The 144,179-nt window shown below is 41.0% G+C and overlaps 1 protein-coding gene across 1 annotated transcript; it reads left to right on the forward strand.

Moving 5' to 3' along the window:
- Nucleotides 1-15,134: 15,134 nt before the first annotated feature.
- Nucleotides 15,135-102,892, forward strand: LOC136373265 (transportin-1-like). Its single transcript, XM_066338171.1, has 25 exons — nt 15,135-15,267; nt 15,459-15,572; nt 18,766-18,841; nt 24,485-24,634; nt 55,391-55,497; nt 55,984-56,117; nt 59,630-59,711; nt 60,429-60,551; nt 68,354-68,472; nt 73,523-73,583; nt 74,254-74,428; nt 77,109-77,261; nt 78,397-78,622; nt 79,571-79,742; nt 81,212-81,298; nt 82,058-82,165; nt 82,383-82,541; nt 82,638-82,725; nt 83,621-83,719; nt 83,935-84,030; nt 86,841-86,916; nt 87,739-87,838; nt 89,286-89,360; nt 95,603-95,745; nt 101,303-102,892. Exons 2-24 carry the CDS (start codon nt 15,468-15,470, stop codon nt 95,708-95,710), a joined length of 2,679 nt encoding a protein of 892 aa, XP_066194268.1. The 5' UTR covers nt 15,135-15,267; nt 15,459-15,467; the 3' UTR covers nt 95,711-95,745; nt 101,303-102,892.
- The last annotated feature ends 41,287 nt before the right edge of the window (nt 102,893-144,179 follow it).

Raw genomic sequence — 144,179 nt, forward strand, 5'->3', positions numbered from 1 at the left:
TTCCCTCATGCTTGAGAGGAACTGTCTCCAGAGGCTGCAAATTCCTTCTTTTCCCATTCCTCTTTTAATTTCCTGATCCTTAGCAAGGGACCCCAGCTGTTTGGCTTCATGATGTTTTAACTGCTGATTGTCAGCCCCATTATCCCAGCATTGAAGCAGCCAGGCAGAAATCTGCTCACCTGACTGGCGGCTGTAATCTTTTCACAAGTCTCAAAGTTCTGATGAGGTCAGGGACTAACTTCGGTTTCCTGTTTAATTGGCTTCATTCTTTTCAATTTCTTTGTTGAAGGACCTCTTTCTCCTCCTCCTTCTCCTCCTTCTTTTTCCTCTTCTTCCAATACTAATCAATGGTATGAGCCTTTTACTTGCCTTGTCCATTTATTTTTGCTTTCACTACTGGGGCAATTACTGTAGTTGCTGTGGTTTGAGTCCCTATCTCAGTCATAGTGTCTTCAAATGAAGTTTGGGTTCCTGCTTGTCTTGGTTTGAAAGACAGGTGTCTGCCAAGAAAAGTGGGAACCTCCCTTGGAATGGAAAATATGACCTCCTTCCCTCTGAATTATTATAACTTTGAAATTAAGGGGCTTTCAAGCAAAGATATGGGAAAAGGAATAACAGTTCTTTACCAGTATATATATATATATATATGTGTGTGTGTGTGTGTGTGTGTGTGTGTGTGTGTGTATAACAAGACACACAAACAACAACAGCAGCAACAACAAACAAAACCAGAAACCCAATAACAGCCTTCTCTCGGCTGTCAAGCCCTTTTCCTCTTAGGTGTAGTTATGGTCACAGCTGGCAGGGGCGCTGTTGACTCCCGGTGGGGTAAGGCAGGTGTGATATTCCCCCGAGGCTGCAGGGGGCGCTGTGGCATGAGTTCAGCCACCCCTCTCGTCTGGTTAATGGCAGGCAAGCCGACAGAAGAGATAGGAAAAGGACTTCCTTTACAAACCCACAGGAGCAGCCAGTCTCAGTTCCCCTCTGGATGGTGAAATGGATTGTAGCAGGAACTTCGGAGCAGTGGCTGGAATGGCAGAGACGGGCACACCTGGGGTGACAAACAAAATATAACAGAAAACTCCAGTCGTAGCAGCAACCGCGTGGTGTCCCGGTGGGCACGGGGTCTGGGGTAAAGTGTAAAGAATAAGTCCGAGACAGCGGCAGAAAACAGTGAGGCTAGGCAATGTTAAAAATGGGCCAGGAGACCTGCTCCTTTGAAAGGCCTTTATTAGTCAGCTCTTTCAAGGGGGAACTCGAGGGGTCGCCTGCGCCGTCGCCGCTCCTGTTGCCGTTCTTGCTCTTGTCGCCGTTCTCGCTCTTGTCGCTGTTCTCGCTCCTGTCGCCACTGAGGATGAGGTGTCAGACGAATCTGCTGCTCTTCACCGCAGAGTCGGGAGTTCCAGCCTCACGGGAATCCTCAGGAACTCCACTGGGCTCGTGTGGTCTAGGGGTGTGACTGTTTCCCAGTCTCTTTTTGGTCATGGTGAGGCGGCAGAAGCAGAATTCAGTCCCTAGGTAGTTGAGGGTCTTCTCGGTGTTGTAGTGTCTCCCTTTTATTTTGATTTTGTGCTGGGTCGCGGCTTTTGGGTCCGTTTGCCGGCCACTGCACTTTGGTTTGGAGCGGTGCACCATGGGAGTCTTTGGATTTTCCTATTAGGCGGGGCCGGCAGTTCGAGGAGCTGGCGGGGAACGGCGACAGTCTAGCCCGACGGAAGGGGAAGGAAACCCGGGGTTTTAGAGGGGGTATACAACTTGGAATAAGGCTTGGAGGGTACAAATTTTGGTACAAACAGCATAACTTTCTTAACAGGCAGGGTACAACTGGCATAACATTTTAAACAGCATAACCTTCCTAACAAATGACAGACTGTGTCAAAAATGGGAATTTCTTACATTTTATTCATTTCAGTCCCCCCTCTATTTCTTTGATCGGGCCTTTGCCCACATCAATTGGCAGTTTCTGATTCATGGGAGTATATTTTTTATTTAGTTCTTCAGTTTGGGGTTCTAATCAAAGTAAAACCATTCTCTTATAGGGCACTCTCCAGTTAGGCGCTGCTTAAATGTTGCAGCATTTTTTACAATCTAATACTGCTTTATATCAAAACACGTGGGATTCACATGAGTGTGAACTCTTATAAGGGACTGCAGATTCTCCCCATCATTCTCCCAAGAGTCCAGTATGAACCATTATCGCGACCTCACCTGGTCTTGCCTCTTGGGTTGGGGAAGTTATCTAGCTGGCCTTATGGAGTTCCTTTCAGTGTGTTCCCACTTTTTTTTCAGTTTTTGATTAGTCTTTCTGTGGTGTGCCCTATGAGAGATCTGTAATGATATTATTATCACAACTTTTTTTAAAACAGCTTAACACTTCATGATAACTTGGAACAATAACTTACAGAGAACTTTTGTTTTTTTTATGACAGCTTTTGATAACAACTTGGAAAGATTTTGAACAAAGGGGGGGGGGTTTGTTTCTAATTGGGCTTTGGTTGTTTCTTGAAGGTTATTTTAAATGTGTTTGGGTCTCTAATGGTAGTCCATTCGGAGGGAGTCTTTGCTGGGGTAACAGAGTCACTGGGAAGTGGCAATGGTCCTTTTACTCGGGATATGTGTGTCGAGCCCTTTTCTTGGGTCCTCACTGCAGTGTGGGTTCTGAGTAAGACCTGGAACGGACCTTCGAATTTGGGAGTTAGTGGAGTGGTGTTCCAAGATTTAATTAGGACCCAGTTTCCTGGCTTTATTTGGTGTACATCTGCGTCTAAGCGGGAGGTTTGAAGAAGATACCCTCTTCTTTTAAGATCTGCCGATATTTTTCTAACTGTTTTTATATATTCTTGAGTGGCTGCCTCCCCTTCTAAATAATCTGCAGTGCTGTAAGGAGTTAGTAAGAAAGGGAGTCCAAACATCATTTCATATGGTGAAGTCCCTATGTCTGACCTTGGTCGAACTCAGATTCTCAAGAGTGCTAGGGGCAGGCATTTTAGCCAATTCATTCCAGTTTTTGTTATTAATTTAGTCAATACATTTTTGAGGGTTTTATTCATCCTCTCAACTCTCCCTGAGCTTTGGGGATGCCAGGGTGTATGTAACTGCCACCTAATTCCCAAGGCTTTAACAACATCATGCAGGACTTGTGCTACAAAGTGGGGGCCTCTGTCTGAAACGATGTTATTTACCAGTCCATACCGGGGGATGATGTGTTCTAGTAGTATCTTTATCACCACTTGTGCTGTTTCCCTTTTTGTAGGGAAGGCTTCCACCCAATGCGTTAAGTGATCAACTATAACCAAAAGATGCTTATATCCCTGTACTGGAGGCATTTCTGTGAAATTTATTTGTATATTTTGAAAGGGTCTTAATGCTATTTGTCTTCCCCCTGGTGTGGGCTTTCTCATTACTTTTCGATTTACTTTCTGACAAATTAGGCATCCTTCAGTAACTGCTTTAGCCAGGTTATAGACTCCAACACATAGGTGTTCTCTCAGGAAATGATCACACAACCCTTGGGTGCCCCAGTGAGTTAAGTTGTGTATTTCTGCCAGAATCTTTCGAGCTATTGCCTTATTTAGGAATTTTCTTCCATCTGGGGTCAGCCATTCCCTTTGCTTTCTTTGGTGTAAACCTAACTTTTTTATTTTTTTTAATTCATTTTCATCATACACTGGTTTGTTAACATTGTCAGCTGGTATATCATTCAAGGTAAGAATTTTTATTGGTTCTCTCAGCTTTTGAGCTGCTAGTTTGGCTGCCTGATCAGCTACTTGGTTGCCCCTTCCTTCAAATGTGTCCCTTTTTTGATGTCCCTTGACATGTACAATTGCTATTTCTTGGGGCTTCATAAGAGATTCTAATACCAATTTAATTAATTCTTTATGTATCAGATCTTTCCCTTTTGAATTTAGGTAGCCTCTTTCTTCCCAGATCTTTCCAAATGTGTGTACTATTCCAAATGCATATCTCGAGTCTGTGTAGATTGTACCTTGGTCTTGTTCTAATAAATCTAATCCCCTCTTGAGGGCATAGACTTCATAACACTGGGCAGACCAGTTTGGGGGTAGTTTTTCTTTTTCTATAACTTTTAAATTGTCCCTTTTTGTACCTTTGACTATTGCATAGCCTGATATCATTTTTCCCTCTGTCACCCTAGATGATCCATCAATAAATAGCACCCTCCCATATGGTAGAGGTGTATCTTCAAGATCCTCCCTTACTTTTGTTTGTAAATCTATGATTTCCAGACAATTGTGCTCTAAGTTTGGTGTGGGTTCCCCTGAGAGGAACTGGGCAGGATTTAGACTTTTTGATGTGGTTAGCTCCAAATCACTGGTGCCGGTTAAAATCACTTCATATTTTAAAATTCTAGAGTCAGTCAGCCATTGTTGAGCCTTTTGGCTCAACACTGTCCTGAGATCATGGGGTGTGTGTGCAATGATTTTTCCTTGCAGTGTCAGCTTTTGTGCTTCATCCACAAGAACAGCTGTGGCTGCTACAGCCTGGAGGCAAGCCGGCCACCCTCTTGCAACTGGATCCAGAAGTTTGGAAAGATATGCGACAGGCTTTTTGTGTCCTCCCCATTCTTGAGGTAATACTCCATAAGCTATTCCCCCTTCGGTGTTAATGAATAGGTCAAACTTTTTCTTAAGGTCTGGGAGACTCAGGACAGGGGCTGAAGACAATTTTGTCTTTAGGTCTTTCAATTGTTCTTCATCTCTATCTGTCTATTTCACAGGTTCAGGTTGGACTAATTTCTCATATAGAAATTTAATACTTTGGGAATATTTTTCTATCCACAGCTTGTAATAACCAAATAGTCCTAATAATTTTCTTATATCTCTTTTTGTGGTTGGAACTGGGATTGAGAGTATACCTGAGATTCTTTCAGGGCTTAATTTCTTACACCCTTCTCCAATGAGGTGTCTGAGGTAGGTGACTTGTGATTCTACAAACTGCAGTTTGTTCTTTGACACCTTGAGGCCCTTTTCCACTAGGAAATTTAGGAGATCAATACTGGGTTTTTTTATTATCTTTTTAAGTTTTCTCTTGATATTTGGCCAGGATTTTGTGACAAATTTCAATTTTATTAATATCTGCCCCTTTGGGCTATCTGGATTCAAATTCGAATATTGCTGGAAATTCCGTCTGAGCCTGCTCAGCCAGGCTGCTGGGGTTTCATCTTTCTCTTGGGCCTTGTCAAAGGCTAATTTGGTGTTACTACTCCGGGGAACTGATTCTTTAATACCTCTTCTTATTAGGTTTCTATAATCTCCCATATTTCTCTTCCGCCTGGGTTACACCCTGGGTCAGCTACTGGCAACTTCTGGTCACCGGGAGGGCCCATTCGGTTTTCTCTTTCCCAGATGCGCATCCCCGCTGTCCTAACCAGCCAAACCTCGTCTGGATTGAAGAGTATATTTAAGATGGAGTTTAGTTCTCCCCATGTATAAATATTTGGGCCCAAAAACTGGTCAATCTGGTTGGCAATTCCCATTGGGTTTTCAACTAGATTCCCCAGCTCTTTCTTAAAACTTCTGACTTCTGACGCTGTTAAAGGTGCATTGACAAACCCTGTTCTTCCAATAGCCCCACCCATCGGGACCTCCCTTAGGGGAAAGAGTTTGGTTTTTGACCTGGTGTTACTGTAAGGTCTTTCTGGGTTTTTTATTGACTGACAGGATGCACTGTTAGGTGCCAGACCCAGCTCCCAGCTGTGAGGGGGTGCAGGGGTTGTGGATGGTGAAGGAGAGGAGGTTAGACCAGTGTTAGGAAACGGCAGAGGGTAAGAGGGGTTATAAGCTGGAGGGGGGCAAGCTGGGGAAAGAACAGGGATTACAGTTTGGGAAGGTGGGATATGATTTTCAGGTGTGGTTGGAGAATTAGTAGGGATAGTTTGTGGTTCTTCAGGATAAAATGGAGGAGGAGGCAAATGTTCTAAGGGGTCCCAATTATGGCTAGCTTCCTCTTGGTTCCCCTTCTGCTTTTCATTCCTTTGTTTCCCCTTGCTGTTGCTTACATATTTTTGCTGTTTCACTTTTGATTACTTGTTTCTGCCAACAGGCAGCATAGAGTATTTGTTCAGTACTTGAATCCCCTCAGGATTTCAAGTATTGAGCTAATTGTGAACACATCCAGGGGTCTTTAGTTCCACACCATGGCCATTTTTCAGGTAAATCTAGGTTCGGCCAAGCCTCTATGCAATAATGGATCATCTTGATTCTGTCCAAGCTTTTAGTGGCTTCATCAACTTCCCATAGTTCCAACATTTGTCCTAGTGGACTGTCTGGTGGAATATTTCTTATCTTTTTCTCTTTTCTCTTCAACTGGCTCCAGTCTACTTATGTACACCCCCATTTTCACTGCGTCTCAAATAAAAACTACGGTGCTCTTACCCTGACAGAAACTTTACTTCAGGGCAACACAAAGTAAAATTACCTGACTTTGTTTTAACTAAACTTCTTTAAGGTGCCCCTACACACACACACACAAATTTAAAGACAGGCAACCCAAATTTTAACTCTCACTCACTCTTTGAACACTCGTAAGTAGCCCCAGGGACCCTCTCTCAGGGTTTGGGCACTGCCCCCGCCAGTGCTCGGAATGCCCCACAGGTAGCCTGGTGACCCGCCCTTAGGGCCTCAGCCACTACCCCTTAGCCAGTACTCCTTTTCTCTCCTGCACGTCAGGCAAATCCCCGTAAGCGGCTGGTCAACCAGGGCCCAGGGTTCCAGCCACCACCTACTGCCAGGATTTGGACATACAGCGTGCGATTTACTCACTCACCCTACGTTTAAGTCCCTCGCACTTTGGGACTCCCCTAACTTTCACTCCTCTGCACCCGGACAGCGTCCTCCTGGGCACCCCTGACCAGTTCTACCTCTCCGTACCCGGACAGCGTACCTCTTCCCTGGGTACCCCCGACCAATACGACACCCTCGAACCCGGAAAGCGTACCCAAGATACCCCCGACCAATGCAGACTCTTTTATCCCAGCACCCTGACAGCTACCCCAGCCAGTCTCCAAAGCACCCCGAAAGCAGTCTATCTTTGCTTCCCCAGCCGGTACTCAGACGCTCTAGGTCATAGCCTCAGCCAGTGCTCTCTTTCTCTCCCCACACCCCGGTAGTTACCCCAGTCAGTGCCAACTCACAAGCCCCGAAAGTAGCCTGGGCAACCTGCCCTTAGGGTTCCAGCCACTACCCCAGTCAGCGCTAGTCTCTTGTGACACTCTGGGTTATAACCTCAGCCAGTGTAGTGTGTGCCTCACACTGCTCGAGCCCTTTCGCACACTTGAAATTGGCCCAAGCCTTTTCTGCCACCCACTTCTTTGACGTGCCACTCACTCTCTAAATTCCTCCGCACATCCGGAGGGGGGCCCCTATGCCCCTGGAGACGCCTCAGTCACTCCCAGTACACTCGCTTCTTGCTTTTCCCGGCCGTCCCCCTCGCGGGGGTGCGGAAACACGGTACTCAGCAGTCCAAACTCACTTGGGGGGTCCGAGCTGCCGGCCCCCCTCTCATTCACTCCACACTCGCTCGTCTCCACTCCTGCCAGCAGTTGTTCTTATCGATGCTGCTCAGTGGCGTCCCACGAGGCTGGCGAGCGTCGTCCCCTGGTCCGGGTTGCCCAGCTGTCCAGGAGGTCCGTGGCCGGGCTGCGCCTTCCCGTCCTGATCCTATTCTGGGCGTGGCTTAGATCCCGGCGAGCCCCCAAATTGTTAAAAATGGGCCAGGAGACCTGCTCCTTTGAAAGGCCTTTATTAGTCAGCTCTTTCAAGGGGGAACTCGAGGGGTCGCCTGCGCCGTCGCCGCTCCTGTTGCCGTTCTTGCTCTTGTCGCCGTTCTCGTTCAGGCTGCCACTGAGGATGAGGTGTCAGACAAATCTGCTGCTCTTCACCGCAGAGTCGGGAGTTCCTGCCTTGTGGGAATCCTCAGGAACTCCACTGGGCTCGTGTGGTCTAGGGGTGTCACTGTTTCTCAGTCTCTTTCTGGTCATGGCGAGGCGGCAGAAGCAGAATTCAGTCCCTAGGTACCTGAGGGTCTTCTCGTTGTTGTAGTGTCTTCCTTTTATCTGGATTTTGTGCTGGGTCGCGGCTTTTGGGTCCGTTTGCCGGCCACTGCACTTCGGTTTGGAGCAGTGCACCATGGAAGTCTTTGGATTTTCCCTATTAGGCGGGGCCGGCAGTTGGAGGAGCCGGCGGGAATGGCGACAGTCTAGCCCGACGGAAGGGGAATGGAACCCGGGGTTTTAGAGGGGGGTATACAACTTGGAATAAGGTTTTGAGGGTACAAATTTTGGTACAAACAGCATAACTTTCTTAGGTTACAACTGGCATAACATTTTAAACAGCATAACCTTCCTAACAAATGACAGACTGTGTCAAAAATGGGAATTTCTTACATTTTATTCATTTCAGGCAGTGGCAGCCGGGCTCCCACAAACAGCCCGGAGAGACTCCCTCGGAGGAGCTTGGGGCTCGGGGTCCCGGGTTTTCCCCTGAGGCACCCAAATAGGTGGTGAGAGTCCTTTCCAGTGAGATTGGGTGTTCTATAAGGTCCCAGTTCAATGGCTGCTCTTTCAAGCAGAGCCTCACTCACAGTAAGAGACAGAGATCCACGGTGGCAGCGAATTCTTCCAACAGCAACTGTAGCCCAGCCATCTCCCCTCTGATCTGAGAGCAAGAGAGTGAGAAGCTGAGCCCAGTCCCTGACTCCCCAACCAAAATCTCGTGGTATCTCTGTCCTTCCCAAGAGAAAACCTCCCAGGTAAGAGAGTGGCCAGCAGCATCCTTCCCCTCACCTTGGCCACTTCTTTTGTCTCTCTTAAATATCAGTCGTTCCCATCTCTTAGGCAACAGATGGGATAAAATTCCCTGAGAAAAAGAAAAAAAAAAAAGGGGGGGGGGAAATCCTAGCATCCAGCACTGCCTCAACTACAGTCCTCTGAAAGTACAGAGCTGTGGCTTGGTACGAACAGGCCAGCCCCCAATACAGGGTGAGGAGCTGCTGGTTTTCATTGGGGTAGGCATGTGTTATAAATTATTAGAAGCCAATTCAAAATAAAATGAATTTATTTAGCAATTTTTCCAAAATCAAATTGAAAGGCCACAATAAAATCGGACAACATCGATCAAATGCTGAGTGGGCAGAGTGACAGTAACAAAGGTAGCATCCAACCTCGACCACACATACTGGGTCTTGGCGTACGGTTTTTATACAGTTTATTTATCCCGAGGCTAAGTCCATTGAGAGTCCAAATATTCATGTATCTCTTTATTTCCAAGCGAGGTTTTGAAAGGGGTTCCCGTAAGTATTAAAAGATGATTTGATAGTCTTCCTGCATTTCTCCTTTGGGATGCTGATTTGATCATCCTCCAGATCCCCCACTAAGATTGATATCAGATGTGGAGCAGCCGTGGAGGCCCATCCTTGATGAATGGACCATCTCCAGTCCAGCCATGTCATTTCTGTTGCAAATTTTGTGGTTTCACAGCTTGCACAATAGGCCTTGGAATCTTGGAGACACCCTTGAGTAGCTTTTAATAGACCAAACTTTTTGATACAATATTATATACATGAATTTATCCATTACACAAGGCACCCTTCTATCAGGTGACATGTCAGTTTGTTGGAGTTGATTACCAGTTCAGGTTTAAAATCCCAGGTAATGGGAGGTGATAACCACCCTAGGAACCAGCCCAAATCCTTTCAGGCACCCTGCCACCCAGGAAATAGATGCCTCAGGGCCAGTTTCAATCTCTTCAACTAAAGTTTGTTTTCTCTTATACCAGGATGACACCAGATTCCATGAGCTCCAGAGTGTACCAACAGTATTAGTTGATATTATTAACAGTATTAAACAGCTTTCATAAGGATGAGCAAAGACCATAGGAGCCTGCATTATAAAACAATTTGCATCAATCTCAGACAGGGAGAGTGAGGTGTATTCCCTCATTGTCTCCAGAAGACAGCTCCCCCAGCATAACAAGGTCATCAATGGCAGGACAAAGAACAGAACAAGCGTTTCTATTAATGTCTTGCCAAACTGTAGAGGGTTGATCTTGGCTGGGTGCCAGGTACCCACCAAGCTGCTCTATCACTCCTTTTCTCAGTAAGATTTGAGAGAAAATAAGATGGAAAATGAGTAGGTTGGGATAAGGCAGGTAACTAAAGGAAAAAAAAAAAAAAAAGAAAAAAAAAAAAAAGAAAAAAAAAAAAAAAGAAAAGTGAAAGCTTGCACACGCAAAGGGGAAAAAAATTAATTACTTCCCATCAGCGAGCAAGGTTCAGGCACTTCCTGGGAAGCAGGGCTTCAGCACATGTAGCAGTTTCTCTGGAAGGCAAAGACTGTAAAATAACAAATGCCCCCCGTTTTTCTTCCGTCCCTTAGCTTTTATATCTGAGCTGGCATCATATGGTATGGAATATCCCTTTGGTTAATTTAGGTCAGGTGGCCTGGTTGTGTCCCCTCCCAGGATGTTGCCTGCTCCCAGCCCATTGATGGGGGGAGAGAATGTTGAGAGACAGTGCTGATGCTATGCCAGCGCTGCTCAACAGTAGCCAAAACACTGGTGTGTTAACAGCACTTTTCTAGCTATCAATGCAAAGCACAGCACTGTGAGGGCTGCTGTGGGGAAATGAACTCCAGCTCAGCCAGATCCAATACACCTTGTCACTCCAGAAATAGAGGTGGATTCTACTCCTACATATCTTAATGGCATCAGGGTACATTGCATGCTGGTGTCAACTAAAGCCTTATATCCTTGTGGGTCTGATGTGCTAGGCCATTTGATCCACGCAGTCCAGTAGATCTGATTTTCCCTTTCCTTCACCTGTCTGGAGGCAGGGCCCCTCTAGTTCTGGTCATGGTACTTGTTGCTCACTTCTTGTAGATATGACCTGGAGGTCCCTTCAAGAGGATCAGAAGCAACATCAGCCCTTTGTTCTGTCTGAGGACTTGCCCACTCGAAACTAGAGCTGCATTTATCCTGCAAGATTTTCTTGTTATGGTTGTTCTTCCTCTCAACTGATGTACTCATGCTTCTAGGACAGAGGTGGGGTTTCCATCCTACTTCCTCATGTCCTCTCTGTGGTCACAGAGGTTAAACCACAGGTTACCTTATGGTGTGGACTGCCTCTCACACAGCGGGGCGCTTGCTCCCAATAGCAGAGACTCTGCTCTGTACTGGTGTGGCATGGGACATTTCTTCTTTAACTTCCTTGAGTCTTTCAAATCTGTCCACAGTCTTGGACAGTCTTTCTACAGGCAAGGTTCTGGTTGGTAGGGAGGAAAATTATGATCTTCATATTGCTGGAGTTAGGTAGTCACCCCAAGCACTGTTAGTTTTCCTTCTTTCATTGACATCATTGCCAATGAATTAGCATATGATGATGGGGCGCTTCATACAAACTTCCGCCACATGGACTGTGTACACTGGACCTTATCTGGATCTACAGGGGACTGTTCATTATTCAAATCCCTATAAATTACCTCCAGTACAGCTAATCCTCTCAGTTACTGGATACTTTTCTGCATGACTTTCCATCTGCTTGGACACAGTATTAGATTGTCCTTGAGAGAATAACTTTCACACTTGACAGGAGTCACCTCTAGAGGATGAGAACTTTTGTCATCTTCTCAATCTCCTTGTCGATGCCCACATCCTGGGACAGGGATCCCAGTTGCTTGGCTCCACTACCATCTAGTTTCATATAGTGGGCCACAATATCCCAGCATTGGAGCAGCCAGGTCAGTAGGGGCTCACCCAACTGGAGGCTAAAATATTTTTGCATATCTTGCAGCTCACCTGGGGATAGGGATCAGGTGATTATCTCTGGCCCTACCTCTTCGTTCTTTTCTGAGGGCCTGGCTTCCTCTTCATCCCTCACTATGCAAACTGATTTAGTCTTGGATTTCTTCTTCTGTATAAGGGCAATTTCCACTGATACAGGTTGTTCCTCTGGTTCAGCTGCAGTTTGAGTGGCCACAGTGGCTGTTGGTCTGCTTTTCTCCTCCTCTCTCTGAGGGTGCTGTCTAGTGACAAGCAGTGTCCAATAAATAGTAGCCAGGGCCTAGTACATTGCAATAACTTGCTCCTCTCTGGAGTTGCCTCAGCATTCTCCTTGCAAAGTATTCTGTCACTTTATCAGGATACTGTGTAGTTGTTCAGGGCTGAACTTCCAAACCATTGATGCAGAGAATTTAAAAAAAAAATCTGCCCTCAGGGCAGATTTCTTAATAACCTCCCTAGAAACCTCTTTCTTAACTCTAAACATGGTGTGGACTGCACTGAGGAGACCTGGCAGATGTAGCAACAAGAACATGCTTTCCTTAACATCCAACAGGAATTCAAAATCCCCAAAAATTGCTGTAACAGGCCTGAACGAGGAAAAGGGGGTTAAAGGCTGGGGAAAATCATCTTCCACCTCTCCCCCCAGAGACTGGGTACAATTATTAATGGACTCCCAAAGGTAGCACCCAAGGCCAGAGCAGGAGAGCAACACTGAATACACATCCCAAATGACCCTCATTGCACTTGATGTTATCATGTCATAAACTGATATCTTACAGTACAGCAACAAAGCAATCCTGATCCCTCTCCCTGCTCTGAAAAAGAGCACCACAAGGAGCATATCTGGGAACATACACAGGGTTAGGCACCACACCCACATGAACAGACCAAGCAACATTGTGACCAGTGGCTCTGCACCTAATACAACAAATGGTTAGATCAAATTTGTTTCCAACCTTCTCTGGTCAGATCTGTTGTTATCTCAACCCTTTGTGGTGCACATTGGGCACCAAATAAGGCTGTCATGGTTTAGGAATTATACTCCCCAATTAAGTTCTCACACAGAGACTTTCCAAACCACACTGCCATTCACTTCCTCTCCCCTCTTCTCCCCCTTCTCCCCCCTTCCCCCTGCAGGTGGCCAGAGAGGAGAATTAGAGGCACAAAGGGCAAAGGTTACAGACTGAGATATGAACAATTTACTGGGAAAAACCCAATGAGATAAAAAACTGAAAAGTAACAGCAACAATGTTAATAATTAAAGTATGCAAAAAGGGAATGATTCACATGCAAAAATGTTCACCATAGACCCTGAGACACTGAACAGTGGCTGACAGATTCCCCACCCCACCATGCTTTGTTCCATTTGAAAGGGAAGCCCTTCACAGAAGCTGAGAGTCCCTTTTGCCTACCTCTAGCGATGATGTAAGGTGGTAATAAATAACACGTCTTGGCCACGCCCCCTCCTGCTGATCTTGGCCGGAACCCGGACAGGTACCTGCTTTGATTTCTATATATGTTGAGTAGTTCCCAGTGGTAAAGGATCCTGTCTGTAACCTAAGTAGGAATCTACCCTGGACGATGATTATCTAAAGCTTTTTGATGTCCCCACTAATAGTAGAGGCTCACATTCATATTCTGATTTGTAGGCTTTTTTCTCTTCCACTTCAGAAAGGTCTTATTAAGATTTAATTCTGGTCATGTTAATGGAAAGAAAACCTATGTTAGTTTTTCTTAGGTATGGATCCATGGCCTGCATATCTTCCTGCTTTTTCCTGTTCTCTCAACCTTCCTTTCTGGTTCTCGTTTTCCATATTTAATCTTCTTTTTCTCGAGTGCACTTCGTTTCCTGATAAAATTTGACAGATCTAATCATTGTGTCATAATTTCTGAATATTAACTTTTGAACCTCTAATCAATTTCAACCAAATTTGAAAGTGGTCGAAAAGTCTCAAAGATCATTGAATTTCTACAGCCTGCCTGGCAAGGCAGCAGTTAGGGTAATGAGAGCCAAATTAGCACTTACTTGTTTTGCTGGACCTCACCTTTCATCTGCTCTATCTGTGCAAACATCTCTATGGAGAACTCTCCTGCCCATATGGTTGTGAGACAAGCATAGGTTTTAATGGCCTGAGTCTAGCTAATCCAGATTCTTTGCTTTACACTTTTCTGTACTAGAGGCCTGCTCATAAAAATTTCATATAAACCTTTGTGCCCATCCTTTCTTACTAACTGGTGACAAGCCTTTACTCACCCAGGACACTTCTTAGCACCTCCATGACTCTTCTTAGCATCTGGAGACACTTGTTTCCGGGACACTTCTTAGCACATGAGACTGGACAGCTGACTGTAACTTAAATATGGATTTAATTGAAAGCATTGGTGAGGTGAGATTAGGAACCACACAACATTACCTGGGCCACCCTTAGGAACCACTTATCTTTCCTGTCCCCAGTGCCTCTGAACAGTTGTTAAGGCTATGATGTGCAGCATGGATGTGACACTTATATTGAGTACTGTGCTGCAGGAGAGCAAGCAGAAATTTTTAACTTAAAGGGGAATGTTAGCAGGATGATTAAAAACACAATGACTAAAAATAAGATTGTAAAAGGATAAATAATCACTGGTTTTGTTTTTCATATTTTAGACCAGTTTTTATCAGTGTATGTTCTTATTTTGCTCTGTAGCATATATATGATGTATATATATAATATGTATATAATGCAAATGTATTTTAAATGTATTTTAAATCCCTCCAGGGATGGTGACTCTACCACTTCCCTGGACAGCCTGTTCCAATGCTTGACAACACTTTCTGTGAAGATTTTTTTTTCCTAAAACCATTGTAGGTCCTTTCCAACTGAACTATTCTATTTTATATACACAAAAATTGCTAACTTTGACCTGAGATTTTCATCTGATATATTTTGACGCTAAGGATAAGATACACTAGGTATTCAAAGTAGTTTCTTTCCCCCTTCTTGTGTGGTTGGTGTTATTCCCTCTTTACATATGACACTGAGAACTTATGAAAACTATCCATCATTAAACGAAATCATGTAAAAGTAAAGGAGACAGCAAAGCAGGTACCACATTCTTAACCCCACTTCGTCGCGGGCTGCAGCCTCCTAGGTCGCTGACAGGTGCTGTGAGTGCGTGGCCACAGCTATCCCGAGGAGGCCGGGCTGAGGCTCTGCTTCGCCCTTTGCCTGTCGGGGCTGCTGGAGCGTTCTCTCTGGTTTCGGGTGGTGGTGGGGAAGGGCTGTAGAGGAGGCGCCCTATTTTCCTCCGCCCGGAATTGAGGGGCTCGCCTTTTGTCGCCCCCAGGCTCCTGACGGTGTGGAACGCACTGGGGAAAGGCTGACGGCGGCGCTGGCGGGCGGGGCGTGCGTGGCGCTAGGACCCAGGAGGACGCAAGGCGGCTTTTAGAGCCAGATTGCAAATTCGCCGTGACTCAGTCCGTGTACTGGAGCAGGTTAGTGCTGTTCTTCTGTGGGGCCAGGCTCGGGTGAGAGCAGGCCGAGCGTCATGCAGCTAGCTAGCGTGCTTGCTTGCTTGCTTGCTTCCCCCCTACCTTCTTTCCTCCCTTCCTCCATCCCTTCTTCCTTCCTTCCCGGGGCCTGCCGCGCCGCTAATCGCGGCCTCTTGTTTGATGTTTTTTTTCAGCAAGCCAAGATGGAGTATGAGTGGAAGCCTGACGAACAGGGGCTTCTACAGATCCTGCAACTGCTCAAGGAATCGCAGTCCCCTGACACCACCACGCAGAGAGCCGTTCAACAAGTATCCTGGGTCGAGGCCTACGCCGCGGGCGGGCGGATCAGGCAGAGCGAGGCTGCTGCCGTCCGGGCGACCGCTAGGGAGGCAGGGGGCTCTTGTTAGGGGCAGCGTGGCCACAGGCCAGTGCTGTGGCAGGCAGGTGGCAGCCAGGCCTTTCTGGGGAGCCGCCACAACGAACTCTGTGGGCTGAGCCTCCGCTTCAGCGGGCGGCCGTGGCGCGGTATTTGAACCGCTAAGGCGGCCTGTGGGCCGCAGGGCTGCCTTCCCCCGCCGAGAACCCGGGCACTTGTTGCGAGCCCCGAGCCAAGGTTCAGGTTTTTTTTTTTTGGTTGTTTTTCGGTTGGTTGGTTTGGGTTCTTTATTTATTTATTTTTAAAGCCCTGGCTCCCTTGTGCCTGCTTTGATATCTGGTGCTTTTCCAGATTACTCCATGCTGGGTCGCTGCCAGCACCTAGCCCTCATCCTCCGCAGATCCCACCGAGAAGGCTGGAGCGGGGGGAGGGGGGCTCTGCTCGCCAGGCTGAGTTGATGATGCGGCGCGGGTTAGCTGTCGCCCCTGCGGCAAAGCAGGGGTGACCAGGGACTTCCTAAACTAATCCGGCACTAGTATTCATGGGCAAAAATCGTAGCTGGTGGGAGGAGTGTTCCTGGTGGAGCCGACTGCACGCTCTCGATGACCTGCTGGTTCTGACCGTGTTTTGCCATGTTGTGAGGCCGTTTTTGCTTGCCTAGAATCCTGAGTCTGAAATACTGTTCGTGACACTTTTACATCTCACAAGAACAGTGGAATCTACCCTATGTGGCTTGTGCAGCTTTGCAGTGCATTTTGCGTTAGTGTTGTGGATTCTTGGTTTGTTGTTTAGGTGTTGTTATAAATAACGAGTCCTATTTCATTTAAAAAAGTGCCAATTTATTAATAGAATTTTGTGAATCAGAATTTTGTGGGAAAAGCCAAAATCAATCGGACAGCATGGACCCCGGGATCGATGCTGGGTGAACCTCAGGTGCAACTGCAAAGCCGTACCCCTCCCCGTTCACAAATCCTGCCCACACGCAGTCCAGTTTTATACAGTTTTTCTTGCTCGAGGCAAAAGTTGCCTCATTCCATTGTCCTCTCTATGGGTGTTTCAAATTCATATTTCTTTTCTTTTCCTCTGCTGGTCTGATGAATGGGATTCCGGGCAGAGCTGATACTTCTGATTAGATTTTCGGGAACTTGGCATACACACGCCCACTGGTTCAATTGTAGATAAGGTTCCAATCAGGCGATGATCACTGGGTTGTTAGTAATCTTATCTCGGGAGAAGGCCCATCTCCTTCAGGAGAATCCTTCTTTTATTTTGTAGATGAGGGTTAACTTATTCCTGGAAACAATCTCATAGTTGCACCATACTTTTATTTCAAGGAGACAGAGGCATTAGATATAGTGTATGTTTTATACAGAATATTTTCCTAAAAGAACGAAATTCCACCATGATTATAACAGATGTCTTGTTGTTTGTTCCCCCCTCAGGTCTCTCTTGATTGTAGAAGTGATGAAATAGCAAGGTTTTAAGGAACAAAGATTGAAAGAGGAAAATTTTTCATTCAGTATAGTAGAAGCATAAGTCTTGAAAAATAAAGCTCTCATCTACTGTCTCCTGTTCTTTGAGCTAACTATAGAGGTGCTTTAAAATATCTAGAAGTCCTGAAAGGATATCCTCCTATGATGAATATGAGTTTAGCATCTTGATCCCTTTTTATTTAAGGCATTTGCTTGAAGGTCTTCATAAAAGGCAACAAAACTTATGTAGGTAAGAATATGTATGTATGTTGTGTTAGAAGTTTAGCTTGAAGCCAAATTTGCTTAACTTCTAGGCTTTTTCAGGAGATGTGGTCAAACCTTGGAAGGTTTCTTTTCTTACCTGAAACGTGTAGGTAGATTTCACCTTGTTTTTGCAGCTGTGTTTAAGATTCTTAAGGTGGTATTGCTTCCTATGAAAAATACTATGCAGAAGTTGCTGAGTGTTCTGAAAATGCCCCAAATTTAAACAGGTGCTCTAGTATTTCAAATACAGAAGTGATTATAGCAACAGTGATTATAGTGTAGCTTTCATGTAAAATTACATTTTAAAGGCCTGCTTCAAATAATGGCATCTGGCTATTGATCAGTGGAGGGGCCATCAATGTCAACATAAATATATATGGCTAGGGTTTAGGAACTTTAAATATTTGAGCTTAAGCTGTACAGCAAGTAAAATAAATGTCTATGAAGAAAATAATCCTACTCGTTCTAAAAATAATTTTTTGTTAAATGTCTTCATTGTTTGCCATACTGATGATATCTGGTATATTTGGTAATTGCATGCTTATGACTTAAAATATTGTTGAGCATAATAGTAATTAATACCAGGGTGTAAGAACAAGATACAAGGAAAATGCCAGAATGCTGTTCTAGGAAAGCAGTGGCAGAATACTTAAAATTTGATGCAAAAGTAATGACAATTTTTAGAAAAACAGCTATGTACCTTCTAACTTCAGAAACATAATAATTCTTCTTGCAGTTGCCCCAGAGAACATAGTAAAGAGGTTGGTATTGCTAGTAAGATGCTTTTTCAGAGAGGTGTCACTCTAGAAAATTGTTTTGTGTGCAGGATTTTTTTTTTTTTTAAGAGAGCATGGATAAACATGAACTTCTCTGTACAAATACCTGGGCATTTACAATGAAACAGCTTCTCACAGTTGAAAGCTCAGACTGGCTAGTTATCATCATAAAAATGTATATGACTAATATTAAAATGACTAGCTTATAAAAATCATCATAGTTGTATTTTAATGCTGAAATGCTTTTATTTATTGTGGAGTAAAAAAAATTATGTATTATGTGATTGTATCTCAGTGAATTCCTTAGGTTTTGTTGGCTTTTAAGTGTAAATTTTGAAATCTAAAACTGTACAGAGGAATGTAGGGGGTTTGGTGAGGGTGGAAATTTCTGTGTTTGTTCCTGGATTCTTTTCTCAGATTTCAACATAACTAAAGCTACTGCTTCAGTATGAAAATTACAGAAATTGTTTTCAAATTGTTCATAGCCTGTATGTTGTGAGCCATAGAATTTTTAAATTATGCAGTAGTACATTGCTCACTTAATCATAGTATTCATAAAGCTATAAATGCTCTGTGTGAAGATTATAATTTCCTTAACAGTTTTTCTCTTCAGAAACTAGAACAACTCAATCAGTATCCAGATTTCAACAACTACCTGATTTTTGTTCTTACAAAGTTGAAGTCTGAAGGTAAGTTCTTGGGATATTGACTGGTTTATTCTAATTTTTTTTTCTTTTTAAAATTTATTTTATTTAGCTTGAAAAAAAAAAAAAGGAAACATTTCTATACTCAGTGTGCTGGTGGGTTGATCTCCATAGTCATGTAGAAGAACTCTTTATCCTCTTGGGAATCTTTGTGGAAAAAGATCTGGTAACATGGTGCTTGTAGTTTCAGTCTTGAAAGAGACTCCATTCTAAAAGTCCAATGGAATCTTAAAAAAAAAAAGTAGGAGCATCATACTTCTGTCAGACTACAGAGAAATTGTAGAATAGCTTTGCATGTCCTGGTGATGAATCATGATTATATACGTTATAAAACATGCTGCTAAATCCAGTTGTGATTGTGATCTCCCTAGTAATCAATCTATGATATTATTTAGAAGAATACTGTTGCAGCTGCTTGCTCAACCCCCATCTCACCCCCTCACCCTGGTGGAATGGGGAGGAGAATAAAAAGTAAAACTTGTATATTGAGATAAGAACAGTTAATTGAAAATAAAGTAAAATAAAGTAATAATGGTAAATGATAATAATAATGAAAATAAAAAGAGATAAACAAGTGATGCACAATGCAATTTTTCACCATCTGCTGACTGATGCCAGACCCCCCTTCCTGAACCCAGATCGGCCACCCTTCTGGGTAACTCCCACTAGTTTATATACTGGGCATGATGTTCTAAGGTGTGGAATATCCCTTTGGTCAGTTTGGGTCACCTGTCCCAGCTGTGCTCCCTACCAGTTTCTTTTGTGAACCTCCTCACTTGCAGAACATGAGGCAAGAAAAAATTCCTTGACTTAGGATACACGAGTTAGCAAAAAATTAAAATGTCAGCGTGTTATCAACATCATTCTCATTCTAAATCCAAAACACAGCACTGTAACAGCTACTGAGAAGAAATTAATTCTACCCTACCTAAGACCACACAATCACATCCTAGAGTTGTCCAAATATTATGTCTGTAGAATCTTCATTCTGAAGCCTTAATTCTAATATAATGTAGTTACTTACTGTTGGCTTATTTTTATGGACGTTTCTACAAACCATTTATGGCATAGTGTAGCCTCTTCCAGTTGGAAATTTCAGACAATTCCTTAGTAATTATGAGTAATGACTATCTACCCTCAGGGCAGATTTCTTAATAACCTCCCTAGAAACCTCTTTCTTAACTCTAAACATGGTGTGGACTGCACTGAGGAGACCTGGCAGATGTAGCAACAAGAACACGCTTTCCTTAACATCCAACAGGAATTCAAAATCCCCAAAAATTGCTGTAACAGGCCTGAACGAGGAAAAGGGGGTTAAAGGCTGGGGAAAATCATCTTCCACCTCTCCCCCCAGAGACTGGGTACAATTATTAATGGACTCCCAAAGGTAGCACCCAAGGCCAGAGCAGGAGAGCAACACTGAATACACATCCCAAATGACCCTCATTGCACTTGATGTTATCATGTCATAAACTGATATCTTACAGTACAGCAACAAAGCAATCCTGATCCCTCTCCCTGCTCTGAAAAAGAGCACCACAAGGAGCATATCTGGGAACATACACAGGGTTAGGCACCACACCCACATGAACAGACCAAGCAACATTGTGACCAGTGGCTCTGCACCTAATACAACAAATGGTTAGATCAAATTTGTTTCCAACCTTCTCTGGTCAGATCTGTTGTTATCTCAACCCTTTGTGGTGCACATTGGGCACCAAATAAGGCTGTCATGGTTTAGGAATTGTACTCCCCAATTTCGTGCTACCACTGTGTCATAAATGAGTGTTTTAAGATTGCTTAAAGAATCACCGGCAAAGGTATCAGTAAAAAACAGGTCTAAAATAAAAGCAAAAGCACAACAACCTTTGTTGGCAAGGTTCACTCTACTAACTAGATGGTTAAGGCACACAGAGGAAAAGCAAGCATTAAAATCCAGAGTCAATTAATCCAAACTGAAATAAACCCAAAATATCAGGGAGGGGTGGGAGCGAGACAAAAGGATAGAAAGGGTAAGGATAAAAACTAATATGGCCTAAAGGCCTTGTAGTGTAACATTGTGTCTTTTTCGGAGTGTAGATACAGCCTAATAGAACTCAGTCAGCCTCTCCAGTGGAGAACCTGCTTGAGAAGGATTCAGTCACACATCCACACACGTTACAGGCTAGCTCAGCAAGAGAGACAGAAGGCTCCCAGCCCCAGATTAATTCCAGCAGGCATTTATTCCATGTGCTGAAGGTGGAATCCGGAGGCCAAAAGAGAGGGATCATGTGAATTTTTTCAGTTATATAGTGTCTCAGGTTCGTGGGTGATACAGGGGGGCAGGGCAGAGGGCAAGTGACCATAGGGAAGACAGAAAACTGGACACCAGGCCCCATAGCCAATGGGGAAACAGGGAAAGGGGATACCATGGGGGTAGTGATGGACTTGAGAAATCCAGAGAGAAGATTGCACAATGTTTGCAAGGAACCATGGGGGAGAAGCCTTTGTTACACCTGGGAAGGGTATATCTTCGCTTTTCCAATGGAAGGCAGTTGGAAATTCCTTTAAGGACACAAGGGACTCCACACAATAGCACTTAAACTTAACAGTTCTTAAACTTCTCAGTACTTATCCTAACTTAAACTTGACAGCACCTTAACAGCATTTAACTTAATTTATAACTTAAATAACTTAGCAAAGGATTCATATAGGATTTACTGTAGCACAACAGTAACTTGCTTACAGGCCTAATTTACAAATCTAAAGTACTTAAGAATCTCAGAGAGCAGTGTTTCTTCCACAATTGCTATAGCATATGCAGACTTACATGCACACAGATATAAAGAGTCTGTACAAGGTACCTGTGAAAAATTCCTCTCAAAGGTAGTGAAACACTCACTTCAGTTACCTTTGTGTCTTCTCAATGAGTGAAGGGTCAAGCCTTGAGGAGTGAGGGCATCAGCCCAGGATTTATCATTGTTCGGTGATCCTCCAAGTATAGCAAACTTAAAGTTCGCCATGTGTCAGAGGTCTCACTCAGGGAGGTTGCTGGTTGCAGCTACTGTGAGCCAGGAGAGCTTAAAGGGTCTTACTTTGGACTGCTGTTTATAGGGTTGCAAGAGAGGGCTTTGGTCATAATTTTTCATCCCGACTGCACTTCAGGTCCTGCCATTGTGTTGCAACAACGCCCTGCAGCACTACAGGCTTGGGGAAGAGTGGCTGGAAAGCAGCCCCGTGGAAAAGGACCTGGAGGTGCTGGTTGACACTGGCTGAACATGAGCCAGCAGTGTGCCCAGATTGCCAAGAAGGCAAATGGAATCCTTGCTTGTATCAGAAATAGTGTGGTCAGCAGGACCAGGGCATTGATTGTTCCCCTGTACTTTGCACTGGTGAGGCTGCACCTCAAGTACTGAGTTCAGTTTTGGGCCCCTCACAATAAGAAATACATTGAGATGCTCTGGAGCATGTCCAGAGAAGGGCAGCGAAGCAGAGGAAGGATCTGGAGCACAAGTCTGATGAGGAGCAGCTGAGGGAGCTCAGGGGGCTCAGCCTGTGGAAAAGGAGGCTCAGGAGAGACCTTATCACTCTCTATAACTACCTGAAAGGAGGTTGTAGCCAGGTGGAGGTCAGCCTCTTCTCCCAGTTAACATGTGACTGGACAAGAGGAAATAGCCTCAAGTTGCACCAGGGGAGGTTTGGGTTGGGTATTAGGGAAAATTTCTGCAATAAAAGGGTTGTCAAGCCCTGGCATAGGCTTCCCAAGACAGTGATGGAGTCACTGTCCTTTGAGGGATTTGAAAGCTTTGTAGATGTGGCACTTGAAAACATGGTTTGGTGGTGGACTTGGCAGTACTGGGTTAATGGTTAGACTTGATGATTTTAAATGTTCTTTCCATCCTAAATGATTCTGTGATTCTGTGTCTAACTGTGGTTGCTAAAAATAATGCTTTCATTGTGGCTTGCAAGGGCTGTAAATAGTGTGTAAATGAAAGGAAAACTCCTTTGGCTTCCTTCCTGGCCAGACACAACATTAATTCTGAATAACTGCTTATGGAGGACTGGATTTTTTGGATATGTACATACCTATTAGTGGATTATAGATATACAAGGAAATAATAATTGGACATAATAAATTAGTGTAATAATTAATGGAGAGATTTTACCTTGAATTCAGAGAGCATTTCAGGTAAACCTGAGACTTATCAAGTGTTCAAGTAAAAATGTCCACCTTTAGGATGTTTTCCACCTGACATTTGTTATTGACATATTCAAAATTTTAAGCAAAATTATAAAATTACTTCATTTGACTTGCCAAGTAATAACAATAATGCTGCTAATAATGATAATAATAATAATACTTGTCACATCTCATAACCACATTCTGTAGTTGACAGAGGTATGTCTGCTCATCTAGTTTTTGGTATTTTTATTTAAAATTGTAAATCTGTTCTCCTAGAAAAGTTTATGGCCCTTGAAATGCAGTGCCCTGCAAGAACTTTTATTTTTACATTGTTTAGAAGTTGGTAGGTATTTAAAACCTGTAGTATAGGCAAAATTATAGAATTATTTAAATGTATATGCATTGGATGGATTCCTGGTTTATGAAGTTACTGAATTCTATGTAAGAGCAATGTTTGTAAATCAATATTTATAGTTACAGAGAATGAAAATTAGTGCTTTTTAAAGAAAGACTGAAATATACTTTTAAATCTTGTTCTAATACTCATATACAGCATTCTGGTTTTGGAACTCGTAATCAGTTGATTAAAATTATTTTAGCAGTAGCCCCTCTTTTTAAAAGTGCAATTTTTGTTCAACTAGCACCGATTGCACTAGAAAGTATTTTTAATGGCCCTCAGTCAGTCATCATAGGTATGATAAGTCCTTGTGTTATGATGCACTAACTTTAAGTTTTAAAATGTTTTATATTTGAACGTTATATCTCTTTTTTTTTTTTCTTATATTTCTTTTGGGATGTTAAGAGTTTTGAAGGCCTAGAATAGATCTGTGTGTAAACTGTAACTCTTGGCGCAAATGAAATTTAAATGTCCTTCTTGCCAAAATCAGGGCTTCTGTTCTGGTTTGGGCTGAGGTAGAGTTAATTTTCTTCACAGTGGCTGGTATGGGACTGTGTTTTGGATTTGTGCTGGAAACAATGATGATAACACAGGGATGTTTTCGTTACTGCTGAGCAGGGCTTACACACAGCCAAGGCCTTTTCTGCTTCTCACCCCACCCCACCAGTGGGTAGGTTGGGAGTGCACAACTGTCCAAAGGCTAAAATGCTGATTAAAATTAGCTTTATTGGCTAATTAGGATTGCTGTAAACTTTAAATTTAATTTTTCTTTTACTATAAACTAATCCTTTCTATGTAGAACATTGACATCTCACTTTCAGCATGCTTCAGAAGTAATACCAAGTTACTTATGCCCTTGGTTGAAGAACTAAACATGAATCTGCTCACAAGTGAACTCTGAAACTCAAAAACTTTGCTATGTAAATTGATGGTTGTATTTGGAAGGAGGGGTAAGGAAACAGAGATTAATATTTATCACTGCAAGCTTTGATCTTGTTGCATTGTTCTGCAAATCTACTTTATCCTAAGAACTGATGGAAGTTATAAACGCAATTATTTTTTGTTGCAGATGAGCCGACACGTTCCTTGAGTGGTCTCATCTTGAAGAATAATGTAAAAGCACATTTTCACAACTTTCCAAATGGGGTAACTGACTTCATTAAAAGTGAATGTTTGAACAATATTGGTGATTCCTCCCCCTTAATTAGAGCTACTGTAGGTAAGTTAACTCTTATTACTGTATTCTGCACACTGAAAATGTTACTATAAGTGAGAGCTGTGCTAGTGAGTTATTAAACTCCTAAAACTGTTTGCTTCTGATAATTGTCACAACTACACCATGACTCTGATATTAATCTTCAGTGTGAATATACAAATATAATTTTCCTTCCTATCCTCTTAAAACTGAATTAGCAATTCAGTTTGTATCTCTTGAAATGTGACTGAACAGAAGTTTACTTGAATCTGCTCAAATTTAGCTTGCTGCCAATTTTTATACCTAAAACCAGGAGTAAGGTAAAGGTTCTGACTTCAGAACTATTTCAGCACTCCACTTGCATTAGTAAAACACTTCTGTTAGCTGATTTCCTCTTTGCTCCTCCATATGCACACCTCTTCAGGGAATCATTACACCAGATGTTAGATACATTAACATAATGAGTTTACGTTTTTTAAAAGCTTCTGTCGGAAAACAGTAAATTAAATGTGGTGATCAGAACACCAGCTACAAGTGTTTTTGTTGTATGTTTTTTTAAATTTCCTAAATCCTGTGGTTTAGTACACCTCTTCCATAACATGAATATTTGTTATTTTTACTTATTTCTAGGTAATGTTGCTTTTCTGTCTGCTCTTTGAGAATATGATTTCCCCCAATTATTACAATTGCAATTTTTCCTTGTCCTCTCCAAAAGCTAGAAAAAAGTGAAATAAATGTATATTTAAGTACAGTGGAAAAATCTCTTGCCTTCATGCTATAAAAGCATCCACTGCATATGTGTACATTATCCTTAAATATGTTGAGGTACATCAATCTCCTAAGGTTTATTATTTTAACTTAACTCGTGGTTTGATAGTATTATCTATTTTATAATTATACATTACATGTTTACACACAAAGTTATTATCAAAATCAGTTAGAATTTAGCCAGAAATATTAAACAGAGCATAATACAGAGTTAGCTATCAATTCTGGCAAAAAACCTACTTATTATTTCAATTCATATCCTTCTGGAAGGGTTATTATCCTTATTTGTTGGATTCGGTACCACACATATATACAGTTACTAATAAAAAACAGATTCCATTAATAACGGTATTACAATAACAGGATGTAACATTTAGTCCAGAATGCCCATTGCGGTTGGAAACCATCTGTGTGAATTAACACAGACAGATGGCCAGAACAACCACAAAACAATGGCTGAAATGCAAGGAATAAATTTATTTTATTACCTCACTAAGTGGAGGATTCCGAAGCAACACCTGGGTGGAGACACACAAGCAGGAACACAGCACCATCAAGCTCAGTCCTTCCTAGCAAGTGGTGGGGCTGTTGTTTGCACCCATTTAACAAGGGCCGGCCTACACACTCATAGTTTTACCACCATGCTGTGATCTCCTCTGTGCTTTTTATGATCTCTGAGCTTTGATCTTCCCTCTCCTAAGACTGGGAGCTCAAGCATGTCTGCAAGAGAGTCTCCAAGTCTCTCCAAACACCTACGTTATCTCTACACAGAGATTCTACTTCTCAAAACAGAGGATAAACAGCAGTAGGCATAATACATGGAGTTTGCCACACTGTTATTCTCCAGGCCATGGCATTCCCAGCTGCAAGGTCCCTTGAGCAAATTAACCGTTCTTATCACCATTCTTTTGTTTTTACCTGTTTCCTCCCAACAGCATTCAAACAAGTTGTCCTGTTACATGACAGTCATGGATTGGAGACAGATGCACGACATAGTACACACCGAGGGTCATCAGCAGACAACCTCTTTTATTGTCCAAAGCTTCCTTTTATAGGGAGTTTGAATTTCCTGGGTCTGGACAGCCAATTGGTTGAGAATCTCTGCACTGCCCAGATCTCTGGCCAGTGATGTGTCTGCATCCAGGGCTTAGATGGGGTTGTCTGAGGTCTTTGTTCACCTAGGGACTTCTAGAACAAGCCAGGTTAGCTGAATTGGATTTGTTATGATCAAATTTATTTTGTCCAGCTACAGACCAGCTGTACGCTGCTAAATTGTCCCACTAGTCATGTTCTCCATCCCTTTTCATTTGCTCTAGGACATGATGTATTTTTTCCACATCATTTGGGACGGTGATTAGTGTTTTCCAACTTTCCCTTTTCAGTTGTTTTATCAGTTTGTGTAGATCAGGATGTTCCAACAGCTTTTTGACCAGGGTAATGTCCATTCCATTAGGTGTTGGAGACAAAGTGTCATATAACACAAAGTTGTATGTGTTCTAGAACACAGTTTCTTGTAGAGAATAGTTGACATCACATCCTGCTATGTTAATAAAGTTACAAATATATAAATTAGAATAGGTTAGAAAGCTGGATCTTTTGTGGTTTTTACTGTTAACATAAGGGGTTCTTAAACATGCTACACATCCTTGTCCTATGTATACCTAGACAGATTCAGGATCATCATCATGATGCCTTGGGAAGGCTGACCTGAAACAGAGACTGGACAGAGCTAGAGAATAAAGTAGATATTTATTGAAAGGCCTTTAGGGTACACCTTGGGTAGGACAAGAGCCTGATCAGGGCTACACCCAAGGTGGACTCAAAATGGTCACAAAAATGCACAACCGTTCACAAGGTCTCACACTTTTATAAGTTTTGGTCCATTTGCGTATTGGGGCCCAATTGTCGAACCACAGCCTCAGGTCGTGAGGTCTCATCCTTCTTGTTTCTCTCTTTGGTCCACCATTGTTTATGCTTTTGGGCCTGAAAGTTGTACTCGTTATCCTTGGTTTTCAGCAGGTAAAGGATTTGTTTTGTCTACCTACTCTGTGAAGAGAGCTTACTAGCACTTAATATGAGGCTCAGAACTACACCCCTAGGCAGCACAGAATCTGAAAAACATGGAAGCTAAAACTTAAAGCATCATTTGGAGTACATTTCAAAGTGACAAATGCTTTGTTCTGCTTCTAAACAGGTATCGTGGGCTCATACTCTCACCATACAAGCATCTACCTCAATTGTTTGCCATATGTGTGTTATTGTTTTTGAAAGCCTATGTACGGTGTTGCAACAGATAGAGTATGGTTTCGTTGTGATTTAGTCACAGAGTAATGATTTGGTATATGGTATTGTCGTGGTTTAGGAATGGTATTTTCAAATTTAATACTCCTGCTAAAAACATGTGCCTCTTCCCCCCTCACCAATTTGAGCCACAAAAGGCAAAGATCATGGGCTGAGATATGAACAATTTACATGAAACATCAATGAGATAAGAAAACCAACAGTAACAGCAACAATATTGATAATAAAAGGTGTAAGAAAAAGAAACTATTTACATGGAAAGCCCCCAACAATAAACAATACTGGACTGTTCTGCCCATTATGTTTTCTCAACCCCTCTGAAGCAAGTCTTTTTCTCCCCTCCCCTAGCAATGACCAGAGGTAATATAGAATAACCTGAGTACTAACCATGCCCCCTCCCCTGCTACTGCAAAAAATTAACCCTGTCCTGGCCAGAAGTAAGCTAGGTATACACTGAAGCATATCTTATTGTCCATAAAAAAGCTGTGGTCTTATTAGAAACTTGGTCATTTGATTTAAGACCACCAGGATTGAAATTCCCTCTGAAATTTAGTTACATTGTCCCAAATTACCTTTCAAATTTCAATAAGTAAAAATCCATTTCCTCATTCTCTAATTATTGTAGCACTGGTAGTTTGTATCCATAAGTGGGTTTGGATACAGCTTAGTGCCAGACACATTACACTGAGTAATTCCTGAAGCATCAACCAGTAATTCATGATTATCACTTTGATATTTTTCTGTCTCAGAAAAGAGAGTTGAAGTGAACCACTGAGTGTTTCCTAAAGCTGATAAGGAGGACTCTAAAGATTGCTCTATAGTACTCAAATCACTGATGGTTGTACCTAATTTATTAGCCAGGGTTTCAAGATCACTGGTGTTTAATACCCCCATCCCAGTTCAAAATATACCAGTTACGTCCCTCCTAAAACAAGTTAATGTCCTCTTGTTCAGCCTGGCATACCTTCCAAGAGAAGAGGTATGTATAAAAGGCAAACACTTTGGTCTGATAGCTGTAAAATCAGTTTGCATGGACATTTCTACTTTTTTTAAAGACCTGTCTTGGTTTAAGATAATTTCAGGGGACAAACACTCCAAAATTTGTTACCTCCCATTTATTTTTAACCAATCCCTTTCCACCAATTAAGAGAAATGAATATGAGTAGATATAAATGAAAAAATAACAGTTTACTAAAAAATGAAGCAGCAACAGGCAAAAAATAACAGTAAATAATGACTAGATACAAAATTGCTAAATCTCACAGACTCCCTGGGATCAAAGAGAAATAAAATTATGGAGACACCTCTCCCCCAAAATAGCACCTTCCACTGATGACCCCATGTCTTAAAAGGCAAAGGGAAAATGGCAGACAAACCCTTCCCCTCAAAGTGGCACCCTCAGTCGACCATGTGTGAAGTAGCAAAGGGAAAATTACTGACAAACTTTGCTTGCCTCAAGTTTACCCCAGGAACAAAAACCTGGGATGTACGAGCTTACAAAGCAGTTCTGGTGGCAGATGGGAATTGCTAGCATTGTCTGGGAAGCTCCAACCCTGCAGTGTCTGCTTCCTCTGCTTCCTTTCAGCAGCTGTGGTGGTGCATGTGTGTGACGTCAGTGCTGCCACTCGCTGACTCCTGCCACACACTGGACTCAGCCAGGGTCATTGCTGCTGTCTCCAAGCTGTTGATGTTTTGCAGGGGGGGAAGAAATGGTCTCTGCAAGCAGCAGAAACAGCACCCCGCAGGCCCGACTGGCTCTGGTTCTGCGCTGCCAGCAGATGTTGCCAAGTTCACTCCGAAATAGTTTTAATTGCTAAATGCAGCTTCTCAGGTTGCTACATTTGCCAGTCTAGAGACCAGCCCAAAGCAACTCCCTTCAGAGGCCAGAGAGAAACAAAGGAAAACCAAAGAGGAGCCTCCGCCCACACTGCCTCAGTTCTCTCTCTGCAAGAAGGAAAGGAAAAGAGCCAGAACCAAGAGGCAAGAGAACTGCCTGAGTGCCCCAAACTTAATAAGATTGGTACTCCCCAGCCCCAGGGTTTAGTTTCCAGCCATGTTACCGGGTCTTACAGAAACACTTAACAATTTTGGGCACAGATAGATATGGAATACTGTCATTTTGGGTTACCCAGGACAAAACCAAGAGGGCTTAGACAATATTTGTTCTACCAATTTGACTACATAGGGCCCGACCAGTGAGATGTTTGGGGTCAGTTTTACAGGCTTTTTGATAATTTTTGTGGCACTCGTGGGAGGAATGCTAGGCACCCTTATGCACTCCAGGATATACTCAGCTTCTGTCATAATGAATTAAAACTGTTTTTCTGTTTCACTTTGCAGTCCTTTAGATTTGGGGTGAGATAAACTGGTGATGTTCCATGTTTTGTGTTTCTATTTTGGCTGTGTCTTTAGTAGACTTTCAAAGGACTTCTACTAATGCATGACACCACCATCTACCAGTTGTAGGGCACACTTGTAGACAGATATATACTGGCCCATGGGATCAGTCTTGTTCGCAAGTCCATGCTTAGGCAGGCCTCTAAGTGTGTTGGAGAATATTGATATCTACTGTAGTGTTCTGATGTTACCATCAGGATGATGACCAATAGCAGCCATTGACCTGTAAAATAAAATAATGTATATCTCAGCAGATGCACCAGATGGGACGAGTTAGTTTCTTTAGTTGAAAATGTGGTAAATACCCATCTGGAACTGATTCTGTGTTGGTGACCATTAGAGTCAGTAACCACTCAGGCTAGTGGTGCTTGAGTGTCCCTTAGAGTCATAAGTACTATTCCAGTTTGGAGTAATTTGACCATGACTGGTTGGCCTAATTTTAAATTCTCCTGAAAGGCTTCAATTTTATCATTTGAACTTGATTCAAGCTTGTGAAACAGGACTACCCATTGGTTCATATCAGTTATTTATCTCATATAATACAGAGGGTAACCTTTCATCTCATCCAGATTTGTGTGGTCTAAGGTAATGTTTTGTAGCTGAGACTAATTAATAGGAGGCTGGACAGAGAGTAATAACACGTCTAACCCGACGTGGCTACCATGACGTTCTCCTTTATTCTCTATCAGACAGTGGGTTATATAGATTCTCAGTATAGTTTACCGTGACAGGCCATACAAAGAATGCAAACAAGCACTATTTAATTTATTCTTAAGGTGACTGAACTGTTCATGCCACAACACCATACCTAAAAACCCACTATTCCCTGGGTCTGCCTTAACATGAATTTCTACCTGCGCCACAGAGGCCTGCAGGCCCTGTGGGCCCCAGGGGGCCCACAGGCCTCGCAGGCCAAAGGGCCCAGTCTGGAATTGCTCAACCCTCAATACAAATCATGTCCTCGCTCTCCAAGCAACTCTGCAACAATGTTTCAGCAAACCATTTGTATGCTCCACCATCCCATTTGCTTGGGGATAATAAGGTGCATGAAAAACCCATTTGATACTTTTCTTTCTATGCCTGTCTTGCACCATCACACTGGTGAAGTGTGATTGTCACTGTATAGAATCTAGAATAGGGAGACTGGAAAGCCAATTACAGAGTCCTTAAAGAGTAGCTTTGGCATCAGCTTGCCTGCTTTTAGTAGCAACTAACAGTCCAGATACCACTTCCATACCTCTTAGGATGTACTTGTGACCATTACATGTCTTCAGAGGTCCAATATAATCTATTTGCCAAGTGGACCACAGTGCCTTGTTATTTTTGATAAGTAAAGGCAGTGCCTGGTCTGGGTGATTTTGTACAACTCTTAATTGACACTGGGGACATTGTGTGAGAATGCCTTTGCACATCTTCCTGTTAAATGGCCAACCTCTACTTTGTATACAAAACATAAAACCTCTGGTATGCCCTAGTTTACAGTGTAACCACTCACCCAATCAATACCAATGTTGTGGATCTTCCAAGTGATGAATTTTTATCTTTCTAATTTTTTCCATATGATCCACCTTGGTGCTTCAATTGGTTTATTAGGCTTGAGTATTGGCATGAGCTTTGAACTATCCTTTGTTGGTTGGGATTGAGCCTGTAACAAGAACCATATCCAATCTTCCTTCTGCCAAACCTCCTTTTCATTTTCTTGCCAACCTAATGCTTCCCATTGACACTAGCACTGTGTGGCATTAGCCCAAACATATATTGTCCTTTCTTTCTCATTTATTGCAAGCAGTTCAGCCTTTAATTCTCCCACCTGTTCATTTCCCATTCCTCCTTCTTCTTCTACTTCCATTCCTGTCTGAAAGTTAAGAGCAACTGCTCCGTACTTCCATTTGCCATCAATCCATTTGGCTGAGGCATCAGTGAAGCAGGTATCTAACTTCAGAGTCTGAAGTTAATGGGGAAGCATCCTGTATAGGACTAGGCTTATATGGCTGTTGCAAAGCCAGCATATCTGGGCTCACAGGTATCTGCAATTTTGTAGGTTTTGTCAGTCCTTTGGTTATATCCATCTGATCTGTGAGTCCTGAAAAATACGCATACCATTTGTGTACTGTTGTTTTTTGTGTAATCCCATTAGGCAGAGCACTGCCCTTTTCCATACTGGCTAACAGGTTAAAAGGTCCTTGGATTTGCACAGGTTGATGGTATTGAATTTTCTCTACCTGTCTGAGGGCTCAGGTCAGAGACAATAATGCCTTTTCCCAGTCAGCGTATCTCTTTTCAGTATCTTTTAATGCTGTGAAACGGAACCCTTTTGGTTATTTGGGTCTGTGAGGGCCTTTCTTGAACATATTACATTAAGTCCCATGTTCAGCAAAGCCCCATTTAACTATTATAGGATCACTGGGATGAACTGGTCCAAGTGATTGATATGTTTTTAACTCTTTACTATTAGTGTTTGCAAAGCCTGTTTGTGACTATCAAGCCACTCCCGTGGTCTGGGTTTTCCTCATTACTGAGTACAATGTTTTCACTATTATAGAAAATCCAGGAACATGATTTCTCCAATATCCTAAAGTACCCATGATCTTCTGAAGTTCCTTTTAGTAGTTGGGGTGGGTTTAGCATCCAATGTTGTAATGGTTTTCTCTGGGATTACAGCCTGACCAGAAATCTACCAGGCTCTCAGGAATTTTACCTTCTTAGAAAAGCCTTGGCATTTAGCAGAAAGCACTTCTATCCCCTCATCATTTAATTTATTCCATATCTCCTGTGCTGTTGTTCTTACAGAACCTTCCCATCAACACATCATCGATGTACTGATAAATTTGTACCCCTCCCAGGATTTCTATTTGTTGAAGGAATTCAGCTAGAGCACTGTGTGCTGTTGTGGGTGAATGCTTATAGCCTTGGGGTAGGTGATTAAAGGTATATTATGTCCCCTCCAAAAGAAAATGCAAATTTAGGCTTTTCTTCTTCCTGAAGTGGAACCATGAAGAACATGTGTTTTACATCTAAAACTGCTATCCATTTATGTGCAGCTACTTGCAGGGTAGCAGTGAGACTAGCAATGTTTGGGATGGCTGCAGGAAAGGGTCCTGTGTTGGCATTCAGCCACCAATAATCAGTAGTTAAGCACCAGCTCCCATTTCTTTACTGGCCTAACAGGAGAATTGTATGGGGAGTGTGTCCTAAATAAATGTCTCGGTTTAGATACACAGGTATCTGACAGGGAAGATTGGAATTTCCCTTGGAATGTAAGCCCCCCTCCTCCCCTTTTCCAAATTTTTATAAATTTGCAATTAAAAGGCTGTCAGGCAAAGATTTTGGGAATAGGTATAGCAGTTCTTTACTAGAGATATTAAAAATACAAATGTTGTAGTACAGAAGAATAAGCAAGCAAACTAACCAATAAGAAGCCCTAGAAAACTCTGACAGAGTCAGAAATACAACCTGACACCCTGTTGGTCAGGGTGTTGGAAACCGCCCAAAAAGTAAGCCCTCCTGGAGTGGCAGATGTAGTCCTGTTGGAAGCAGAGATGGTCCTGTGGAGCCAAGGGTCCAGTGATGGGTCCAGTCTTCCTTTAGGAGTCCCGTAGAAACACTGGATGTCTGGTGACACTTGCGGCTCCTTTTTATCTAGGTGAAGATGGTTTGGCTCCTCCTCCCTGGGTAGAGCATCTTACAATAGTATGATGTAATGTGTCATGTCATTGGTGAGCTTTAATGGTCCATTAACAGAAGATATTCCCATGGGGGTAGTATAAGAATGAACAGAGATAAGCACCACTGCCCCATCTGATAAGCAACACTGCTCCACTCAGTTTTTAACAGCTGGCTTGTTATCAGAGAAGGGAGTTACCCCCTCCCTAACAGATAAAGAAAAAACCTCCCCAACTGGGTTTCGGCCACCTCTTTGTTTAAGTATCCAACACTTGGTCTCCTTGGTAACTTATGGGGAAAAAATTCTTTAGAGTGAAAAAGGGACAAACCTAACCCCCAATAATAAAATACCCCTTTAGTCTATATCCCTAATTACTTCATTTATCCTTTCTCTTGCTGCAGGGAAAACGGTACTGTTTGGTATTGGTTGCAGTCAAAACAGGTAAAACTGGAGACATTTTTTAATAGATTAATTTTCCTGTTTTCTCTAGAAAATTTACTATTTGGAGGTTTTGCAGGCCCGAATAACCAAACATTCACATTGGGCAATTGCCAAACTTTTCCTTTAAGAATATCGAATCCTAAAATATTTTCTTCATGGTCTGCAACTGCAAATGTGTGTGAGGTCATTCACTTTCCCCAGGTAAGCATAAACGAAATTTAGCAGTATAATATACAATACTTTGTCCATTAAATCCTGTTAGATGGACCTTTTTTCTTTTAAAACTAAACTTAGTTTTTCAGTGTCTGTGGAGGTGATTAGACATATTTGGGCTTATATATGAATTAGAAAATTCAAAGTTTGTTTTCTAGGTCCTACTGGTAAGTAAATATGGGGCCCATCCTTATCAGATAAGACCATTGATAGGTCATAATGGACCACTGATAAGGCCCAAGGGTTTTTTCCCTGTATGTGTTTCTGTTGTCTCAAAAGGGTGGGGGGTGGTTTTCCTGTGAATGGTTTTTGTTATTTGTGTTTCCCCCTTGTACTACTTTGACTAAGTCTGCTATTACTGTAGTGGGTTGTCCGCTCAGAGCTGCACGGGAAATACCTAAAGTCACTGCCATCCTCCACAACTCATTTCACACTTCCTGGAAGTGAAGAGGGGTTTTTGATCTTTCTATTATCTTCGGTGGGGTATGTTCACATTTCAGTTGTTGGGCTCCTCTCAATAGCCTGAGTTTGTTCTCTGTGATGAGTTTCCTCGCCCATTTTCTTTGTGTGGTTTATATCATGCGAGAGTCCTGCCCACACGGGGATAGGTCATCTCAGGGCTTGGGGATCTTGTAATGCTTCTTTATGCATTACACCTCTTCTAATTTCATCTTGTTGCCCCACTAAATAAGTTTTAAACAATGTAGAGGCTCCTCAACTGTGGTCTTAATATATTAGGATACACCTCTGCAGAGACTGGTGTCTCCATTTGCACATCTGTACACTTCCTCGGAGGCAAACCTGCCTTTGTACCAGTGGCGGCGATTTCATTAGCTGACTGTATGGGTATGGAAGCTGGTTCTCCTCTTTCCATAACATCTATTCCTTCTGCCCAACATACAACCCTGCTGGTTATGGAATGGGGTTGATTGGTAGGCTCATGTCCTAGATTTAATAAGACTCTTGGCCCCCAGTATCTGTCAGCTTCATTTCCATCCAGCAATATTCTGTCTCCCCCCGAGAGACTCACTCTCCATAAATATTTAGTTTCTGACACCCCTGGTTATTGTCCATATTTTTCCTGTAGATTTGCCAATTGCAGGGGGTCCCAGGGAGTAGTTCTGACCATGTTCCTCCTGACCTTGAGGTCCTTCAGACACTTTGGTCTTAATTATGGGTCTCATTTTTAATTCTGGGACCTCTTCCACTTTGGGAGCTAGTGGTTCAGTTGTTTCATCAGAGCTGGGAAAGGGTCTGGAGCACAAGTCTGATGAGGAGAAGCTGAGGGAGCTTGGGGTCTCAGCCTAGAAAAAAAGGAGACTGAGGGGGGACCTTATTACTCTTTACGACTACTTGAAAAAAGGTTGTAGGACAGGTAAGGATCAGTCTCTTCTCCCAGGTAACAAGTGACAGGATGAGAGGAGATGGCCTCAAGTTGTGCTAGGGGAGATTTAGATTGGATATTAGGAAACATTTTTTCACGGAAATAGTTGTAAAGTATTGGAACAGGCTGCCCAGACAAGTGATGGAGTCACCATCCCTGGAAATGTTCAAAAAATATGTGGATATGGCACTTGAGGACATGGTTTAGTGGTGAACATGGTGGTGGTGCTGGGTAAACGGTTGGAGTTGATGATCTTGAATATAATCTTTTCCAACCTTAATGATTCTATGATTTAGTCCATGACCTTGGACTCTATCTGACTTAAAAGCCTTTGAGGTAGAAAAGATCATGTGTGGTGTTGGATTGTTGTGTCTTTAAGCCAGCTTTGTTCCCACCACCACTGTGCTCATTCAGTTTTCTCCAAGTTCATTCTTCATTAATGTGGTGATTGAAGGGAAGTTGGGTTCAGATCCCCAAATTTGGAGTGGTGAAGATCTATGCTGTGACATGCCCAGTGTGGTGATGCACATGCAGCTGCAACAGAGGTGATAATACACAGTGTTATACAGCAATTAACATAATAGAATTTAATTAATTGTCTATTCTCATCCAAAATCAAATCCTCTTTGAGTCACTGTTATGATCCCACTCCTGAAATAATGTTAGGGTCCGATTATTAAGAGGCCTCTGCCCAAATTCAGGTGCAAATGAGACCGTATGCCAAAGTCAATAGCATGGATTTTATTTAACAGTAAATGTGAGGTAGAGAAAGAAAGAGGAGGGGAGAGAGAGACAGATTAAGTAGAAAGATACCACAACACGGACCTCTGCTGCATCCCACTGGCCCTCCTTCTTCTGGTCTTCTCAGAGGTGGGGCTCCCCTGAGTGTTCTTCTGGAGGTACCACTTTTATAAAGTACAAGTCCAGGGTATCCACAAGGTGTATGCGCCATTCCCACAACTTGGGATGGCATGTGTGCAAGCAGTTGCTTCCTTTCTCACAGTTAGCAATGGTGGAAATTTTTGTTCTAATAGGTTACCCAGATCTGCCTCACCAGGCCTGACATCTTCCTATTTTTGCTGTCTGTGGTTTTCCCACAGTCTGCACAGTGGAATTTTGTCTGGTGAGCCAATTCCAAACCTTTCACCTCCATGAAGGCCTGAAATTAACACCTTCCCGTTTGCCATCTGAGTTTATCTAAAGTTCTTGTTGTGGTAGTTTCTCTTGCACTAACTACCTCCTTTAAAAGTTTTTGAGACCATTTAACTGAATTCTTTAAGTCCTGACAGGCACTCACAGGACTTCCCCATTCTCCTGCATTACCCACCAAGTGCTCCTGGGTTCTTGGGCAAAAGTAATCCCACGGATGGGTTTGCCTTTGCCTGAGGTAGGAATAACCCAGAGTTTTTTCCCTAGCATGTTTTTAATGTGCACTTCAGGAACCTTATCCCCCTCTACAGTACATACAAGTTTTTATTGGGCAGGGCCAGCCCGATTGGCAGATCCTCTGGTGTTGACTAACCAGGTGGCCTTTGCCAAATGTGTATCCCAATGTTTGAGGGTCCCAGCATACATTGCTCTCAGTGTGGTGTTTAACAGTCCATTACATCATTTGGTTTTTCCAGAGGCTAGGGCATGATAGGTAGCATGATACATCCACTCAGTGCCATGTTCTTTGGCCCAAGTGTCTATGAGGTTGTTTTGGAAGAGAGTTCCATTGTCTGATTCAATTCCTTCTGGGGTACTATGTCACCATAAGACTTGCTTTTCAAGCCCCAGGATAGTGTTCCAAGTGGTGCCATGGGGCACAGAGTATGTTTCCTGCTATCTAGTGGTTGCTTGCACCACTGTATCATAGAATCATAGAATATGCTGAGTTGGAAGAGACCCATCACGATCATTGAGTCCAAGTCCTGGCCCTGTGTAGGACATCCCAAGAATCACACCATGTGCCTGAGAGCATCATCTAAAAGCTTCTTGAACTCTGGTGCTATGACCACTTCCCTGGGGAGCTTGTTCCAGTGCCCGACCACCCTCTGGGTGAAGAACCTATTTGTAATATCCAACATAAACCTCCCCTGACACAGCTTCATGCCATTTCCTCGAGTTCTGTCACTGGTAACCAAAGAGAAGAGATCAGTGCCTGCCCCTCCACTTCCCCTCATGAGGATGTTGAAGACTGCAATGAGGTCTTCTCTCAGTCTCCTCCAGGCTGAATGGATCAAGTGACCTCAGCTGCTCCTCATAAGGCTCCCTCTCTAGACCCTTCACCATCTTCATGTCCCTCCTTTGGACACTCTCTTATAGTTTAATATCTTTTCTTATATTGTGGTGACCAAAACTGCACATAGGACTAGAGGTGAGGCTGCACCAGTGCAGAGCAGAGTGGGACAATCACCTCCCTTGCCCAGCTGGCGATGCTGTGCCTGATGCACCCCAGGACACAGTTGGCCCTCCTGGCTGCCAGGACACTGCTGACTCATATCCAGCTTTCCATCAACCAGGACCCCCAGATCCCTTTCTGCAGTGCTGCTCTCCAGCCTCTCGTTCCCCAGTCTATACACACAACCAGGGTTGCCCCATCCCAGGTGCAGAATCTGGCACATCTTTGTTAAATTTCACACAGTTGGTGATTGCACCTCTCTCTAATTTGTCTAGGTCTTTCTGCAGGGCATCTCTGTCTTCAAGGGATTTAACAGTTGTTAACCAACTTAGTATTCCTTCAAGTCCTGTGTCTGAGTTGTTAATAAAGATGCTGAAGAGGCCTGGGCCAAGGATGGAGCCCTGCGGAAGCCCCTAGTCACCAGCTGCCAGTCTGATGTTACCCCATTTACTATAACCCTTTGTGCCTGACCCATGAGGCAGTTGCTCATCCATCATGTAACATGGTTATTCAGCTGTGTGCTGGACATTTTGTGCAGAAGGATCCTATGAGAGACTGTATCAAAAGCTTTGCTGAAGTCCAAAAAGATTATATCTACTGGCTTTCCTGAATCAACTAGGTGGATTACTTTGTCACAGAAGGAAATGAGGCTTGACAAGCAAGACTTTCTCTTCATGAAGCAGGGCTAGCTGTGACCAATGACTGCGTTGGCCTCCAGCTGTTTTTCAGTACCTCCCAGAATAATCTTTTCCATGATTTTACCAGGTACTGAAGTGAGACTGACAGGCCTGTAGTTTCCAGGGTCCTCCTTCTTGCTTTTCTGGAAAACTGGGACAACGTTATCCAGCTTCCAGTCAACTGGGACCTCTCTGGATTCTCAAGAGCACACAAAAATCATTGAGGTGGGTTTTGCAATGACATGAGACAGCACTTTCAGGATTCTTGGATGAATCCCATCAGACTCCATAGATTTGTAGGGATCCAGCTGGAGCAGCAGATCCTGCACAAGTTTAGGGTCGACTGGGAGTTGATGATTCTCACAGTCATAGTCTTCCAGCTCAGGGCACTGAGACCCCCTTGATCCATCATCAGTGTTGAAGACAGAGGCAAAAAATGCATTAAACATTTCTGCCTTGTCTATGTCCCTGTTTGTGAGGTGACCATCCTCATCCTGTAATGGCAAATGATATTTTTACACTGCCTATTGCCATTAATATATGAAAAAAACCCCTCTTTTTATTGTCTCCCACAGTTCTGGCAGCTTCAACTCCAGTTGAGCTTTGGCCACATGAATTTTCTCCCTACAGTGGCAAGCAGCATCTCTGTATTCCTCCCGTGTCACCTGAACTTGCTTCAACTGGCCATATACCTCCCTTTTTTGCCTTTTTTCCAAGAGTCTCTGCTCAGCCAAGCTGGCCCTCTGCCTCATGTCCTTGACTTCTGACACCTGGGAATTGCCTGCTCCTGTGCCCTTAAGAGGTGATGTTTAAAAAGTGACCAGCCCTGATGGACCCCAGCACCTGCAAAAACATTTTCCCAGAGGACCTTACTCACTAGTTCCCTGAGCAGGCTGAAGTCTTTTCATGTCCAGAGTTGAGATTTTGTTGGGACTTCCTCCTGTTGTTAGCGTAGAAAACACATAATCACAGAATGATTATATGCAGTGCTTTATTGAAGAAGAGCTCTGGAAGTCAGGGGATACAGACCCAAATCTGACTCCAAACATGGGTTCGAAATAGAAGTGTTTTATACACTTTTAATTATTAAACTTGTATTGTTCTATTGTATACATCCAAGCATGAATTTTGTAAATATCGTCTCTCATGATTCTTGCTTAAGATAATAATCATATTCAATGACCAAACAATCATGACAATTAACAATCACCTCATTTATCATATGATTATGCAGGTGCAATTTCACATGATCTAGTAAAGACAAAACCTAACCTCTGTTTCCAGGGCCTACGTGTTAACTACCAACCACAAAATCACAGTCACCCCCCCTCCCCTGATTTATTACCCAGGCAAAGTCATACTTGATTTGGTTAAGACAATAACATGAACATATCGTCTTGGCTACAGTAAAGCTAACATTGTTCCCGAGGCCTTGCTGTTCAGAAATCATTTTAACCCTATACTGTCACTGTCCGCAGAGATTTTAAACTCAGTCGCTTCATGGTTGCTGTGGCAAAGATGACTGCCAATCTCCACTTTGCTCATGAGATTCTCTCTGTTGACAAGCAGTAGATCAAGGAGGGCATCTTTCTGAGTCGTCTCCCTTAGGACCTATTCCATAATGTTTTCATCCAGGTATTTTAGGAATCTTCTGGCCTGCATTGTACCAGCTGTGTGGTGTTCCCAGTAAACATCTGGCAAGTTGAAGTCCCCCATAAAGACAAGGGTAGTTGACTTGGAAGCGTCTCTCCCTTAGTTCCTCAAGGAATAATTTGTTGGTGTCAATGTCCTGGCTAGGAGGTCTGTCTGAGACTTCCATGATGACATCTGCATTATTTGTCCTTTGATTCTTACACAGAAGCTCTCAACTGTGCCATTTTCAACTGCAAGCTCCATACATTCCAGCCCTTCCATTACATACAACGCCACCCCCCACCCCCCCATTTTCTGCCCAGCCTATCCCTCCTAAAGAGTCTGTAACCATCAATCAGGGCAGTCCAATCACAGGACTCATCCTGCCAGGTTTCACTTATACCAATGATGTTAAATCTCTGGCACTGGGCCAAAGCTTTGAGCTCGTCATGTTTGTTCCTCATGCTGCGTGCACTGGTATAGAAACATTTCAGGTGTGGTACATTGTAGCCAACACCTCCTGAAACATATTGAGGGATCCCATTAGTGCTCATTTCCTCAAGTTTTGGCACACCATTCCATTGCTCATCACTGGCAAGCCTTGTTTTGTTCCTTTCCTCCTTCCAAGCTAGTTTAAAGTTCTGTCAATGAGCCCCTCTAGCTCCTGTGCTAGAACTGCTTTTCCCCTCTGAGACAGGTGCATCCTGTCAGGTGTCAGTAGACCAGGTATTGAATAGATAATGGGCAAAAAACCTCAAATTTTTCCAAGGGCACCAGCCTTGGAGCCATGCATTGACCTAATGGATCTTTCTATTCCTATCAATATTATTCCTTGTTACTAGAAGGATCAAGGAAATCACTACCTGTGGTCCTGATCCTTTAACCAATCGTTCCAAGTCCCTGAAGTCTTTTTTGATTGCCCTTGTGTAACAAAGAGGGATCCCTAAGTAATAGGAGGCTGGACGGAGCAGTGACACATTGAGCCAATGTGATTATCATGTTGTTCTCTCTTTATTGTTTTCAGCAATGACTTTTTATACACTTACAACTTAGTTGACATTACAGGTCACACAAAGTATGTAAACAGTCTTGGTCTTAAGGTGGTTAAAGTATCAGAGCCACAATTCTGCATATCAAACCTCATTATTGCCCGGAACACCTTAATGTCAGAAGGGAATTTTTACTATGCCACAACTGGGATTTTTTCCTGTGTCACAGAGGCCAACAGGCCCCATGGACTCAGTCTGGAATTGCTCACTCTGTCTTCACTCCTGCAACACCCTTGGATTTCTCTTATTTCATTACTGATGGCTTGAACAACCAATAATCGATAATAATCAGAGTGCCTTAATAGGCTGGAGAGTTTTCCAGTAATGTCCCTTACCCAAGCCCCTGGGAGACAGCAGATTTCCTTGAGTTGGGTCCAGTCTGCATATCAGGCCCTCCATTCCCCTTAGAAGGGAGTCTCCTATTACAACCACCCTTCTTTTCCTCTTAACAGAGGTCATGATGCAGGGTACAGGTGGTGTTTTTTTAGGCGGTCCCTCTATTCCAGAAGGACCTTTGTCTACCTCATCAGTTGACTGGCCTTCTAGTTCCAGAGCCTCATACCTGTTGTAGAAGGTGCTAGTCCTACTTGTTAAATTTTCAGAAGGAAGAGGAACCTTCCTCCTGGTTTGTGCAGTGACCTGCTTCCAAACCTTCAACTGATCCTTGACTAATTCCCCTGCAGGGTTCTGAGTCCATCTCCTTCTCCACTTCAGTGGAGGTTCAGGAGTCCCAAGAGTCATGAGACTGTAGTATCTGAAAATAACTGGTCAGTCTCCTGCTTGTTTGCTCGGATACTACATAGCCTATTCAGTTCCTCCTGTAGCTCCTTTTCTTGGTGACTCAGCTCATCAACTGCAGCATACCTACTGCAAAGGGAGTGATTGTTGGCCCCAGCCTCGCACAAAGACATCAGGCACTCCTGGCAACCTGTGACCTGGAGAGCTACATCTACCATCACCAGGTCTGTCTGTCTGGAGGCCTCTGACATGGCTGGTTCAGTGACTCCAGCAGCTACAGGGGAATGAGTGCCACAGTGTGTCAACACCATAACTGAGGAAGCTTACACTGGTACGCTAATAAGGCTGGGGTTGAAAGGATCTCTTGTGCTCTTCCTCACCAGCTACTGAGTCTGCTGCCTCTGTTGGCTGCTCCCGAATGTTTGGAGAGGAGCCCTTCCTGCACGCCCCACCTGCTTGCCCTGCCTGTGCAAACTGCCATGCCACACCTGTTTGCCTGCCCCAGGTCACTCCTGCTCCCTTTTAAAACTCCCATGGTGATCCTGTCTCTGTCCCCTCCTCCTGTGATTAGCTGTTGTGCTTTTCTGGGTCTTGATGGGGCTCTGGGCTTCTGCTCAAGTGTCCCTGAATTCTGGAAACCCCCTGTTCAGCCTGGTCTTAAAATCACCCCTGAACTTACCTCAGTCTCTGTAAGCACATGGTGCTTGCTGTACAGGTTTGTAGGAGTGTGATAGTCAGTCTGCCAGGCCTCTCCATATTTATATTTCTGCCATCATCCTCCATACCAGAGGGACTTTACCTGCTTAATTGCAATGCGGTTCACAGTCATGGATACTCTGTGCAATAGTGTCCATGGTTAAGTCCACCCCTTGATCATGAGCCCAGCTATATGTTGCATCTCTTCTCTGATGTCCTAAGGTGTCATGGGCCCACCAAGCCAGAAATAATTCACCCTTATGTTGCCAATCCAAATCCACCTGAGCCACTTCAATCCTAGCAGCCTGATCCACCTGCTGGTTGTTCTGATATTCACCTAAAAAATCTTGTGTTTCTTTCTTGTTAATTGGTGGAGACATAGCTGTTATCTTGTTTATCAGTTCCACTGGGATCTGACAACATCCAACTTCCCATTTTATTCCTAAAAGCTGGATCTCCTGTGCAGGTTCCTTTACCTTTGTTTTATGGCAAAACCCACTTTCAGAAGGATTTAAATTTTCTTCCTTTTCTCAAAAACTTCTTCTGCTATGTTGCCCCACACAGTGTCATCGGTGCGTATTGCAGGTGTTCCAGAGCTTCACCCTGTGCAGTCTGGATCAGTCCATGGCAAATAGTGGGGCTGTGTTTCCACCCTGGCACAGTTGATTCCAGGTACACTGGACACTCCTCCCAGTGAAAGGGAACTGTGGCCTGCATTCTGCTGCCAGAGGGATTGAGGAAAATACATTAGCAATACCAGTTGTGGCAGCACTGGGCTGCCTTTGACTCCAGCTCATACTGAAGTTCCAACACGTCCAGGACAGCAGCACTTAGAGGTGACATGACTTCATTCAGGCCATAGTAATCTATTGTTGGCCTCCATTATCTGTTAGAGTTTTGCACTGGCCATATGGAGCTGTTAAAGGGTGAGAGGGTCCTGCTGATCACTCCTTGGCTCTCCAGTTCACGAATCAGCTTATGGATGGGAATTACAGTCTCAATGTGATATAGCTTCTGGTGCACTTTTGTGGTAGCAATCAGCACCTGTTGTTCTTCGGCCTTCAGCAAACCCACAGCAGAAGGGTCAATGGTTGCTTCCATAGAAAGTGATCCCAGCTGCTTGGCTTCCTTACCCTCTTATTTCAAACTGCTAACCCCATTATCCCAGCATCGGAGTAGTCAGGTGGTCATGTGCTCACTAGGATGATGGCTGAAATCTTTTCTCATCTTCTGCAGATCACTCAGGGATAGGGATGAAGTGGTTGCTTCTTGGTCTTTTTTTTACCTCTTCCTCCTGTTCCTGTGATGGCTCTGCTTTGCCATCCTTGCCCTTTACTAAACAAGATGATTTTTGTGTGCATTTCTTCTTGTGTATAGGGGTGACTGATATCAGGTTGGTTCTCTGGTTCAGCTGCACTTCCCATTACTGAAGTCTGGTTGTAGCATCCATCACTGGGATTTGAGGAGTCACAGTACTTGTAGCAAGGGTTAAAGTAGCTTGAGTGGCCCCAAAGCTTATCACCAGAATTTTAATAGCTGCAGTGCCCATCACTGGAGTTTTAGTGGCTGCACTGCTTGTCATGGGGATTGAAGTAGCTGCAATGCTTGTTGCCAAGGTTTGAGTAGCTACAGTCCCTCTCCTTCTTCCTCAATCTGCAGTGCTTGTCACAGGGGTTGAGGTGACCACAGTTTGTTGCTTAACCCTAAACAAGATCTGAACCATAAGCAAGCCCATGCTTGTTTCTAGGAAAAGGACCACATTGGATTCAAAGGTTTTCAAAGGATAATAAAAATCTTTAAAATTCTGAAATGCTACTGTAATCAGTATATTCAACCTGGAGGATCGGAGAGCTTCCAAAGGTAAAAGAAAGGAAAAGTTTTAAGATATTTATCTCATATGTTGGATCCCCAAGGAAAAAAGATAAAATGTGTAATTACTGATTTTCTCCACAAGATGTCTCCCAAGTTACAGAGGGGACCCCAATTCTGATTACACATATGAGATTAGGTTCATGACCAGTGATTCTTTCATATCAGAAACCATTACTTCACAGGGAACACATACACCAAAACCAGGATGTGTTGTTTTTGCACAGCCTGGTTCTTGGTAGTGGGAGGGGGCCCAGAGGTGGCTTCTGTGAGAAGCTGCTAGAAGCTTCCACCATGTTTGCAGAGCCAAACCCTTATGTCTCTGAAGATGGACATGCTGCTTGCCAAGGCTGGGCCAATTAGAGATGGTGGTAACGCCTCTGTGAGAACATATTTAAGAAGAAATCAAAACAGAGTTTGGGGCGCAGTTTTAATTCCAGCTAGAGAGGAGTAGGAGTGAAAATATGAGAGCAGCATGCAGACACCAAGGTCAGTGTAGGAAGGGGAGGAAGTGCTCCAGGTACCAGAAACGAGATTCCTGTGCAGACTGTGATGAGGACCGTGGTGAAGCAGGCTATCCCAGGCTATCCCCCTTCAGCCCATGGGGATCCACAGGGGATGCAGAGATCCACCTGTGGCCTATGGAGGAGCCTACACCAGAGCAGGTGGATGCCTAGAGGAGGCTGGGATCTTTTGGGAGACCTGTGGAAAGAGAGGCCCTGCTCCCAGGCTGGAGCAGCCTGTCCTTGATGGACTGCACCCCATGGAAGAGTGACCTATGATGCAGCAGTTAGAGGGATACTGCTGTCCGTGGGATGGACTCATGTTGCAGCAGTTTGCAGAGTGCTGCTGCTTGCGAGATGGAGCCATGTCAGAGAAGTTGGGCAGAGAACTGTCTCCTGTGAGAGGGACCCCATGGTGCATCAGGGAGAGGACTCCTCTCCCTGAGCAGCAGAAGCTACAGGTGATGAACTGACCATAACCCCTATTCCCTGCTTCCTTGTGCCGCTGGGGTAGGAGGTAGAACTGGGAAGGAGAGAGGGATGGGGGGAAAGGTATTTTTAAGGGTTTATTTTGCTTCTCATTATTCTGCTCTGATTTTGTTAGCAATAAATTTACTTTAGATCTCTAAGGTAAGCCTGTTTTGCCCTTGATGGTATTTAGTGAGAGATCTCTCCTGATCTTTATCTCAACTCATGAACCTCTTCATTATATTTTCTCCCCTCTGTCCAGCTGCGGGGGGGGGGGGGGGGGGTGAGCAAGCAGCTTTCATGGGTGCCTGGCATCTAGCCAGGGTCAAACCATGACACAATATACAATGCGCCCATGAGCAAAAGCCCAGGAACTCTTAAGAGCAAATGAAAAAACACTGTGACCAGCAACTACTAAACTAATAGAATAAATACTTAAAACAAATTTGTTTTAACAGGCTCTGTTTAAGATCTGTTATTTTAATCCTTTGTGCCCTATATTGGCTGCCAAAAAGGACTGTTGTAGTTTAACTCCACTTAGCAACTTATAATCACACAGCCATTCACTCCCCCTCCATACCCATCTTCCCTCCAGCTGGGAGGAGAATTGAAAAGGTAAATCTCATGGGTTGGTTGAAATAAGAACAATTTAATAATCTAAACAATTTTTTGCTGTTGTTGTTTTTATTAAATTAATAATACTACTGATAATAATATTTGTAATTATGAAAGGAGGGGGGGAGAGAGAGAGTAACAGAACCAAAGAGAAACAAGTGATGTACAATACAGTTGCTCACCACCCAGTGACCGATGCCCAGCCTGTCTCCAAGCAGTAATCAGTAGCTTCTGGCCAAGCCTCCCATCTCCAGTTTATATACTGGGCATGATGTTCTATGGTGTGGAATATCCCTTTGTCCAGTTTAGGTCAGCTGTCCCAGCTGTGCTCTGTCCCAGCTTCTTGTGCAGGTCCTCACTGGAAGAGCATGAGACAATGAAAAGCCCTTGACTCAGGGTAAGGACTGCTCAGCAGCAACCAAAACATCAGTGTATTATCAGCATTAGTCTCATACTGAATCCAAAACACAGCATTCTACCAGCTACTGAGAAGAAAATGAGCTCTTATTTCAGATGGAATCAGGACAAATAATCTACCAGTTATTGCTTCTTTAGAATCCCTTGCTTTCTCTATAGGATTCCTTCTCCAGACATCTGGGTTAAGGACTTTGGACTAGAGGAAAATGTCTATCTCTGCTTTTCCTACTGTCTCATCCCTTGTGAATTTGCTTTACTGTGAACTATATTAATGCTCCATTTTCTTAATTACAGTAATGATTTAAGGTTGTGCTTAATTGATTGTTTGAAGTATCACCAAATTACTAAAAATGGTTGAATAAGACCCCTTAACACCAATTTAGTGTTAAAGAGGACATCATTTATTCAGGCACCTGGAGTGGTACAGGGGATAACTCCTCCTAACATGCCCCCCCGGTTTCTACAAGTGTGTTGCTAATATACAGTCACTACATGCATATTATAATTTGGCCATTACCATAAAACCCTCCCCATGTTCCCCAAGTTCCCAAACTCAGTCCTTGTTTTGGCTGTAGCTGCATTTCTGAGCCAGATGTCTCTTCTTTATCTTCCAACATCCTTGCTTGGAGAGCAGTTTCTGCAGGCCTTGTTTCTCTGCTAAAGGCTCAGTGTCACAGTAGAAATTGAAATAACCTTTTTGGTATCAAAATGAATTGTCAGGGGAGTACAATGGAGATAGCTAAAAAATATAAGAATATAATAGAATTACAGAATGGTTTGTGTTGGACGAGACCATAAAGATCATCTGGTTCCAACCCCTCTGCCATGGGCAGAAATACCTTCCACTAGACCAGGTTGCTAAATGCCCCATTCAGCCTGGCCTTGAATGCTTCCAGGGATGGGACATCCACAGCTTCTCTGGGCAACCTGTGCCAGGGCCTCACCACCCTCATAGGGAAGAATTGCTTCCTAATCTACAATTTAACCTTTCCCTCTTTCAGTTTAAAGCCATTCCCCCTTGTCCTGTCACTACATGTCCTTGTATAGTCTTTCTCCATCTCTCTTGTAGGCTCCCTTCAGGTATTGTAAGGCTTCTGTAAGGTTACCCTGGAGCCTTGTCTTCTCCAGGCTGAACAATCCAAATTCTCTCAACCTTTCCACATAGGAGAGGTGCTCTGTCCCTCTACTCAACTTGGTGACCTCCTCTGGATTTGCTCCAACAGGTCCATGTCCTTCCAATGCTCTGGCTCCAGAGCTGGATGCAGTACTCCAGGAGGGGTCTCACCAGAGCAGAGTAGAGGGGCAGAATCCCTTCCCTTGACCTGCTGGCCACGCTGCTTTGAATGGAGCCCAGGACATGACTGGCTTTCTAGGCTGCAAGTGCACATTGCCAGCTCATGTCCAGCCTCTAATCCACCAGCACCCTTAAGTCTTTCTTGGCAGTACTGCTCTCAGTCCATTCATCTCCCATCTTGTATTGATACTGGGGGTTGCCCCGACCCAGGTGCAGCACCAGCACTTAATCTTTTTAAACCTCATGTGGTTCTCATGGGCTGACTTCTCGAGCTTGTCCTGGTCCCTCTGGATGGCATCCTGTCCTTCAGGTGTGTCAACAGCACCACTCAGCTTGGTGTCATCTGTAAACTTGCTGAGGGTGCACTCAATCCCACTGTCTATGTCATTGACAGAGATGTTGAATAGCCCTGGTCCCAAAATGGACCCCTGAGGGACACCACTTGTGACTGATGTCCATTGGGACTGAGCCGTTGACCAATACCCTCTCAATGCGACTGTCTAACCAATTCTTATCTATCCCTCGAATCCATCCCTCTCCAATTTAGTGAGAAGGATGTTGTGAGGGGCCGTGTCAAAGGCTTTACAGAAGTCCAGATAAATGACATCCATAGCCCTTCCCTTGTCCACTGATGTAGTCACTCTGTCACAGAAGGTCACAGGTTGGTGAGGGAGGATTTGCCCTTTGGAGCCGTGCTGGCTGTCCCAAATCACCTCCCTTTCCTTCATGTGCCTTAGCAGAGCTTCTAGGAAGATCTGTTCCAGGATCTTTCTAGACACAGAGGTGAGACTGACAGGTTGGTAGTTCCTTTCAACCCTTTTTAAAGATGGGTACGATGTTTCCCTTTTTCAGTCTCCATGGACTTCACCTGACAGCCATGGCTTTTCGAATATCATGGAGAGATGCTTGGCAACTATATCAGCCAGGTCCCTAAGGAGAATATATTACAGCTGTGTTTGGATTTGCACCTTTAGGGTCATTTGGTGGTGGTGACAGCTGGGGGAGGGGCTGTGTTTCAAGCATATTTGTTTTGAGCATTTTCATTTTGAGCATTTTATTGTTTGATTTGAGGAAACATCTGTGGATTAGTAGCTCAATTAGAGTTGAGCTTCGAGTAGTCCTTGCAAGGATTATTCAAGCATATATGAACTCTGAAGATGTGTACCAACTGATGAACTGTAAGCTTATATTATTAGAGTTGCTATTTAGTATTTTTGCACCCTCCTGTGTGAAGTAATTAAGTATTGAATCCTTAGAGGTTTGTGTCTTAATAGTGAGGTTGGTCCAGTACTCACTGGTCTCTTCATACTATCTAGGTGTAAAAATATTGCTACCTGCTTAGGCTTCCTTGTTAGCATATAAGTAAGTTGGTGTAGTAGTTTCACGTTCGCCGAATTTCTGTTTTGCCAAATTTAGTGTAGTGGTTTGAGTGTCTACTCTCTTTTCCCTCTGGGAGATAGGATTTGGGAGATAAAGGCAAAACAGGCCCAACTTAAGGTAATCAGATTTATTAATACACAGTAAAAAAAAGAAAAAAACAAATGAAACTTCTAAACCAACCCTTTCTCCTACCACAAACTGTTCACTTTCCCATACAACATAGAGAGAAAACTGATTTTCAGTCAGTTGCAAACATTTAAACATAATCTTGCATCGCTTTGGGAGAGGAGTCTCTCTAGAGTCCCATGGAGACATTCCCCACAAGAAAAAACAGTCTGGTGGCTCTCAATGTCACAAATCTGCAACCGCATGGAATTTTGCAGATTTGTGCAGTCCCATCCTTTAGCAGCCTTTCCCATGGCTACTCATGGGTCTACCAGCATATTTGGGGTACCATTTAAGAATGCTTTTTCTAGTGTAAAACAAGAATTCTCTTCTTCTATCTCTAAAATCGTCTCTATCTCAAAAGAAATAGAGATCTCCCTTTAGCCCAAGAGCCGGGGGCTTCAAATCACTTTCTCTCTAGAATCATCTTCATCTCAAAAGCTGAGACCTCCCTTTACCCCAGGAGCTGGAGGCTTACTCTATTCAAAATTCTCAATTCAATATCAATTATATCAGTACACAACCCTTTGGCTAGAACCTGCATTCCCCCAAACAGCATTATGATATTACCAGAAATAGTCAATTTCTCCATGGTTTACATCCGGAGAAGTCCAGTCAGAAATGTCCACTTCCTCCATCCCTTCTTCCAGTAGTCTTTATCAGTTCTTTCACTGACTTTGTCTCATGCTGTCTCTCTATGTTTAAATCACTCTGTCTTCCATAGAGGAGGGAAGGGTTAATGTCCTTGCCCAGAGTCTTTCTTTCTCTTGAGCTGGCTCCCGGTGTCAAACTTCAAAGCACTGGCAGCCAAGGCCAGGGCATAGCCCAACCAGGGCCGGCCCTTCCCCGACAGCCTCCAAAGGCAGCCAAGGGGGGAAGAGGGGACACAGCTGGGCCAGGCTGCTGCTTGTGGGGCAGCGGCCCCCATAGGCTTGGCCAGGCCCGGCCCTGACTGCCCAGGGGTGGCGGGGCCTGGCCTGGGCCCTCCACTGCCTACCATGTTACCTTCTGGCCAGCTGGAAGAGAAAAGACCAGTCACCTGGGATCCTCTGATTTTAAGCCTGGGTTTTCCAGAGGCATAACTAACTCTAATTGGTCAACCAAGCTATCAACATCTGCTATAACTTTCTTAGGAAAAAACCCCTCACATCCATGCTAAACTACCACAGTTGTCATAGCAGCTCTTTCAGATGCTCTAATGGGTTTGCATGGCCATGTTTTAGTAGCGGGTGGGGTTACAGGGGTAACTTCTTTGATCCTCATGTCTGACAGAGCCAAGTGGCTCCAAGATGGACCTGCTGCTGGCCAATGCTGAGTGAATCAGTGATGGTAGTAATGCCTCTGGAGTAACATTTAAGAAGGAAAAGAGTTATGGCACAGATGTAATTGCAGCCAGAGAAGAGTGGAGTGAGAATATGTGAGATAAACAACTTTTCAGACACTAAGATCAGTGCAGAAGGAGAGGGAGGAAGTGCTCTAGGCACTGGAGCTGAGATTCCCCTGCAGCCGTAGTGTTAAGGTTTGGTTATTAAAATTATTTAGGTATTCCTCAGCCCAAAATAAGGTGCAAATGAGACCATATGCCAGTGACAATAGTATGGATTTTATTTGATAGTAAATATTAGGGAAAGAAAAGGGAAGAGAAAGAAATAGGGAAAGAGGAACTTGGGGGGTGGGAGGAGAGAGTAAGATGGAGACAGACTAAGTAGAAAGTATCACCACTCCATAGATCCCGATGGCGTCCTGTTGATCCTCTTCTTCTGGTCTTCTTGGGGGTGAAGGTCCCCCTGAAAAGCACAGAATCTGATGGGTTAATATATGCTCAGGCCAGGTGGCAATGTCCGGGTACTTTTCCTGGAGGGGGGGGACAGTTTCTTGCAGCAGACTCTGGATTTGTTGCATCATGTGCAATCCTGTGGTGCAAGGCCTCTGGGGAGAGCTTTGGAACATCTTTGAAGCATTATGACACCCCCTCAGCTGTCTCCCACGTGAATGTCCTGTGGATGTGGCCTGTGGGGTTGGGGGTTCCACAGCTGGGCCAGTTTGTGTAAGGGAGGGTGGGTATTCACTGCCTCTGACCAGAGGTCACGCCACACACCTGAAACCTCCTCCCTCCTCGTTTCAGGGGAAAAGCCTGTCCAAACCTGGCTTTTGTGGGCTGTGGTCTCTTCCACCCCAAATCTATAGCTAGAGGTGACTCTCAGCATGACTGCTAGGTTTGTCTCTCTTTCTTTTCCTTGTTGACTTGTTTCCTTCTCCCTGGGCCTGAGATGACTGAAGAATGGGTTTCTAATCAGCAGTTTGACTTTCAGTCCAAAGTCCCAGTCAGACATCTTTTAGGCAGGGATAGGCTTCTTCATGGTTTTGCTGTAATGGACAAAACTTTATATGAGTGTTTGAGGCATGAACTATTTCAGTCTCTGACATATTGTGCAGCCCATGGAGGTTAATGAAGCAGCAGAGATCCACCTGCAGCCTATGGAGGACACACAGGTTGGAGCATGTGGATGCCTGAAACAAGGTTGTTACCATGTGGGAATCCCATGCTGGAGAAGGCCCCTAGCAGGACCTGGGCCTTGTGGGAAGGGGTGCCCACGCTGGAGCAGGTTTGTTGGCAGGACTTGTGATCCCATGGAGGATCCACACTGGAGCAGCCTGTTCTTTAAGTACAGCACCCCATGGAAAGGACCCATGCTGGAGCAGTTTGCGAAGGGCTGAAGCCTGTGGGAAGGACTCATGCTTGAGAAGTTTGTGGAGGACTGCCTCCTGTAGGAGGGTCCCCACGCTGGAGCAGGGGAAGGACTCCTTTACCTGAGGAGGAAACAGTGGCAGAAATGTGTGATGAACTGATCATAACCCTCATGCTCCATCTCCCTGCCCTGCTGTGGGGGGAAGGAGGTAGAGAATCAGGAATAAAGTTAAGCCTGGGAAGGAGGAAGGGGTAGGGAGAAGGTGTTTTTTAGGATTTGTTTTATTTCTCATTATCCTGCTCTGGTTTTGATTCTTAATACATTCAACTCATTTCCCTAAGTCAAGCCTGTTTTGCCCATGACAGTAATCAGTGAGTGATCTCTCTATTAGCATAGGAAACACATAATCACAGAATTATTATATGCAGTGCTTTATTGAAGAGCTCTGGGACTCGGGGTACAGACCCAAATCCAACTCCGACAAGGACTCAAAAAGGATACGCTTTTATATCCCCTTCATTATACAACTCTATGTTAATTATTAAGCCCCCATTGTTCTATTGTATACACCCAAGCATGAATTCTGGTAAATATCTTTCCTTATAATTCTCATTATTCTGGTTTAATATAATAATCATATTCAGCTACAAACAAACATTACAATTATGTCATCTATCATATGATGATTAGGTACAGTTTCACCCGACCTAGTAAAGAATAGCTTTATTTCCAAGGCCTATGTATCTAAGTACAAATCATTCTCATCCCCCTTCTCCCCTGATTACCCAGGCAAAGTTATACTTGATTTGGTTAAAACAATAGCATGAAAATAACATCCTGGTTGCAATGAAGCTGAGGTTCTGTTCCTCGACTTTGCGGCCTCAGAAATAATTTTTTTATTTTAACCCTATACTATCATCTCCCCATCCTTATCTCAACTCATGAACCTTTTGTTATATTTTCTCTCTGTCCAGTTGAGGAGAGGAGTGATAGAGTGGCTTTGGTGGGTACCTGGCATCCAGCCAGGGTCAAACCACCACAGATGCATACATATTTTTGCTGTTCAAGCACTGACAACTTAATGAGCCAATCACAAATAAAATCTCTGGAGTTCTGAGAGGAGGATGAGCAAGTACATCAAAATAGCTTCAGGGAAGAAGTAATGCAGCATCTGTACTCTTTAGCATCTGATGTTAACCAAACAAAAGCTGATACCTTTTGATCAAGATGGAAGCAAACTGATTAATCCCATTCTCAGAAATCACCTCACTGAGGATGATAAAGATGGCAATAGAGTCTATTTTAGAACTGTGATTGGAAAAGCAGTGATAACTACACACTGTTGTATCCTTACTTAGGTTTTCTTTTTTTTTAACTCTGAAATTAGTAACATTGTGGAAATTAGTAACATTGTGAAACTTCTTTGTGCTGTGTGGTACAGGTTTTAAAAAACCTTGTGTCAACATTAAAATATGAATTCAAGTTCAAAAAATACACTTGCATATGTTTAGGACCCACAAACTTACCAGGAAATAAAAGCATCTATTTTGGAGGTTTCTATGTAATATTGTTCTATATTCTTGTATATTTAATAACAGCTTTAACATTTTATTTCAAATAAAGAGGATATATGGTGATTAGCTCAATGAAAAAGCTTAGGAAAGCTTTTTTTCATCACTTGTCATTTGGGAGATTATTAGTTGAAGCAAAATGGACTCATAGTCAGTCCTAGTTTATAAGCAGCCTTCTCCATTCCTGTCACCTAATTAGTTTTTCCTGGCATTTCTGTATCTGTTAAAAATGGAAGTGACTCTTTTGGCCATCCTCTCTGCTGGATCTGAATCAGCCAACCCCTACAGCTGATCACTGGGTGACCTGCCCTAGTGTGTAAGCTGTTAGTAGATATCTGTCTTAGAATTTTTGTCCCAAATGAGGGCCTTCTGCCCTGTGCACAGTGCTGATTCACACACTGAGACAAGGTACTTCTATTTCTTTGTTCTAAAAGGCACAAAGTAGGGAGCTGGGTGGTAACCCACAAAAGGCTGGCTCCTCAATCATCAAAGCTTTATGTTATTTATACATTTTTAGCAAACAAAGGCATTAATGTTCATTGCCTACAAGTTACCCAGTTCTTTTATTAATTAGTATTCTACCTTCTATTGGTTAATGATTTTCTCACTTCTCATGCTAATTAGTCCATATGCTAAGTCTTCCTCTTCTTTTAGGTCAATGGGTTTCTTGGGTCAGTGGTCTGTGAGTCAGTGGTCACAATCTCTCCCTGGCAGAACTACCATTTACCCAGTCAGAGCTGATTTCAACACAGTTGCTGAGTTGGTTTTATTAGTTTATTCCTTTTCTTTGAGTTCTGCCAAATGTCCTTGTGGCCTGTAAATTCTGCATTCTTTGTGTCCACTATCAGTGGTACATCCTTCTCCCAAAGCTTTGCTAACCTCCCTCTAGGTCTGAGATCACTGAAGCGTGTCAAGCCCTAAACATCAACAAGGCAATTCTACCAAAACTAATTAATATTTCTAACACCTGGACATCAGCATGTGCCCTTAATGTTTTGTGTAAACATAGTAAAGTTGTGAACACATAATTTAGCAATGGGTTATCATTTTACTGAATGACAACTTCCAGTGTTCATACCTTTGCATAATAATAAGGAGGGGGTGACTTGAGATGGATACTCTACTGGAGGTCAAGATTTGTACAGTTTTTAGTAAACTTAGAGCAGAATCTGCCTTGCAGTGTTTGGGCATGATTATTACCTTAACTGGAATTACTTTGTGCTTGACTTCTCACATCTGAGCCCTTCATGATAGCAGGAAGGGGCAACCTGCCTTTGCATTTCAAAGCCCTTCAAATATAATTTGTAATTCAATGTACTTCCTCTTTTTATGCTTGACGGTTCTTAATAAAACAATAAATTTCTTAACTCCTTAGATCTTTGAGAAGAGTAAAACAAGAAAAAATGACGTGAAACTTGTGAAGATATATGAGATCTCATTTCCTTTATTCCTCTGATTCACTTAGGCATTCTAATAACAACCATTGCTTCAAAAGGGGAATTGCAGAATTGGCCTGACCTCTTACCAAAGCTTTGCAGCCTGTTGGATTCTGAAGATTACAATACCTGTGAGGTAAGGAGGCTTAATTTGAAATGTATTTTCATGTAAATTTGATTATTTTTTGCCTTTTTTCATGGATAATATATATATGTATAGTATTTTGTGTGGGTATATATGCACATATATAATCTTTTTTTTCAGTATTTATGAAGGAAAATAAATACCAGCTCAACTGTTATAAGCTATGAGGAGAAAAATCTTGTCTGATTTTTTTAAAATCTTGCTTTTAAGCATTTTTTAAAAAAATGATTAAATAAATGAGCACTGAATGTTAAAATTAAAATTACCACTTACCTATTATAGACTCATTCAGCATGAGATCTTACAGATGACAATATAAAGTGCTTAAATAAAAAGTCTTTATGAGCTTTCTTCAAAACGTAAAATAACAGATTTTCTTTTACTTTGGTTGTTTTTTTGTTTGGTTTTGGGGTTGGGTTTTTATTTTTTTTTGTATTTTTGTTTTTTTTTTTTTTTTTTTATTTTGTTTTTAAACAGGGTGCATTTGGTGCTCTTCAGAAGATATGCGAAGATTCTGCTGAAATTTTAGATAGTGATGTATTGGACCGACCACTCACTATCATGATACCTAAATTCTTGCAGTTCTTCAAACACAGCAGTGCAAAAATAAGGTAGGTGTTATACTAAAGTTATCTGCTAAAAATTTATTTACATGAGCAGCGAGGTTGATATTTTGCAGATCAGTTTAAAACACAGGTTTTTTTAATTATTCTGCATATGCAAATGTTAGAAGGCACAGAAATTTCATGCATCAGTCATTTCCATGCTTATCTATTTAGTTAATAGATCAGCCTCACCTCTTTATACATCTTCCAAATCAAGAATCTGTCTTTGAAAATCAAATTATTTTTTAAGAATTTGAATATTATTATGAAAATGTCAATGCTGTGGTTAAAATTTCAAATTCTGATTAGAAAGAACTATCTTACATTTGTTTTGTTATGACTGCAGCAATGAGAGAGTAAAATATCATTTTCTGATAATGGTTTCTAAGTTCTTGCAGAAAAGTATTTTTCTGCTTTAACTCCACCAAAACTTATAAAGCTCTTTATCTTTCAGCTAGATCAAATTAAATTAGTTCAACATCCTTTTACTTTAATACAGTAATAATCTCTCCAAAGTAACAGAAGTACAGAAGAAAAATTCCAAAATTAATTTTTTATTGCTAATATTTATTAACAAGAACAGTAGCTTTTACCCTGAAATGAGCCAGCAATGTGCCTTTGCCACTAAGAAGGTAAATGTCATCCTGGGCTGGAGTGTTGCCAGCATGGGAGGTGATCCTTCCCCTTACCCTCCAGATGAGGCCACACCTGGAGTACTGAGCCCAGTTCTGGGCTCACCAGTACAATAGAGACATGGAGCTACTGTAGAGAGTCTAGTGAAGGGTCATAATGATGATGAAGGGACTGGAGCACCTCTCCTATGAGGAAGGACTGAGAAAGCTGGGACTGTTTAGCCTGGAGAAAAGGAGGCTCAGGGATGACATCATCCATGTGTATAAATACCCGAAGGGAGGGTGCAAAGAAGACAGAGCTAGGCTCTTTTCATTTGTGTCCTGTAACAGGATATGTGGCAACGGGCACAGACTGAGACATAGGAGGTTCCCTCTGAACACTGAGAAGCACTTTTTTTACTGTGAGGGTGACTAAGCCCTGGCACAGGTTACCCAGAGAGGTGGTAGAGTCCCCATCCTCGGAGATATTCAAAAGCAATCTGTAAGGCCCCAGAAAACTTGCTCGATAAGACTCTTAAAAGGGCTTATGGTTGTTCATGTGCTCTGAGTTTGACACACGGGAGAAATACTGACAAGATATTCTCAAGGGGTCAAAACAACAAAAGCTTTACTGTCAACTTTGTAAAATCAGAGAACTTTGGCAAAAGTTTAGAGCAGCATTCAATCAACATAAAACACTTCTCAAAGCATTAACTTGGCCCATTCAACTTAGCAAACTCCAAGCTCATCCAATTTTAAATTATTCAAAAATCCAAGAAGAGGGAATTAGAAGAAGAGAGATACAGACAAAAAAATATATAAAAAAGAACAAATATAGCTACCACTCCTAGTTCCAGCAGTGTTCAACTGATAGAAATTCCAAGAGGAAGCAGGGTGAAAACGTGCTCTCCTCATGTCCTGGGTTAAATATCCTTTGGCTTTCCTGGGCCCTTCCCCCAGCTGGGACTTCTGGTCATCTGACCACTCTGGGGCTAGATTGGGATTCCAGGGGCAGGGTGTAGAGCATTGCCTCCAGTGTGCCAGGGATTGGTGGCCTCTGCAGGGGCTGGGATACAGGCCTGGGGTGTGCGGAGCAGGGCATTGCCTCACCAGAGCAAGGCCCAACCTGCCTCTTCCCTCACATGCACCCAAAATGTTTCAAGCCAGCAATCCTTCCAGTCTCTCACACTGTTGTGATGTAGTCCTGTGCAACCAGGTGTAGGTGGCCCTACTTAAGCAAATGATCTACAGAGGTCCCTTCCAACCTCAGTCATTCTGTGTGATTCTCTGAAATGTGTTTTTGGACTCCTCTTTGAAAATTATATTGAAAGATTCTGCAACTTGGAGGGCTCAGTTATTGCCAGCAGTAGTATAGATGGTGAAGAGTAAAAGGAAAAGTATAACTAGGAATATATCTTGATAGGATTTAAATAAGGTTTAGAAACCCACCTTAAATAAATGCACACTAAGAAAAATATATAACAAAGCATGAACTGGCACTTGTAGACAGATAAGCTTTTGCTTTGAGATAGGTAAACGAGTTTCAACTTTAAAGCAGATCATCTGCTAACCTGTTGCCTGGTTTCAGTACATAGTACTGAAGTATGAAGAATATTAGTTGTGTCAGTAAAATACTATTAGTACTTAACAGTATTTAAATATTATCAGTATTTAAATCTGTGAAGAGACAATTCTGAACATTTTTATGAGACTTTCTTCAAGAAATGTCTGAAGAGACTAGTTGTTTGGAGTTACATTAGTAAAAATACTTGAATGGATCTTCAGAGGCTTTTAAAGGTAGCTTTATCTTGTGCCTTTACTTATATAATTTGGCTTTTGTGTCTCTGAGAATGAAAAAGACTTGTAAGCAATGGCTTTGCATGAAATAGAACAGAAGAACCAGCTCTTCACTTTTAGTTTGTTTCTACCACGAGTGTTTTATTATGTATCCTAATGCAAGTGTGTATTTGTTCTAAGCTACAACTATATTACTGATGCATATTGGTCTCATTAAATGGTAAAATTCTTGTAAAGGCAGTTGGATACTTAGCAATGAAGAAGAGCACACTAAAATGTCACCATGTTAACTTGTATGGAATTGTTAACATTGTTACCAAAAATCTGCGAAAATAAAACTCCTTAACACTGATGTAGCATTAAGAAACAGGCATTCTTTATTCAGCTGGATGCATGGGAGGATATCTCCTCCAAAATATCATGCATCCTGAGTACAGAAAGAGCTCCTGTTTATATACTATATTTTGCATACATATACATAGACTTTCCCAGAAGAAACATATGTATTATAATAATTTCCCCAAAGTCATTAACATATTTTCCCTCCCTTTGACACATGCATTCTTCTGTCCTGAGGTTCTTTTTGGTGGTCCCTGGTGGTCGGCGACCCCAAAGTCATACCTGACTGCCCATTTAACTGATAAAAGTTGGCATAACTGCTTTCCAGTTCTTCTTCCTACAGAAAAGCATTGTGTGACTCCATAAGCCAGTGGTCTGAAAAATAAGTATTGTGTTAGCTCACCAGGTGCAAAGGATTCTTCATCTGGCAACAATATCAGAGAAAATTGATAATCATAATATACTGAAAAAGAACATCCTTACATACTGTTTGGAACAAATGTGCCACGTAGTCATCTTGCTATGGTTCTTGTTTACTGAATACCTAATTTAAAATTATTTATTAGATATATTGGAGTATAAGGTAGTACTTAAAAATGTGGTTTAGTGATTTTTATTTGTATCAATATAGATGTTCAGATTTAATCCCTCTTGTCTCTAGAAGATGCTTGGACAGTGTGATTTACTTCCTAATGTTTTTGATGCCTATGTACAGTTTAGAAAATGTTTAAGACATGAAAAGCATATATATTTTAACTGTTCAATTTGTAGGTCTCATGCTGTTGCATGTGTCAATCAATTTATCATCAGCAGAACCCAAGCTCTTATGTTGCACATAGATTCTTTTATTGAGGTGAGTGCATTTTTGGTTGGAGGGGTAAGTCAAATAACATATCTAATTTATCAAGAGCTTTGAATAATGTTTTACAACCACCACTACCCCTAAACTCCACATTGATGGCTTCCCATTCTTAGCTTCAATCACCGTGGGTTGAAAGTAATTCTGCATGCTTATGCTCAAATTAGTCTAAGCACTCTCCCAGCCCAAGAAATTAGTATTTTGAAAATGCTTCCTTTTCATAAATACAGGAAACTCTTCTTGCATCAAGGTACTGGCAGCAGTCTGTCACTTAGCTGTGATGGAGAGTTCGGTACAGGGATCACCATGTCACTGAGTCTAGATTATGGGTCTCTCTGAATACTACTACTGAATGTGGATTAGAAGGATGATATTTTGGCTTAACCAGGGTATTTTATTTGCTGCTGTTATATTCTGAAGGCATATTCTAGCTTCAGAACTTCATTAATGTTTAGGGGAAAAAAAATCAGGGAATATTGTTCTTGTGTCTAATGTACACATGACCAAAACACTGAGTAACAATACACATTGAAAGTCTGAAGAGTTCATTTGCTAAACCATATGTCTTTAGGAAATAATACAGTTTTTTGAGGTGTGGGGTGGGATGGTACAGAAGTATGTTTGCATACTTTAGTTTGCCAATAATGTACATTTTAATACAAGTTGAACTAGATGAATTGAGGCTTTTCTACTGGTACTACTTTCCAACAGAATCTTTTTGCACTGGCTGGTGATGAGGAGCCTGAAGTACGCAAAAATGTTTGTCGTGCTCTGGTAATGTTGCTAGAAGTTCGAATGGATCGCCTGCTTCCTCATATGATTAGTATAGTTGAGGTGAGTCTTATTTCTCAGATTGTATTATGAAACATGTTTGAGACTGCAGAAATCATGGCAAATTAGAAGCATGCATCAGAATAGGTATGTTACTTTTGTGCTTGCCTACTCTTCGTTTTCCTTCAAGACTGAGGTTGAAAAAGTTTCTTTTTAGCTAATTGCCAACATGACTTTGTATTTGACAGTGCATATGGCAGTTGTTCATTCTTCAAGTTAATTGATCCTGAAATGGCCAGGATCAGCTATACCATGGAGCAGCCAGGCATTGCCTGACCACAAGTGAGATCATGTTAAAAATCTTAATTCTGGTGCTGATACTGCTACAATTTACACATCGAAGATGTCACCTTTTTTGGATCTTTTGCCACAGCAAGGATAAGGAATATAATTTTAAATATCTGAGATACTCTTTGAGCTGCTAACAAAGCTGCCTGACATTGCATTCAATTTTATAGATTGGTGTCCTTGGATAGTTCCTTGATTATTCTAGATTAGTGCAGACTTGCCTACCAGATGACCAATCAACTGGTACTTGTTTGCTCAACTGAGCTGTAATTTCCACGTTTCTGGGAAATACTGGCAGTTTCTAGATAGCCTTTACATACACTACTTGCTAGACTGGAAATATAACAAAGATCAGAATCTTTCTCATGCACATATATGAACAAATGGGTCATAACCCAGTGTCAAATTCTATAAGTGCCAAGTCCAGACAATATGAAGCAGGTTTGGGTTGTTTTTTTGCTTCTGGACAAAGGCATTAAAGAGGCATAAAACTGAGGTGACTTATAGCATCTGTCTAGTGTTGTCTGGAATTCCATGACACCAAGCCTGGCACATATCTTCTCATCTAACACAGGACAAGTAGGTGTTGTTGGTACTTGGGTAGTTTTTTTTCTTTGGTTTGGGGGTGGGTTTTTTTTTGTTTTTTTTTTTTTGGTTTTGTTTTTTTTTTTTGAGAGAGAGAGACAATAAAGCTTTGGAGATTGTATTGTCAACAAGTGATAACTTCTCTGACTCTTCACCCTCCTGTGATCATACAATCCTAGAATGGTTTGGGTTGGAAGGAACCTTAAAGGTCACCTAGTTCCAACCCCTCTTCCATTACTGGAAGGTGCTCTATGATCTGCCTTCTTTTCTGAACAGCTTTCTGAACTGGAAACAGACTGAACACCCCCAACTCAGTCTGTCTTCATGGCAGAGGTGCTTCAGCCCTCTGATCATCTTCGTGGTCTCTGCTGGACTTGCTCCAGCAGCTCCACATCCTCCTTATGTTGGGGGCCCCAGAACTGTATGCAGTACTCCAGATGGGGTCTCACAAGAGTGGAGAAGGAGAATCCCCTCCCTTGACCTGCTGGCCACACTGCTTTGGATGCAGCCTAGGACACGGTTGGTTTCTGGGCTGCAAGCGCAGATTGTCAGCTCATGTTGAACTTCTCGTTAACTACTGTTCCCAAGTCCTTCTTGACAGGGCTGCTCTCATTGCATTCTCTGCCCAGCCTGTACTTGGGATTGCCCCGACCCAGGTGCAGGACCTTGCACTCAGCCCTGTTAAACTTCATGAGGTTCATACAGACTCACCTCTCAAGCCTGTACAAATCCCTCTGGATGCCATTCCTTCCCTCTAGCATGTCGACTGGACCACAGGACTTGGGGTTGTCAGCAAACAAATCAGTAAGGAACTTCTGGACTTTGCAGGTAGAAATTATGTCAGCCACCAGAAGATCCAAGATTGTATTCTCATTGTATCCCTTATTTTTTTGGGAAAGCTATTACTAAGCATCTTCTCTACAAAAGATAGCAGAAGTGATTTTTTCGTGAAGTTCAGACTTCTTCCACTTCCCCCCCAGTTTTGGGACTACTGTGTACTGTTAATGATTTGCCCAGTTCTGTATACATACATATCAATATGTGACAATGTAATATCTGAGAACTATTTTTCATTCAAATTAATCTGGTTTTGCCCTTTTGAAGCTTGAATATCTCCAAGCTGAATGTTTCTAATGGTTGCTGCTTTAACTGAAGGTATTCTTAAAAAGAGAGAAACTTGCATCCACATGACAGGGTTTTTTATGCTTATGGAGAATTACTTTTAAAGTAGTTAAGAATATTAATGATTCAGTAGTGATTCTAAGACAGAAGGTCTTAGCCAGTGTCATGCTTTTAAACAAGACAGTTTTAATATTAGCTGTTTTGCCAAGTTCCTTGAGGAACAGGGATGGTTGAATTTGAATTTCAGTGGGTTTTTTGAGCATGTACTTCCAGGTGAGCAGAAGCAGATATGTATTTCTCTGTGGGTTTTTTTTTCTCCTTCCTTTGTCTGAGAATATGACAACAGGATATATCAGAAGTAGACTGACCTAATAGATTTCAGTTATTAGATTGCACTTGTATATTCATACAGTATATTTAGCCAGGCACGTGGTGCCTAAGATCTTTTTCAATAGAAGTCCTGACTTTTTATTTTACAATGCATAATGAGATTACTTGAATGGTGTTGATAGTATGAAGTTATAACACAGAAACTCAGCTTGTTGCTAAAGAAATAAGATTGTTTGCATCCTGTTGCTTTTAGATAGATGTCTTTTACTGCTCAAAGGATTTTTCTTAATGCTTTGTGCATCATTTTTTCTTGATGGTTTGACATAGCAAGACTAACACAACACTATTACAGAGTACACAAACCAGTTCTGAATAAAGTTCCTATGCTATTTTGTAATTTTTTGTTAGGAAGCAAATATTTCCATTGCCTAAAGTCACTTTTTTAGCTTATCATTAAAAGTACTTATTAAAGTATGGCACAAGAATACTAAAGAAACCTAAAAGCCTTCAAACACTCTTCCCATACTTTGCTTTGATACTAGTATCACTGTTTTCACTATGGGGGCCTACAAGAAATATGAGGAAGGATTCTATCAGTGAGTGTAGTGACAGGACAAGGTGCAATGGTTTTAAACTGTTAGAGAGCAGGGTTAGATTGGCTATTAGGAAGCAATTCTTCCCTATGAGGGTGGTGAGGCCCTATGACAGGTTGCCCAGCAATGCTGTGGCTGCCCCATCCCTGGAAGTGTTCAAGGCCAGGTTTGATTGGGCTTTGAGCAACCTGGTCTATTGAAAGTTTTTTTCTGTCCATGGCAGTGGGTTGGAACTGGATAATCTTTAAGGTCCTTTCCAACTGTTATGGGTTAACACAGTTTGGTTTTTAGTTAAAGAGGAATATGAAATATTGCCCTGTCAGGACCCTTAGAATTGTTTGTAAAGGACAGGGACCTATCAGGGGCCAGTTCTTGGCTACTGGCATGTGGTTTGACTACTGAGAAAATGAAATGCGACTTTTGGTAATACCTTTATAAAGCTAAGACTGTGTTTCAGCCGCCCTCTTTTCTCCCGGTGAGCCACCAGGTAATATTGTGGGCAGCAAAAAGAGGCTGGCTTAGGCCTTGCTGCTCCAGACCCAGCCGGGCCTCTGGGAGCCACTGTCCATGAGATGGAGTGGCCCCTTTTCCCCCGGCTGCTGGCAGGGCAGAAGGGAGGCTGCAGCCCAGGGCTGGCCGTGTGCTGGGGCTGCAGCAGAGGGGGCCTAGCCATGGCTGAGCTCAATAACAGCTAGTAGTGGGGGAGGGGAGGAAAAGCCCCCTCCCTTCCTTCTTTGGGCCCCAGAGAGCAGCTCTGAGTGGCCCACACCATGAGATTGAGGGGTGGAAAAGAAGGCCTCTACCAGCCTCCCCAACCGGCATGGCTTTAAAATCTTCGCGGCTACCACCCAGCAGAGATCACATGACCACCGCAGGCCTGGGCAAGTTTTGACTCTTCCTTGCCAGCAGATGGAACTTCCAGAGCACTAGCCCCTTCCTGGAGTGAGAACAGACAAAGTGATTGAACTATAAAAAGACACAGCATGAAATTTAAGTCACTGAAGAGAGAGTGAAAAGACTATTTTGGAACAAAGGAGGAGGAGTAGCATAATTTGTCTGGATGTCTCTAGTAAACTATGGAGAATGGACTATTTTTCCTGTAACATATGAATGCTGTTGAGGGAGATGTAAGGTTCCAGTTAAAAGTGATATGAAGTTCTTTGCTCCTAAGGAAAAGGAGATTTTTAGGTTTTGAGATGAAGATGATTTTGGAGGTAGAAGAAGATCTTTGTTTTACACTAGAGGAGGCATCCTTAAACAGTACCCCTTATAAGCAGATATAGTCCATATGCAGTGTTGGGAAAGCTGCTAATGGGTAGGATTTCACAGTTTGAAGAGGTTCCTTTAGGATGGCTGCAGATTTGTGGCATGGAAGCCACCAGAGGACTGTTCTTCTTGTGGCAATGTCTCCATAGGACTCTTAAGAGAGACTCCTCTCCCCAAAGAACTGATGAAAGACTATTTTAAATGGTGAAACTGACTGAAAATTACAGGTTTTGTCTCTATGTTGTATGTGAGAAAGTGAATTGTTAGTGGGGAGGAGGAGTGCTTTGAAAGTTTTCATTTTGATTTTCATTTTTCCTTCTTTTGGTGTGTGTTAATAAATCTATTTTATCTTTAAGCTTGAGCCTGCTTTGCCTCTCGTAATCCTATTTCACAGGAGAAAAAGAGAGTAAACACTAAGACCACTACACTAAATTTAGCACACAGAATTCAGCGAACATGAAAACACTACAAACCATTCTATGATTTCCAGGCTGTGTATATGGCTCTTATACCACTGAGTGTAAGTAGCCTTTTCAATCTACTGCTGTCTAACTTCATGGAGCATCTATTATAATATATGCTTAAAGATGAAAAACAGTGTGAGGAGAACCTTCAAACAGACATTACTTTTTGTCATTCTGGTTTTGTCTTAGTGACAAATAACTGGATACAACAAAAGTGTTGATTTTCAAGCCCTCTGGGGAAAAATGCCAAATCACATCAGTTGTATTAATTAACCTTGCTTGAAATGATGTCCTGGGGTGACTTTATGATGCTAGTATCACCATTGTCTGTCTTTTTGCTTGGAAATGGGTCCTGTAGCTTTAAGCTAGGCCCAGAGAGACAGAGAAGGCAAAGCAGGGGGAGAAGCAGTGTGCAGTTTACAGACAAATGGATAGGACGTTTTTCAAATTTTCCAAGCTGTAATCTGTTAATTACTCAGAATAGAGCAGTATTTTTGTTGCCATCAGTTCTTAATCACAAAAATTACCTGTTAGGAAACACTTGCAATTTAGTGCACTTCATAGAATCACAGAATGGTTTGGATTGGAAGTGACCTTAAAAATCATCTTGCCCACATGGGCAAGAACACCTTCTGCTAGACCAGGTTACTCGGTGTAGCAATGGGGAACAAAGACACATAGACCCCCTTGTGCATGCAAATAAAATTACTTTATTGTAGAAAACACTCCCCTTTTATACCTTCAACTTCTGCCAGACATAGCCAAAACTTAACAGAAGAAGGGCACCCACTGACTGGCCCAGCTATAGCCTGCTGTCCACGCGTCCCATCACCCAATCAGCTTCCCATTCACATGCTGTCCATGCATAGCTGTCTCTGACCTCCCAACCGACCTCTAACTGCTTAGCCTGCAGCTGTGCCTTCCTACAGGGCTTTCTGGTAAACATAAGCTTTAGTAACTTTAACAATTATAACCCCATATCCTACAACTCGGAGGCCCGTCCAGACTGGTCTTAAACACTGCCAGAAATTAAGAAATGAGTCCATAATCTATCTGGGAAACCTATGCCAGGGCCTCACCACCCTCACAATAAAGAACTTCTTCCAAATATCTAATCTAAACCTACCCTCCTTCAGCATAATATCATTCTCCCTGTTCCTATCACTCTATGCTGTTGTAAAAAGTTGTCCTAGGGTGACTTTATGATGTTTGTATCTGCAGTCGTCTGTTCTGTTTATGTTGGATGCTGTGTTCTGTACCTTTAAGACTGGTTCTGAGAGCGAAGTGGGGAGAAAGAGAAGCACCGAGTTTGTTTTCAGAAAACTGCACTCACTTCTTCACATTCTGCTCCTGGAGTGTGTTCATTTGAAGCATGGACAGACAGCAGGACAGAGATCTCCTTTGCTTTTAGTTAGTTTTTAGCTAGCTGAGACAGAGAAGTTCCCTGGACTATTTTTTTTTCTTTTTCTTGGGACTGTTTGAACCTGCTCTTGACTGACAACCCAGAAGAGCACCGGGAGCTCACACCTGTGGCCCACCAGGGCCCAGGAGAGCATTTTCCAGAGCTGGAGGGACTGATAAGAGACTGAGTGAGCCAAGCTACACTCTACGACAAGGACTTTCTGGGTTTGCCATCTCTTCGGACAGCGAGAGGTTTTATTGTTTTATATTATTAATTTTTTTGTGCTTGTGGATACTTTGATTGTTAAATAAATAGTTTTTTTCCACTTTTTTTCTAAGGAAATCTTTTCCCGAACCAGTTGGGGGAAGGGTTGCTTGAATTTGCAATTCTGGAGAGACCCCATTTGGAGGTTTTCTCCCAAATTTTCTATAAACCAGGACAAAAGTCCCTCTCCAGCTCTCTTGAAGCCCCTTTAAGTGCTGGAAGGTGCTAGAAGGTTTCAAATCCTTCACTTTGCCAGTTTGAACAGCCCGAACTCTCTCTGCCTGTCTTTATAGAAGAGGGGCTTCAGGCCTCTGAGCATCTTTTTGGCCTTCCCTAGGTTTCCTCCAACAGGTCCACATCTTTCTTGTGTTGGGACCCCAGTGCTGGACACAGTTCTCCAGGTGGGGTGTCAGAAGAGCAGAGTAGAAGGGGAAAATCCCCTTCTCTCCACCTTCTGCCCATGCTGCTTTGTATGCAGTCCTGTAGGAATGCAGTTCTGTAGGAAGGGATATGTTTGTTGTAAATGTTGCATCCCTGAAATGCATAAGGATTATATAGGTTGCCCCATTCTATTTAATTTTGAGAATGAAATGGTATTCTGAAGAATTTCTTTTCTTCATTTTAAATGAATATGTGATGAAAGGTAGCTGCATGAACTTCCATGAGGCTTCTAAAATGAGTGGAAGGACCAACTGTTTCAGAAATAAGAGCTGGCATGAAAGAATGCAGAAATTACTGTTTTGGAAGTTGCAAGCACTTTCTCTAAATTGTTTTGGCAGTCATGTACAAGAAACTGATGTAGCTATGGTATATTTAGTCTTTCTACTTATGTAGGTATTTTATTATTTTTTGTTTAAGGGGATTTAAATTTTAACAGCAAGCTTAAAGATTTGACATTGAATCTCTATATTACCATTCATACCTTGAAAAAATGTTATGGGTTCTACCTAATTGCATCCTGTCAGATAATCAATTTTTGAAAGAGAGGCTTTTTTATGGTACTGGATATAAAAAGTATTTCCATCTTACCAAGTTTGTAGCTGTACTCTTTTATTCAGAAGAAGAAGGGGGAGTGGTAAAATAATTTTAAATCCCCCCCACTGTTCTCAGGAAACTGTTTATTATCTTGGGTCTCTGTCTATAGTTTCTTGGTAATAATGTTCTCACTTAAACTGGGAAAAAACTTGGAATCTGAATCATCTAGCATTGAGAAATAATTCTCTTTGCTTATTCTCACTATAGCCTTAAGTAGTCTTTTATATCTGTTTCTTCCCATCACCGCAAAGAAACAAAATTACTCTGGGAGCATAGTTTATTTTTGCAAACACACTTTGCAGTGTTGATAGCTTCTTCACTTAAAACTTACACATGATTGTGTGGTGTGTTTTTGTTTGTTTGTTTGTTTGTGTTTTTGTTTGTTTGTTTGGTTTGTTTTTTTGTTTGTTTTTGTTTTGTTTTTGTTTTTGTTTTTTTGTTTTGTTTTTTGTATAGTATATGCTTCAAAGGACCCAGGACCAAGACGAAAATGTTGCTTTGGAGGCTTGTGAATTTTGGCTGACTTTGGCTGAACAGCCAATTTGTAAAGATGTATTATGTCGGCATCTTGCTAAGTAAGTATTAATTAGAACTAGTTATTTTGAAATAGTCGTCCTTAAACTTCAGTTAACTTTTTCCTGGTTACTCTTTTGGAGACTTTATCTAGCTTGCTGTATGCTTGGGAGGAGTTTCTTGTAGCTAGTTCCTGTGCATATTAAAAATGGCTGTATCACAGAGGTCACTGGCAAGACTTTTGAGGATTTCAGACTTGGCCCTTGAGGCAACCAGAACTGTGTCACTGGTGCTTTATCTCAAGTTTAACATCCTGTTAAGTATCAGGTGGAGGCAAAGGTATACTAACATGCGCTTAAGCTTAAACAAACATCTCCATGTGATGTTACCTATAATATTAGGTGTACCATGAACATGTCTTCCTGACAACTGCTATTTGTGAGCATTTCTGTGCAATGCTTCTATGTGCATAGTCATGCCAGGGGTTCCCAATCTTTATGAAGACATTACAAAATTACAAGATCATTTAGATTTAGGAATCAATTTCATATCAGTTGCCAGGGCAATTAAGGCTTGAAAGCATATATAATGTGTTTTTCATGCTTCTTCAGACTGACAGTAGTTTTTTAAGCTTCAAAAACTTTTTCTAAGTTTCAAAAAGTTATCATAAGTCTTAAAATGTAGATCCTTGTTTGAATGGGAATTGAATACCTATGCTTGAGATTTAAACATCTGCATGCCTTCAACAGTGCTGAAAACTTATTTCCAGACTAAAGACTTTTTCAATAGGAAACAAATTCTTCAGTGTTCCCAGTAAATGAAGACCCAATTTTCAATATATGCATGGAAGGTTTTTGAAAACACTAAAGCAGTTCTGTCTGTGATTCTCCTCTTCCAGAGAAAGTGTGAAGAGATGCATTATTTTCAGCAAAAATGACCATTTTAGATGTAAAGCAATTTTATAAAAATAGGAGGGACTTTCCAAATTTCATTTTTCATAAGCATTTAGAAAACAGAATTGGTATTAAAGCAGCTGCTGTAGCAGTACAGGAATAGGAATTAAAAACAGAAGAACCAATGTTATGAGAAATCACTTTTGAGTTTTAAAATGTTTTTACTTAAATTCTGCTCTTATAGCTTAAAATGCAAAAGAATGTTAGCACAGTTCTTGATTCTACCTACCTCCTTCCCAATACACATATTAATACTAGTCACCTTCTCAGTATAAATTGTAAACCTCTTCTGTCCTACATGAACATTGACATTACAACAGATTCATCCTTGGTTTTTGTGATTTTTTGAGGAGCTTTTAAATTTCTAGTAAAACAGATAAGAATAACATTACATATCTCTTATTTTTCAATGTCATATTTGTTGAAAGCAACTTGTTTGTTGGCGAGTCTTTTTGATTAGGGCACTATATAAATTTTACAGTGCTTGATAACCTTAATTTTTTTATATTAGTTTAAGTGGGACAAGATCTTCTAGAAACTTGTTTGTTTAATATCTTGTTCCATTTTGCTCCTGTAGGTTTTTTATAAAATATATACTTCCTGCATACTTCATGAAGTATGATGCAGAAATGCCAAATAATGGGTGTTAATCTGAATACTTACTGTTCTTTCATTGAAAGTTCAGAAGATAATTGTTGTGAAGAAGTGGTTTCAGCTTCTCAGTCGCCATCAAAGCTATTGGCATAAAGCAAGTTTTAATATGTATTTGTGAAAGTGTGACTTTACAGAGTTTGATGGCAAGTCTCACTCTATTACTACATAGATGAAGCATACAAAGGAAAATTGGATTAGAATCAATTTAGAATGATTTGCATGGAGACTAGGAATGCAAAAGGGGGTAAGGGTGCAAAGGATATGGATACAAAAGATAAGGGTGCAGAAGACTTTAGCAGCACAATCATTGAGTAATTTAACATTTAAAAAGCTATTCAGTAGGATTTATTACAGTTATAACAGTGACTTAATTGTAGATTCATTATAAAAACATTCATACCATAATCAATTCACACATGCACAGGTAAACCCATGTGTGCACCTATTTCTATGTGCGTAAATGTACCTATCGAGAATTCCCCTTGGGTTCAGTGAAATGCATCAATTCCCTTTGCCTTTCCTAACAGGCAAGGGTTGCACCTGGAGGAGCATGGAGATGGAAGGGGAAATATCAGCCTAGGCCTCATCTTCAGCAATGGTCCTTTGAGTATCACAAACTTAAGGGTTTGCAATCTCTGAGAGGCCCCACTCAGAGGGAGGTGCTGATTCAGCCCACTGCAGTCCAGGAGAGCTCAAAGGGCCTCACTGACCCAAGTCAGTAACTACTGGGCTTTTTTTCTAGAAAGTCCGGTAACAATTGTACTGTTCCACTTGGGCTGTGATTAATTTTAAAAAGGTTTTGTAAGAATGGTACCACTTCACTTGGGCTATGAATCAGGTAAATTATTTACCAAGACTAACAAGGATAACTGCATATCCTTGTTCTTCACTTTGGTCAGGCAGATGATGTTCTTGTCATGGTCAGTGTTGTTCCCACCTATATCATGCAAGAGCTCCTGGCACAGTCAGAGACACTTCAGTGCCCAAGTGGTGTGATCAAGGGATGCTTCACTGCTCAGGTGGTTCAGTCAAGACTTGTCCGGAGCTTCTGAGGTTGTAGGGCAGGCCTGAGGATGGGGGGGATGCACCACCACAATGCCCCCATGACTAAAATCAATCTCTCTTGCTCCACAGAGCGGTGGTGTGGTCACCTCTTGCCTCTGTGTCTATACACAGGTTAATGCCATGTTCCAGTTGTAATTTGAGGGAAATTTTTGTTTAGTTCATATTGTCATTGAGGTGTGTGACTACTATTGCTGGCCTGAATACCTTCAGAAACAATACTCCTCAGCTGCAGAATATAGAGACTGAATCTGTTGCTGGTGCTTGGTCAGTCCATGGTGATTTCAGTATTAGCTTGATTTGGCATGTAATATATATATATTTATTTTTATGGATTTATTTTTGTAGTTAATGTGTTTATATGTAAAATACTTTAAATACTTGACCTTTTTTTTTCCCTAGTCCTTTTATTTTTTTTGCCATGCATCATTATCATTGGAGACCCATGGCCATAACCAGTTTAATAACTAAGTAAAGTTCTAATATAGACTAATGACAACTGATGTCAAGATCTCTGCAATGTCAGGGACTTGTCTTAAGGAGTGATACTTGAAGTAATCACAAAAGGATAGGAGGGCTTGATGCAGTTAGACTTCCATCCTTAAGAGTAGTGGGGTAGAGTTTTCAGCCATAGGTAAGTAAAGTGACAAATAGTATACAGGAGAGCCAACGTAATAACTTATCAAGCATATTTTGGAAGTATGAATTCTTACCAAAAAGTTTTTGACCTTATTTCTAAAAGGTACTTCAAAATAGATTTCATCATGTGGAAGAATATCCTATTTTTAAAGTGTAAAACTCAGTTGTGCCATCTGGCTACATCTAGTTAGAAACTAACACTTTTTCAGATTATTAAGTGTTAATGAACTTCATGAAATGGAGTATGGTTAAGGTACTGACTTGTTATCAAGCTAAGGTTTTGTCTAGGTTTTTTTGTTTGGGTTTTTTTGTTGTTGTTGGGGGGGAGGGGGTGGAGTGTGGTTACAGCCAAAATGATGGACTAGCTAACTGAAAACCAGCTTGCTTTATTTATGTGTTATTTTGATATAGAATCATGGAATCTCTTGAGTTGGAAGGGACCCATAAGGATCATCAAGTTCAACTGCCTGCTGCTCGCAGGCCTATCTAACACTAAATCATATGACTAAGAGTGTTGTCCAGATCCTCCTTGAACTCTTATCAGGCTTGGTGCCATGACCACTTCTCTAGGGAGCCTGTTCCAGTGACTCGACCACCCTCTCAGTGAAAAACTTTTTCCTAATGTCCAGTCTGAACTTGCCCTGATGTGGCTTTATTCCATTTCCTCATGTTCTGTTGCTGGTCTCCAGAGAGAGGAGATCAGCACCTCCCCCTCTGCTGGCCTCCTCGAGGATTAGATTGCAATGAGGTCACCCCTCAGCCTTCTCTTCTCCAGACTGAACAGACCAAGTGACCTCAGCCACTCCTCATAAGTCTTTTGCCCTTGAGACCCTTTACCATCTTTGTTGCTATCCTTTGGACGCTCTCTAACAGCTTTATGTCTTTCTTATATTGTGATGCCCAAAACTGCACACAGCACTCGAGGTGAGGCCACCCCAGTGCAGAGCAGAGTGGGACAATCACCTCCCTTGCCTGTCTGGCAATGCTGTGCCTGATGCACCTCGGGACACGATTTGCCCTCCTGGCTGCCAGGACACTGCTGACTCACATTCAACTTGCCATCAACCAGAACCCCCAGGTCCCTTTCTGCAGTGCTGCTCTCCAACCTCTTGTCCTGTTTGTCTGTACATGTAGGGTTGCCCAGTCCCAGGTGCAGAATCCAGGACTTTTCTTTGTTAAGCTCCATATGGTTGGTGATTGCCCAGCCCTCTGATTCTTCTGTCTCTCTGCAGGGTGCCTCTGCCTCCAGAGTCCACAGCTCCTCCCACTTTAGTATCATCAGCAAACTTACTTAATGTACATTTGATTCCTGCTTCCAGATAATTTATAAAAACATTAAAGAGCACTGGCCCTAAAATTGAACCCTGGGGAATCCATGGATAACCAGTTGCCAGCCTGATGTGACCCCATTTACTATAACCCTTTGAGCCTGACTCATCAGCCAGTTGTTCACTCAATCTATTATAAACCTTTTTAGGTGTGTGCTTGACATTTTGTGCAGAAGGATACTGTGAGAGGCAGTATTGAAAGCTTTGCTAAAAATCAAAAAATCTTCACATCTACTGGTGCCCCTTTGTCAGCTAGATGGATGACCTTGTTGTAAAAGGGAAGTAAGTTGGTTAAGCAGGACTTCCCTCTCATGAACCTGTGCTGGCTGTGACCAATGACTGCATTGTCTCTCAAGTGTTTTTCAATAAGTCCCAGAATAACTTTCCCCATAATTTTACCAGGTGCTGAAGTGAGACTGATAGGCCTGTAGTTTCCAAGGTCTTCCTTCTTGACATGTATCAATATTTCTTTGTAGACTGATACCTGTGCTGGTAAATGGTATGAAATATTCAGAGATTGATATTATTCTGTTAAAGGTAAGCATTCCTTTCTTTTATACTCAGTAAGAATATCTGGTTAGCTTCTGACTTGTAAATCAGAATGGTTGAGCTGGTAGACCAGATCTGGTCTGCCATCTGTTCAATGGAGATTTAGCTTTCTGGGGCAAGGTGTGCTGTGCCAAAAACTGAATGCAACTGCTGCCATGTTTGTTGGAAAATAATCTATGGGTTCTCCTGCTTTGCTCCTCTCCCCTTGCACCCAATATTGGCAGAGCTGGGATACTTTTGCCCATTAATTACTGCAGCAAAGCAGCCTATAAAGAAATTATCAGAATTAATTTTAACGCACTTCTAGCTTGAACTACACAGCTTTTTCCATCACAACATTTTACAATGTGTCTGTGTACTAGAATTTCTCTATTTCTTCTTCTTTCTAATTCCTTTCCATCAAGAGTAATTTCTTAACAAGAAGAGTACTTTGTGCTTTTCTGTGAGATTACCTCTGTTGCTTCTGTTTTCCCAATTTTTTTCTGGTAAATACTGTATCACAATGCAGGAACAATGGCATTTTTAGTTAGCTAGGCAGCACAAGTGGGATGTGAATTTTTCACGTTTATGAAATATTGAACTAAAATTTGCACTACATTCTTAACTTCCTTGAGCAATATAGTTGCACTGGTTTATCTGATAAAACATTTTTTGACAGGGAGATGTTGAAGAAGATGAAGCTATTCCAGATAGTGAACAGGACATAAGACCTCGTTTTCATCGTTCACGGACTGTAGCTCAGCCACATGAAGAAGATCGTATTGAAGATGATGATGATGATGATGATGACAATGATCTTGATGATGATGATACTATCTCTGACTGGAATTTAAGTATGTCAAAGTAATGTGTAAAATGTTTTAAAATATAGCTACTTGCATAATACAAGAACCACAGTAAACAAAGGAGTTTTTTGTGTAGCAACACTGAGGCTTTGCTTTTGAATAGAAAATGAACTATCTGCTGATATAATTGGTGTTTCAGGCAGAGGGGTAGTCTTTCAGGTAATGTTTTGGCTATATAACTTGAAAAATCTAGCCACCTCCAAACTTATTTTGAATATGGCCAATAGATCTGCAAACATCTACTAGATGCAATTCAACAGAAACTTTGGATTTTGAATTTTAATTCTACATGGTAATGCAAAACATGTATTACTGTTTACTTTTTTAAAAGTCTTTGTGGTGGATTGACCTTGGCTGGAGGCCAGGTGCCCACCAAGCCACTCTATCACTCCCTTTCCCAGCTGGACAGGGGAGAGAAAATAAGATGGAAAACAACTAGTAGGTTGAGATAAGCCAGTTTACTAAAGCAAAAGTGAAAGTTTATGTGCACACAAGCAAAGAGGAAAACAAAATAGGTTTATTCTCTCCTTCCCATCATGAGTGATGTTCAGCCCCTTCCCAGAAGCAGGGCTTGAGCACTCGTAGGGGTTGCTCCAGAAGGCAAATGTTATAAATAATGAATGCTCCTCCCCTCCTCCTCCCTTCCTTAGTTTTTATATCTGAGCTGATGTCATATGGTATGGGATATCCCTTTGGTCAGTTTGGGTCAGCTGGCCTGGTTGTGTCTCCTCCCAGGATCTTGCCCATTCCTACCCTACTGATGGGGGGTGGAATGTTGAGAGAGTGCTGATGCTGTGCCAGTGCTGCTCAACAGTAGCCAAAACACTGGTGTGTTATGAACACTTTTCCAGCTACCAATGCAAAGCACAGCACTGTGAGGGCTGCTGTGGGGAAATGAACTCCAGCTCAGCCAGATCCTATACAATCTTACACATTGTTCTTAGCTTAATAATGCTTTCTTTTAGTTCAGTCTTCCCTCTAAATCTGGTTTATGTCCAATTTTTTTCTTCCTCCTACATGCTACTACTGACCACTATTACCAGTAGTTCAGTATAGACGAATGTGCCTTGAAGCTTATGGATCAAACAACTTTAAGACATATCTATATTTTAAAATAATACTAATACTGAAACTACTGTTGTTATTATTATAATTTAGAAGACAAAAAGCACAAATATATTTTCCCTTGTAAAGTATCTTTTTTATAGTTTTAAATTCATAATGCTGTTGTAGTCGCTGTGTATAGAGATTGCAGAATTAAATCAGTATTTTCTGGAAAACATAACTGAAATAACAGAGGGTGCTCTGTGATCTACAGTTGGTTAAGAGGATGAGGAAGCTAAAGCTGTCTAGAAAAGAGAGAGAACAAAACAGTTAAGAAATATGTTTTAATATATGTCATCTGTACTTGAGAGAATTTGGATTATCTGAATTTCAGAATTGTGTGCCCAGTTTCTTATCCAGTGCTCTATATTTGACTTCCAATTTGAACAGAGAGAAAATGTCAGCACAGCCTGACAGCAGCATTGATTACTAATGAGACCTGGTAACTAAATATGGGAGCCCACCTTTTTTTCCTCTAGTAGAAAGCTGACACAGTCTAAGCTGAAGCAGCAGGTGCTGGTCTTGCAAAGTCTGTGGTGTTTATTATTGTTTTTTAGTGGAGATCTGCTCTGAGTTGAGGGTTCATGTTTGGTTTTATTCGAACCTGTTGGACAACATCTAGAAGCAGAGTAGAAAAAATTTTGTATTTATTGTCTATACCAGTAGTTGCTACCTCCCAAGGGAAAAATTCTCTGTATCTTGTTTGGGCCTACTAGCAGTTTAGATCCAGTTTAGGATTTTTGCATGTTACATTTGCTATGTATATTTTGCCTGATTACCTGTTTTGTATATACTTTTGTTTCAGTTGGATCAAGAAACTGAGATCATAATAAGCTGGAAAAAATGCATTATAGATTCTGTAATACGAGTATTCTTTATAAATCAATCTTAGCATTATTTTTCTAGACATGTCAACCCCACAGCAGAAAACCAGAGTAAGGATTTCTGAATCATGTTTTGAAGCTGTTCTTTTATGAACTTTTGTGTGCTAAAATATGAGATTAAAAACTTGCAAACAAATGTCAAAGTTATGTTCTTTGTATAGGTGCATCATGGAATTAGGAGTAAGCTCAGAGCAGAAGTTAGTAAATTTCTTTCAATCTCTAGAGATTGATGATTTTGCCTTTTTATTTGCTTTGAGATATAGATCATGTTTGAATATTTTCTTTTTAATCACTTGCTAGTATTTTTTTGCTATTTCTCCTTTCTCCTTAATTTCTCCAGTATGCTGCATTCATGTCACAGACCTTCCCTCTTTTGTAGTGTTACACCATTCTCAAGTTATGCAGTGTATATAATGTCACAATATAATGGTGTGGTTCCTGTCAGTGAGTGTTTTAATATCCCTAGTGTATAAGTCCTTTTAGTGGCTATAAAAATGCTGCAAAAATGGCTCTCTAAAAGCTATGGCTTTGTACCAGAGCACAATGGATCCCTGTGTATTGTAATGAAATTAAAGTATCTTTCCTCCTGATACCCTGGCAGCTCAAAGTTAAAATGAGAATCATACTCTAAATACAACTGCTTGTATAATAAGAAGTTTAACATTGTCAATTCCCCTCAGGGAAATGTTCTGCTGCTGCTCTAGATGTCCTGGCTAATGTATTTCGTGATGAACTTCTGCCGCACATCTTGCCCCTTTTGAAGGAATTGCTTTTCCATCCTGAATGGGTAGTTAAAGAATCTGGTATCCTTGTTCTTGGAGCAATTGCTGAAGGTAAGGCAACAGTTACTGAATCAGGTTACTGAATTTTTATTGGTTCTAAAGCAGCTCTGGGATCCCTTCTAGGTGAATTTATTTGTCCAAGCAATTATACATCCTTAGATGTGTTTTTTTTTTTTAGTGATTAATCTCTACATCTATTAGTTGATGACCGCAGTTACTTGTTTGATTTTTCATTTTCAAATTTGTGCATTTTTGGAGGCTTAAATAACTTAGATAATTTATTTTAATACTTCCTTTCTTAACTCTGTAGCATATATTTATTGGTCTCTCATGAAATACTACCTTTATTTGATACATCAGGAATATTTATATTTCATTCAGTGTTTTCAGGAATGGAGAAGACAAGTCCCATGACTTCAGTGCCCTGAACTGCTTTTTGTGGATGACTCTCTGATTTAAATGTGTTAACTTCCATTTCTTTGTATTTACTCATGGTCTTGGGTTTTTGCCTGTATTTCCATAATCTCTGTCCATTTTGCAAATTGAAGGAATATGTTTGGGTCCATGCCTGGATTATCTATCTTTTCTGACAGTGCCTAGTGAACATATATTTTCTTTGTTCTAGAAAGCATTTTTGTTGGTTTTGATTTAAAGTCAAGCAAGGTAAAAGTTGGTACTTCTTGCAAATCTCAGTGTATTTCTGCCCTTGCTGACTGGAAGTGTGCAGCTTTTATTGCTGGTCAGTATTTGTGTTATATTAGGAGAAAAAAAAATTAAATTTTTTAAGAAATATTTTTTTAATGATATGTTGATTAGTTATCAAGGCATAGTTTTTCTCTGCTTGTTGTCTTGGTCACTCTGAGTAGACTGGCATAAGACTTCCAAGCTTTATAAACCAATTTTATTTGGATATTCTTGCTATACTCCCTTCAATAAAGCAGAAATTATGGGGATTGGGGAAGCACTGAAGTAGAAATGTAGTTGGAATGAATGTAAATTTGATTGAGGATTTTAATTACTGTTTATGGTGTTTCTCTTTAGGACTTAACATAAATTAGGTAGACTTGCTTTGTATATTGGTAAAATGTATGATAGAGGAAGAAGATAAATCCCTTCTAGGAAATAACAAAAAGCTTTGTTATGTTTTCTAATTCTCATGCTGTAATAGTTATATTTTTCCTTCTAGGCTGCATGCAGGGTATGATTCCATATCTTCCTGAGCTGATCCCTCACCTTATTCAGTGCCTGTCTAATAAAAAGGCTCTTGTGCGATCCATCACTTGCTGGACTCTTAGTCGCTATGCACACTGGGTAGTTAGTCAACCCCCAGATACATACTTGAAGCCATTAATGACTGAGTTGCTAAAGCGCATTCTGGATAGCAACAAGAGAGTACAAGAAGCTGCCTGCAGGTGAGCCAAAGCTTAAACAAAAAGTACTATCCATGACACTGCTTTTTCATGAGAAAATATTTTAATGCCTTAATTGGTTATTCTATAACTCCGTTTCTAGCTCTTAATGTATTTTTTTTCCTTTTAAATTGGAGTGGGTTCAGCTTCTGAAATTGTCACAACTGAGTTGTGGTAAAACAAAACCAGATAATTTCTCTTTCTCTTGTCCAGTTTGTTTTTAGAATATATGAAATGCAAACTAAACAATCTATTGCAGTAAAAGAAATTATCTGTATGTCACACCTGTTTATTTTCAATATTTGAAATTTCATTTACCAGGAATCTGACTTTTATAGGCCTATGAGCAAGGTCAATACTGGAAAACTATCCTATCATTGCATTAGTAATGTTTATATTTAGCTCAGGATTACCAAAAAATTTGGGTTACAACTATTTCAAGGGATATTCCCATTCTCTTGAAAGGAGATCCTTGGAGGTAAGATTTCCTTCTGTCCCTTGTCTGCTGATATTAAAAAAAAAAAAAAAAAAAGAATGGACACACCATAATGGAATGGGTATACCACTTGTGCAGGAAGCTCAACAAATAAAGCTTTTTTACATGTCAGTTTATGTAGGGTATGTAGGGCAGGAGTACACAGCAGACTGCCAAGAAAGTTTCTTCATAAAGCAGGATTAAGTCTGTAACATGTATACATAAAATGTTTTTACCAGAATATTTTTAAATTTTGCTCATCACAGTTTAAGAGCTGCATCTTTGTGTTCAGTCAAAATAGATCGAGTTTGTCTCAATAATACCATTGTGAAAACACACCTTGGATGAATTTAAAGACTAAATACAGTTCTATGTTTAAACAGGAATGGGTAGTGTGGGGCATTTTGGGGTGATCTTGTTTTGTTTCTTACAAGATACTGACTGACCTATTTGGGATGGGGTTTTCTGTCATTCAGTGCCTTTGCTACTCTGGAAGAGGAGGCTTGTACAGAGCTTGTTCCTTATCTTGCATATATACTTGACACTTTGGTCTTCGCGTTTAGTAAATACCAGCATAAAAACCTGCTCATTCTTTATGATGCTATAGGAACTCTAGCAGATTCTGTAGGACATCATCTAAATAAACCTGTGAGTATACCTTATGTTCTGTAGAAACACTCATCATATACTGAAAAACTGGTTGAGTGGTTTTTGTAGTGTGCTTTATGTGTTTTAAAACAAAAATGCTGGATTCAACAATAATATTTACATGTAATGTACATAAACTATGTAATTTTCAGACTACAAAAATATTCCTCATTTTGAATAAATAATTGTGTGTTTCATGGCTTGCAGAATGTGCTTCTCATAATTGTGACTTTTTTTTTTCCTTACTCTCAGAATTTTTCAGCTCAAAGGAGATATATAGATATAGATATAGATATAGATATAGATATAGATATAGAGGTATGAAATGGGACTTTAAAGAAATTGGTGGAATGTATGTGCTGATTTCTAATGACTTTTTTTTGTTGTTTGTAACCACTTTCAGTATAGCTAAACTGCTCTGAGTGTCTTTCCAATGCATCAAAGCACATCATTGTTAGAAATTGCTTTATCTGAGAGCAGGATAGATGTGCATTTTATATCTAAAAACACAGAATCCTTTGAGTAAAGCACAGAGAACACAGGCAAGTGTAGTGGGGTTTTTGTAGTGTACATGTTCATTAATAAGATATACATACATGTCACATGCATCTTCTGATGGTTGTTGAAATTTGGTTTATTTCTCTATAGTCCTTCACATGACATAGACAAACTAGAATAAAGCAATTTGGGTTGTTGCCATGGCATTTTACTTGCCATTCAAGACTCCACACTATCAAAGGACATCTTTTCCAATCTCTCTCTGGCCAGCTTGACTTTTGACAGCACCAGGGGGAAGCTACATGGGAGCTCCTGGTAATGGTGGGACTTTCTTCAGTCACTTAGAATATTGTATCTTTGGACATAGCATTAGCTGGCACCATCTGTTGCCTCTTTGGATACTTTCTGGGAGCAACAGTACTACAGGGATGCCTTGCTTAATGTCCTTATGACTGTGACAGCAGTGGTCAGGAAAATGACACATTTTATACAGAATTGGTAAGTGCACATTTCTGGAGGGATAGAAAATTACTTTCTTCATGGATGAATAATTGAATGAGGAAGAGGTTTCAGGAACTTCTGGGGATAGGGTTGTAGCATCAGGGCAATGGAAGATGATTGAGAAAAGCAGGTGGCAGATGCACAGCTAGATTGCATTGCTGGTAAAAACATTTTCTGTGGCCCGAGTCAATCCTATAGATATGTAACAACCCAGGCAGCTATTAAAAGTTGCTAGACTGAAGCCAAACCTAGAGGAAAAGATTTGTTTTGCAAAGGTACTTATGTGCCTCAGCAAAAAATCTTAAGACATAAATTTTAAGTTCTAATATTCAACTACTTCTATATATTTCAACAATGGTTGAATTACAGTATATAATTTTTTCTCCTGAAAAAGTAGAATTTTCTAGCTTTGAAATCAACTAGTATGCAATTGAGTGCTTCAGTAGCTGATGCATTTTCATCTTAAACAGGAATATATTCAGATGCTAATGCCTCCATTAATCCAGAAGTGGAACATGTTGAAGGATGAAGATAAAGATCTCTTCCCTTTATTAGAGGTAAATGTTACAATTTGAATATGTGTCTTTTGGGAATTGCCTCTTTTACTAAGGGTGTTCCTGCTAGGAAGTGTGACTAAATGCTGTCAATGTTAGGTATTTCCCGTTATGGAGAAAATATGACAATAGTGAGAAAAATTTTTAACTGAGGAAATGTTATTAAGTTTAGCAGAAATCTTTTAGAATTATTTTTTCCCCTGCCATTTGTGAGTGTTTCTTTGGAATTCTTTGTTTTTAAAAAAATGTTCCATCCCTGTTGTTCTTGTCTTTTCTCCTTGCTTTCCCTTCATCCCCTCATTAAAACAGTTACTGACAGGCTGACGGTATGAACCAGACAATGTAGTCTGTTCTCTGTACTTTCCAAGTGTGAAGCAGGAAAACACTTCTAGAGAAATTAGTTTAATTACTCTTGGCTAAAGTTAAGGCTTGTACATTGCCAGCATAGTGAAGTTTAGTGTAAATGCTAGCTGAATTATAGTAATTGTCTTCATATAAACTGCCTTGGCACCTCGAAGAAGATGCTGCTCCTGAGAAATTTTCTCAACTGACATACGTAGGAGAGAATAACAATTAGCTGACGGTTGCCTTGGCTCAGCTAATCAGTACTACCCTTTCCAGGTTGTTTTTACTTAAACAGTTACTTGTGGGTATACTTACAATACTTTTAATTTACTTCACATAAGTAAAGGGTACTTGAGGGAGGTAAAGAAAGTTAGTGTCTCACTTTTTTTTTTTTTTTCCTTCTTTATTTTATTCCAGTGCCTGTCATCAGTTGCTACTGCCTTGCAATCTGGATTTCTTCCATACTGTGAGCCTGTGTACCAGCGTTGTGTAAATCTGGTGCAGAAGACTCTTGCACAAGCCATGGTATTTTTCTATTGCTATTCCAATGTTTTCAGAATATCTCCTTAAACCAATGTATTAACTATGTAAAGTTAGGGGTTTCCAGGGAGATTTGTAGTATTAACTATTGAATATTTAAATGAAGCTGCAGTTCTGAAACTTAATTGTTTGTTTTTACTTTTATGCATGCCCCTGAGAAAATCTAATACTCATTTTGAAAATGCATAATTATTTGTTGCAGTTGCACAATGCTCAGCCAGACCAATATGAGGCTCCAGATAAAGATTTCATGATTGTAGCTCTTGATTTACTCAGTGGTTTAGCTGAAGGACTTGGAGGCAACATTGAACAGCTAGTGGCTTGCAGCAATATCCTGACACTAATGTACCAATGTATGCAGGTGAGATGAGTAATCTGTTTAATCCAAGAATTTTCTTTCTAAAGAAAATCAGAAGCACTTCTAGAATTGTCAGGGTTTTTTTCTTCCTCCCTTTAGGATAAAATGCCTGAGGTACGGCAGAGTTCTTTTGCACTGTTAGGTGATCTGACAAAGGCGTGTTTTCAGCATGTTAAGCCTTGCATCGGTATGTTTATTTTACATATTAAATAATTAACTTGTTTTACAAACTGATAGGAGGGCTGGTTTAGCCATTGTTAAGTTACATTTTCTGTGGGTTACCTCATCATGGTGTTGTAGATTTTAGTTTTCCTTTATCAGCAAGGGTCTGTGGTCTTCTCTCCTTTAAATTGTGTTTAAGACATGTTGTTCTTTTTGTAAGTAGTGCAAAAATTCATTTTGTTGCTTGATTTTTATAATGTAACATGCTTCCTGTTTTCCTGGAATACAGCAAAACAAATGTATTTAGACTTCAGTTAGAACAGTTGCTTTGTAGGTTTTTTGCTCTACTAGAATCTACAAATGCTTGGATAGGCTTGGAATTTAAATGTTAGTGAAATATTAGTCACAAAGATAGATTATAACATCCGTCATTTTAATCAAAGCTGGAATTAGCTTTCTAGGCTTCATTGTTGTTGGCTGTTGGGGTTTTTTGGGGAAGCTTGGTGTTATATTTGGTGTTTTTTTGTTTTTGTTACTGAAGGGGCTATTTGTTTTCAGGAAAGATGTTTGGTATGTTTTTTTTTAGCGCAGATGAATACATAGCTATCCAGGTGTGCTTTTCTTTCCCTACTCCTGGGAAGGGGAAAAAAGAGGTTTCTAGAGCTACATAAATGTAAAATCTATTAGAAATATTTTTTAAATCATAGTTTGAAAGGATTTGCATTGATCTGCTTAGGTTGTATCATCCAGATTAATCTGATATATAGTAAAAATACAGCTCTTGTAATTCAAGTGTAATGCTTTACAGGAATTTAAATACGCTTACATTTTTTTTTAAACTCCCTCTCCTTGTGATCTTACAGTAATGGAACAAGATGGTTGTATTGTGTGATGAGATTTTAAAATGTTGTTCTTTCTAGCTGATTTCATGCCCATTTTGGGAACAAACCTAAACCCTGAATTCATTTCTGTGTGTAACAATGCCACCTGGGCAATTGGAGAAATCTCCATCCAAATGGGTAAGATTTTTTTTTTCTTTGAATATTTGCATATTTAGAATGGTTTGTTTGGGTTGTGAATTGTTTTTTATTTCAAGTGGTGTTTTCATGTTAAAAATTTAAATTCAGCTTTACATTCTTGTCTTTGACAGTAAGTTCGATGTACCAGATCTAAATAGATTATGTATATCAATGGTAATTTTCTTCTGAATGGTTTTTTTTTTTGGCTGTTTCAGGTATAGAGATGCAGCATTATATTCCAATGGTATTGCACCAGCTTGTAGAAATAATTAACAGACCCAACACACCAAAGACATTGTTAGAGAACACAGGTATCCAAAAACTGAATAATTTATGGTGAAGGGAATTAATTTTTTTTTCTATAATGATTTAAAAAAATTGAATAGAACTTATTTTGTTGCTATATATTTGAGTTTTATAAGTAAAAACAAATGTTTTGCAAAAACTCTTACAAGTCTGAGTCTTGCAGAAAAACATCTATCATATATCTAGATTATTAAAGTTATTGCTTTCTCACCTTTATAGAATTTTATATTTATTTATAATCTATTTAAGTATTCTTCCAATTTTATTTATGTCTATAATATGACAGATGTATGCAGTAACACTTAAAGACTTAGTGGCTTTACAGTGATTTTAATACATGCATGTCCTTTCATGTGTACTGTATGTATGCTTAGTGTTTGAAACAAATGTAATTGGCATATATATAACAAATAATGAGCTCTTTGAATTTACAGTAATGCACTGTTTTTAAACAATAATTTGTAGTAATATGCACAAAAATCTAGATCTGTGATAGCAGTTTTACCACAACATAACTGAAATCATGTATTATTTTTGTTACCTGGTAACTTAATAAAAAATTTCTGAAAAGAAGTCTTAACAGTGGCATGTATGTTTCTATGTTCTGGCCAGATGCTTTGCCTTCCAAATTGGAAGCAGTCCCCAAATGCCTTATTGAACTAAAATTTCTGAGGCTTAGTTTTTGCATTTATAGAGAGCACGTTCTGGTATGAAGAGCACCTTCCATACTTCAGCAAAACTATTAATAATTTAGCAGGTTTCAGGCTTACTATTTTACTAATTGAGAATCTTTTGACTTTTTTTTGTTTGAAAACTGTCTTGTAAGAAAAATTATTGCTTAGTCATTATACTGGACATAATTTAAAATTATGCAAATTCAGTGCTTGTTACATTTAGGCTTGAGCTAAGTATGAGATAAATTGGGATTTCTTTCTATGCATATTTTTCCTTCAGTATTCTCTACTCCCCATCCCCTCATTTAGTATGGAAGGTGAACTTGAAGGAAAAATTGCCTGGTTGTCTGTCATATAATAGCTTCTTATAAAATGCTTTTTGAAAAGATAATTTTCATGCTAATTGCTTGTTATGAAATGCACCATGGAATAGTATAGCAATATAATTTTTCTTACCCCTTGCCCCCAACCCCCTTCATCTGCACTGATGGATATGTAATATCTGTATCTGAGAAACATCCAGTACCTAAAAGTTTGCTTCCATCACTGCTAGAGAATTTTTTTAGGCATCCAAACACTGACATTTTTTTAGTATCTTAATAGTTACTTTAAATGCAGACACATAACTGCACATAAATGTTGAGTGTGGTGTAATTATAAGTTTGTTGTGGGATATTGTGCTATATGCCATTGGTATGCGCAAGAGTATTAATGTTTTCTACTGTAGGTTGTTATGTAATGAGTTATGAAAACATTTCTGTTATGGAAACATGAGATCAGCTTAAGTAAAATAGTAGCATGGAAAATAATAAGTACATGCCAAAAAGTTAAGCTTTGACAGAAATTACTATTCCTCATACAGACTCTAGCTGTGAGAATTTACAGATAAACCTTAAAAGTGCACTTTCATTTGAAAGTATCACTTCAAAAAAAGTTTTATGTCAGATCTGCTGAAAATTTGAAATCAAGTAATGTCTGGGCAAAATAGTACATTACTGGTGAGATGTAGCTTTCATGGAATGGGTACATTTTAACCACTAGTTTATCCTACACTAAACTTTTATTGGAGAAAGCATCATCTGCTTTATTGCATGTTTCATGAAACTGTTCACAAATGCCTGTTAATTAGTGTTGCATAGTATGTCCCTTGAACATAGGTTTCTTTTCTCTGCTTCATATAAATCTGCTGGATTTTAGTATTATTCATGTATTTTGCTTCAAGTAATCCTGATACATTATTTCTCACCTTCTCTTTTTTCTAAAGAATAATCTTTTGTGAGTTGAGCAAACACCATTAAAACACACTTGCATGATGATATTATCTTCAGTCTGGCCCTCAGAATAAAGGACCATAATACCTAATCATTCAGAGAAGCAGTTTTACTTTTTTTTTTTTTTGTCTTTATACTTTTGTATCAGAAGTCAGATTATTATACAACTTTTATGAGGAAGTTTTTCTGAACAGGAGAAGTATTTGGATTAAAAATTAATTTTCTCCAGTCAGTTGCTTTGAGCTAGCAACCACTTTAATTTTTCTACATGATTATGAAGAAAGCAAATATTTGCATCTCTGAGAGTGTTTAATTTATTTAGTGTTTATTAGATACACCACAATGTATTCCATGTAAAAGTGTTTATAAATGTATTTTTACTGATAGTAGGCCTATTAAAATCTTGAATTCTAAATACTGAAAAAATAAAATATTTAGAACTACTTGATACTAAATCTGAAAATGGTTAATTCCTTTCTATCAATAGTATCCATAATACTACTTTTTATTAAAAACTTTGGAGTGTATAGTAGATAAATTTACTGTAAGAGGTGATTCTGAAGAGAGCAGAATGACTGCTTACATCAGAAAGCCTTTGTATTTCAAATTGTGGTTTTTGGTGTTCTCTCATTTACTTATTTAATTTTTCTTTTACCCTGGAAACTATACCATATATGTTGCTGCCTCTTATTCAAGGGGTTGTAATAAACAGCACTGGTGAAATCTTATGTTTACTATCATATACAGATTCTGTTGGCTTCTGTTTCTGAGTTATTTGTTGTTTTTTCTTTATTTTTTCTCCTCCCCCCCTCATTTGCTCATGTCTTGGTTGGCGTTTGGTGGTGTATAACCGTGATTGCATTACCTTAGCAATAACAATTGGTCGTCTTGGTTACGTTTGTCCTCAAGAGGTGGCCCCCATGCTACAGCAGTTTATAAGACCCTGGTGTGTATTATTCAAAATTTTTTTTTAATTCATTTTTCTTCACTTTCTTTCTTTCTTTCTTTCTTTCTTTCTTTCTTTCTTTCTTTCTTTCTTTCTTCTATCTCACTTTTAGATATATTTTCAGTTGGTTACAAAATCTCAATCCTTAATCATTGCCAACCATGTGACTAATCTTGTCCTATCAGGTTTGTGAGTTTTTAGTAGCACTGTCATGTATTCTTTATGTTGTGGCTAACGACTAATTTATGCATGGGATAAGATTGTCACATGCTTGCGTGTTAAAGCTTGACTATGAAAGAGCATTTTAAAATCCACAAGAATGATAATACAATGCATGCAAATACACTCAAATTTAACTGTGCATTACTTTACTTGAAATCCAGTCTGAGGCTTGAATTGCTGTGAGGAATATATTTCTATACTTGTTATGTATAAAATAGCTTGCTTGCTGCTGTAAAAGTTAAATAATTGTTCTTTAAGTGATATCTAACATAATTCATATTGCAATAGTATATGTTCCGCTTCTAATAATGATAGTTTCTATAATTATTTTATATATGTGTTTCTTTTGTATTTAATGGAATACAGGTCACACTTTCTAACTGTATATAGTGCAACAGGAGAGCAAGATTCTGTAGATGATATCTAATGGGAATATACTAGTAAATACTGTGTGCAACAAGTATCTTTCTAAGTGTTCAAAATAGTGTTTCAGATAATCTTTTCAGTGTGACTTATTCCATCAAATGCTGTCATCTAATCCTGACTTGATTGAATGAAAAAGTAATAGAATTAGTTAAGTTTTGCTCTCCAACTTACTAGGTGTACTTCTCTGCGAAATATAAGAGACAACGAGGAAAAGGATTCAGCATTCCGTGGGATATGTACCATGATTTCAGTCAACCCCAGTGGAGTAGTCCAAGTAAGATATATAAATAGATCTTAACTTCTTTTTTCTTTGCTCATGTGAAATTTAGTGAAAGCTGTGTATGGAGTATGAAAAAATTTAGCTTGATGTCAATTCCCAGTAGTATGTGCTGTAACTTCTTTTTAGGCATCAAGGAGACCAAAGTGTTTATATTTCAAATTATATATATCATAATACTTCAGGATTTCTGCTTCAGTAATTATCACCTATGGAAAGGAAAAGACAGCATTGTTAAATTCATTTTTGTCTTTTACTTACAAGGAATATATCAATAATGAACTTTGATTAACTGTAGTTTGATACTTCTGTCAGTCTTTTTTATGTTGATGATATGTATGAAAATACAAGGCAAAAACTGACATACAGAAACCTATTTTTCAGATACAATCTAGACTTTTAAAAAAAGAAACAGAACAAAATTAATTAACACCCCTTTATTCTTAAAACTTGGGCAGGGAAGATTCTCTTTCAACTTTGGATATATTGCTTAAATAGTCAATATGACAAGGAAGATGCATTTCTTTGAAATAAATTGTATATCTCAAGAATAGAATATAATTTGCTCTTTAGTCTGTGCAGCTCCAAGGTAAAGCTGTATGAAGGTAATATTTTCTAAGGGGAAAATAAAGGTGAATTTCCTCCTCCTCTGCCTGGAATCCTTCTCCCTGAAATGCAAGAATTGAACCTCTATCTTGTTTTGAATTTTTCAGTTCATTTCACTTATCCCCTATCTTGTACTTAGCATTTCCCTCTTCTACGGTCTGTTCTTTCACACAGCTTAAACGGAGGGAGCAATTAAGGACTCTCTTCATTATCCCAGCTCTCCTCCTATGTAGTTGCTATCTTCAGTTCCTATCCAAAATTATGCATTATCAACTTAATCATTAAGACTGATGTTTTAATGGTATAGTAGGAGGTAATGCAAAATACTGATTTTGGGGTAGCTTTAGTTTTGAACATGTACACATTCTGCATATCCCAGAAACAACTTCTGGCACTGCTTAAAAAAATACAACAGCTTTTTTTCCAACTGAAAATACGTGAGAGTAAGTTGCAAATGTGATCCTGAGTTTATTGATTGTTATTAAGATGATTTGTTCTCAAACTTGTAATGTGTACTGAAAGAATTAGTTAGATAAGTGTGGTGTGGGAGGAGAGGTGTTTGTTTGTTGATTTGGGGTGTTTTTAACTGTGGTTCAATTTAATAAAAAATTGATTAAAAAAAGGTATTCCTACACTTAGCTATTTCTATTTCCATATACTTAAACATACAATACCTCACCATTATTGTCTGAATTAACTAGAAAATAAAGGCATAAAACTAAAAGCAGTTGTGAATTAGGATCAGATATCCTGCATAGTTCATAGAACAAACATTGGGCATTGTTTTCAGACCTATAAACGTGAGTTTCCTAACCTATGTGATTGTTTAATCTTATAGGACTTTATATTTTTTTGTGATGCTGTTGCATCGTGGATTAACCCAAAAGATGATCTTCGAGACATGTTCTGTAAGGTAATGTTTCTAGTATGACAGTATATCTGAACTGTGGTTAATTTTGGATCCTTTTTTTTCCTTGTTTTCAATTTCCAGTATTAGCACTTACTGTATTTGTGGTCATGAAGGCTTTCTTGCAGTCAAACTTTCAAACAAAACATCATATAAATCTGATTTTTTTTAACCTATATTTTTATAATGTCCAGCCTACTATATTTTGGCTGCATTTGGAAGAACAGGGGGTTTTATATGACATAGAAAACCTTTTTTTCCCCTTTTTTTTTTCTTTTCTAGAAAATAAGATCTGTGTGGTTTAAGACCCACCTGTTCCAAGGAGAATTTTTTTTTTAGACATATCTAGAAATTTGAAAATGGAAAAATCTTCCAGTAGTATCCTGATCTGTTTATCTTGCTCCAGCTGAAAATAAGTTTTTGGGAATGCTTAACCCTCCTCAGAATTCCTCTTGGATAAGCAAGTCTTCAAGAAACTTATGTACAGAGATAGCCAAGAATGCATCCCTAGACAAAATGTCAATAGAATTTAAGCAAAAGGACTGTTTACCTTGTGTAAAATAAACAAAACACACACAGAGACAGAAAGTACTATATTGTGTTTATGCACTGGTGTCTTCAGTTAAAAGCCATAACAAAATAAACTTATTTCAGTTTCATGCACAGATGCTGTTGTTGTTTAGTAGTGTGGCTTTCCTTGTATGTTGTAAAGTGAAATCTCCAGTTTTAGCAAGTATGTGTCAAGAGTTAATGGTCCTCTTAAAGATAAAACAACATATTACTAAGTATATACTTGGATTATGGGCCAATAATGGCACTTCCTGTTCAAGTAATGCCAAGTGTGCACATCAGAATGGACTAGAACATTGAAATCCTGTCTTGAGTATCAAAGAAAAATCTCACTGTCCTAGTTAGGAGACCAATTATCTGAGAAGCTTCAAAGGAATATCAGGGTCAGGAAATGCATGGCTGTGAGTATTCTAGCATCAGCATAAGAAAACAGGAAATACAAGCTTAAAAGAAAGTCCAGGATGCTGTCTGTAATGGTTGTCCAAAGCAGTTTCAGTACATGTTTCTGTCCTGGTCTTCAGCATTCAAGACTTGCTTCAATAAGCTATGCTCCTCTTTTTCAGATTCTTTCCAGGATATCCACGTGGGATCTAACGCATTCAAAGTAGACACAGTGTTTCTTGGTCACTTGGCTTAAGGACATCCTTGCTTTTTAAAGTGTATTTTTTGTGGTTTTTGCCAAGCAAGGACAGAGATACGGCTTTCTTTAAATTATGACATACATTTTTTTTTAGATTACTTCCTCATTGGAATGAGTTTTTATGTTAGTTGAATACATGATTATTGTAGTCCAGTTACATATTTTCCAGCAATAATTATTCATTTTAGAAATAATGAGAAAAAAATTTTATAGTCCCCCGAGGTTTCTCTTGATAGTGGATAGTGTTTGGGTTTTGGGGGGGTGGGTTGGTTGGTTTGTTGATTTTGGAGCACTAGATCTAAGAGAGAAAATACTCTTTCCAAGAGCAAAGGTGCATGAGCTGCCAGTGTTGAGATCTGATATATACCCTAATTGTATCACGTTTTATAAAAGCAAGATATCTGAATACTGTAACTGAAGCTCAATTGCTAAAATTGTCATGTAAGATAAGTTTTTTAAAGTGTGCCTTTTCTTGTACCTGAACATTATTAGATTTTTTGGTAGTTTCTTGGCAGCTGGCAAATCAGACTCTTTGGGTTAGGAAAGAGAGGTGAATCTCTCTGTGGAAGATCTCTTTCAGGGAGAAAAGCAATAAATTAACTTGTGACACTGTAATATTATTGCTACATGCTGTTTAAGAACAGTTCTGCTTTTGAAAGTTGTGTTGAGGGTGAACTCAGTATCATGAGCTTTAACTTTGACATTGCCTTTTTTGTGAGGATGTTTTCATGATAGACTGTTCCACAATTGAGTACCCTTCAGTTTAAAAAAGAAAATCAAACCAAAGCTTTAGAGACTGTATTGTTTTCTATTAAGAGGAGCTAAAATACTAAGACCTTTTTGACGGTGTCATTTAATTTTTGTAGCTTTCAGTTAATTTATTACATTGGAGGGTCCAGACTGAAACCTGTAGATTTGATTATTTATTTTTCCCCCTCTTATGCTGTGGATCCCTGTTCTTTCAAAACACAAAAGATTTTAATAGCTTCCTTTTTACTAACAGTTTTCTACAGATTCCATGGAAAAAAACACAGCTCTCATGGGATACTTTTGTTTTTTGCAAGAAATTGACAGGCATTCATTCTGTCAAATGCTGGTGGTGGTTCTGGCTCAGCTTTCCTCTGAGAACATATTACAGCTTAAAAAAAAAAAAAAGTGAACTCAGTAATCTTAACATATAAACTATGTCAACTGACAAAATGCTTAGCCTAACTCTGGGTTGTGACCATAGTCATTAAAACTACATACACACACATATGCATATTTATATTTATATAGAATATAAATTTATATATTTTATGCAAATCTGTGTGTGTAGCTTTATTGTATATGTCACCATTAACTGAAATGTTGGGGTTTTTTCCTTTAAGAAAGACATTAGAATCATAGAATCACAGAAAGGTTTGGGTTGGAAGGGATTTTTAAGATCATTTGGTTCCAACCTACTGCCACGGCCAGAAATACCTTTCACTAGACCAGGTTGCTCAATGCTCCATCCAACTTGGCCTTGAATATCTCTACATCTTTCTTACCAATACATCTTTCTTGTGTTGAGGACCCCAGAACTGCATGCAATACTCAAGTGGGGTCTCAGGAGAGCAGAGTAGAAGGGGAGAATCCCCCTCTCTCCACCTGCTGGCCATGGTGCTTTGGATGCAGCCCAGAATGCAGTTGGTATCTGGGCTGCAAGTGCATATTGCTGAGTCATGTCAAGCTTTCTGTCCACAAACACAACTTGTATAAACTCCCTCTCCATCTTTCTTCAGGTATCAGAAGGCTGCAATTAGGTCACCCCAAAGCCTTCTCTTTTTCAGGCTGAACAACCCCAGCTCTCTCAGCACATCTTAGTAGGAGAGGTGCTCCATCCCTCTAATCATCTTGATGGCCTCCTCTGGACTCACTCCAACAGGTCCATGTCCTTCCTGTGCTGGGGATCCCAGAGTTGGATGCAGTACTCCAGGTGGCGTCTCGCCAGAGCAGAGGGGCAGAATCCCTTCCCTTGACCTGCTGGTCACACGTCTTGATGTAGCCCAGAATACAATTGGCTTTCTGTGCTGCAAGCACACATTGCCAGCTCATGTCCAGCCTCTCATCCAACAGCACCCCCAGGTCCTTCTTGGCAGGGCTGCTCTCAATCTGTTCATCACCCAGCCTGTGTTGATACCAGGAGTTGACCTGACCCAGGTGCAGCACCAGCACTTGGTCTTTTTAAACCTCATGTGATTCCCATGGGCAATGGGACTTGGACTTGTTGAATTTCATGAGGTTCACACAGACCCACCTCTCAAGCCTGTCTAGGTCCCTCTGGATGCCATCCCTTCCCTCCAGTGTGTCTACCTCACCACACAGCTGTGTCATTGGCAAACTTGCTGGAGGTGTACTCAATCCCAGTGTCCATGTCACTGACACAGATGTTAAACAATGCTGGTCCCAACATTGACCCCTGAGGACACCACTTGTCACTGGTCTCCACTTGGACACTGAGCTGTTGACCACACTTTGAGTGTGACCATCCAGCCAATTCCTTATCCACCGAGTGGTCCACCCATCAAATCCACATCTCTTCAGTTTAGAGCCCAAGATGTCATGTGAGACAGTGTCAAATGCTTTGCACAAGTCCAGATAGATGATATCAGTTGCTGTTCCCTCATCCACCACTACTGTAACCTCATCATGTAAGGCCACCAAATTTTTCAGGCTTGTTTTTGCCTTTCGTGAAGCCATGGTGGCTGTCAGCAATCAGCACCTTATTTTTCGTGTGCCTTAGCATAGTTTCCAGGAGGATCTGCTCCATGACCCTGCCTGGCACCAAGGTGAGACTGACTGGCCTGTAGTTCTCTGAGACTTCCTTATTTCCCTTTTTAAAAATGGAATTTATGTGTCCCCTTTTCCAGTCAGGGGAAACTTCACTGTACTGCCACGACTTCTTTAATATGGTGGATAGTGGCTTAGCCACTTCCTTGGCTAGTTCCCTCAGGACCAGTGAATGTATCTCATCAGGTCCCATGGACTTGTGCACCTTCAGGTGCCCTAAATGGTTTTGAACCCAGTCTCAATCCCTGCTTTCATCTTCTGGAACTTGAACAGTGTATCTGGAATGCTTGTTGGTGAAGACTGAGGGAAAAAGTCATTGAGTACCTCAGCCTTCTCCATGTCCTGGGTAACCAGGTGTCCTGTATCCTTCCTGAGAGGACCCACATTTTCCCCGGTTTTTCCTTTATCTCTGATGTACCTAAAGAAGCTTTTTTTGTTACCTTTGATGTCCTTGGCCAGGTTTAATTCTATCAGGGCTTTAGCTATCCTAACCTGATCCCTGACTGTTTGGACAATCTCTCTGTATTCCTCCCAGGCTACCTTACCCTGCTTCCACCCTCTGTAAGCTACCTGTTTGTGTTTAAGTTTGTCCAGGAGCTCCTTGTTCATCCACACAGGTATTCTTCCCTGATTTCCTCTTTGTTGGAATGCATTGCTCCTGAGTCTGGAGGAGATAATCCTTGAATATCATCCAGTTCTCTTGGGCCTCTCTTCCCTCCAGGGCTCTATCCCATGGCACTCTACCAAGCAGATCCTTGAAGAGGCCAAAGTCAGCCATCCTGAAATCCAGGGCAGTGAGCTTGTTGTGCACCCTCCTTGCTGCCTCAAGGGTCTTGAACTACACCATTCCATGGTCACTGCAGCCAAGGCTGCTCTTGAGCCTCACATTCCCCACTGGCCTCTCCTTGTTGGTGAGAACAAGGTCCAGCATAGCACCTCTCCTCATGGACTCTTCTTTCACTTGGAAAAGGAAGTTGTCATCAGCACATTCCAGCAACCTTATGGATTGCCTGTGCCCTGCTGTGTCATCCCTCCAACAGATGTCAGGGTGGTTGAAGTCCCCCATGAGGACCAGGGCTTGTGAATGTGAGGCCACTCCTATCTGTCTGCAGAAATCTCATCAGCTCAGTTTTCCTGGTTGGGTGGCCTGTAGCAGACTCCCACTATAATGTCACCTGTTCTTGCCCTCCCTTTAATCCTGATTCACAAGCTCTCAGTCAATTCCTCATCCATCTCCTGGCAGAGCTCCATGCACTCTAGATGGTCCTTGACATAGAGGGCAACACACCCTCTTCATCTCCCCTGGTCTGTCCTTCCTAAAGAGCCTGTATCCTTCCATTCCAGCACTCCAGTCATAGGAATCATCACACCACATCTCTGTGATGCCAATAAGATTATAGTTTTTCTCCTTCTGTTTGTTGCCCATGCTGCATGCATTGGCATAAAGGCATTTATGTTGGGCCCCAGATGAAGCTGACTTTCTGTCTGGAGTGGCTGGAATTTCTTTGTGCTGCTCTTCAGGTTCTCTCCTGCTGACCTTTGATCTTTCTTCAGGCTCTGGGCATCTCTTAATGGCTACAGCATCTATCTGCTATGGGTGAGATGGCATGCCATCTCACACTTTATCAATGTTAAACCTGATGATGTCTCCCTCCCCCATCATATCTAGTTTAAAGCCCTGTCAATAAGCCCCACTAGCTCTTGACCCAAGACCCTCTTCCTCCTTTGAGAAAGATTAATCTCATCTGAATCCAGCAAGCCCGGTGTCATGTAGGCCACCCCATTATCAAAGCAAACAAAACTTTGGCAGTAACACCAGTCATGGAGCCATGCATTAGTAGATTTGGTCCATCTGTTTTTTTCAGTGTCACTGCCTGCACCTAGAAGAACAGAGGAAGAAATAACCTGTGCTCCTGCTTCCTTCACCAACCATCCCAAGGCCTTAAAGTCTGTTTTGATCACCGCTGAACTACACTTTTTGACTTCATTGCCACTCACATGGAGGACAAGCAATGAATAGTAGCCCAAAGGCTGAACCAGGCTAGGAAGTTTCCTGGATTTCCTTTTTCTCTTAGTATCATTTAAATATTAAACTGAGAAATTCAAATGGACAGATGCAGAATCCAGCAGTTTATGGCTTACTGCATATGCTGCTACTAAATAATGATCGTGTTATCTGCTGTTTAATGATTATCTTGATTTCTCTCCCTCGTCTCATTTGTAGATTCTTCATGGATTTAAAAATCAAGTTGGAGATGAGAATTGGAGGCGTTTCTCTGACCAGTTTCCTCTTCCCTTAAAAGAGCGCCTTGCAGCTTACTATGGAGTTTAACATTATTCACTGTGGCTGCAGTCCCATAATTAGAGGTAAGCACACAAATCTTCCTTGCTAAATAGAGCTGTATAACAAGTCTTCCCATTTACATTATATGAAACATAATTAATTCACTAGACTAATATTTTTCAGGTATGTTGGAACAGCTACCTTTCCATACATACAGTAGTGTATCAAGATAAGGTTGGAAATGTAGGTGTAACAATGTGCCTGTTTAGGTTTAATAAGCAAAATGATTATTATAATCCTCAAGCCATCATACTAAAGTAACATGCTCCCTTATGACTTAGGAATTAGTAGATGACTGATGTGGTCTAAGGCAGGGATATTTGCCTAGAATAGGAAAGTGAGTTTGTTAAGACACTTAAACAATGAGAAGTTAAATACATTCATAACCACATATTATATTGCCTTGGCATTGAGTAATGGTATGTTAATCATAGAACAACAGAATATCCTAAGTTGGAAGGGACCCATCAGGATCACCAAGTCCAACTCCTGGCCCTGCATAGGACACCCCAAGAATCATACCATGTGCCTGAGGGCATTGTCCAAACACTTCTTGAACTCTGGCAGGCTTGGTGCTGTGACCAATTCCCTGAGGAGCCCAACCACCCTCTGGGTGAAGAACCTTTTCCAAATATCCAACCTAAACCGCCTGTGACACAATTTCAGGCCATCCCCTCAGGTCCTGTCGCTGGTCACTAGAGAGAAGAGATCAGTGCCTGCTCCTCCTCTTCTCCTCATGAGGAAGCTGTAGACTGCAATGAAATCTACCCTCAGTCTCCTCCAGCCTGAACAAGCCAAGTGACCTCAGCCACTCCTCGTATGGCTTCTCCTCTAGACCCTTTACCATCTTTGTTGCCATCCTTTGGACTCTCTCTAATAGCTTTATGTCTTTCTTGTATTGTGATGCCCAAAACTGCACATAGGACTAGAGGTGAGGCTGCACCAGTGCAGAGCAGAGCATAACAATCACCTCCCTTGCCCAGCTGGCGATGCTGTGCCTGATGCACCCCAGGACATGGTTGGCCCTCCTGGCTGCCAGGGCACTGCTGACACATCCAACTACCCATGGACCAGGACCCTCAGGTCCTTTTCTGCGGCACTGCTCTCCAGCACTCCTGTTTGTCTGTACATGTAGGGTTGCCCCATTCCAGGTGAAGAATCCGGCACTTTTCTTTGTTAAGCTCCATATGGTTGGTGATTGCCCATCCCTCTCATTTGTCAAGGTCTCTCTGCAGAGCCTCTCTGCCCTCAAAGGAGTCAATAGGTCCTCCCAGTTTAGTGTCATTAGCAATCTTACTTAGTATCCCTTCATGCCCTGTGTCCAAGTCATTTATCAAGGTGTTGAAGAGAAATGAGCCTAAGATGAAGCCCTGCAGAACTCCATTAGTCACTGGTTGGCAGCCTGATGTAAACCCATTTACTATAACTCTTTGTGCCTGACCCATGAGCCAGTTGCTCACCCATTGTATGATGTGTTTATTCAGCTGTGTGCTGGACATTTTGTCCAGAAAGATACTGTGAGAGTATATTGAAAGCTTTACTGAAATTCCAAACAGACTTCTCTTGGTCAACTAGGTGGATTATCTTGTCATAAGAGGAAATTAAATTTGACAAGCAGGACTTTCCCCTCATGAAGCCATGCTGGCTGTGACCCATGTCTTGTCCTTGAGGTGTTTTTCATTAACTCCTAGAGTAATGCTACAGCACTGGTGAATGAGGCAGAGCAAATGACATCATCTTCCTGGACTTACACAAAGCATTTGACACTGTCCTGTACGACATCCTTGTCTCCAAATTGGAGAGACATGGATTTGATGGACAGACCACTCAGTGAATAAAGAACTGGCTGGATGGCTATATGCAGAGTTGTGGTCAACAGCTCATTGTCCACATGGAGACCAGTGATGAGTGGTGTCCCTCAGGAATTGGTACTGGAGCTGATACTGTTCAACATCTTTGTTGGTGACATGGACAGTGGGATTGAGGCCACCCTCAGCAAATTTGCTGATGACACCAAGCTGTGTGGTGTGGTCGACATGCTAGAGGGAAGGGATGGCATCCAGAGGGACCTGGACAGTCTTGAGAGGTGGGTCTGTGCAAACCTCATGAAATTTAACAAGGCCAAGTTTAAGGTCTTACACCTGGCTTGTGGCAATTCCAGACACATCTACACATTGGGCAAAATGATTGAAAGCAGCCCTGCAGAGGATTTGGGGGTGATGGCTGATAAAAAGCTCAATATGAGCTGGCAATGTGTGCTTGCAGCCCAGAAAACCAATGGAATCCTGGGCTGCTTTCAAATGAGCATTACCAGCAGGTTAAATGAGGTGACTCTCCCCTTCTACTCTGCTCTTGTGAGACCCCCCTCCCCTGCGTACAGTTCTGTTGTCTCCAACATAAGGACACAGAACTGTTGGTGCAAGTCCAGAGGAGGCCACTAAGTTGATTAAGAGGACTCAGCACCTTGCCTATGGAGACAGGCTGAAAAAGTTGGGGCTGTTAAACCTGGAGAAGGTTTTGTGGAGACCTTCCAGTATCTTAAAGGGTCCTATAGGGAAGCCAAAGAGGGACTCTTCGTCAGGAAGTGTAATGATTGGACAAGGAGCAATGGCTACAAATTGAAAGGGGAAATTAAGATTAGATAATGAAAAGAATTTTTTTTGCTATGAGGGTGATGAGACGCTGCAATAGGTTGCCCAGGGAAGTTGTGGATGCCCCAACCTTGGCAGTGTTCAAAGCCAGGCAGGATAAGGCCTTGAGCAACCTGGTCTAGTGGGAGATGTCTCTGCCAATGGCAGGAGGGGTTGAGACTAAATGATTTTTAATGCCCATTCCAACCCCTTAACATTCTATGATTGGTGTCATTGTCCTGGCTGTGTGGTCTATAGTAGACTCCCTTGATGACATCCATGTTATTTGTCCATTAATCCTTACCCAGAGGTTCTCAACCGTGCCATTGCCAACTGCAAGCTCCCTACATTTGCCTGTCCATTGCATACAGTGCCACTCCCCACCTTGCTTGCCCTGCCTATCCCCCCGGAAGAGCCTGTAACCATCCAACATGGCACTCCAGTCACAGGACTCATCCCACCAGGTTTTGATATGCCACTGTGTTGTAGTTTAGGAATAGTACTCCCCAATTCAGTGCCTCCACAAAGAGTATTCCAAGGTAGATGCCACTCACTCACTCCCCTCCCTTTCATCTTCCCCTTCCCACTCCAGGAATGGAGTTGAGAATTGGAGGCTGTCTTGGTCTGGTGGGGAAAGCTGGAGCTTCCCTTGGAATGGAGAATGTAAACCCCCTCGCTCCAAATTATTGTAAGTTTGCAATTAAGGAGGCTTTCAGGCAAAGATGTGGGAATAGGAATAACAGTTCTTTACTAGGAATATTAAAAATGCAAATGTAGTAGTACAAAAAAAGACAAGCAAACAAAAAAATCCTAGAAACACTGACAGTCAGAATACGACCTGACACCCTGTTGGTCAGAGTGTTGGGAGCAGTCCAAATAAGTCCTCCTGGAGTGACAGATGTGGTTCTGTTGGAGTGGAGATGATTCTGTAGAAGGATCCAGTGGTGGTGAGATGGCTCAGGTCTTCCTCTGGGAATCCAGTGGAAAACAAGCTGCTCTGCTGTTCTGAATCTCAGCTTTTATCCAGGTAGGAATGCTTGGCTCCTCCCACTGGGTGGACCATCTCACAATGGCATGGTGTAATTTTATCAGTCATGTGGTGAGCCTATAGCGGCCCATTAACAGCAGATATCCCCCGGAGGGAGAATGGGTTGTGGAAGAGATAAAGAAACACTGTCCCACCTGGTTTTAACAGCTGGCCCGTTAACCGTAAGGCACCCGCCCCCTCCCCTCCGGAGTTATGAGATAAAGAAAAAAACCACCTCTTCAACCAGTTTCTACAGACTGGGAATAGAATACATCTTGCATTGCAACCCAAGACAGAGGCACAAAAAGGTGAAAATCACAGGTCAAGATAAGAACAATTTACTGGAAACAGCAATGAGATAAGGAAACAGTAATACCAACTATTAATAACAAAAGGTATAAGAGAAAGAAATTATTTACATAGAAAGTCAAACAATACGGGATCGTTTCACCTGCCACTGGAAAGGAGAGAGCGAGTCCCTACTCCCCTCACAAGTGAGGCCTTCACAAGTGAGGTGAGATGGCATCAAATAACATTAGGGTCTGGCCATGCCCCTCTGCTGGCTACTGTAAAAAATTACCCCTGTCCTGGACAAAACTAGGACACAATGGTGCCATACCTCAGGGACTGGACCAAGGCTTTGAGCTCCTCTTGCTTGTTTCCTCATGCTGTGCACACTGGTACAGAAACATTTCAAGTGTGGTTCATTGTAGCCGATACCTTGTGTGGCAGATTGAAGAATTTCACTGGCACTCAGTCCCTCGGATTTGGGTGTGCCATCCCACTGATCATCTCTGGCAAGCCTGGTTTTATCTCTTTCCTCATTTCAGTCTAGTTAAAGCTCCATCAATGAGCCCCACTAACTCCAGTGCAAAAACCCTTTTTCCCCTCTGAGAAAAATGCATCCTGTCAGGTGTCAGCAGGCCTGGTGTTGTTTGTAATCTGTAACTTTCCTGACTGTAGACATTGATGTTTTGTGCATGCTGATGTGTGATATTTCCATGTTCCGCTTTATGCATCAATTCACGATTGTTATAGTTCTGTCTGGAGAATGATTCAACTTCAGAAAAGAACAGTGACTGTGCACTCTAGAATACTTTGATTCTTATACTACCTTGCTTTGTATGCTGTTTGTTCACAATGTATAAATCAAGCTTTCCACATGTAGTGTGATACTGTGAAGAGATTATTATACTACCCATAAAAAGAGGGCAAATTAAGTTTATTCATTCAGTCTTTATATAAATTTTAAACTTGCTCTAGAATTTTTGTGCTGAAATTATGAGTCATACAGTTCTGTTCTATTGTTGAATGGACAACTATTTAAAAGTCAGCCTAAGATTTGTCAGTCAGTGACATAAGAAATTGAATTATATTTTTATCTGAACAATGGATTAAAAAATAAACCATTTTCAAACATTTATATATTTATAAATTAGGGAATTTTAGTTCTGAAATAAGTGGATATTTTCATCCTAATCGAGAGGATTCCAAAGATGTAAAACTGGCAATTAGTCTCAGCCATACTGTCTTCTCAGTACAAAACATCTTGTTTAATCCACCTAATAGTGAAATTGTTAGGTTAGTAGAAGGTATCGTTAATATTCTTTCTCAAACTACCTCATAATCTTGTACTAAAAAGGCACAAGATTTTTAGAATATATAGGGCTGCTTTTATCCTAAATCTAAGCCACAATAGGGGAATTGTCAGTCTACCTTTAAAGCATATGGTGTTGTTTCATGAATTTATTTGGTACAAATGGCCTCTTTTCTTAAAAGGGAAAATCTAGGCTTAAATTTGTTTTTACATTAAAGTTGACACCTACCACTTGAAAAAGTCAAAAAGCTCTTTTTTTATGCACTGATCTGTCAGTTAAGGTTCATGATAAGATTTAACTATACCTCTATCTTCTTTTTTTGCAGGTCCTTCAGTCTGGGAGACTATGAGGGAGACTCTGCATCCAGGGAAAATGTTACCCTTTGCTGGGGGGAAGGGTAAACCAGTAGGGAATACAGTACAGTCCCAACCCTACTGGGAGGGGTGGGAGGGAGGTGTTGCTGTCACTGTATTAAGTCAATGTTGGGAAATGTTTTAACATCTGGAGCCTTTGTTGGTAGAAATAGTCTCCTATTACAACTCTGCACTGGATGTGAAGAAGAAAAAAGTCTATTAACAAAACAGCTCATTCTGGATTACTGTGGGAAATTGTACCAAAATAAGAACCATATAATTGAACCATAGGGATACATAAAGAGGAATACTATTTTATGCACAATAAAGGAAACCTACAAATGGAGGTCACAGACGGTAAAAGGCTTTCTTTTTTTTTTCTTTTGTTTTTTTTTTTAAGTTAGGATTTTCTACATTATTTCTTCCTGCTTAATGGGACTCCTAGATAATTTGCATGCTAATGAATAACTCAAATTAAATTAGTACATTTAAAATGCAGCTTGTGTCGGTATTAGAAGCAGGCACTTGCAGTGTACAGTATAGAAACCCCATCGAAAATTAATAGAGGTTTAGCTGGACAAAATGACAAAACCTGCAAGCTGCAAATGAGTCACTCCTTTCATTTTTGGGGTAAAGGGAGGAACAAATCAAAGGAAAGATTCAGATCTTAATTCTTGCATTTAAAAAAGTTGAAGTAGCATAATTTGGTTATTGTAATTAATTAGCTTTAATTTCTAGAGTAAGGCATTATTCTTAACATGCAGTTTAAGGTTCAGGCATTCATTCTGGCTCATAGTGATCAGAGGTAATTTAAATTAGTGGGAAAGTAGCATGCTTGCATCACATAGAGTGAAATTGGCATACATTTACCTATGTGGCACCAGTCTTATGTTGCAGCTTACCAATTAAATATAGTCCTGCAGTTAAAATTCTTTTTCTGAGATTCTGTGGATCTTATTTTTATTAAGGATATAGTTATAAAGTACTGTAGTTAACAATTAGGCCTTGAAATACCTTTTTAGGATCTGTTAAGATTAAGATTGATATCGTATTGTGTGTAACCTGCACAATGTGGAAAGCTGATATAACTGTGCAAAATATTTGCCTCTGTGCTGTTAGTGTGATGTGCTTTCTGCATGGTTATATGCTAGTGATTTTTAGCAGAATCTCTAAAAATGAGTTACATGGTAAGACCCATTAAACACTGCATAAATGTTAATTCGCACATAAAGACAATTGTAGAAGTTGATGACAATTGCTATATTTGTGGGTTTTTTCACTCAGTATATTACCTTTTATGCCTAAGTTTTGTTCACAGCATGATCTTAGAGATGTTTAAGTTAGTGGATGTAATGCAGGGTATCTAGAATGTATGGGCACATGTTGGTGGCCCTTTGTGATATAATTAAATGCACAAGGGTGCAAGTTTAAAGCTAAAGACTGAAAGCTGGTTTGAATCCTCTTAATTTCATTTGTTTAGCTTTTCTGTTGATTTATTTTTTTCTTTTTTTCTCTACTTATATGTATTCCTGTGAATAAATATTTGTTAAGGTAATCCTTTACTTTCCTTTCTATGTGTATTTTCTTATGTACTGTGAATGTGAAATCCTAACTGGTAAACTTGATCTTGTGTTTATCTGAAAATGGCAAGTCTCTATTTAGATTGCCTAAAGAGTATCCCATGATGTTAAAGGAAAATGGAGAGACTTATCTGTGCTGGTCAGAGGTGAAAACGCACTTTTCCATTTTTCAAGTGCTACGTAATTAACCTGCAAAACAAAACTAAGCCATAACAGCCTTTTTATAGATTTCTTTTCTCACCTTTGCATTGCAAAATTGGATATTGGATAACAGTTTGAGTTTTGGTTTCTTTTTGGTGTTTTGTGGTTTGTTTGTGGGGTTTTTTTTGTTTTGTTTGTTTACAGTTTTTGTGTGGTATTTTTTAAGAACTTGCTGCTCTTTGTATGGTTCTGTTCTTTGAGAGCTAAATGATTTAGCCATTGCACTGAAGTTTGAGCTATATGACTGTGGACTTATAAATGCTGTTATGCTGTTTTAAGAGTTTGAGAGGGTGTTTACATGCACATTTTAAATGTGTCCCACTCTTCACCCCATCTTTTTTTAGTTTTTGTGGCTTTGCAAATATGAATGGATTATGCCTGAAGAATAGTTTGAACATGTACTGTATGAAGTACATTCACTAGTGCTAGTACATTGTACTTATTCAATTTGGTCTAATTTGCATGTGATAACTTCCTTTCAAATTACATTGCTTTGGTAACAAATACAAAATTCTTCCTTACTAATAGCACTGAAAAAAATTCATAAGAGTTTTAGTCACTAAAAACACTTTGAAATCATTTTTGGAAGAAGAAAAAAAACCAGTAGGATATTATTTTAGACACAATTTGGCTATAGTTTTGAGTGCATTTAAACATTAGGGAATAGTTTCAGAGAAATTACATTAAAACAAATTGTAGAATAGAAAACCTACCTAAATAATACCATACTATTACAGCTAGAATCTGGGTTTAACTAAACTGTTTAAATTTCAGAAAGCCCCTTTAACCACATAAACCCACTTCACCTCACATTACTTTAGGATACTGCTTTTGTACATAGTATTTTAATAGGTATTTGTACAGATATGAACTGATCTGGTATAACAGCAAAGAAAATAATTAAGGCAGAAATAAACAGTACCGACAAAATAGTCTGTTGTATCTGTAAGTTCCCTTGTGGTATATTTTAAAGCAAATAAACTATATTCCTAATGCATAATATAGTGCAGAGATTTGCAGAAGCCATTTAGGGTCTAATCTGAGGCAAGAAAAGTTCTGAATCAGCATTAACAGTTATAATTTAATTATTGTATCATGGGATAAATAAAAAGCATTTCAATTCTTGTAGTGTAGGCTTGACAGTTCTTGAATGTTGACTGAATGTTTATATTGGTAGAATTGTGAGTTTGTTACATTCCAGTGTTTCTGCCTCTTGGCATGCTAAAAGTACAGTTTCATTTGCTCCTTACACACTGAATAAAGTGCTATTAGTCTGCTATGCTACAAAAATAGCGACTGCTAAGTAATGGTGTAGATTTTCTACTTGAATAGTTTTGTTGTAGGAGCCTCAGGAGGTCAGTATTTACTGGTTTTTATATATGTCTTTTTCCTGTTTTAAGTAAGTTTACCTTTTTGAAGGATTCAGAGTGAAGAAAAGCTGCTGATCAACCTAAGTTGATAACAGAAAGGGTATTTAAAATCCTTACAAAATGCATCCTTTTGGCAGTTCTAAAATGCTGTGAAACTATACGTTTAATACAAATTTTTTTTCTTTATACATTCAGGAAACAACTCTTCATTTGGGAAAAACTGATTAGAATAGTTCATTATTCTAAGCAGGGCAAGAAAATATAATCAATTTTCTAACTTTTTTCCAAAGCTTGATTATTTTCTAAATTGGTGAATATGTATATATTTAAATTGTAATGAGCTAATTCTTATGCTTTTGTTTATTGCTCCTTAAAGCTTGTACTTAAAAGATCAATTTTGGAAGAATGAGTTTAAAATTTATAATAATTATAATTTTTAAAAGTTATGAAGCAGCATAGATTTTGTAACTAGAATTAATAATACACTGTGGATTTGGTGGGGGTTTTTTTAGGACTTTTATGTAAGCATAAATTTTAATTACTTATACTGCATATATTGTATAATAATAAAATGTATATTTTAAAGCTTCAAGTAGTTTTACTCAAGTGAAACTCTACTACTTAGAAATATTCAAATATTAGCTTTATCTCAGGTGAATACTCTTGTACCCTTTTTGTTCAGAACACATGCTTATAAAAATGTGTCTTAATAATATCAGTTTATGTATTTCATATTACGGAGCTCCTCTGTCTTAAACTTACTTTAAATTAACCTTCTACTGTTGGACAATAATGACTTTTGCTTCACCTACTGTATTCATATTGAATGTATTAACAGATAAAAGTGCAAAAATATTCTTTCCTTGAGGACAATGCACTCATATTCAAACAACCGAAATATTTCTTGAAAATGCTTTAAATGTAACATTGTGTTAGAAATCTTTTTTTTTCAGATTTTGTCAAGGAAAGAAGTTGCAAATTAACATGAATTGCTTTGATGCTCTCTCTTTTATGAGCATAAATGCATAAAGCTTCTACATAGGGTCTTAAAGAGTAACTTTTTTATCTTAGATAAAAGTTAAGCTCTACAGTGAAATGACTGCTGTAAATTGCAAAACATCCTGCAGTTACTTCAGGTAGATGCTGATGTGGTTTGCATACATATTTGTGATATATTACGTATTTCCAGTAACCTCATCTTGAGTAAGTAAAGCTTGATCAGTAGCTGTGTATTTCACTCAGCTATGCATTCACCAGAATGACTTGCACGATCAGTCTACTTTTTTTTGTCTGATACTGATGCTTGCTATTTGCACGTAATGGTTGTAGCAAGCCAGTTTTGGATAATTAGTTTAAATGGAAAATTCTGAGGTGAGTACTCTTGTTGCTTGCCTTGTAGAGTATATTCTCCTAAAATAATAAGGATACTTACTTGAATGCATTTGTGAGAGCAGTTAAAATGTCTCTATAAAAGGTGGATTCCTGTCTGGTGTTACACTATACTTTTTAAGTAAGTCAAGTCCGCATCTCAAAGAATTCAGGGCTTATAGTATATCACTTTTCTTTAAGCTGGTTCTATTGTGCTACTTTCACCTAAGGTATCTAATTCCTTACTTTAGGTGAAAAACAAAACTGAGAAGACCTTGGTAGTCTTTGTGGGAAAGCAATAAAAAAAAAAAAAAAGATGGGTATAAGCAGGTTTCTTTGGCTGTTAAAATCTTGAGTGTAATACTTTCTTTTTTCATGGTAAGAAATAGGTAGCTATGTATGGCTGACTTACTAATACTGAGCACTTCTAAAATTTTCAATTGGATGCAGTATAGAAAGTAATTTAAAATTAAAGATGACTGATCTTTCTGCTGACAACTTAGGTTGTATGAGTTTTGCTTGAAAGCTTTAAAACTGATGTTTCTGTTTTTGCCACAATTTTGGAATATATCCTTCAAACATGTCCTCCTGCAACCTTTCAAACTGTACTAAATTGAGTGATATTTCTTGAAGTCTGCCTATTTGCTAACAGAACTTCATTTTAAATAGAATATTGTTTTAATTTTTGATAAGATGCTGAATTTTAGTTTTTGGGGCTACCAAATATTTTGAGTCATGCAAAAGATATATACTGTACTGTAGTAATTTTGTATCTACATTTGTATGATGTGACATAATATATGTGGATGCCAATCACTGCTTGACTATGTTAATAAAGTTGTTAATATATATATATCGCATTCCACTTTTTAATGAAAGATGAAAATGTCATGTTCAGCTTGTGTTTTGTCTGACTCAGTAGGATACTCTTCTGGTTCACACATGTAAGTTCTGGAGTCTCTTGAACAAGGAGGATTTAAATTTTTTGTGAATGAAAATGATCTTTGGATAAGTTAAGGTCAGTTTAGATGTTTTATGCTGCTTGAGGGCTGATAAATGTAGACATAGGAGGTTTACCTGAACTGAAATTATTGTTCATGGGGTGATACTGGTTACTGCTCTACTACTGAGAAATGTTACACTGCCTATATTTTTGTTTGAAACAGCTGAGGCTAGCTGGCTAAATCTGACCAAATGAGGATGTTGTCCCAAATATAGATTCTACCCAGTGTGCAAGAAGCCAATCCACACACAGTCAAGGTATTTGTTTAATTCATGTCTGCACAGAGATGGGTGCTGGGTGATGAATCCACAAAGCTGGCACACCTTCAGTATGCTAGTTACCTGCTTCCATAAACTTCAAACATTGAAAGATCATAACCTCCAGTATATGCAACAATCTAAAACTACATTAATTGATGAAATATTTTTTCACTTTCACTTAAAGACACAGTACCCATTTATTTTATCCCACATGCTCTAAAGGGAAGGAGCTTATGTGAGTAAGGGGCTTCTATAGATGTGAATTTTGCTATGCTGATTATCTGACTAAACTTAGCACAAAAGTTTAAGCCAAAGACTTGTTTGGTCTTATCAATAGTTTGTTCCTGCTATCAGTGGTTTGTTCCTGCATTATCTCCTTGTTTGGTAAATTTATGGTGCCATCTTCCTCTGCAGCTCACTTATTTAGTAGATGTGTGGTGTTATATTGTTCTCATTTCTCAATGGGGCCTTGTGGTGTCATTCTCATTATTTGTGTTTGTCAATAATTAGGTAAAAATTGGAATAAGCTAAAACTAAATTTAAATTATTGAAGACCTTGAACCAAATCTTGCAATGGTCTTAGTCTAATTTTATCTAGCTTTTATGGGGTGATAATGCAAACTGTTTAAAGGTCTGTTCTTAAAGTTATTTAACTTCATGATACAGGAGTCTCTAAAATGAAAGTATGAAACTAACAGTAATAGCTCCCTGTACAAAATTTACCCATGTCAATTTGATTGTTTTATGTTTGCTTCCAATATTTACAGTTGGTCAATAACATATAAACAATCTAGACAACTACATGTCTAGCACAGAGACCTTCTGTATTGTAACAAATTCAATAAAATGCATATATAACTACTGAGTAAATTAATAATAAAATGTATACTAGAAAATAATTGCTGCATATTTGACTGAAAGTCTGCTTAAATAAGGACTTCGATTTCTGCCTCCAGAAAGAGAGGACCATGGAATAGCTGTTGACAGCACAGTAAGTGTGTAGAGACTGAGTTAATTAGAAAAGAGATCAGTTCCTGTTGGCTATAAGACAGGAGTAAACCAGTGACTGGGAAGGTAGAGTGTACTTTTGGTTTAGATTTCGTTCAAATAGCCCTCCCCACGCCCATTCTGTCATGGGGTACTTGCTTTAGAGCATGCTGCTGTCAAGGGGGAACTTGAACAAAACATCTGACTATTGACTCAGGCCTGAGTCAGAGCTTAATTACTGCTTCTATAAACAATCAAGATGAGTAGAGTAAGTGCTAGCATCTTAAATGAGAGGAATGTTTTATAGAGTCAGAATGACTTGTGTCAGAAGGGACCTTAAAGACCATCTAGTTCCAACCCCCCCACCATGGCCAGGGACACCCTTCACTATTGCAGGTTACTCCAAGCCCTGTCTAACCTGGCCTTGAACCCTTCCAGGGAAGGGGCATCCACATATTCTCTGGGCAACCAGTTCCAGTGGCACACTACCCTCTAAATAATTTCTTCTTAACATCTAATCTAAATCTCTCTTCTTTTGGTTTAAAAACATTCCCCCTTGTCTTTTCACTATCTGCCTATGTAAAAAGTTGCTCTCTTTTTATATTATATATATATATATCATATCACATCACTCTTTTTATATCCAGCAGCACTTAAAGTAAGGCAATCAGTAATATAGGACTTTCTTAACCAGCCCAGTCTCAAAAGGAAGTGTGAAGTCAGGGAACCCCTAAAACTTGGGAAGCCTGGAATCAGAGCAACGTAGATCAAACCAATATGGTTAGCATAACGTTCACAGTTTATTCTATCTCAAATAGTGGGTTATATACACTTCAGGATGATTTACAATTACAGGTCATAAAAAGAATGCAAACAAACATTATTTATCTTTTTTCTTAAGGTGGCTAAAATGTTCACACTACAAAACTATACCTATCAACACTTAGAAATCCACTATCCCATGTGCACACCTTAACATAATTTCTAACTGCACCACAGGCTTCACAGGCCTGAAATTAGGGTCCAGGCTGGGGTAGCTCAATCCTTAATTGAAATATAAATCATGTCTTCACTCTCTAAGAAATTCTACAACAGAAGTGTGCATAACAGGATTGTCCTTACTAAGGATTTTTCAGCATGTACTACTTTAGAGAAAGATGAAAAGATCAGCATACAGAATATAGGAAGGTAAACTTTAAGAGCAGCCCTTTGTTGCTGGTAGAATTCATTATTAAATGAGAGGGATGGGCAATCACCAACCATATGGAGCTTAACAAAGAAAAGTGCCGGATTCTTCACCTGGAATGGGGCAACCCTACATGTACAGACAAACAGGAGTGCTGGAGAGCAGTGCCGCAGAAAGGGACCTGAGGGTCCTGGTCCATGGGTAGTTGGATGTGTCAGCAGTGCCCTGGCAGCCAGGAGGGCCAACCATGTCCTGGGGTGCATCAGGCACAGCATCGCCAGCTGGGCAAGGGAGGTGATTGTTATGCTCTGCTCTGCACTGGTGCAGCCTCACCTCTAGTCCTATGTGCAGTTTTGGGCATCACAATACAAGAAAGACATAAAGCTATTAGAGAGAGTCCAAAGGATGGCAACAAAGATGGTAAAGGGTCTAGAGGAGAAGCCATATGAGGAGTGGCTGAGGTCACTTGGCTTGTTCAGGCTGGAGGAGACTGAGGGTAGATTTCATTGCAGTCTACAGCTTCCTCATGAGGAGAAGAGGAGGAGCAGGCACTGATCTCTTCTCTCTAGTGACCAGCGACAGGACCTGAGGGGATGGCCTGAAATTGTGTCACAGGCGGTTTAGGTTGGATATTTGGAAAAGGTTCTTCACCCAGAGGGTGGTTGGGCTCCTCAGGGAATTGGTCACAGCACCAAGCCTGCCAGAGTTCAAGAAGTGTTTGGACAATGCCCTCAGGCACATGGTATGATTCTTGGGGTGTCCTATGCAGGGCCAGGAGTTGGACTTGGTGATCCTGATGGGTCCCTTCCAACTTAGGATATTCTTTGATTATATGATTGCATATGGAGTTCAAGAGAAAGTTTGCTCTTGAAGAAATTAATTTTTGAGGGTAATTCCAGTGTGACAAGAATATAACTACTGATCCTAATCTTCATCCTTTATCAAAGTAGTTTTCTAGGTAATTGTATATATGCTGCAGGATGCCTTAAAATTCAAGTCTAAGATTTTGCATTTCATTCTGATTATCATGGAAAGCTGTTGTTAAAAACCTGAGAATGGGTTTGATACCTGTGTGATGGTAGATTGTTGCAGCACTGGAGTAGTTGCTGCACATCTTGATGTAGCAGTATGTGAAAAACGAGGTTCACTTTCTTAGAAAAATTTATAAGGTTAATAAAAAAATAAAAAAACAATTAGGACACAGAAATAAAACAAAAAGCTCCCGGCTGAAGGTGCCTGGCAGACAGCCAGTGAGCACCCCTTATACCTACAGATCTCTGTTTTTTAAGGATCTGTATGTTACATATTCAATAGACCCTAATGCATTATTCAAACATTCCTCTGAGTTCAGATGTTTTCTTGGTTTCTGTCCCCCTCAACCTGTCCCATGTCACCAAATTAACATTTTATTACTTTCTGTCGATGAAGTTCTTGTTGGCGCCTTTTGCCTTTCATTGTCCTATGACTTGTTCTTCTGATACCAGGAGATCAATAGCCTTGTAGCCTTTGGTTTATGGCTATCTTGATCTAGTTTAATTCAGGAATGCAGGAGGTTTCCCCCTCTGGTTTGACTGGTTTTTAGATGTTACAAAAAAAGTCTTTACTATGTTGCAACTCAAACAAAATATACATTCATCACATTTCTAAACTTCTGTTAATAATAACAGAAAATACAGTAAAACCTTCCCATATTACACATATAGTATTCATTTTAATATTTGCAAAAAGCCAACTTTATAATATGCGTTTATAACAAGTAGATAAAGGATTGCTATATAGCTTTGAAAATGTGGAAGATGTGAACTTCTCTCTGAAATGTAGAAGTGAATCTGACTCTCCTTCCTTCATAGCACAGTATCCATCCATGTAAAAGGTATTTGAGAAAACAATCCCAAAGCTTCAGCTCTGATCATGCAGCTTTTGTCTCATTGTTTGCCCTGGTGTATAACTTTACAGATAGCAACACAGACTGCAAAAAGTACTATAGTCATGTCTTCCATGTCTAAGATAACTATAATGAAGACTGCTTACTTATGTCAAGCAAACAGATGCATAACATACTTTTTTAAAAATGTAGTCCTATAGCATATTGTTTAAAATACACATGCTTACTCCTATTATCAAGAGAGAGATCCAGATCTAACAGTCTTGAGACTTTTAAAGAAGTTTTAACTATGAAAGGAGTCCAGAAGTTTTTTCTGTTTTGGCATTGGCAACTTACCAAACTTTGCATATACCGAAACTTTGGGAGAATGTTCCTAGAAAGAAAGGAACTCCTAAAGTTACCATGGAGCTACTGGAAGTGGTGTACTAAAGGTATAGCCAGTTACCAGTGATTGCTATACCAATTAAGAATGATATTGTTCATCTTTCATGAATGTATCTTTGGTAAAGATAGTTGAAATTTCATAATGTAGAATGAGTCATGCTGACATATCAATAATACTGATTTGGCTGTCTTAAGTTTACCCTAATATTTTTTTGCCTGATGAACTTGTATAGTTCTGTAAACTTTCGAACTCCATTTTTCCTAACCATTTGTCTTTCATGGAAGTTTTTAAGTAACATAAATTTGACATAAGTTGTGGAATCATCAGATTCTTCAGGATTACTTTAATGTTCTGCTAATATGCCTTACTTAATATCTTGCAGCACAAAGGGCAAAGGACATCAGTGTTAAGATGGGAGGTAGGGAAGATTCTCAAACCAGAACTGATAGAACTTCCCTTGAGGAGGAACCCAACATAGAATACAAGCTTCTTACTTTTTTTTTTTTTTTTTTAATCTTGGATAAAGCTTTGTGCTGACAAAATCATAAATTTTGATAAAGCACTTAACCACTGGTGGGCCTAGGACTGAGCTTCAGCCCCTTACATCATTACTTAGATCTGGACCACTATTTTTAGTCAATAATGAAAAACTACTGCTGTCTTGCACAATGAATTATCTTCTTAAGGTAGAATAAGGAACTCTTTGGGATCCCAGAAAGAGAGCAGTAGTGCTGACTCTCTTATGAAGACTATCTAAAGATATTCTTACTGAAAAGTAGCAGTTCAGGTACAGACTGGCTGCAGACAGCAATCCAGCGGATCTGTATTCCAGCAATCAACATGATCCCAATTGGCTAATAATCTACATGAAACAAAAGAAGAGTCTGGAAAACTGAACTGTCATTGAAGCAGATAAAGGTTTGAAGCAAACAGTTTCTTTAGACTCTTTGACTTTAGATGAAGTATATGGTTTTTAGGAGCCTGTCACTGAAACTGTAATATACTATAAGAGTAGGTGCTGGAGAGGGTAAGCTACATTTTGTTAATAATGTGCCTAGTAGTCATCAAATGCCTTGAAAGATCATATTGTGACTGAAAGTCGGGAATAAAACTCTTTAATACACTAATTTCAGTATTAGAAAGCAGCATTACTTTATTTTGGCACCAGACATGCAGGGGATATCTCCTCCTATCACACATACCACAACTAACAGACTAGTTTATACCTATATAACTAATGCATATTCATGACATTTTCTGAAATTCATACATATATGCTGAACATTCTCTCAAATTCATTTACATATTTAAATAATTTTCCAGAGCTTATTTATATTAGAGTAGGGGGTCTTTTGAGGGTCTCTGTTGGTCATTTGGGGAACATCCCATTCCTCAAATTATCCTTTTTCAGTCACAGGCCTACAAAAATGTTTCTTCTCTTTGAATGCATCCCAGCAATGTGGTCTGGCCAAGATATACCTTCTTATCAGCATTGCTCAGGCCCACAGTCTTTAAGGCTAAGATAACCACTTGCACATATTAATACAGGACTAAGCACTGTCAGTTAAAGCTAAAGGAATTCACAAGACTTAAACACTATTTGTTACAATTAAAGATTTTCCCAACAATATGTCGATGGAAAGATGCTTGGTTATGTAGCCACTTCAAACAGCATTAATCTATTCTCCTGGGTGTCAAATAGTTCATATGCATTCTAGCCTTCAGTATAGTCACTCCTTAGTGGTAACTGAATATTTTAGAGGAATTTTTACTCAAGATTTCTGTGTGCCTTATGCAAGTATATTCATACTTCTATAGAGATCAGAGTTTCTTCATTTCTGAGATACCACTTCTAAACTGCAGTGGGGCCAATGCTCTGGGTATGCGGTAGCCGTTCCTCTACCCGGGGTACTGCGACACGTCTGCCCAAGAGCCACGGCACCTGATGGCAGCTGAGCACATACTCGGGACTGGGGGTCGCGAAGCTGTGTGGAAGGGGGCGGTTTCATCGTAACGGGAAGGGTGGTGCGCCGTGGCAGCGCCCGTTTCTCTGTTGCGTCTCGGCGACTGAGGCTGGGCTCGCTCAGGTCCGTGGCGGCGGCGTAATGATGGCGTACTTCATGGAGAACTTCTGGGTAGGGAAGTGCTGCGAGCCGGTTCCTCCGTGTCATGAATCGGACAGGGAGGGCACACTGCGGTGAAGCGCAGTGCAGAGCAGCCGGCATACTTTTCGCAGGAGCAACCTCGACTCTTACATCACCTTAGAGACTGGGCTTGGGCCTTGCCGCGGGGAGTGCGGTGGAGGGATGGGGGTTGCTGTTCTTTCCGAGGCCCTCTCTGCCTCCTTCGCCTGCCGCGACTAGCCTCTCCTCGGCCAGGCTGGGCTGTGGGGGAAGCGCCCTGCCCCGCGCAGTGCTCAGGGGCCCATTAGGGAGAAACGATGGGGGAGAGGGTTTGCTGGTCCAAGGGATGTGCAGATACAAGCAGGACAGCATTCGCTAGAGGGTTTTAACACTTGCAGCTACTGGTGCGTAGATGGGGCTTCCACTGCAGTTTGATCTCTTCATTGTCTCCCATAGAATGCAGTTGTTTGGGGGAACGGCATATTAACCGTAACAACTTACAGTTCGTTCATGTCAAAGCAAAACTATGTCTCGGAAGTTTATACTTCTGTACCGACATCTCAGTTCTATCTGCACGACGGAAGGTACAGTCTGAACAGCAGCCAACTAGAGAAACTACACTTTCCAGTTTTAGAAACATGATTTGCCAGTAATTTCTGTGCAAATATTTATATTTTTAATTGGATAGTTATACATGGAAGAAAAACTTAAAATCTGGATTTGGATTATTGATCCTCGCATGAAATGAAACTTGTTTTCATTGTGACTGTAGCTGGTTTGAAACAATAAAGTAAGTGTTGTTGTAAGTAATTTCCATTATACATAGCTAGATTTTGTCATCTTGAGTGCACTCGTACTGGTACAGTATTCATTATCTTTGACTTACTGTTTTCTGAGCACTACTTGGGAAGTGTTGCATAAGCTTTGACATAAATTTGATTTTTAATTTTTTTTAAACTGACTGGTGCAGGCACACTTGTTAATTGTGAGTCTATTAAAATGCTTCAGGTCAGCCAAAATAAACCACTTCTAAGCCAGTCAGTGTAATTGTTTTAGTTTTTGTAAGTTCTATATATAGCTGAGATTGGTCTGTCTGTAATGCTGTACATGGTAAGTCTGAAAATTCTGGGATATAAAAATATGTGTTTAAATTGTTTTTGCTGAATTATTTTTATTTTATCTTTTTAATTGCTGCTGTTGCCTGTAGATTTTTGAGAAATGGTTGTGAGGAAGATTCCTTTCTTTTCAAGTTCTTTTGTAACGTGGCTCTGTCCAGGGTTAATTATTGTCAAGGCACTCACTCTAATGACACATTCTCATATGCACTTATGTGATATGAGTGAAAATGAAACTTGTCATGTTTCCACCTGGAGTTCCATTCACATGTTTGCACAGTGCTACTCTTCTGCTTGGCATACAGTTGGATGCTCTGTTTCAAGAGAGCTGTTGTGCAGCATTTGCTCAGTCTCTTCCCTTTGTGTCTGTAGCATGAGTTGGCAAATTTTCATCTTTTTGTTCAAAAGAAATATTTTTAATTATCTAGATATAGATAAAATATCTGTTCTTCATATGCATAGAATTTCTCTGGAGATGATTTTTATTTAAATTATTGAAGCTGGAAGAAGAAAATTAAAATTTCTAGGTTCCTTTTGTGTTCAAACTCCTCAAAACTTTCAGAACTGAAGATATGTTGCCAGTATAAACATCAGGTAACTATTTAAAAAAAATTTTTGATGCTCTCAATTTTATGTAGCTCTTTCAGACACCTGATCATTGAAAATTACTGTTAGCTAGCTTTCAAAAATATAACACCATAATATTAATCAGAGGAATATTTTCATGTATGCAGAGTCAATTAAGTAATTTCCTAGGTGGAATGTATGAAACACATGTTATTTGAAACTGCAGCAAGCAGCAACAGTTTTAATCAAAATGACAGTGATATTTATCAGAGCATCTAAAATGAGTTTAAATTTACCTGGAGTTAGATGAATAAAAAGAAGCTGACAATACAAATGAACAAGCAATAATGACTAGTATATGTCTTTCTATGGTAAAGAAAAGATTTGTTTTGGTTGATATTTGAAACTTTCATTTTAGAATTACAGGAATGTACACCCAGTTTCTATTGATCTGTTGCACTAAAATTTGTAAATAATTATTAAATAGGGTATCTTTCAAGCAGCGTAAATCAAATCTTGTAGTTGTTGAGAAGTTGTACCTAGTTACAACAAATACTTTATTTCATCTATATGAGGGAGTTGTGCTTATTGGTGCAACTCTGGAACAACTCTAGAATTTTCTTGATACAGACAAACTTTTTCTGCCAAAAGGACTTCTATGCCATTATCACTTATCTGTATTAGTATTCTTGCATGCATGATCTGTTGGCCAGGGGTGTGTGTTTTTGGTTTTTTTTTTCATTCTGCTATCTGACAGAATAGTATGGGTAGTACTTGTAAGTGTAAATCTAGCTGTAGGACAGCTTCTCTGGAGCTGACCAAAACAAGAGTCAAAGGATACAAATTTTTCAATTCTCACCCCAGAAACTGAAGCAAGTAACTATTTCCCACATTCATTCTTTTCTAGGCTTTTCCTATTTAGAGTTTATCTAACAAGAGGGGATGGGTTTTTTGGTCATATTTCATTGATATGTCATGTTTGCTGTAGGCAGTTGTAAGGTTTAGCTGGGGTTTGGAAACTTAATTAGGAGATGATCCAGTTTTCATTTTATGACAATTTGAAGTAAATTAGGAACCTAAACTTTTTATGGTTGATTGTCACTTCCAAATGTTGAAGTTGGAATGCTTGTATGCCTGTTTCCTGGAGAATAAGTTGTGGACTTGGTAGGCTATTTTAAAAAGAGGATTAAGCAGGCTATTACTTAAATTTTTTATAATCAAAAGTATCATTTCTTCTCAGTCTGATTTTTTCAGTGTAATGTGCTTATGTGTGTGACAGAGGGTCACACGTGCAGCTGCTGTTAGGAGCACGAAAGGACGACGCAGGCCAGCAGGAGGTCAAGCAGGAAAGCTTCTACTTTATTTTTCTGACTCCATATATATACAAATTTACAGACAGGCCAAGATTTGCTACACAGGTAGCCACCTCTTCGACCTCGTTGGTGACCATCACCATCAATCATCTTTCTCCTCCCAGAGGAGAAGTATGTAAACAAAGATAATTTTCTAAAAACATAAATAGTTTACTTGAAGCTGCGTGAGAACAAAATGCAAAAAGTGAAAAGCAGGCAAACTTGAGGCAACATATATGGTCATGTTTAAAGGGCTGAAAGAAGTTGATTGTGAATGTTTAACTACTGCTAATGCACATTATAAAAGCATAGGTCGAAATTATGGTAAATAAATTACTGTTAAATGTTTCTTTGCTTGCTGAACTGTCTGAACTTTTTTCATCATGCTTTTACAGTTTGACCAAAGACCAAGGGCCACAAACCTGGAGCTGGAGCACCTCTGTTATGGACACAGGCTGAGAGTTGGGGCTGTTCAGCCTGGAGAAGAGACAGCTCTGGGGAGACTTTAGAGCACCTTTAAGTGCCTAAAGGGGCTCCAAGAGAGCCTGAAGAGGGACTTTTCACAAAGGCCTGTAGTGACAGAACAAGGGGGAATAGCTTCACACTAACAGAGGGGCAGGGTTAGATTAGCTATTAGGAAGAAATCCTTTACTGTGAATGTGGTGAGGCCCTGGCACAGGTTGCCCAGAGAAGCTGCAGATGCCCCATCCCTGGAAGTGTTCAAAGCCAGGTTGGATGGGGCTCTGAGCAACTTGGTCTAATGGAAGGTGTCCCTGCCCATGGCAAGGAGTTGGAACTAGATGATCTTCAAGGTCCCTTTCAACCCAAACCATTCTGTGATTTCATGAAAATAAAAATGTGTTTGAGAACTGCATGTTCCTTTTATTGTTTCATCTACACTGTTTTTTCTGTGCAATCAGTATTTGCAGCTATCCTCTTCTTCCTTCTCACACTAACTCAATAAGTAGTATGTATCTAAACACTCATGGGACTTATAGAATCACCTTAATAGTTGAGAAACACTTGTTTACACTGGGTAAAAAGAGGATGCTATAATAGAGAATATTAGCTTTTTACACTAAAAGATGTTAATGTTGAATGATTTTGGTCTCAAGTACACTGAGCTTCCACTTATACAATTAAATTAGAAACATGAGGAATAAATACTGCTACAGATTTCCCAGAAATTTCTGGCTATTTTACAAAATATAAGTCTTAAATTCAGAATCATCTTTTATATGCAACACTAACTTATTCTTAAAATTTTCCAAAATCTTTTAAGTAGTTTAGTAAAACAAAGTTTCTGTAATCTGTTTCCTGTTAGATAGAAGTCATGGAAATGCTGAACTCTGACTTCACAGTTGCTGACAGGGTTACTTTCATTTCCATGAGAAGATTATTGCAACTAGTTCTCAATGAAGGAAAATGGAAGGACTGTCTGCCCCCCTTTTCTGTGAAAATTTATTTTGTATGCCAAGTTGGTCAGTAATGCCTCATTGTAGGTTTATGCAAGTGAAGTGTTTGCTTGTATTTGAAATAGTTTCCTCTTATGATTTGCTGTCAGGAGATGTCTACTATATTTACAGAAGAGCTCTCTCATAGCAGTGTAAAAGGGGAAACCTCAGTAGGAACACTAGCTTCTGAAGAGTTTTGTTAGCTCGAGGGAAAAAGGAGAAAATTGCTAATGAACTTCAAAGTAATTATATGGAACCTATATGGGGAACTGCTTACATTTTGCATTTTCACACAGTTTTACAGTTGTTTTCTGTTGAGTAATGATGAGATCATCCTCAACAGATGGCATTTTCCTCCTGAAATGATATCCAGAATGGTCTTTCAAATTGATGTGGATGTCTTGTATATAACCTGATATTATAAATTATAAAAGAGATTCCTCTTTCTCTAAGATCCAACTTCTAGAAGGATCTGCATGTGACTTCTCTGTGTGTCTGTCATAGCAGTGGATGGTAACTGCTTCTGAATGGGAGTGGAAGGTCTCATCTCTGCTGTCTGCTGAATTTATTAAGAAAATTTCACATCTGGCTTGTGCAGACTGAGGAGAGAGGCTAGCTTGGAAAGTATAGAATTGCAAGAGTAATTATTCATGGGTATGAGGTGTCCCATTCAGACTGAGGCACCCTGAATGCAGTTTTACACAGAGTTCTTATACATTTCAAGTGTTTGGGTACATTACGATTACAATTTGACCAATCACTACTTAACATGCTACTGTTTTGCAAAGCAACTCTAATTAAATGGCATCATCATCCACCTGCTTCTTTCTTGATCTTGAAGTCCCTGGAGTTGGTCTACTACAGTTACTTCTCACTGATGCCAGATAAGGGAAGGGTTTCATAGATGTCGGAGGGGCAGGGATTGCTGTCATGATCTGGGTAGTACAGGGGCTATCCTTTCTTCTTGACGGTGGGAGCTGTCATCCTCCGGCCTTTTAGTCATGCTTACTTAACTGCAACTGTGCAGTATACAATATAAACTACATATACCTTAAGAAAGTTCATACAATTTCATCCTATAAAGACTAATTGGTGCAATAGTTAGGGAAATTTTTCATAATGTTATGTGTTTTTAAGTAGGATGGTACTGGACTTTTTGTGACCCCAGCTATTACTGTTGCTATCAGGAAGAAGCAGATAAAAACAAGTAATGAAGAAAAGTTAGCTAGACATAAAGCTTGTGTGTACAGAATTTCATACAATATGTATAGGGAGGGGTAGTGGCAAGGACAAACAACCAAAATGGAAACAGTGGTGATGGCTGATGTGCATGTAAATTATAGATGACTTGTTTTTTATAGCTTAAATTACCTTTTTTCTTCTTAGCTGCAGCATGCATCTCTGTCTTTATCCTAGAGAGTCAACTCTGCTGCTCAGTGTACAAATTGTTTGAGCTACTCTTCATGAAATTAACTGCAAAAGGATGTAGTTGTGAATAGGCCATATGGCAGAAAAATGTATGCTCTCTACACTGAGATGCCATACCTTGACATAGGTACATATGTTTCCAAACATGAGCAGAAGATATTGTAATTTATAGAATTGTCATCAGGTTAATCATCAGTACTCTTGATCATGTAACTTGTAAATAACTGAGCAGTTTTGAAATCTAGATGGATGTACTCATAGGTGGAGCCTGATATTGGTAAGGTAGGTTGCACTTATCTCTTGGTTCCAGCCAGGACAGGATTCATTTTTGCAGTAACCAAGAGGGGCATGACTAGGACCCTGAGGCTATTCCATACCATCTCATATAATTGCCAAGGGTTGGGGGAAGGGAGTCTCTTCTGGTCCTGGTGGTGTGGCTGTGGTCAGGTCAGATTGGGCTCTGTGGTAAGCATTTTGCATGTGAATCCCTCTGTCTCTTTTGTATACTTTTGTTAATATTGTTACAGTTACTGTTAATTTTTTAATCTCATTGGTGTTTCCAGTAAATTGTTCTTAACCTGTGCTCTTTACCTTTTGTGCCTCCAGTTTTCTTCACCCATCCGCAGGGGAGGGGGAGGGAGCAAGTGGCAGCTTGGTTTGGAGAGTCTCAGTGGGAGCACTAAATTGGGGAATACCATTCCTAAACCATGACAATTTGACATATTTACAATGTAAAATGTCTTTTAGCTTTGCTAAGCTTAAGCCACATAAGCCCTCAAATTTGGGAGTCTGTTTTGGACTTGCTGATTTGTTTAAAGATTAATATGTTTTTCACATAGCCTTATAGTCTCTGATAATGGTTGATAATGTATAAAAGGTGTGGCTTTGAGGGGACTTCTTTAATTGAGGAAAGTATCTGGGTTTTTTTCTTGTGCTTTCCGCTATTCAATGTGAAGTCAAGAACAAGCATAGGACTGATTGAAAACTTCATTTAAGTGGAAAAATTGTTTGTTTGCAGTAATCTTCAGTTACTGTGCTTATATGGCATTACATTTGTTATCATTAACTACTCCAAACATTTTATTGACCTGTTGTGATTATACTGGTACTTGGAATAGTAAGACTACATTAAAAAATTATATTTCCTACTAGGTGGTGTTCTTATCTTTCTTTTTCAAACATAAAAGCCTTGTTCTCTAGATAGTTGTTGCAAACAAGTGTTTGAGATTGCTTAAAAATCATAAACGAGGGTATCAGAAAAAGGCAAATTTAATATTAAGTGATAGCATGACAAAGTTCATTGGCAAGATTCACTCTACTACTTACAAGACAGTTAAGGCACACTGTCCTAGGGTGACATTATGATGCTTGTATCCCTAATCGTCTGCTCTGTGTGTGCTGTATGTTGTGTTCTGTACCTTTAAGACTGGTTCTGAGAGTGAAGCAGGGAAAGAAGAAGCACACAGTTTGTTTTGAAAACAGTGTTTACTCCTGCATTTTCTTCTTCCTTGGGACAGTGTGTTCATCGGATGCATGGACAGCAGCCAGAGAGAAGTTTTTTTCCCTTTTAGTTAGTTTAGCTAGCTGAGGCAAAGAAGCTTCCTGGACTGTTTTTTTTTTGTTTTGTTTTGTTTTGTTTTTTCTTTTTCTTGGGACTGTTAAAATCTGCTCTGGACTGAAAAACCCAGAGGAGGACCGGGATCTCACGCCTGCGGCCCAACGGGCCTGGACCTCGGCATTTTCCAGGGCCGAAGGGACTGGGACTGATAAGAGACTGAGAGAGCTGAGCTAACTCCCACAGCAAGGACTTCTCTCAGTTTTGCCATCTCTCTTCGGAGCGGTGAGAGGTTTTATTGTTTCATATTATTCGTTCCTTATGCTTGTGAGCATTTTGTTTGTCAAATAAATAGTTTTTTCCACTTTTCTCCGAGGAAGTTATTTCCCTGGACCAGCTGGAGGGAGGGGCCATTTGGGTTTGCTCTCCAGAGGAAGCCCATTCGAAAGTTTCCTCCCAAATTTGCCCTAAACCAGGACTATGCATTTTTTTATTGGTGCCCAAACAGGGACCAGAAAGGTATTAAAACCTCAAAGAAGCCTAGTGAACAGAAACACAGAAAGGACTCCATTCCAAGAGACATTAGGAATTCAAGGAGCAACATGGCTACTGAGTACTTTGTCCCCACACAAGTACAACCAAAATGCAATCAATAATCAATACAAGTTTTTTCCACTCTCTCAAGCCACACAGTTTTTTTGTCTTTGTGTTGAGCCAATTATTGCCAGGAGAGCAAAGAAGTTTCTAGGTCTTTTTACCTTATTAGAGCAACAGGGGGTGAATCTAAAACCTTTCCCTATATGGAAACACCTGCTCAGGTGTGGGGTGCATTTCTACATTTCACTCTGTTTTTATTAATAAAAAGAAAAAAAGAGAAAATAGTTACCTTGAAAAATCTTACTTTTGTTATACCTTTTCATCTTCTTTTTTAGCTACAGTTATAATTATTTAGAATTGAGATTTGGTCTCTTATTGCATAAAAATCTTATTTTACTTTTTGTTTGGGGAGATTTTTTCAAGATAACTATTCTCTTTTCTGCACGGGATTTAGGCTAATGAAACTTGTAAACCTTTAACATACAGTTTAAGAACAAGCTAACGTTAACATTATAGTAACAATTTATAAAACTTTTCAGTGTAAAAAATACTCATTTGAGTAACATTTAACTAGTGCAGATTTTATAGTAATGCAGTCTCTGTTTTTGGAATGTTTTAATGTCTGTATTGCTGGTCTGCATGAAGATGTAGTCTCTCTGGAAACATGGTCAGCTGTGACTCAGTGTTTTTCACGTGGTCTTCATTTGGTGTTTTCTGCTCTTCTCCAATCAACTGCAATTGCGGCTTGACATTTTTTGCTGGGACCCATTTAGGGCCAGCACTTGTGGAGACACATAAACCCTCTGCCCCAAGTAATAAGAGGATAGGGCCCTGAAACATGTCCTTTTTCAGGATCTTTTATGAATACTGGTGGTCTCTCCCTGAGTTTCGCTTGTGTGGTGTTACTGAAATGCCTAAAAATAGCTGGTACATGCTCCATGAAAGAATTATTTAAAAAGTTAGACATACACTGCCTTGTTCAGCCTCTCTACCATAGACAGTACTTCTACCCCCCCTTTTTGTCTTTCTAATAAGGTTTTTAGTGACCTGTGTGCTCTCTCTACTATAGATTGACCTGTACATGAATGAGCTATTTCTGTAGTGTGTTTGATTCTCCATTCATTGAAAAACTCCTGTAATTTATGAGATTTGTAGGCAGGTTCATTGTCTGTTTTGATTTCTTGAGGGATGCCTAGGGATGCAAATGCTTGTAAGAAGTGTTTGATTGTATCTTTGGTCTTTTCACTGTCATATGCTGAAGCAGAAATTGCTCCTGAAAATGTGTCTATAGAGAAATGTATGTGTTTGAATTTTCAAAATGATTGATATTCTGTTACATCTGTTTGCTGTATCTGTAGACTGTTTAATCCTTGGGGGTTAACCCCTGTAGCTATGGATGGTACAGCTAATTTTTGACAGTCTGGACATGCTTGCACAATTGCTTTTGCCTGATTTTGAGATAGATGGAATAATCTTATGAGGGTGGGTGCATTCTGATGAAAAAATGCATGGATTATCTGGGCCTGCTCAATAACATTTGACAATGTGTTCTGTATGGGCATAGCCAGAATATCTGCCATTGCATTCCCCTCTGCCATGAGACCTGTGAGTGCTGCTTGAGACCTAATGTGAGTGATGAAATAAGACTGCTGTCAGGAGGAAAGAAGAAACATTTTTTTTTTTAAGTAGTTTATATAACTGGTCATTAGGAACTTCTTTCAGGAGAGATGCTTCTGCTCTCTCCACACCACCTGCAACATAAAAGGAATCAGTAACAAGGTTAAAAGGAAACTTGGAGAAAACTCTCACAACAGCTGCTAGTTCCACAATTTGAGGAGAGCTTTCTACTTTCTCGATATCTGATTCCCATTGCTTTGTATCTGGATTCTGCCAAGTAATTACAGACTTTTGAGACTTCCCTGAACCATCTGTGAAAAAAGTGATTGCCTCTAAGGGAGTATGACTCCTTAGAGGTTTCTGAATGAGTTTTAGGGATTAATTTAATAACCTGTGTTTTGGATAATTAAAGTTAGGGTCCCTTTGGGAGGTCGGACCGAGCTACGACACGTCCACACTGATGCAGTGATGAATGCTGTACTGACGTTTATTGTTTGTGCATTCATATTTATCCTCTTACAACTTTATTGACATTACAAGGCACACAAAGAATGTACACATTTGCCACCTTAAGGTGGCTACTGTATTAGCACCATACATCGACATGTGAACACCCGTTAGTACCTGAAATACCTTAAGAAAGAGAGGTGAATTTTTGCTGCGCCACAACCTGAATTTCCACTGCGCCACAAAGGCCCAAAGGTCCCGCAGACCCAAGGAGCCCACAGGCCCCACAGGCCAAAGGGCCCAGTCTGGAATTGCTCACACCTCATTCCAAATAAAAATCATGTCCTCCATCTCTCAGAAACTCTGCTACAATTTCCCCTTTTTCTTTTTGAGCAATCCAGACTGAATTAAATGTACAACTCAGCAATTGCTGCATACAGCATAGTAGGCAAGGCACACACACTAAAACAACTTCAATTGCAATACCACACATAATACTAAAACGAACCAAGTCTTTGACCCAACCAGTCAAACTCCATGAATTGAACCATTGGTCAAAAGGAGTGTTGACAACCATAAACTTTTTTAGATTGTTCCTCAGTTGTGCGAGTTGCTTATAAATGGACTGTGAATGGTCTGATAAATTCATGCAACACATGCCCTCAAATTCTTCACACCCATGCCCTTGGGAAAGAAGAAAGTCAATGGCAGCTCTGTTTTGAAGAACAGAGTGACGAATACTATCAACGTCTGCAGTAAGTTTATTTAAGATATTAGTTGTTATGTTTATTTGTTTTTTGGTCCAACAGGCTAAGGTTCGTAATTGTGTGAGAGCTTGTGCTGAAGCAACTCCTGGGGCAAGAAAGGAAGATAAAATTACAGCAGGACGTCCCCATAATATTACTTTATCTGTACAGTCAGGGCCTAGTTGGGACACACTACGTTTGATTCGTTGGGTCGATTGAGACAATCCAAGAATTTGATGGATAGATGGGGCAAATGGTGTTAACTTGCCAAAATAACATGGACCTCTTACAGCCTTCCTTGGCAGTGCAGACCAGGCTCGATTTCCACAAATGAGAAAGATTCCTGGTGGCAATTGTTTTGGAACCCACGTTATCGGGTTTACTGATTGAGTCCAATTGTTACAATATTCTGAGTAATTGTAAAACAGTGAGGATTTAGGAGAAATCCAGGAACTACTATTTTTAGATGTGTTTTTTCAATAGGGTATCCAAAGAATAAACAATACTTGCTGGGCACAGTACCAAGGAGGTCAAGTTCTTGCGGCTCAGGACCTGCAGTTTTTAAATTTCGTGCTACTAGAGCAACTTGTGCCCCTAAAGCATTCTTTGAAATGTTGTGCTTCCTACACCAATTTTCATAACGTTTATGGGGGGAAAAGTACATGAGAGGTCTTATACACCATATGTTCCAAGCATCATCTACATTTTGAAAAATTTGTGCTTGAGTCCAAGCTTTAAAGTCTGTCATGGACTCCCCTGGCACTCCAATCAAACAAGTATGAAATGGATTAGATGGGGTAGCCAAAGACAAACAAAAAGAATCTTGGCCAGTTTGGTTGGCCCAGGTGACCCACATATTTTGTTGTCGGTCGATGTCAAGCAGTGCAAAAGCTGTCTGCACTAGAACACTGTTTATAACATATATTTTGATCCAAAACATCCACGACATCATTCTCAAGTTCTTGGCTTGTCTCCAGGTATAAATATAACTTAAATATTATCTATAGCTTAATTTAACTTAGCTTATCTTAACGTAACTTATCTTAACGTAACTTAACTTATGTAATTGGTATAACTTATTTAACTTATTTAACTGGTATAACTTGGCCAAGTTATAATTTATACTATATACTATATACTTATAACTCTATTTAACTTAACTCTATGTAACTTAATTCTATAACTGTATTTATATAACTACTTTGTAACTGTTACACATTATAAAATCAACTCTTATCAGCGCCGGAGGCGTCACAGAGCACGTCAGGGAAATCGTGGTCGTCAACGTTGTTGACACTATTTCGTGGTATTTCTGACTGAGGACATGCACGGGTGAATTGACTCGGTACTCAAACAGATCTAGATCTTGTGGAGACACACATATAACCACGACTATTAAACAACACAGGACTAGGTCCTTGCCATTCACCTGTCCGCATATTCTTAATCAAATGCCACATCAGGCCTTTTGGCTGCTTGTTATGAACCACACCTGCAAAACCCAACAGCACTTCTTGCAATGGAACAGAGTGTCTGAGCAACCATTCAAGGTCTGCATTTTTCACAGGGCCATAGGGCCAACTGTTCTAAGTCGCTTCTTTTAATTTTTCTCCTCTCTTAGAAATAATATTGACAAGAAGTCGCGTAGCTGCCTGCATTTCTCGATCCATGTTTTTTTCCCCACTGTCTCTTTGTTCCGCAGCGTACGCAGCTTACCTTCCACCAGGGTGCGTCACTGCAGCCTCGCGGGTTGCTACTATGACACACCTTCCAACCTCTCGAGCTTTACCTTCACTTACTTCTCCGGCCGAACTGAGCCGACTTGGTTCTGAAGCAAGCTCTTCTGTGTCCAGGAGACCACAATTCGTCCACTTCCTGGGGACGAAGCGTGATTCATCCGCGATGAATCCCGTGAAATGCTCCGTGACCAGTGTGGGTTGGCAATTCCACGTGGCCCACGTCTGAGCCGACTCCGGAAACCGTTTCCCGGCGGACTGCTTCTGCGGTTAGGCGTAGGCAGCAAAACAAAGCAGGGAGTCCCGCTGAGCCCCTTCTTTCGGCCAGCGGACCGTATCCACCTGCATTCGGGGGAGCACAGTAAACAAAGCAAGGGTCCCTAGATTCAGGCACCACTTAAATTTAGGGTCCCTTTGGGAGGTCGGACCGAGCTACGACACGTCCACACTGATGCAGTGATGAATGCTGTACTGACGTTTATTGTTTGTGCATTCATATTTATCCTCTTACAACTTTATTGACATTACAAGGCACACAAAGAATGTACACATTTGCCACCTTAAGGTGGCTACTGTATTAGCACCATACATCGACATGTGAACACCCGTTAGTACCCGAAATACCTTAAGAAAGAGAGGTGAATTTTTGCTGCGCCACAACCTGAATTTCCACTGCGCCACAAAGGCCCAAAGGTCCCGCAGACCCAAGGAGCCCACAGGCCCCACAGGCCAAAGGGCCCAGTCTGGAATTGCTCACACCTCATTCCAAATACAAATCATGTCCTCCATCTCTTAGAAACTCCGCTACAGATAATGACTAGAAACTTTCCCTGAAAAATTTGCAAGAGCGATTTGTAAAACTTCTGAATTTTGAAGCAACCACTCTAAATACATCGATATGACTGGCAAAAAAAATTCTGAGAAATCTTTTGCTGCCAGGGAAAAAATTCGGGATCTGGCCTTCATAATTAATTGAGACATAATTTCAGTGCATGTTGTTATGGTTTTGCTTAATTGCCGAGGTAGAAAGACCCATTCTAGAATTATCAGGTGGTCTTCCTTCTCGGGATCCCACTGGAAAATTAAACCATGGAGCTGCAGGTTTTCTCCTAGGACTGCAAATAAAAAAGGTTAGGGTTATACTGGTGCACTTGACATGTCTGGATGGCTTGCAGCACTTTATCTAAAGCATTTTGGGCTTTGGTGAGTTCTCGCAGAGAATTTAATGTTGTCTGATACAGTTTAACATGTGGCCAGTTTATGAACCCCGTGTAAATGTTATAATCTCTGAGGGTGTCCTGCACTTTCAGATTGGCTTAAAATAATGAGACTGCTCTTCAAGTGTGTTTTGTAAAAGTAAAAGGTTTAATAAATGAAAAATAATAAACGTTACAGAAATAAAAGAAAAAGCCATGCACAGGTGTCCGAGAAGCCTCTGACACCTTACTAAGACACCCTAAAAAAGCCCTTGAGTTCTTTTGTGCTCTTTCTTAAATACTTAATGTTTAGGAGGGACAATTAGGCTTGCTGCCAATAGAATCTAGCTACATTCTGAGGAACAGCTAAAGAGACCTATAAGTGTTTTTATCTTGGCATTGAGCCAATTACTGTCAGGACAGCAAAGACATTTCTGGGTCCCTTACCTTATAAGAAATGCAAAGGCTGAGTCTTAAAACTTTCCCTATATGGAAATACCTGCTGGGGTGTGGGGTGCGGAGTGCATTCCTACAGTTGTGTCTCCTTTTAATAAGTCAAATAAAGAGTTTAGATCCTGATTTGTAATTCCTAGTAGAGGTCTGATCCGATTGATAGTTCCTATGAGTTGTTGCATTTCATTAGGTGCTTTTGGATTATCTCTCAGTTGAAGCCTTTGTGGTCTTATGGTCTAAGGAAGCTGCTGTGTTTTTTCTTTGGCTACAGTGAATCCTGCCTCCTGCACTGCTGAGACGACATGGTCTGATGTCTCTTGCATGGATGCTTTTTCTTTAACTGCTATTAAAATGTCATCCATGTAATGCAGTATGAGGGAATTTGGATGTTGTGCACAAACTGGAGAAAGTATTTTTGCAATACACCATTGGAAAATACTTGGTGAGTTCCACATTCCTTGCAGCAAAACTTTCCAATGATATCTCTTTAACGGGGCTTGCTGGTTCATAGATGGAATAGAAAAAGCAAACTGCTGTGCATCATCAGGATGCAGGCTAATGTTAAAGAAACAGTCTTTTAAATCAATAACAGTTAAAGTCCAATCTTTAGGAATCATAACTGGTGAAGGTAAACCTGTTTGCAATGACCCCATTTCAACTTAAATCTTTCTGAGATCATACAGCAACCTCAATTTTTCACTGCTGGGTTTTCTGATGACAAAAACAAGAGTGTTCCACAAGCTAGTTATTGAGGCTAGGTGACCTTTATCTAATTGCTCTTGGACTAAGTGCTCTAGCACTGTGAGTTTCTCTGCTGGTAAGGGCCATTGATTTCCCCAAATGAGTGTATTAGATGTCCATGTGAGCTTTAAGGTGTTATGTTCACTTGTAGCCCATATTAGAAATCTGTTTCTGTCTTCAGACCCCATTACGACAGGATGTCTCTTCCCCACAGGACTATATCTGCTCCTACAATGAATGGTTTAGTTGTCACAATGTGACCCTCAGGGCCCTCAAATGTGACTGGGTGCAAGCTGCGAAAGCTGTCACAGTGATCTCCAATACCTGCTAGTTGATCCAGCATAGGCACGATGGTCCAGTCTTGTGGCCACAGATTTCTCGAACTCAGAGTGACGTTAGCTCCAGTACTGATTAGGCCTGTGAGGGTGATGGTCTTCCCGAGATGCTTGAGAACGCAGTTGAGATGTGGCTGTCCGTGGCTGATGTGCCTTGTCCAAGCAATGAAGGATGTGTTGCTGAGAGACTCTGGCAGGAGAAAAGCTTGTGCTATGATTAGTCCTTTTGGTAGAAAACATGGGGGATCAGGACATAGCACTAAAACAGTGATCTCTTGTGAAGATGTTACAGACAGCACTGTGGGGAGAACATAGAAACCTTCAGTATTAGCTCTGCTCCCTCCCATTATTAAGAATTCACAAGGTTGTGGTTCAGGGCCTAACTGTCCTGTTGAAATTGTATGGTGGACACAATTTGTCAGCATTACTGCTTGGGCTGTGCACAGCTCCAAATGGGGACTTGGGGGCATTGTGGCTGGTAACTGGGATATGAGCAGCTGCAGTTGTGGACCTGGTGGTCTGTGGTGTTTTCTGGCATGTGAGACAGGGTTTCTTGTGTCTGAGCACTCCCCTTCCTCGTGCTCCTCTGCCTGTTTCCTGAATTCTGCCATCTGAAATCATGTGCTGGACGAGAACTGTTGACATTTTGAAAATGATTCTTACAATCACAGTGTTTTAAGGGTGGCTTCCTCTGAAGCTTTGGACAATTCCTTTTAAAATGTCCTCTTTTCCCACAAGAATGGCAAGTATCTTTTTGGCTCTGCTGATTTTCTATGACTCCTTTAAATGCAGTAAGAGCCTCTGCAAGGATCTGTGCCTGAATTTCTACAGCTTTCTCTTGCTGTTTTAAGGTGTTCTCTTGTGCTGTTGTGATAGCATTGGCTAGTACTTCCGCTTGGAGGGCTGCTGCATGTTCAGGAGCATTTAAACGGTTACATGCTTCCACTAGCTGAGCTATAGTCTGCTCTGGATCTTGGGGTAACATGCGCAATATCTTTTTGCAGCTTGCATTAGCATTAGCAATTGCCAAGCATTTTAATAACTCCTCTCATGCCCGCTCCAAAGACACCTGTTTGTCCAAAGCCAATTTTAAATGGTCCAGAAATTTGACATATGGTTCATCAGGACCTTGCTTTACTTCAGAGAAATGCAAATCAGGCTTACTGCCATCAGGTACCTGTAACAATGCTGTCTTTGCCATTTCTTTGATATAATTTAGAACTGGCCTTGTAAGGGTATGCACTTGCCTTCGTGGATCTATATTCACTCCCTCTCCTGCAAGCTGCTCAAGTGTTAAGGCTAGGATTGCTGGGTTTGCTGCATAGTCTCTTATAAGCTGATTTAAAGCACGCTTCCATGCTAATTCCCACAGAGAATATTCAGTAGGAGACAGGAAAGATGTGATTATTTGCTTTAGATCATGAGATGTTAGTACATTGGCAGCAAAGGTGGCTTGTAATAAACCCCTAAAAAAAGCAGAGTCCCTCCCATATAACTTTGCAATTTTGCAGAGTTCTTTTATTTCTGAGAAGCTTATTTGCTCCTACTGGGGATTTACTCCTGCACTATTGTATTGAACTGGAAAGGCTTTGAGTTTTGAAAGGATTTCCCACTCCCTGTCCCATGCCACATCTTTCCTTATCTTTTTCCAGGGATCTGTGCTGACCGATGAATGAAACTCATCCTCTGAATCATCGGAGGGGTTGCAGGACACGTGGGAAATACTCCAATTTGATATTGGAATTTGTTTTATTTTTTCCCAGAATGGGCACCGCCATCTTGGGGAGGGGGAATTTCTGGGATGTCAGTTCTGGTTCTTACAGACTTCACAGCATGGATGTACCATTCTGGGCTGTGGGCAGTAACAAAGGGTAGGGCTGAGATTGGGTACTGCCCACTGCAGGGGAGTGTCCTGGGCTGGAGTGGGAGGAACTGAGTGACGTGTCGAATGGATGTGCTGCAAAGTCGGGCTGGACAGAGCCTGCCCATGAAGGACTTTGTCCCATGACTCAGCAACATGGCAACAGACACGTTTTTCTTTGTTCTCTGAGACTGCAGTTTTGGTGCAGTGTTTAAAACTTGCATGCCCAAAATTTATGGACTTGGATCGCCTGAATCCAACACCAGAAAGAGACTGAGGGGATGAGGGGTGCAGGAGGAACGGGACCTTTGCTTGCAAGGCCAGTGCTGGCTGAGTTCCTGTACTGGGAGAAGGAGGGGGGTGGGGAGGGGCACTCAGAGGCACCCCACACCTGCCTCTTGGGTTTTCATAGGAATGGATTTCTTTGGGACTTGGAGAATCAGTATACTCATTTTCATCTTCACTTCTAACCTGGGCTGGAGCTGTTTTGAAACTAATTTTCCTGGCTCCTTTTTTACTGCCACACTTAGAGGTGCTGCACCCAGTGTCACTCTCCGCAGTTTGAGGTACATTTAGATTTGCACTGCCGAATCTATCTCTTTCTGATGTTGTGAAGTCTAAAATAGTCTTAAAGATGGGTTGTAATTTTAAAGTAGATTTTTCCTTTTTCTCCAGATTATATAGCTTCAATCCTACTTTGTCCCAAAATTCTGCTGTGAAAGTTTCAGCTGCAGTAATGTTTGTAAACTTTTTATAGACCCATTTTACAAGCTTTTTAAGCTGCTTCTTATCAAACTTAGTCTTGAATTGCTAATTTATAATTAAAAAAAGATGTCTCACTCGGCTACTGACAGCTGGATCCCCATTTCTGTGGTATCCCAGGCCCCTTGGTTTGTCCCCAGCTTCCTCTGATATGTGGATTTTCTGCCTGCTGTCTCAGAGCTGCCAGACGTGGCGTTCCTCTCTCCATAGAGGAAAATCTGTCCTTTAGACTCACTTCACATTCTAGGAAGCCATATCTGACAAACACTGCCTTCCACTGGTCATGGGAGCTTGGACTGATAACCCCCTCTTCGGCTGTCAGTCCCACAAATGTGTTTTTTTCACAACCAAAAACCACCACGAGTTTGCTTTGAAAAATGAAAAACCAAGGGCAAAAAGGCCTATGCAGACAGAGGGCAAGTCTACAAAAAAAAAAAAAAAAAAAAAAAAAAAAACACCTGAACAGATCCTGTCAATAAGCAGATCCTTGTTTGGGCGCCACATACTTAATTTCTCAAAGAGCCAGGTGTAACAAGCTCTGCAAGGGTTCAATACTTCTGAGAGTGTCCAGCACCCCACAGAAAATGGCTTAAATAACTAGTGAGACAGCATGGTTGAGTATGTCTTGAAAAAGCAAAAAGGTTTTAATAAAAGAAGAAAATAATACAAAAACAAAGAACAAAGCCAAACACAATGTAGGGACAAGTCCCACACACCTGCTATAACACCCCGAAAATGTGCTGAGAAGCCTCGTGCTCTTCCTTAAGTATTAAATGATTTGGGTGGGGTTTTTTGGAAAACAGCCGAATAGAGAATAGCTACTTATCTGAGAAACAGCTAAAGAGACCTATCAGTGTTTTTGTCTTGGTGTTGAGCCAATTATTGCCAGGAGAGCAAAGAAGTTTCTAGGTCTTTTTACCTTATTAGAACAACAGGGGGTGAGTCTAAAACCTTTCCCTATATGGAAACACCTGCTCAGGTGTGGGGTGCATTTCTACGCATATATATCTCAAAGTCCTTTTCTGAGTCTGGAAGAGCTAAGACTGCAACATTAACCAATTTGTCTTTTAATTTTCTAAGGCTTTGCTCTCCTGGTGTCCATACCACAACATTAGGACCATCTTGGGTTAAAAAGTCACATAAAGGTCTGGCTGAAACAGAAAAATTTTCAATTCATGCTCTGCAGTACCTCACCAACCTTAAAATCTGCTGTACCTCCTTCTTTTTCTGGTGTAATAGTACTTGTAAAATTCCTTGTATTCTTTCTGGATCAATACACCACAACCCTCCAGTCAAAATGTGTCTCAAATATTTAACATTTTTTCCTGCCTTCTTTTCAGACCCTCTAACTCCCTTTTTAGCAAAAAAATTAAGCAGTTTCACAGTAGCCTCTTCAAATACCTTTTCCTATTCCCCTGATAAAAGCAAGTCATCCATGTACTGCAACAACCTGACTCTTGAGGGTGGAGTAAACTCTCTTAATATTTTCTGCAAGGCTTGCCCAAACAAAACCATTAACTGTATATCCCTGTGGGAGGACTGTCCATGTCAATTGTTGTTTTGCCATTTTACCTCCTTCCTCCTGTTCCCACTCAAAGGCAAAATACTGTTTACTGTCCTCTGTAATTGGATACCCCCAGAAAGCATCCATCAAATCCACTACTGAATAATACTGATGTGAAGAAGGGATTTGATTCAGGATGGTATAGGGAATCTGGAACTATGGGATGCATTGGCTTGACAATTTAATTTATTGTTCTTAAATCCTGCACCATTCCATAGGTGCCATCTGGTTTCTTAACTCGCAGGATAGAAGTTTTATAGGGAGACATCCATGGCTCCAAAAGACCTGCCTTTAGCAGGGACTCAATGACAGGCTGTAACCCCTTCCTTCCCTCCCTTGAAATAGGATACTGCTTTTTAGACACCACTTGTCCTGGTTGCTTCAAAGTAATTTGGAGAGGCTCTATGTCTAGTTTTCTGTATTTCCCTGGGGCTTCCCACACTTCTGGGTTTATTTCAGCATAAGCCTTCTCAGATATTCTACGCAAAGTTACCACAGTGTTAGCCTCTGTATAATTTTTCAAAATACTAATTTGCATTCCCACTTTAGCCATCAAATCCCTTCCCAAGAAATTACAATCACAATTAGGAACAAACAGGAATTCATGCATTTCAAACCTAACCCCCACATCTACTGGTAGCGGTTGAATAAAAGGCACCCACTCATCCTTTCCACTCACTCCTTAAATAATCAATGATCTATGCCAGCTGGTGGATGGGGTCTGCCGCTTGGGACCCAGAGAACCACAGCCACCCCAAAGGATGTCTCGCTAGAAACAGCTCCTTGGGGGGTCAGGGCGCCCCTCAGCTGGCAGAGGGGCTTCTCAGCATCGGGCAGAGCAGTGATTTTTCAGCTCAGTGATTTCAGCTTTCAGTGATTTCAGCTCAGTGCTCTTAGCTCATGCCCTTGTGAGTTAGCCCCTCTTTTAGCCGACCGTGGTGAGAGAGAGAGAGGTCTCGTGTGGAATTTCCGCAGGTGGTACTTTATTGAGAGGGTACCAGCGAAAGGGGTCCAGGGACGAGGAACCTCTGCCGACCAGAAGAAACTCAGGGGTTTTTATGGGACACCAGGGTGGGAGGAAAAGGGTACAGAACCAATCAATTGTAACAGATCTACATAAAATCCCGAGGGGGCTTGTGGGTCTCCAGACAGGTCACCGTAGCTAGGAGGCCTGTCTTTTTGTCCTAGCGGCTCAGGGTGAAGTTGCGAAATTCTTCCTTGACTCCTCAGCTTGGCTCCCTCCAGGGCAGAGCAGCTGGGGCTCCGCCCACCTCCACAATGATCTTTTTGACAATTTTCTCCCCTTAGGGATAAAATTCAAAATGGTTTGATAGGCCCCTGTGTCTACCAGGAAAAACACCTTCTCTCGATCTGGACCCACCCTAAAAGTTAGCAAGGGCTCCAGAGTGGTGAGTCCCTGGTATAATGGCTGCCCCTGACACCCCTAACAATCCATCTCTGAACTTCTTCCTCTTGAGGATTCAGCTGTCTCTGTGGATGGTCCCGCTTCCAGTGTCCCTCTGCCCTGCAGATAGAACACTGATTCTTTCCCAACTACTGTTTGGGTTGGCTCTCGCATGCTGAGGAGGGAATGCCTCTGCCATATCCTTGAGGCCGACCCTGTCCCCTCTGTCCTGGGGGACCCCTTGGACCCTGTGATTTATTCCTCCATGTAGTGGTTTTGGGCAAATTTGGGAGGAAACCTCTTAAGAGGCCCTCCCTCCCCTCCCCCAACCAGTTTGGGAAAGACCTCCTCAGAGAGAAGTGGAAAGAAACCTGTTTATTAAACAGGCAAAGCACTCCCCAGCACAATAAATTGAACAATACCAGATGACAAGAACTTCGTGCCGCTCTGGAGAGATGACAAATTTAGAAAAGAGGTCCCTCCTGTGGGTGGTTGCTCTGTTCTCAGTCCCTCTGGCACTGGGAAAAAGATGCTGAGGAGGGTAGATCTTGGTGGGTTCCAGGTGCAAGCCCCCCGGTGGTCCCCCGGGTCCTCAGTACAGAGAGGTTAAAAAAGTTCCAAGGGAAGGCGAAAAAGGAAAAAGAAAAGAAAAAAAGAAAAACACCAGGAGGGAAAAAACCCGAAGCTTCTCCCCCCAGCTAGCTACACTAACTAACTAAAAAGAAGGGGAAAAAAAGAAGAACCTCTCTGTCTCGCGTCCATGTGTTGCTGACTGGCTCTCAAGGCCAGCCAGCGGAGGAGGGTTTCTGAAAACAAACTGCACGCTTCTCCCTCCCCTTTGCTATCAGACCCAATATTAAAGGTACAAAGTGTAATATCCAGCATAAACCCAACAGATGATTGGGGATACAAACATCATAACGTCACCCTAGGACACTCCAAGACTGTAAAAACTCTGCCATCATCTTTGCCTTTGCCTTTTTCTCATCCCTACTTACATATATATCTGCTCTGCTTTTCAAACCAATTCATTCAGAGGTTTATTTTGCCACTTTTCATCTTTCTGTACTCCTTTCCTTTTGTTGGGCCAGGATTTAGTAACAAATTGTACCTTCAGCAATGTGTCAAAGGCTGGCCCTTCAGGATCCATGCCCCCCCACTCCCGCAAAGCATCCCTAATCCTCTCCAACCAATGAGAGGAGCTTTCATGATTTTCCTGTTCTAATGACAGCCTTAGCTATGTTGTTAGTTCTGGGAGCTGCTGATTTAAATGCCCTAATCAAATAAGCATGGTAATCACGGAAGCAATCTAGACAAGCCTGATTAGTTGGGTCCCACTGGGGGTCCACCTGGGGGATGGCATCATCCACCGTAGGTGCATTGGGTCCAGACCCCCCTGCTGCTTGTGAATGCTCATCCTCCCACAGCTGCCAAGCTTTCTGCAAAATCATTCATTTCTCTGATGAGACAAACAAAATTCCCAAAAGAAAATCCCAATCCTTCTATGTATAATCTGCATTTCCCAAATAGTCCTCTATCTTTTCCCTCACCCCTATGGGATCATCCAAATATGGGGGTAGTTCCTTTTTCAACCCTCTTGTATTCTGAGTAGTAAGTGGTACAATTACAAACCTAAACCCTCCCCCTTGACCCTCCAAGAGAACTTGGCATAGTGGCATCTGGTGTGCCCCTGTCTCTTGGGTCCAGGGGGCTTCTGGTGTCCTATACTGAGTTCCTCTTCTAGTTCTAGGTGGTGATATGATATGATATGCTGCCCTCCTCCCCTTTCACTGTCATTATGTTTGGGTGGGGCCATAGGAACAGCATTTCCCTGATCCCTTTGGTCTGGAAGTTGAGGATACAGGGGACCTGCAGCTGGCCCTGGATCAGCTGGCAAAACTGGAGGACGAGGGAAGGTGCTGAAAAACATCCCAATCCTCACCGTTTTTCTCTTCCTCCCCTTTTTCTTCTTCTTCCTTCTTTCTTAACACATAGACCTCTCCTGTTGCTTGTTTCAACCATATCAATCCACATTCCCTTTCAATCAATCCTTTCCAAGTCTCCTCTAAATACAACCACATAATGCAACACAAATGAGGTCTATCTGTTTCATAAGGTGGCCGTTTAAGCCCTTTTGGCAAATCATACTTTTGCCACACAAAATAACAATGTTTTACCATTGTCTCCATAGTTACCTCTGGGGGAATGCATAATCTATCCCAAGATGTCAGCATTCTCCCCAAGGGACTCTCCAGGGGTATTAAGGGATTGTCTTCTCTTTTGCTGGGGCCCCTTCCCAGCTTTACCTTTGCAACTCTCCATGGATGTCCTATTTTACCTGTGCTACCCTCCATGAGTGCCCTCCCAGATTTGCTCCCCAAAGATCCCATTTAACTCACCGGTGAGATTTTCAGTGATCCTTCCCTGTGGACCCTTTATGAACCTCCCTGGTCCGCCACTCGTCTGTCTCCTGGACAGTCTCAGGAACCCAATCAATTGCCTGGTGCTGACCACCACCAACGGAGCTGATCACCAAAACTGGGTAAGGCATGCCTTTAGCTCCACTCACTGCTGCCACCCCTGAACAGTAGAAATATCCCTGACAAGAGCCCCCAAATGTAATGTGGAGATGGATGGTGGTTGCTGCTACATCTCCCCGAAGTGTCTCTTCTCAAGAAGCTGCTTGGGTGGGCACACAGGCAGTCACTCAAGTCCACACACACATACCATGGCTAGCTCAGCAAAGAAAGATGGGAAGGGCCTCCTGTATAGATTTCCAGCAAAGTTTATTTTGCAGATTCACGCCAAAGGGTCCAGGTACAGAAAGACCCAGATCAAAAGAATATCCAGGGTTAAGTATGGGGTCATAGGCCAATGGTCTGTGAGCGCAGGGGCGGTACGAGGGCAGAGCAAAAGGCAATGCCCTATAGGGGACATAAGGGCAGACCATCAGCGATACCACAACCAATGGGGAAACAGGGAAAGGAGAAACCTTCTCAAACTGGGGACATATATGAACAGTAGAGGTGAGCAAGGCCCATGGGCCAATGGGAAAAGCAAAACTGGGGTAGATTAACATAGTGCTGCAGAGCACCTTGGAGGGAACCTTTTTCCTCACCCTAAGCGATGTGACATTCCTGAAGCCTATGGCAGATTCTTCCAAGGCATTGCCCTAGAAATTTTCCTTAGAGGCTCAAGGGCCCCCACACTCAAATTTGTCAGGAAAATTAATCCACGAACACCATAGGTTTATGTCCAAAAAGGAGACAGAGGAGTCTTGTTACTTTATTCAAATAAAGGGAGAAATCATAGACATTTCCCATGGGGTCTCTCAAATATTTAGAGGGTGCAGCCTCCTTTTTATCCTGATTTCCTGGCCACATTTCCCTCTCTTGTTCCCCATGAATCAAAAACTGCCAATTGATGCGGGCAAAGGCCCGATCAAAGAAATAGAGGGGGGACTGAAATGAATGAAATGTAAGAAATTCCCTTTTTTTGACACAGTCTGTCATTTGTTAAGAAAGTTATGCTGTTTAAAATGTTATGCCAGTTGTAACCTGTCTGTTAAGGAAGTTATGCTGTTTGTACCAAAATTTGTACCCTCAAAACCTTATTCCAAGTTGTATACCCCCTCTAAAACCCCGGGTTCCCTTCCCCTTCCGTCGGGCTAGGCTGTCCCCATTCCCCACCAGCTCCTCGAACTGCTGGCCCCGCCTAATAGGAAAATCCAAGGACTTCCATGGTGCACCGCTCCAAACCGAAGTGCAGTTGCCGGCAAGCGGACCCAAAAGCCGGGACCCGGCACAAAATCCAGATAAAAGGGAGACACTACAACAACGAGAAGACCCTCAGCTACCTAAGGACTGAATTCTGCTTCTGCCGCCTCGCCATGACCACAAAGAGACTGGGAAGAAGTGACGCCCCTAGACCACACGAGCCCAGTTGGGTTGCCGGGGATTCCCGCGAGACCGGAACCCCCGACTCTGCTGCGGCGAGAGCAGCAGACTCGCCTGACACCTGATCCTCAGCAGCGACAGGAGCGAGGGCGGCGACAGGAGCAGCGGCGGCGCAGGCGACCCCTCGAGTTCCCCCTTTAAAGAGCTGACTAATAAAGGCTTTTCAAAGGAGCAGGTCTCCTGGCCCATTTATAACAATTTGGGGGCCCGTCCGGGATCTAAGCCACGCCCAGAAGAAGACCAGGACGGGAAGGCGCAGCCCGACCTCGGACCTCCTGGACAGCTGGACATCCCGGACCAGAGGACGTCGCTCGCCAGCCTCGCGGGACGCCACTGAGGAGCATCGGTAAGAACAACCGGTGGCGGGAGTGTAGACGAGCGAATGTGGAGTGAATGAGGGGGGGGGGCCGGCAGCTCGGACCCCCCAAGCGAGTTTGGACTGCTGAGTACAGTGTTTCCACACCCCCGCGAGGGGGCCAGCCGGGAAAAGCAGGAAGCGAGTGAACTGAGAGTGACTGAAGCGTCTCCAGGGGCATAGGCGCCCCCCTCTGGACGTGCGGAGGAGAGAGTGAGTGGCACGTCAAAGAAGTAAGTGAAGCACGCACCACACTGGCTGAGGTTATAGCCCGGGGTGTCACAGGAGGCTAGCGCTGGCTGGGGTGCTACTTTCGGGGCTTGTGAGTTGGCACTGGCTGGGGTAACTACCAGGGTGTGGGGAGAGAAAGAGAGCACTGGCTGAGGCTACGACCTAGAGCCTCTGAGTACCGGCTGGGGTAGCAAAGATAAGCTGCTTTCGGGGTGCTTTGGAGACTGGCTGGGGTAGCTGTCGGGGTGCTGGGATAAAAGTCTGCATTGGTCGGGGGTATCTTGGGTACGCTTTCCGGGTTCGAGAGGTAGAACTGGTCGGGGGTGCCCAGGGAAGAGGTACGCTGTCCGGGTGCAGGGGAGTAAAGGAGTGCTTGCTAAGGGGTAGTGGCTGAGGCCCTAAGGGCGGGTCACCAGGCTACCTGTGGAGCATTCCGAGCACTGGCAGGGGTAGTGCCCAAACCCTAAGAGAGGGTCCCTGGGGCTACTTACGAGTGCTCAAAGAGTGAGTGAGAGTTAAAATTTGGGCTGCCCGCCTTTAAACTTATGTATGTGTAGGGGCACCTTAAAGAAGTTTAATTAAAACAAAGTCAAGTAATTTTGCTTTGTGTTGCCCTGAAGTAAAGTTTCTGTCAGAATAGGAACAGCGTAGTTTTTATTTGAGACCCACTGAAAATGGGGGCGTACATAAGTAGAGTGGAGCCAGTTGAAGAGAGAGAGAAAAAGATAAAACAAATTCCATCGGACAGTCCACTAGGACAAATGTTAGAACTATGGGAGGTTGATGAGGCCACTAAAAGCTTAGACAGAATCAAGATGATCCATTATTGCATAGAGGCTTGGCCTAACCTAAATTTACCTGCAAAATGGCCATGGTGTGGAACTAAAGACCCCTGGATGTGTTCACAATTAACTCAATACTTGAAATCTCGAGGAGATTCAAGTATTGAACAGATACTCTATGCTATCTGTTGGCAAAAACAAGTAGTCAAAAATAAAACAACAAAAATATGTAAGTTACAGCAAGGGAAACAAAGGAATGAAAAGCAGAAGAACCAAAAAGAAGCTAGCCATAATTGGGACCCCTTAGAACACTTGCCTCCTCCTACAGTTTATCCTGAAGTAATCATCCAACCTCACCTAAAAATCATACCTTCCCAAACTGTAATCCCTGTTCCTTCCCCAGCTTACCCCCCTCCAATTTATAACCCCTCTTACCCTCTGCCATTCCCTAACACTGGTCTGGCCTCCTCTCCTTCACCATCCACAATCCCTGCACCCCCTCACAGCTGGGAGTTAGGTCTGGCACCTAACAATGCATCCTGTCAGGCAATAAAAAACCCAGAAAGTTACCCTTACAGTAACACCAGGTCAAAAACCAAACTCTTTCCCCTAAGGGAGGTCCCATTGGGTGGGGCTACTGGAGGAATAGGGTTTGTCAATGCACCTTTAACAGCGTCAGAAGTCAGAAGTTTTAAGAAAGAGCTGGGGAATCTAGTTGAAAACCCAGTGAAAATTGCCAACCAGATTGACCAGTTTTTGGGCCCAAATATTTATACATGGGGAGAACTAAACTCCATCTTAAATATACTCTTCAATCCAGACGAGGTTCGGCTGGTTAGGGCAGCAGGGATGCGCATCTAGGAAAGAGAAAACCGAATGGGCCCCCCCGGTGACCAGAAGATGCCAATAGCTGACCCAGGGTGGGACCCAAACAGAGGAGAAGGGAGGAGAAATATGGAAGATTATAGAAACCTAATGATAAGAGGTATTAAAGAATCAGTTCCTCGGAGTAGCAACACCAAATTAGCTTTTAACAGGACGCAAGAGAAAGATGAAACCCCAGCAGCCTGGCTGAGCAGGCTCAGATGGAATTTCCAGCAATATTCTAATTTAGATCCAGATAGCCCAGAGGGACAGATATTATTAAAGTTACAGTTTGTCACAAAATCCTGGCCAGATATCAAAAGAAAACTTGAAAAGATGAAAGACTGGCAAGACCGAGAAATAAATGAATTATTAAGGGAAGCCCTAAGAGTATACCTTAGGAGAGAAGAAGAAAAAACAAAGGCAAAAACCAGGATTATGGTAGCCGTGGCCAGGGAAAGTGTAAAGGATCTCAGAAAGAATACTAAGAGTGAAAGAAACACAAAATCTTTACCAGAAAAGGTAAGAGAAAGGAACCCACCACCTTGGGATACTCTTCAGAGACCAGGAGAGATCCGAGCCTGTTTTTATTGTGGAGAAATAGGACACTTTAAGAAACATTGCAAAAAAATGTCATTTAATGAGACTGTCATGAGAGAACAAGGGGCATTAGAAAAATTATTGAGGAAGGAGGTCAAGGAGGATTGGGGGTGTCATGGGCTCTATGCATTAGGGGACCCCATGAAACATCAAGAAGGGCCCATAGTAAATTTTGAAATTGAAGTAGGTCCCCAACATGAAGAGTTTGAGTTTTTAGTGAATACTGGTGCAGATAAATCATGTATTAACCGACTTCCAGTTGGAATTGCGATTAGAAGAAAGACATGTGAAGTCCTAGGAGCAGAAGGGGAGCCTTTCAAGGCTTCAGTTATAAAAAATGTAGAAATTAAAGAAAATTCCAAAAGATGTGTCACTAATTCGATATATCTACCCAAAGTAGACAGTAACCTGCTGGGAAAGGACCTGCAAGTTCAGTTAGGAGTAAGGATTCTTCCTAGAAAAGGAAGAATGGTGCTACAAATCATGAGGCTGACTGTTAGAGACTTAGGGGAAGTCAGGCCAGAGGTCTGGGCTGAGGAGAGAAAATATGGATATTTAGATATCCCACCTATAGAAATAAAAATACAAGAAAAGACACCTCCTATAAGGGTCAGGCAATATCCTATTTCTCTAGAAGGGAAAAAAGGACTAACCCAAATTATAACCCATCTACTCACAGAAGGAATATTAAAACCTTGTATGTCACCCCACAACACTCCTATTCTGGCTGTAAAAAAGGCAGTGCAAAACCTAAGAGAAGTGAACAAAAAGACAATTACCAGGCACCCGGTGGTACAAAATCCCTACCCGCTCCTGAGCAGGATTCCTGGAGAGCAGTCCTGGTTTACTGTAATAGATCTAAGGGATGCTTTTTGGACCTGTCCTTTGGCAGAGAGGGGCCGAGATTGGTTTGCTTTTGAGTGGGAGTGCCCTGAAAGTAAGAGAGGGCAGCAACTGAGATGGACTCGTCTTCCTCGGGGGTCCACTGAAGGCCCAAACCTCTTCGGGCAAGCCCTAGAAGAGTTACTGAGACAGTTTATCCCTAAAAACGGTGTGCAGATCCTGCAGTATGTAGATGACCTCCTAATGTCGGGGAAAAAGCAGGATAAAGTGAAGGGAACCAGTATTAATCTACTGAATTTTCTGGGAGAAAAAGGCCTCAAAGTGTCAAAGAACAGACTGCAGTTTATAGAATCGTGGGTCACCTGCTTCAGACACCTCATTGGGGAAGGGTGTAAGAAATTAAGCCCTGAGAGAATCTCAGGTATGCTCTCAGTCCCAGCTCCAACCACAAAAAAAGATACAAGAAAATTATTAGGACTATTTGGTTATTGCAAGCTATGGATAGAAAAATATTCCCAAAGTGTTAAATTTCTCTATGAGAAGTTAGTCCAACCTGAACCTGTAAAATGGACAGATAAGGATGAAGAACAATTGAAAGACCTAAAGACAAAATTGTCTTCAGCCCCTGTCCTGAGTCTCCCAGACCTTAAGAAAAAGTTTGACCTATTCATTAACTCTGAAGGGGGAATAGCTTATGGAGTATTAACCCAAGAATGGGGAGGACACAAAAAGCCTGTCGCATATCTTTCCAAACCTTTGGATCCAGTTGCAAGAGGGTGGCCGGCTTGCCTCCAGGCTGTAGCAGCCACAGCTGTTCTTGTAGAGGAAGCACAAAAACTGACACTGCAGGAAAAAATCATTGCACACACACCCCATGATCTCAGGACAGTGTTGAGCCAAAGGGCTCAACAATGGCTGACTGACTCTAGAATTTTAAAATATGAAGTGATTTTAACCGGCACCAGTGATTTAGAGCTAATCACATCAAAAAGTCTAAATCCTGCCCAGTTCCTCTCAGGGGAACCCACACCAAACTTAGAGCACAATTGCCTGGAAATCATAGATTTACAAACAAAAGTAAGGGAAGATCTTGAAGATACACCTCTACCATGTGGGAGGGTGCTATTTATTGATGGATCATCTAGGGTGACAGAGGGAAAGAGAATATCAGGCTATGCAATAGTCGAAGGTATGGAAAGAGACAATTTAAAAGTTATAGAAAAAGAAAAACTGCCCCCCATTGGTCTGCCCAGTGTTGTGAAATCTATGCCCTCAAGAGGGGATTAGATTTATTAGAACAAGACCAAAGTACAATCTACACAGACTCGAGATATGCATTTGGAATAGTACACACATTTAGAAAAATCGGGGAAGAAAGAGGCTACCTAAATTCAAAGGGGAAAAATCTGATACATAAAGAATTAATTAAATTGGTATTAGAATCTCTTGTGAAGCCCCAAGAAATAGCAATTGTACATGTCAAAGGACATCAAAAAAAAGACACATTTGAAGGAAAGGGCAACCAAGTAGCTGATCAAGCAGCCAAACTAGCAGCTCAAAGGCTGGGAGAACCAATAAAAATTCTTACTTTAAATGATGTACCAGCTAACAAAGTTAGTGAACCCATGTATGATGAAAATGAATTAAAAGAAATAAAAAAGTTAGGTTTACACCAAGGGAAGCAGGGGGAATGGCTGACCCCAGATGGAAGAACATTCCTAAATAAAGCAATAGCTCGAAAAATGCTGGCAGAAATCCACAACTTAACTCACTGGGGCACCCAAGAGTTGTGTAATGATTTTCTGAGAGAACACCTATGTGTTGGAATCTATAACCTGACTAGAGCAGTTACTGAAGGATGCCTAATTTGTCAAAAAGTAACAAACTTCACAGAAATGCCTCCAGTACAAGGACATAAGCATCTTTTGGTTATAGTTGA

This window comes from Sylvia atricapilla, chromosome W, assembly GCF_009819655.1.
Source record: "Sylvia atricapilla isolate bSylAtr1 chromosome W, bSylAtr1.pri, whole genome shotgun sequence".
Classification (NCBI taxonomy): Eukaryota; Metazoa; Chordata; class Aves; order Passeriformes; family Sylviidae; genus Sylvia; species Sylvia atricapilla.

Bases quoted from the DNA above. Each gene is read 5' to 3' on its own strand.
- LOC136373265 (XM_066338171.1), top strand. From the start codon at position 15,468: ATGGAGTATGAGTGGAAGCCTGACGAACAGGGGCTTCTACAGATCCTG. The intron at 59,712-60,428 runs GTGAGTGCATTT...ACTTTCCAACAG, and splicing joins ACATAGATTCTTTTATTGAG to AATCTTTTTGCACTGGCTGG. The intron at 86,917-87,738 runs GTGTGTATTATT...CCAACTTACTAG, and splicing joins CAGCAGTTTATAAGACCCTG to GTGTACTTCTCTGCGAAATA.